The sequence below is a fragment of the Lithobates pipiens genome, unplaced genomic scaffold (assembly GCF_037356315.1).
Source record: "Lithobates pipiens isolate NorthernLeopardFrog02 unplaced genomic scaffold, aLitPip1_a1.2 Scaffold_22, whole genome shotgun sequence".
Lineage (NCBI taxonomy): Eukaryota > Metazoa > Chordata > Amphibia > Anura > Ranidae > Lithobates > Lithobates pipiens.
In genome coordinates this window covers 115,140,898-115,285,076 of record NW_027507784.1, presented here as the reverse complement: position 1 = coordinate 115,285,076, position 144,179 = coordinate 115,140,898, and the positions used below count along the sequence as shown (strand labels likewise).

At 41.7% G+C, this 144,179-nt stretch overlaps 1 protein-coding gene across 2 annotated transcripts; it reads right to left on the bottom strand.

Annotated features, from left to right (window-relative positions):
• Positions 1-47,019: 47,019 nt before the first annotated feature.
• UBE2E3 (ubiquitin conjugating enzyme E2 E3) lies at positions 47,020-143,643 on the bottom strand. 2 transcript variants are annotated; one of them, XM_077448118.1, is made up of 6 exons: positions 143,355-143,643; positions 140,252-140,478; positions 137,069-137,119; positions 60,007-60,139; positions 57,646-57,793; positions 47,020-47,632 (listed from the first exon to the last, which is right to left on the bottom strand). In XM_077448118.1, exons 2-6 carry the CDS (start codon positions 140,443-140,445, stop codon positions 47,535-47,537), a joined length of 624 nt encoding a protein of 207 aa, XP_077304244.1. In that variant the 5' UTR covers positions 140,446-140,478; positions 143,355-143,643; the 3' UTR covers positions 47,020-47,534. The 2 variants fall into 2 exon arrangements, with proteins under 2 accessions (XP_077304244.1, XP_077304243.1); XM_077448117.1 differs by having other exon boundaries at positions 143,367-143,636.
• Between the last annotated feature and the right edge of the window lie 536 nt (positions 143,644-144,179).

Genomic DNA, 144,179 nt, shown 5'->3' with positions numbered 1-144,179 from the left:
CCCTTCTGGCTCCTTATTCTGCTTGCTGTTGCTCTACTGGGATCCCTGACTTCTGGCCTGGCTGATTACCCGATCTGGTTATTGAACTCTGGACTGGCTAACTACTCGATCCGGTTACTGGACTGTGGCTATGCTTTGACTAAGCTTTCTCTATTTACCTTTTTATTTTTATTTAATAAACAAGTGTGATTTAATTGTACTTCTGTCTTGGTCTGATTCACAAAGTTGTCGGAAAATACGATCATTCTGAACGAGGTAACGTCAAACAGGCGTCCGTGCCACTTTGTCCGTCGGAATTGTCTACACACGATCGGAATTTCTGCAATTGGATTTTGTTGTCGGAAAATTTTAGATCCTGCTCTCAAACTTTGTGTGTTGGAAATTCCGATGGAAAAAGTCAGATAGAGCCCACACATGATCGGATTTTCCGACAACATAATCCGATCAGACTTTTTCCATCGCAATTTCTGACCGTGTGTACAGGGCATTATACTTAAAGTTTACACAGTAAGCATATATATACACGATCGGACATTCCGACAACTAAACCGTGGATTTTTTTCCGACTGTGTTGGCTCAAACTTGTCTTGCATACACACGGTCACATAAATGTTGTCGGAAATTCCGATCAGCAAGAACGTGCTGACGTACAACACATACAATGACACTAGAAAAATAAAGTTCAATACCAAGTCCGCCACCCTTTAGGCTCCTTCTGCTAATCTCAAATTATTAGAAATTTGGTGAGAGATGATTTGAGCTTTTCAGCCTCGTGCTTTTCAGTTGGTTACTGCTCTTCAGTTTGTGCTTGTGGGTTCATATCTGTTTTTCAGTGTGTGCTGTCATTTCTTATCTGTTTTCCAGTGCGTTCTTGTCTGCTCGTTTATGATTTTCAGATCGTTTTTACCAGGTTCTTTATGATTTTCAGTGCGTTTTGTTAGTTTGTTCTGACCAGCCGACCGTTTTCTAGCCATGTTGTGGGTACGTACTCATCGTAGAGTTTGTGCTGTGCAGGGGCTTGGTTTTGGGGTTCTTACTTTGAACCAAGACCAGTCCATGAACAGGGTGAGGAGGAATTCATGGACAAAGAATTGGTTGCTCCAGTGTGACCAATTCTCGCACATGCTTTTGTTGTGGGAGATCCGTGAGAATAATCCTGATGATTTCAGGAATTATCTCCGGATGACAGACCCCGTTTTTCACCATATGTTGACTTTGCTGTCCCCTTATATTACCAAGCAAGACACCTGCATGCGGCAAGCCATCACTCCCGAGAAAAGGGTTGTCACCACCTTGCGGTACTTGGCGATGGGGAGAAGTCTGCAGCACATCAAGTTCTCGACAGTAATTTGACATCCCTTGAACCTGCCCTGGTTTTCCCCCCCCAAAGCGCCCGCAAAGTGAGACAAAATTATCTTGAGTACTTTGCAGGTAGGGGGGCCATTAATCTGTCAGCGAATGTGTGAAACATTTTTTTTAAACTTTTTTTATTATAAACTGAACTAATATTTCATTTGATTTACTGCTTGTGTTTCTTTTAGCTGTCTCCTAGGTTCTGCAATGGGCTTTTCTTTTTGGCCATTTACTTCAATAGTGCAAACGTAATTTATTTGATACATGAGGTGACAATGTCTTCTTCAGCTAACTACAGGCATACCCCACTTACACAATGGGGTTTATTTACTAAAGCTGAAAAGTGTAAAATCAGGCTCACTTCTGCATAGAATCCAATGAGCTTCTAATCCCAGCTTGTTCAATTAAGCTTTTGTAATAAAACATGGAAGCTCATTGGTTTCTATGAAGAAGTGAGCCTGATTTTGCACTTTTCAGCTTTAGTAAATAAACCCTATTGTGTACTTAAAAGTGGGGTATGCCTGTATTATGTTGTGGATCTGCTAGACACTCACATTGTTTTTGTTGTTAATGTATGTAATGTATTATTGATAAAAAATAATCATCCTTTTCAGCACCATGAATGAATTGTTTTGAGTCCATAAACTGGCGTGGTTGTGGCAAATTTTAGAGCACTGTGGGGGTTATTTACTAAAGGAAAATCCACTTTGCACTGCAAGTGCACTGAAAGTGCACTTGTCGTGCAAAGTGGATTTGCCTTTAGTAAATCACCCCCATTGCCACTGTAAACACCAACTTACTCCATAACTGGTATTGAGCATTGAAAGAAGAAGGCGCACATTGTTGAGTATAAAACATTTTACTCTGCGCACATTCACATGTGCATTAGAAAAGGGTTTTTGAAGAAACCGACATCTTTGGTGTATAACATTTTTAGTTTTGACAGTAGAAATATCCTTTTTTTGGTTAAACAGGCATGTTTCAAACCATAATAACATACACAACTCAGGAACTTACAAAGTTCAACTTTGTAAAATTTAAGGCAATATCAGACATTAGTATGTTCAGACTGTGTTGATCTTGCCTTCATCAAATGGGGTGATGTCACCCCTGTAAAAGCCAAATTTTGAAGATGCACACAAATTGGGAATCAAATGTGGATTTCACTCCTGATCCTATGCCTAATGTCAACATGTGCTAGCTCCCATCATGGGAGATCAATGGACATGTTTAAGGGGGTGAAACCCCTTCCTCTCACCTACTTGAGTTGCGAGGAAGGGGTTGCACCCACAAAACGCGTACATTGATATTCGGTGATGGCAGATGTTGACACGCTGTGTGCATCTTCAAAATTTGGCTTTCAAATTACTTTAAAAACTTGATTTACAAGAACAAAGATTCTGCCTAAAGCATCAATGATGTTCTTCATTTTTTGTTGAACATAATTGATGTGTTTCCTTTATCTCCTCTAAATCCTGATTGCACACCGTGATCTCCCCGATGAGGATGTGTGCACTTGCACTGGGGATATGAGTTTCTTCTTCCACAATATTCACATTACTTAAAATAAAAAAAACACACCATGTATTATAAATATGCATGCATACATCTACCTGAAGCTGTGGTCTCAGACACTCACCTGTTGTGGTCACCATTTTGCCCAATTCATGTACTTCGGAATCCACAACCTCAAGTTGTGGTGTGGGGATTTCCCCTTCTTTAGGAGGTGTGGTGTTCTTGGTGCCCCCCTATGTGAATATAAAAAAAAGTATACTTAGCACACAGATATTTGAGGCAAGAAATAGGAATATGAAACATTGCTTGGAAGTGTCATACAATTGTCTGTTTTGGCAGAGTTCCAAGCTGAAGACATGATTTTTTTTCCCTTTCTTAAAGCTGGAATACTTGCCTTTTTTGGTAAAGTTTCACACATGGAGATACCCCTAGTATCCACTGGAGTACCTGTGTGGGATACCCTAAAAAGGGTGTTCTGGTGTCCCGCACTAGTACTCCTGTGCCCAGATGTGTAAACAGCTGCTGAGTGTCCTCTCCTTACATTGAATCAAGTTTGCATTTCATTCTAGTTACAAACCCATCTAGACAACAATGTAATAAACTTATTTTAATACAAATAGGCCTGAACAAATGTAGTTAACCTGCATCTGTCAAAACATCATATTAATGGGCGAACGAACAATGTTTACTACGAGCGATTACTGTGCCCACGAACCTGAAACTTGCCATTTTAAATGCTATTTTAAACTGTACAACAGTAAAGAAAAGCACATGGAGCAGCATGCAAGTAATAATAAAATAGGATCACACAACAAAATACTTACTTTTTTGCAGCACTCTCTTGATCCTTCTGTACTGATCCTGCTCCCTCAATTTGAGGTCTGACCAGCGTTTCCTCAATTGCTCCTTGGATCAGCATACCCCAAAATTCTTCTGCAGACTTTCACAACTTTAGTCATGATTTAGGCCTTTCTCACATTTGGGTTGATGTACGGTCCATATTTACCATCATAGTCGGCCCTCTTCAAGATGTCCACCATCTCCACCATCTCAACAAAGGCCATATTAGAGGCCTTAAATCTCCTCCTGGATTGGGACATTTCTGGCTCCGGGCTTTTGTCGTTGCTGCTCTCCTCTGCAGGCACCTGTTGTCTCTCAGCCATGTGCTCTCCCAGTGCGTCGAAAGAGAAGGGGCAGGTAATATACTAGAAAGAAGGTCAGGGGCGGAGTTTCATGCATGCGCGGTTTATATAAAGCATAACACACGTGAGTCGTACGTATGATCTGTGAGCAGAGGACGGAGTAGCATAAGCGCCGATCGTGCAAACTATGGTACCATTTTAACTTAGGGCATCAGTGGCCTATACTGCTTATAGATTGAGGCCTATATTGGGACAAGATTAGGAGAGTTTAGCCTGACATTAGGGTTTGTCTTGCAGAGAATATGGATAAATTGAATGATCATGACTTCCTCCCCAACTTCATTGATAAGTACAGGGAGCTGCCCTGTCTGTGGCAAGTGAAAGACCCATTTAATAATAACAAACCAAAAAAGAAGGCAGCACTTGATCAACCTTTGGAATTGGTGAAGCCGGTGATTCCCACAGCAGACATCACCTATTTGAAGTGCAAAATTGGTGGTTTGAAGAGCAAATATAAAAGAGAGTGCAAGGAGGTCCAGGATTCCATGAGATCAGGAGCAACAGCAGATGATATTTATGTCCCCAGGCTCTGGTACTATGACAGACTGCGGTTTTTGTCAGACCAGTCTGAAATCAGGCCATCACGCTCAACCCTTCCTTCCACTCTTCCTTGCACCTCAGCTGAGGCTTCCAAAGTTCAACCTGGGCCTTCCACTCAGGAAGATGTGGAGGAGCCCAGCTTGAGCCAGGTATAGCATTGTTCAACATATTTCTTGACCAAAAATTAATGATGTTAACTAGATGTTATTATTGAGCACTAAATTCCGTCAGCAAATGGTTTACATATCAATAGACAATAGTAGCCAAAAATGATTGGGACAAGAATGAAAAATGCTGGGGTCAGAAGGATGGTCTTTTCTATTTGTTAACATTCAATTTGCAACAGTCATGAGCTCTAAATTGTGTGAGATTGATGAGCAAAAAACTAAAACTATGTCCCATTTTCATACACAGGAAAGTCTCAGCCAGGAGGAGGCCATGGAAAGTTTCAACCAGGAGGTGGCGGGGGAAAGTGGCAGCCAGGAGGTGGCAAGAGAAAATGGCAGGCAGGAGGTGGCCAGGGAAAGTGGCAGCCAGGAGGTGGCCAGGGAAAGTGGCAGCTAGGAGGTGGCTGTGCCCAGTAGCCTGACCAAATCCCAGGTTCCTCCCCTCCACCTTCCAACAAAAAGAAAGGGGAGAAACATGGAGGAGTCAGCCCTTGGTTTGATTTGTCAGGCTACTGCGGTCCTCACAAACACCCCTAATATCCAGGAGGCCTTTGCGTGTATGATGGCCAGTAAGATGCAGAAAATGGAGGTGGGCCAACGCTCATCAGTGAGGAGCTCATATTTCAGGTCCTAAATAAGGGAGTGAGGGGCGAACTCACCAAGAAAAGTCACGTGTGTGAGTTGGACCATACTCCTCCACCTCCTGCCACAACTTCAACACCACAGCCACAGCTTGGAAGAAGGCGTGCAAGGAAGTCTTGGGAGCGATGGCCTGGGTTCGGTCTGGTCTGGCAAAAGACGCAGGCTGTTTTAAGACCACAGCCTGGGGACATATATTTAATCTGCTGCTGCTCCCGATCTCTGGACCGGATTGTGCACCCTAGTAGATCACTCTTTAAAAAAAACTATTCTGGAGATAAGGCGAAAAAAAAAAGATTATTCAGGAGATCACGAGAAATAATAAAGAAATCCGTTTGTCAGAACTCTGTGTGAATATCAGCAGCAAAACAACTTTGTTATTCTAGCATTATAAAGAAGCAGAGAATGCATTACACTGAAAGATTAAAAATTTGCAGCGTGACGAATGTGCTATCTCCATTACGAACGCTAGTTTACCAGACCGAGTGCTTCTGCCTTGTACCTGATTCTGAGCATGCGTGGAATTTTGTGCCTCAGACCTGTGTACATGCGCTTGGAATTTCTGACAACAACGTTTTTTGTCAAAGATCAGACTGGCTTTATACCTAATAGGGAGTAGGGATAACTCCCTCAGGACCATAACCCTAATTCAATATGTGCAGCGGTGCTGCCAGCCCACCTTACTCGTGTCTACCGACGCCGAAAAGGCGTTTGATAGGGTGGACTGCGACTACCTCAAAGCGACTCTGCATCACCTGGGACTCGGTCCCAAAATGTTCTACTGCATAACCTCGCTTTACTCTGCGCCTACGGCGCGTGTCCGCATAAACGGGTCTCTGAGTGACTCATTCTCTCTATATAACGGTACTCTGCAGGGCTGCCCCCTATCTCCTCTTTTATTTGCCCTTACTCTTGAACCCTTCCTCTCAACCATCAGACATAGTCCCAACATCCATGTGGTTCAGATGGGTCCCACGACCCATAAATATGCAGCTTATGCCGATGACATAAGCTGCATATTTATGGGTCGTGGGCTGTTTTTTGTCCAGCGTCCTCGTATCTCCCTACCTAACTTAATGGCTGCCCTCTCTACCTATCAAAAACTCTCCAACTTCAAAATGAACCTCTCTAAGTCGGAAATTCTGAACATTAACCTTCCCAGACGTGAGGCAGACTCTCTACGGCCCCTCTTCCCTTTCAGATGGGTTCAACGAACTATGAAATACTTGGGAATCTATCTAACATCTAACATCCATTCCCTCTTTCGGTATAATTACCTTCCCTTGCTGAACAACATTAGAGAGGACTTGAGAAACTGGAAGGGCCTCTCACACTCCTGGCTGGGGAGGGTTAATATTATTAAAATGAACATATTGCCCAGAGTTTTGTTTCTATTCCAAATGATACCAATGGGAGTACCCATAGGGTTTTTCACAACATTGCAGACCATGATCTCCAACTATGTATGGAGGAACAGTCACCCCAGAGTCTTCAGGGACATATTTTACCATTCCAAAGATGATGGGGGTCTGGCCCTACCAAATTTTAGAGCATATCATCACGCTGCCATACTCTCCAGGATAGCTGATTGGAAATACGCTGCAAACACCAAGTTGTGGGTCAACATGGAACACTTTCTAAGTGCTGCAGACCTTATGGTTGTGCCATGGATCCCTCGCACTCACCGTCACCTCAGCAGCGATACCTCCTTAGTTACTTTCTCCACCCTAGATATATGGGACAACCTACACAAGAAGTTCTCATGGTCTTACAACTCCCCCTTAATGCCGCTTCTTAACCACCTATACTTTTTGCCTAGCCTATTAGACCCAGGATTTCGGACTCGGTCCCCTGATCGACCCCTACTACTACATCAGGTCCTCCGGACTGCTAGCATTAAGCCTTTAGTGGATATCCTTGGCACCAAACCAATTACATTTCTGGACAGGTGGAGATATGCTCAGTTACAGTGCTTCCTACGAACTCTGCCTCGACCACTAAGAGGTCCTGAGAACCTAAATGAGCTTGAAGCTGTGTTTTATCCAAATTATCCTCCATTGCACTGCCTTTCACTGTTCTATAAGGCACTTGTCAAACTCCTCCACAATACACATCCGCCCTATCTGGCTAGATGGGAAGAGGACCTAAATGCAAACCTCATGGACCTACAAAAATGAAAGGTGCTGCAATTAACCCACGTTTCATCCCTTGCCTCAAAAATTGCTAAAGTTAACTACAAGTTGCTCACCAGGTGGCACTACACTCCAGAGAAATCACACCGGATGTTCCCTGAATACTCCCCGCTATGTTTATAGGAACTGTGGGTTCAGGGCCACTCATGCGCACATCTGCTGGTCATGCCCACTCATCAGACCATTTTGGTCCAACGTTATCCAAATTATACAGCGGATCTCGGGCATCAACCTGCCTATTGATCCATGGACCATTCTCTTCCATGCTACAGATGACTCTGTGGGCCGGTACAAACGCTCCATAATCCCTTATCTGTTGAACATGGCCAAGGCACTAATACCTGCTCTATGGGGCCAACCCAAAATTCCATCGCTGAAATGTTGGATGCATAAGATTGCAGCAATTCACCTCATGGAGGACATGACCCACACTAATAAGAAGACTTCCCAAAGAGTTCTTCAGACGTATTCTAGTTGGAGGGAATTCACCACCACCTCATTCTACAAGGATCTCCTTACACAGTCCCAATGACTGAGGCTCAACCTTCCAACCCGTTTGAGTCAATCACGCTTATCAGCGGAACAACTCCCCTCCTTTCCTCAGGAGGACTGGGGTTTTCCCTTATTCTGGACCTTGTAGTAGTATAGTGTAAGATCTGGTATATTGATTCTCTACATGCGACCACGCAAGCCAACCCCCCCCCCCCTCCCCCCTCCCCTACCTTCCTTCTTGTCTTTCCTTCTTTTCTTTAGCTCCTCCCTTTACAAACTCTCCTCTTTCTCTGTTCTATCCTCTGTTTCTGAGACAGATGACTGGAAGCCCAGTCCTTAAAATAGTGCTGAGCACTATCCCCACACTCTCCAGATTGTTTGTTTTAAGGGCTCTTATGTGTTCCCTTCTCTGTATTAAATACCAACATACAATAATTTTTGGATTCCTAGACGGTTTTGGGTATGCATGTTACCTTGTTGAGGGGACTGGGCGCTGCCTACATGCAGACTTTATTGTTAATGTTTGATTATTGTTTGTCTCTAATAAACATTTATTAAACAAAAAAAAAAAAAGTTTTTTTGTCTGAAAATTTGAGAACCTGCTCTCAAACAGCTGTTGTCGGAAATTCCACCAGCAAATGTCTGATGGAGCATACACACGAAATTCCGACAACATGCTCACATTGAACATTTCCCGTTGGAAATCCGATAGTGTGTAAGGCCCATTATACTTTGCATGGAAAATTGCCAGATTTTAACTGAACTGCCCCAAGTATACATTAAAAATGGTCTCTGTATCAGTCCTTTATGTAAGCCAATCCGGCATACAGCCTCTTAAAGAAAGCTTTCTTGCCTGCTGCCTATTTGCCATGATGTGGGCATTATTATGCTTTTTTATTTATATAGCGGCATCATATTCCATAGCCTTTTACAAGCAGATTGACAGCTAGGGAGTCTAGGCACAGTGGGAACACAATTTTTATGTTGTGTGTACTCAGAAAGTCAAACAGAGGTGGTTTTTAAGCTTGAACAATTCCATCCATGCAGAGCTCTAATCATAGACCCTCTCGTATAACTGTCAGCTTTTAAAAGTCTCAATAGCTGAGCGATTTTGTCCAGCTCGGCAAATGCTAAAATACTCCCTTCATACAGAACAGCTTCATCTCTCTACCTTATTCCACAAGCAAATCCCTGGTGTTAGTACTGGTGAGATCAGAGAAAAAAAATCCATGCTTCTTGTAGATTATAATGCCTATATGTTCTCTGTGTGTGTTCTCAAATCTGTTCATATAACATATAACACAATAATAAATTGTTCACATTTCCAGCAGTGGAACAAAAAAGAACATCCTGTGATATATTTTCTGATCCAGAGGTTTTATGAGTTGCATTTTATTGTGTTGTAGTTTTGTATAATTTAAATAGAACATTATATGGAATGCAAATGACCTCTTAGAGTTTGGGCACACATATACGGCAAACCTAATGTGATGTGATGTTTTTTGTAATGAAGACAAAAGCTGTTTGTGTAAGGTTAGGTCTGTGCTGTGAAAGTATTTGCATAACTTGGGCTGCCATACTTATAACAATGTAACTGCAATTCTATTTCTATATTATTATATAAAAAAGAGAGAGCTTATACTGTATTCTATTGTTTTTCGCCTCTTTTTTAGCTACTCCAAAAACAAAAGCTATTGGTTGAGACATATATTTCCATTCTGGTGCCCATCTCTCACTCAAAGTCTGTTCCCTTTAATACCTCTTTAAAAAAAATGTATTGTGTGTTTTTATTGAGTGCATATTTTAGATTTGTGAACAAAACCCTAATCGCAAATTATGGCAGGGAGATACTGCCTCTTTATGGGTTTGTATATCTCTTAGAAGCTCCCATCAGCTAGCAAGTAAAACTGCACAGAACCCAAGTTTTAAACCACTTACTCGGTAAAGAAGAGTTTATAGGCTCTTTCAGCTTTTGTAGAGTACCAGGAGCCTGGAAAACCATAGCATTTTAATAGGGAAAAGCGAACAAGCTTTCATGGTGGTTGGTTGTGTCTAGCCCCACCTAAGGGTTTATTGGGTGGATCTAGGGGACCCCTAGAGTGACCCACCCAAATCTCGGTTCCCCTCACTGCAGCATTTTCTCTCCTTTACTTCACTTTTCGAAGGTCCAGACGTAATAAAGACCAATGCAGGGTCACTGTCTGAGGGACAGTCCACCGCTGAAGCGTGGGGGAGCGCCATCTGTCGGGCAGTAGAAGATCAGATAAGTTAAAGTCCTTCTCCTCTCACCCAGACTAAATGAGCAGTTATCCCATGCAAATTTCCCAGAATTTCATTTTAAATAAACACTCACTCGGAGTGCAGCCTGCCTGGTGAAATACTTACCTTCCTCCCCTCTACCATGATCTTCAATATTCAGGTCAGGTCCTCTTTCTACTGCCCCTGTGCACTGCATCCCCATTCATTCCTATGGATGAGCTATTCTTTGCTGGATGGCTACAGGCCTCCATGTAGCGGTTTTACTTAAAGGTCAAGTTTGCTAAAAATGAAAATGTCCTTTAATGAAAACCTTTCCTTAGAAACACAAGGAGACTGCCAATACAAATCCACTTCTGGAGATGCATATTGTCTGGCTAGTACACTGACCAACTGGGTTAAATACAGTTTTAGTGACTAACCAGGAGCAAGTATGCATATATGTATATTCAGAGTAAAGTCAGACTTCCTTATTTGCATACTTGTTCCAGGACAGGGGCACAAACTTTTATTGGAAGAGGGTAAATATGACAGTCAGGAGACTAGCATTCTGTCATTCTCCTATAAGCCAGACAGGGCTCCATTGTCCTGACTGGACATCATATGTCATGCTTCAGAACAAGCCGCTGTGTACGCCCTGGCATTCGGTGGTGGGGTGTGTCACCCAGACTCACCGCATGTCTGATCACGGTAAAAAGCCCATGACGTAGGCTCTTTACCACGTAATCAGCTATGTCCAATCACAGCTGATCACAGTGTAAATAGAAAGTTCCAGTTATCGGCATGCCTCTACATGCACTGAAAGTGTTTGAGTAGAGGAGAGCCAATAAGCGGCTGCCCTGACAGGAGGGGTCTGTGCTGATAATCAGTGCATTGATTATCAATGCAGCCCCATTAGCGATGCCTGCCAGTGCCCCCCCAGTGATGCCCACCAGTGATGCCAATGGCCACCAGTGGTGCCAATCAATGCCCATCAGTGCTGCCTGTCAGTGCTAATCAGTGATGCCTGCCAGTGCCTCCTCGTCAGCGCTGCCTATCAGTACCATCTGTCAGTGCAGCATATTAGTGCCTCCTCATCAGTACCTATTAGTGCAACCTATCAGTGCCGTCTCTTATTTACAAAATCTTGTAACAGAAACTAAGAAAAAAAAACTCAGTGGTGATTAAATACCACCAAAAGAAGGCTCTATGTGTTTCAAAAAAATATATAAAAATCTAGTTTGGGTACAGCATTGCATAACCGCACAATTGTCATTCAAAGTGCAACAGCACTAAACCTGAAAATTTGCCTGGGCAGGAAGGGGGTGAAAGTGGCCAGTGGCTAGGTTCTGAAGAATGACAAGTAGAAATGGCTGCCTCCATGTCTTCCCTAGGTAAGAGTTAATTTAAAAATAACCAGGAGTTCGATCACTTTATTCCATCAGTAGGTACATTTATTGTCTCAGTATTGTTTCATACTATTTAAAATAATGATGTTATCTAGCAGAATCTATGAAGCTCTCAAGATGACTAGGGGTCACAAAATGATCTTTGACAGGCACCATCTAATAATCCACAGGCCATCAGTGAATAAGCCTAAAACTGACTACATTTTTGAAACATTATATGTATTAAATATTATTTAATGTAGTAAGGGTTTTTAAGGTTCAGTGAATTTGGCCAGAAGTACAAGCAGAATTTTAAGAGCCAAGAATGTGAGAAATCTTTTTTTTTAACAATTTTAAATCATGAATGTCAAATGAAGATGTGCAGAGAATATAAAGTTAAATTAACAGACGATGAAGCTATTCATTTCTAGAAGAAATGACTTCTAGGACAAAATGCTAATTTCATCATTCAGAATTTTTTTTTCATTTGGCCCCCATAGTTGTAACACAGATAACTTTGAGATAGAGGCCAAACTTATCAGAAGTGCCCTGATGTTTCAGTGTGACCTCAACATGTATTTTCAAATGTATGCAACAAAAATATCTCTTTTCACCTAAGCACTGCACGGGTAGTTTTTTTTTTCTGGAGACAATTCCTGGAGGGCTGCCTACAGATGAGCCTGCTCTAAAGCCCCGTACACACAAGAGGACTTATGTCCGACAGACTTCTGAAGGAGTTCCGTCGGAGTTCTGCTGGAATTCCGACGGAGTTCTGACAGACTTTTCGGCTGAGCGGACTTGGCCACACACGATCACACTAAACTCCGACGGATTCGAACGTGATGACGTACGACTGGATTCAAATAAGGAAGTTCATAGCCAGTAGCCAATAGCTGCCCTAGCGTCGGTTTTAGTCCGTCGGAGTAGCACACACACGAGCGAATTATTCGAAGGGACCGGGTCCGGCGGAGTTCCTTCGGAAAAATTTGAAGCATGTTCCATATTCTAAAGTCCTTCGGACTTTGGCGAGTCAAAAGTCCGTTGCAGCCCACACACGATCGAATAGTCCGACGGACTCAGTCCGTCGGACTTTGGATGTTGAAAAGTCCGCTCGTGTGTACGCGGCATAAGTCTATGTATTGCTATATATGTCCCATAGATGGAATCTCAGAAAGTTAGACCACATTTTCAGAGGTGACATGGCATAATAGCGTGGATTCAACTTAGTTTGCAACAAAAACTTCTGTTACCCTAGTAGTAGTACGTTTTTTTCTTCTGGCTAGCTTGAAAGTGTGCTGGAAACCTTTTATATTGGTTCATATGTTTATTTGTAGTGATATACTTACTAAAGAATCATTAACATGAGCGTACTGATCTGTAAACCTGTGTAAAGGCCCATCTTCATCGGCGCAGGATGCACAGATGTTCTGTGCACAGAATGATGAACAGACGGAGAATCTCTTGGAGACACCTGTGCATCCCATGTGGGTGAAGATGGTCCTTTGCACTGGTCTTCAGATTGGTATGCCCATGTGAATGAGGCCTAGGAGCGATGCAAACCTTTGGGGATGGCAAGGGTGTTTTTTTTTTTTTTCTTATTACACAGCTGGAGCTCATCAAGTTATGGTAAAAGAAGTTCTTCCTACTAAGCTCTTATTTTAAATATTTAACAGCAAATGTATCACAATTGACTGTTTATGTACAGAACCGAAGCAGGCAAGGATCTGCACTGCTTAGTGGAAGTTCATTTTCCAATACTCCGCAGTAAGTAACAAGACATTCTTGTGGTTGGTTCACAAGACTGAAATTCCTTTTTGTTTGCATGTTGAAAACTATATTCATGACATATTGTGATAAATCTTGACTTGTCACATACCTCTTTCATCATTAATAATGTATTCACCTGTGTAACTCTGTCAGCTCCATTCATCAACAGCCTGTTTATGCAACATTTTGCTATTAAAAATTTATAGTAATACAGAGAAATGCATACAAATATGCATGACACAGCAGCTTACATATTCTAATCCTAAAGTGCTTACAATCAATGTTATACGATGATATATCAGAATCAAATACATAGCACTGTGTTTTCCTGTGCCACCAATGCAAAGGTCCATAAAGACATGGATGAGCGAGTTTGGGGTGGAGGAACATGACTGGATGACTGGCCTGCACAGAGTTCTGACCTCAACCACATAGAACACTTTTGGGATGAATTAGAGTGGAGACTGTGAGCCAGGCCTTCTTCTCCTCATCAGTGCCTGACTTCACAAATGCGCTTCTGGAAGAAAGGTCAAACATTCCCATAGACACACTCCTAAACCTTGTGGGCAGCCTTCCCAGAAGAGTTGAAGCTGTTATAGCTGCCAAGGGTGGACCAACTCAATATTGAACCCTACGGACTAAGACTGGGATATGCCATTAAAGTTCAGTGCGTGTAAATGCAGGCGCCCCAATACTTCTGATAATATAGGGTATGTTATTGCATATGTTATTGTTTGAAATGTCAAAATGTTTATTACTATTTATATGTGCTACTTTCAGTTTAATCATGCTATCAAGGTTTAACCACAGGCACGTCTTTTTTCCTACAGAAACAATGCTTATTCAGTTCATCTGCAGCATTGTCATCCTTTCCTGAGTTAGGTTACAAGCAGCTGTGCCAATGTGCGGCGCACTGCCACCTTCTGCCATTGTCACCACAGAGGGATGTTCAGACGTTGCTTGAGCAGACAGGAGTCTACAGGAAGTGCACAGTACAGAGAGGAAAATTATGAACATGGGGGAAAGCATATATTTGCAGGGCTTTTTTTCTCAGAGAATAGGTGCAGGAACTCCCCCTTTCTGAGTCACCCCTTTTTCTCCACCCTAATCCAACCTCCGAGCCCTATTCCTTTGTTCCACCCCCTACCCACCTCCCAGTACTGCCCCTTTTAAAGAATACAGAACCACATATAATTTTGTGGTGCTCAGTAATTTGTATGAAATTTGGTAACAATAGCAAGAAAAGCAGTAAAATAGACACCCTGCAGCCAGTAACAATAGGACCCCATGCCAGCAACAATAGATCCCCCTACCAACAATGGACCATACACAACAAAATGTCCAGTCTACTAACAATAGACTATTGGCAGCAACAATAGATCTCCCAGCAGCCAGCATCAATAGACTCTCTGTCAGCCAACAACAATAGATCCCTCCCTCAACAGTAGATCTCTCCCAGAAACATATGACCCCCCCAAGCAAAATAAGACCCACCCTCAGCAACAATATGTCTCCCACCAGCAACATTACACCTCCTTAGCAACAATAGACCCCCTACCAAAATAGACCCCCTCCAACTAGAATAGATGCCCCAATCAATAGACCCAACAGCACACCCCAGCTTTTCTTGCCATTACATACAGTCAGTGCTGGAGGTGCCGGAACTGCGTTCCTGCTGATAAAAAGCCCTGTATATTTGTATCAAAAAACTAAATATCTGGTTTTACTTGTGCTGCTCTGCAAAACTGAGTTTTCCTATGCAACAGTTTAATTCTAATTTAAGCATTTTAACTATAGTGGGAGAGAAGCTCAGAGAGCGAGAAAGAGAGAGAAAAATGGTAAAGCTACAATGCTGACATTGGCAAGACTGGGCGATGTTTTATGTACTACAAAGCAAAATGAAAGGGAAACCTAATATGTGTTAACAATGAGTGCTGGCTTTGAGGTAATAATGTAAAATTTATATGAAAGTCATTTTTATATGTCTATTACCTCTCATTTGTTTGCTGTAACAATTTACATTTTAAGGATTCCCTCAGAGGCTATTTTTTAGACAGTGCATTTAACACTCATACTGAATAACTGATGAAAGAAAAACTATTTTCAGATAAGCCACATAGTGAGTGGCTTGTATTCAATTGATGATTAGGGGTCTGAGATTACCTTAAAGTGGTTCTAAAGCATTCAATTGATTGTAAAGTCTAGTTTTATCTTTTCTCTAAAAATAAGAAACATGTCATACTTACCTGCTCATGGCAGTGGTTTTTCACAGAGTAGCCCAAATCCTCCTCTTCTCTTGTCACTCTTTGGCTCTCCTGGCCCCTCCCTCTTGTTTAGTGTCCCCACAGTAAGCCGCTTTCTATGGGGGCACCCGAGCCAAGTCACAGTTCCCTGTGTCCATTCAGACACGGAGACCCGGTTCGGCCCCGCCCCCTCTCTTTCCTGCTTGGCTAACTGATTTTGACAGCAGCGGGAGCCAATGGCACGGCTGCTATATCACAGCCAATTAGGAGCAGAGTCCCGGATGACCCAGGCACTCGTGGACATTGCTGGAGAGAGATGGGGTTTAAGTATTAGGAGGTGTTGGGTCAGCTGCTGCACACAGAAGGTTTTTATCTTAATGCATATTAAGATAAAAAAAACCTTCTGACTTTACAACTACTTTAAGGTTTTTCACCTTAATGCATTCTATGCAAAAAACCTCCTGTGCTGCAGCTGCCCCCCAGACCCCCGTTTTCCCTACTTGAGCTCATCTGATCCAGCAATGTGCATGCTGTTGTCTCTCTCCTCATTGGACAGACTGATAGCAGCTGGCAGCGATTGGCTCCCACCGCTGTGAATTAAATCCGGTGACACGGGAGAGGGGTCGAGTCCCACTATCTGTGTCAGTGGACACAGTAGCGGGATTTGGGAGTGAGCACACTCTTTATTAGTGGCCTCCAGGGAAAGTAGCTTTGCCTGAGGGCACCTGATGAAGAGGAGGGGCCTGGAGCACTGACAGGGGACCCCAGAAGAAGCAGATTTGGGCTGCTCTGTGTAAAACAATTGCACAGAGCAGGTAAGTAAAGGCATGTTTGTTATTTTTATTTTTTAAAAAAACTAAGCTTGACAACTACCGTACTTTAAGCCTCATACACATGATATCGGAACAAATGATCATCCAATTTTATTTTTTTTGCATGTTAGTCTCATATTGAAAATGAAGAGGTTACTCAACTTACAAAAAATCTTGTATGACAGAATACAACTTCGGAAGTGATGCAATGTATATAACTGAAAAATACTGCGCTAATAAAGTCGTAAAATGCAAATGCATAAACCTTACACCATATAATCCATAAACGTATCACATTTCTAAAAGTGTGAAAATAAAATGGTACCAAATAGTAAATAAACAAATAAATAAATAAAAATCCTTCTTCAAAAAGTCCAAATAAAGCTGATTCAGTGCTTCAGTGCGATCAAGTGAAAAATCAAATAGAAATCAGGTAAAGATAAGGCTTGCTTGATCTTCACAAATCCTCAAAAGTGATTATATATTAAAAGTTAATTAATTAATATTAAAAGTCAGCAGCTATAAATACTACAGCTGCTGACTTTTAATAAATGGACACTCACCTGTCCCGGGTTCCAGCGATGCCGGCAGCCGAGGCCGATCAATCGCTCGGCCCTCGGCTGCTGCCGCCACCATTCTAGGTGAGGGAATCAGGAAGTGAAGCGAATCGGCTTCACTTCCCGGTTCCCTACTGCGCATGCGCGAGCCGTGCCGCGCAATAGGAAATCTCCGCGCTGTCACTGGGACCCGTGTGTGTCCCAGCAGACAGCGCGGCAGGGCAGGAAATGGCGTAGACTCCCGTGGGAGTCTATGTCCGGAAGTGGGTGAAAATACCTGTCTTTGACAGGTATCTCCACCCCCCTCCCCCCTGAAAGGTGTCAATTGTGACACCGGAGGGGGGGAGGGATCCGATCAGCGAAGGTTCCACTTTAGGGTGGAATCCCGCTTTAAGTTTGGTCAAAAACAGCCTGTCAGTCATCTTGGACTAAAAAATCGTGCTTTCCTCCTTCCCGTCCTGTCAGTTTTTCTCCACCATTGCATGATATATATGAAAAGAAAGGAGCTCCAAATAGTGATTATATCTTTTTAAAACAATAAAATTTATTAAAAAAATTATATTAAACTCACATTTGGTAGGTGCTCCATTGCACCAACTGTGACGTAACGTGTAGGAGGGGCAGATGGTTCGATGAAATGCTTAGATCGCCTTTGGAGCAGCACTGAATTGTTGCAGTGTCGAGGTTTTTAATATTTTACATGCTGTACTCAGTTGGTGCACTGGAGCACCTACCAAATGTGAGTTTAATATAATCTTTTTAACCACTTCAGCCCCGGAAGTATTTACCCCCTTCCTGATCAAGCCCTTTTTTGCAATAAGGCGCTGCGTTGCTTTCACTGACAATTGTGCGGTCTTGCGACGTTGCACCCTAATAAAATTCCTTTTTTTCCCTACAAATAGAACTTTTATTTTGTTGGTATTTGATCACCTCTGCAGTTTTCATTTTTTGCGCTATAAACAAAAAAAGAGCGAACATTTTGAAAAAAAAACTAAAAAATATTTTTTACATTTTGCTATAATAAATATAAAAAAAAAAAAAAAATTTCTTCCTCGGTTTAGGCCGATATGTATTCTTCTACTTGTTTTTGGTAAAAAAAAGAAATCACAATAAGCAAATATTGATTTCTTTGCGCAAAAGTTATCACGTCTACAAAATAGGGGATAGATTTATGGCATTTTTATTATTCTTTTTTTTTTAATTAGTAATGATGGCAATTGGAGATTTTTATTGTGACTGTGACATTGTGGCAGACAGATTGGACACTTTTGACACTATTTTGGGACCATTGGCATTTATACAGCGATCGGTGCTATAAAAATGCACTGATTACTGTGTAAATGTCACTGGCAGGGAAAGGGTTAAGCACTAGGGGCAATCAAGGGGTTAAAGAGGAAGTAAACCCTGATGAGTTTACTTCCTCTTTCATTCGCTGCAAAGGCAAAGCATAATGGACTACTATGCATCACATTATGTAGCCCATTATGTGTCACTTACCTGACACAGGAGCCAGCGAAGTCGCCGCTATCCCCTGTAGTCCGCCGCATCCATCTTGTTGGTGGGGTCTCGCAGCTCCGCCGCTGTCATTCGGCGAAGCCGCGATGACGTCACTCCCACGCATGTGCACGGGAGCCGACACGCGCGGCAGCTCCGTCGCTGAGAATGCCGCGCTCAGTGCGCCTGTGCGCCGCTGTCAACGGCGCATGCGCCGTAGACAGCGGTGCCTGTTTTCGGGCAAATATCTCCTAAACCATATAGGTCTAGGAGATATTGCTTGGACCTACAGGTAAGCCTTAATCTAGGCTTACCTGTAGGTCAAAGTGGTTTGTAAGGGTTTACAACCACTTTAAGTGTGTTCCCTGGGCGTGTTCTAACTGTAGGAGGGGATGGGCTCACTACAACATGACAGAGATTACTGCTCCCGATCAGTGGGAGCAGTAGATCCCTGTCATGTTGCTAGGCAGAACAGGGAAATGCCTTGTTTACATAGACATCTCCCCGTTCTGGATCTCCGTGTCACGATAGCGGGACACCGGCGGACATAGAGTCCGCAGGTGTCCCACAGCGCGCACGCGCCCGCTAGCCGCTGATGAGGTAGAGGTACCGTAGAGGTACGTTGTTTTGCGCACCCGTGCCATTTTGCTGACGTATATCGCTTGAGCCGGTCGGCAAGTGGTCAATAAATATTATTGTTTTAAAAAGATATAAACCTATATTTTCATATATATCAAGCAATGGTGGAGAAAATCTAACAGGACAGGAAGGAGGAAAGCACGATTTATTAGTCCAAGGTGACTAACAGGCTGTTTTTGACCAAACTTAAATTCGAGGTCACACATCATGAGGTGAGCGCACACCTAACGTGGGAGCACTGAGGTGAACTAATATAATCACTTTTGAAGATTTGTGAAGATCAAGCAAGCCTTAGCGTTACCTGATTTCTATTTGATTTTTCACTTGACCGCACTGAAGCACTGGATCAGCTTTATTTGAACTTTTTGAAGAAGGATATTTATTTATGTATTTGTTTATTTACTATTTGGTACAATTCTAGTTTATTTTCACACGTTTCGAAATGTGATACGTTTATGGATTATATGGTGTAAGGTTTATGCATTTGCATTTCATGACTTTATTAGAGCAGCATTTTTCCGGTATATATATTTTTTGCACATTTATATTGGGAGTGTGTTCCTTGCTGCCCACTTTAAACATTCAACTTTTAGTTGCTTGCAAGATTTAATTTCAATATACATTGTATTGTAATCCAACAGACAGAATGGGATCCCTTTGTAATGACCATATCAAGTCTAAAGCTGGCCATAGATGGACTGAAATTCAGCCAACTCAGCAGGGACTGGATGAATTTCATTACATCTATGGCTGTGCCTGCTCTATGGAAGTAAATTGACCATATTTTTCGCTTCATAAGACGCACCTGACCATAAAATATACCTAGGTTTTAAAAGAGGAAAACAAGAAGAAAAAATATTCTGACCCATACAGAATACCTGAAATAAAGTCCATATTGAAGACAACCAGCACCAAGTTAATACTTCCAGGTTAAGTTAAAATATTATCAGGGTGTTTGAGCTATTAATAACTTTCCTAAGTATTTCATTCATGGTCAAATCTATTTTTAAATTACAAAAAACAATCACCATGAATTTTACGCCCACGTATATGACTTTTGTTAATGCACTGGTGAATTAGTTTAATTGCACTTCTAAGCCAATAATGATCCTACTCGGGCTCAGACAGGGCATGTTTGCCAGAATAAAGACCAAACAACTAATCTCTTTAACTACTTCAATACAGGGGACTTCACCACCTTCCTGCCCAGGCCTTTTTTCAGCTTTCAGCGCTGTTTCAATTTGAATGGCAATTGCACGGCTATGCAACACTGTAACCATAGGTGGGCAGCACCGGTGGGCACTGATAGGTGGCACTGGTGGGCAGCACTGAAAGCCAGCACTGACTGGTGGGCACTAATTGCTGGCACTTCTGGTGATTTATTGTAATCAGGGCACTGATGATCAGTGCCCTGATTACATCTCTTGCTGTCCCCTTTGAGGAGATGCTGCTAATCGACTCTCCTCGCCAAACACTCTGTCAGTGTGAGGAGATAAGAGCCGATTACCGGAAGTTCTGTTTTTGCATGTGACTGGCTGTGATTGGACCCAGCCGATCACATGGATAAAGAGCCATGTCAGCTCTATACAGAGATCAGGGTTGCGCCTTGTCCTAGAAACATGGCATGGCCGCATTGCATGCCCCCACGGAAGCGCCCGTTCAGGGGCGCCGTCATATGTTGTCCACCCAGAACAAGAGCTGCACCGCCCCTCCATCATTTGATGGTGGGCGGACAGCAAGTGGTTAAAGTAGACAACATCTTAATTATAATTTCAGCCATAAAGTTCAATAAAAGTTGCCAATAGTGTTTTCTTTACCAGATATGACATCCAGGCAGCTACTTCTCCATCTCACCGCCCATCCCACTCATTCTGGCAGTTGACCTTGTCTCCCTCTGCCCCCATTGGCTCACAGCAGTTGTGGAAAAGTGAGGGTGGACCGAGTCGGTGGTGTGTCCTATGTGTGTGCACGGAGTGTACGGCGGCCTGGTCAATATTTGCTCCATAAGATGCACAGACATTTCCTCCCATTTTTTTTGGGGGGGGGGGGGGGGGGAGTGCGTCTTATGGAGAAAAAATACGGTAATGATCTGTTAAACTAGAATGTTGGAAAATTCTAATTCGACCAGCGGCCGCACTGTTGACCAGTGTATTCTGATAGCAAAGGAGTCCCTGTTGTCAGAATATAATAGCACAGGGGGGAGGATTCCTTCATCCACCTTTCTTGTATGGGTGAATCTGTTAATTTTTTTTTCGATCCGCCAGAAAAAGAATGACCCATCTATGTACAGCATAAGGAACTCAAACATAGAGATGTTTCACAGGAAAAATAAAAAATTTGGTTTAATAGTTTATCATTCAGCAAACACTGAAATATCACTTACGGCTGAACTTTAATTTCATGTTTATCATATATACTGTATGCATATATTTAATATAAGTGAGTCTCCAAACAAAATATGTAAAATAAAGCTGTAAATATGAAGAATTGCCTAAATACTTACCTTATCTGCTACCCATACTGCCAAACCCTGCTTCGATCAAGAGAAATCACTAGGTGAATCCTATGTTCCCTGCTTTGCTCCCGCCGACCTTCATGTAATTACTGTGTCGTTCCCATCACAGAATGGTTGGGACAGGCACAGCACACCTTCCAAAGACTCTCAATAGTAGAATAGGAGATGCCAGAGCTATCTTATCTTTAAAGGTGCAGGCTCCAGGGCTGTTATCTAGATCCTGTATATTGTCAGGGCATCTTATATGCAGACACTTTACAGACTTTTCATCATATAGCGAAGAAAGGGTACGGGTGATAACTGAAGTTTGCATCTTTCTTCAAAAATGACAGCGCCAACTGTATATTTGTGTCCTGATCAGTTACGTTTGAAGTAGAGTGGGCACAGACAACATAGTGGTCTAAGTGTCTTTAGTTTTGGAGGTCAGATAATTTTTATATCTGCAGTAATTGCAGCTTCGGAACCTGAGAAATAATGAGTAGGCTGTGTATTGAAACTTAAACATCTTTGCAATTAGCAATTCTAAGTTCACATAAGACCACCATAGCTCTTTAATAATGGACAACAAACTAATAAACACATAACAGTTGCATTATGTTCATAGTCGGCTGTCATTTGAAAATTTGAACAAATTGATTCACAATATCGCTAGACCCGGAGGCTGGATGTTAGGCTGACATTAAGCAAAATATTTAAACAGCTTCACTCATTTGGAAGGGAGCCATGGCTGCATGCCATGCTTCTCACTGAGTGAAATTTTTGGGAGAAAAGCCATGGTCCATAAAATAGGCTGTATGTGAGTTTTATCCACGTTGCTCAGATACAAAAGTAGTATTAAGTGATTCTTAATGAGAATGGAGGAAAACACTACTGTGACTGACAAAGAACTGCAAGTAACATAAAGCAAGTGCACCTCTTTATCTAAGTCTGAGGCTTTCTACCATCATGGGTAGGCAACCTTAAAGAGGTGGAGGTCAATCTGAAAAAGTTGGGAGAAGTAAAACTGTGCAGTTGAATTGTGGTTTTAATGCCCCCAATCCCTATCCCCCTTTAGCTGCAGAGGCAGCAGCCAAAGATATACACATGCCGCAGCAGGAATGAAACCCCTGGTTGCTTTTGGTGGGTGCTACTGCCTGCCAATTGCGACCCATTCAAGTAAATGGGGCCACTCTGCAAGCACTCTGCAACTGCATGCTTCTGGGGGGTCCAAGGGGTTAATTAAAGCAGGTGGTGAGAAAGCAACATAATGCTGCCTGCTTTAACCCCTTGTTTGCAGCACTGCACAAGATTGCAGGGCATTTGCAAAGTGCCTTCATTCACTTGAATGCTACACCTACCAACCATAACAGAGTGCATTACTCTTGCTGCAGCTGCGACATGTGTTGGCTACTGCAGCTAAAGGGGGTGCGTTTGGGGAGGGTGGAAAAAAAACACACCTTAACTATAGGGTTTTACCACCCCCTAAACTGCAAATGTAAATTAACCCTTACTGTTCTGAGCCCTCTATGAGGCTGCTTTCACACTAATGTGCTGCAATTTACTGGCACCACGGGTGCAGCACAGTGAAACTGCAACTGGGTTAGCTGCTCTTTGCCATAGAGTCCTAATATATCCTGCAGGCATGGTGCACTTTCTGAAACCTCCCCAAAACTTCTGCATTCAGAAAGTGCACCAAATCCGCAGGATAGCTTGAAGTCTATGGCAAAGCACAGCTAACCCGCAGGAAAGCTGCCGGCACACTACACCTGCAGGGTGGGTAAACCACAGTGCATAAGTTTGAAAGCAGCCTTAAACCATTATGCCCAGTGTATTGCTTCACACTGACCTGAAGATCTCTTCTTTCCTGCTGGTGGAACCACTCTGGAGCCCGCAAGCTGGGATAAGAGGTGGAGTGCAGTTGGTTTTACTCCGCATGGGACAGGAACCAGTGCTACAAAGGAGGCATCAGCTTATGTGGCTCTTGCTCCCTACTACAGCTCCAATTTTACAAGTAGTCCCTCTGCATTGCACTTGGTTTGATATTCTGGGATGGGGGGCCAGCAAGCCCAGACTGAGATCTACCAGTCACCTTGCTACGATCTACCAGTGCTACTACCTAATCTGCAGTTTGCTGACCCCTGCTCTACATCATTTTAATAAATTCCCTCTGAATCCTCCATCCCTAGGAACAAATACTTACCCTTCCTTCACTTAACCCAACTATTCAACACCAAATACTCACTACGTTCAAGTATGGAAGAGCATGAAACGTACGCCATGCGCTAAGCTAAAGCTTTGCTGATTTGTAGCTTAAAAGAAAGACTTTCTGACTTGTAGCTTTCTCTCTCCTTGTGGTTGAATGGAGCAACAGGGTAGCAAAGCATGGATTTGCTTTAAAATAAACCCAAATAAACCCACAGGTATATAAATTCACATAATCTAAGTGCTGTAGGTGTAAATGGACAGCATCAGTAGCTGAATATGTCAACACACCAGGATAAAGATACCTATTTTCAAAAAGTGACTAAAATTATGCTTTTAGTAGGGTCCAAAAGGATTTGAAAATTATAGTCACATGCCTTGTGTTAAGATTTTTGACCTGAGCCTATAGTCTGCCTTTTTCTTAGCAATGTCAGCCTCCAGGGTCATCAATCAACCTCTTGAAGTTGTCAGGCAAATAATGACTTTCTTCTAGTTGCTATTACATTTCTATGGCCATCCTTCCTGTCCCTTTCACAAAACAATGTTTGTGATACAGATAGGTTGCTAAACAAATACTGGCAGTTTAGGGACTTAAAGCGTTTGTTACCCTACGTTGGCTCTTTAAGATGCTATAGGAGGGGTGCACACGCCCGCAGCATGTCCCCAGGAGCCAATGCACATGCCCAGCGGATGCAGCGATGTCTGCCAGGCACCCGCGATCGCTCCTGACAGAATGAGAACGGGATCTGTGTGTGTAAACACAAATCCCGGTTCTGTCAGGGGAGTAGAGACAGATCATGTGTTCCTACTAAGTAGGAATAACAATATGTCTCCTCCCCCAATCAGTCACATCCCCTCACAGATAGGGCACTTTCACACTGCCAGCGCCTGGGCGCTATATGGCCGGTAGCAGGGCGGCTTTAAAAAGGGTTAAAACTGCCCGCAAGACGCCGCTGCAGCAGCGCTTTGCCAGTTGTGCCCATTGATTTCAATGGGCAGGGGCGCTTTAGGAGTGGTGTATTCACTGCTCCTACAGCGCTGCAAAGAATCTGTTTGCAGACTTTTTGTGACACCCTGCCAGCGCAGCGCCCTAGTGTGAAAGCACTCAGACTTTCATACTGGGATTGCAGCCGAGGCTTTTTTCAGGCGCTTTACAGGTGCTATTCTTAGCGCTAAAGTGCCTGAAAAATGCCTCCAGTGTGAAAAGGGTCTTAGAAACACACCTAGGGAACACATTTAACTCCTTGATTGCCCCCAAGTGTTAACCCCTTCCCTGCCAGTAACATTTATACAGTAATCAGTGGCTATTTTTAGCTCTGATCGCTGTATAAATGTCAATGGTCCCAAAAGTGTCCAATCTGTCCACCACAATGACGCAATCATGAAAAAAAAAAAAAAAAGAAATTGCAGATTGCTGCCATTACTAGTAAAAAAAATAATAATAAAAATGACATAAATCTATCCCCTATTTTGTAGACACTATAACCTTTGCGCAAACCAATCAATATACGCTTATTGTGATTTTTTTTAACCAAAAATATGTAGAAGAAAACATATTAGCCTAAACTGATAAAGAAATTAGTTTTTTATTTTTTTTTTTGGGGGGGGGGGGGATATTTATTATAGCGAAAAGTGCAAAATATTGTGTTTTTTTCAAAATGTCACTTTTTTATAATTTTTTGTTTATAGCGCAAAAAATTATAAACTGCAGAGGTGATCAAATACCAACAAAAGAAAGCTCTTTTTGTGGGGGGAAAAAAAGGACATCGATTTTGTTTGGTACAATGTCGCACGACCATGCTATTGTCAGTTAAAACAATGCAGTGCAGTATCGCAAAAATTGGCCTGGTCAGGAAGGCTGAAGTGGTTAAAGCATGTTATACAGCCCAGTGCTTGTGCTGCGTGGTTTGGCCCCCTGTATCACCAGAAATGCAAGGCTGGTCCTGCCCTCCCCCTGTAAACTGACCACAGATTATCATGGCTGCTGAGCCCTGACACTGTGCTCAGTTTACATGCCCCGCCATCTGCAGCTCTCCTCTGTCCTCTCTCCCTCCCTGCCTGTCAGCTAATGAGTGCCAATCACTCGCCTCCTGCAGCAAAAATGATGGTCCTCCCGTCAGCCGGGTATTCTCAGCCCCGCCCACTGTAGCTGTAGGATTGGGGAAGACAATGGCTGGCAGTCCCGTGAGTGGCGCTCTGAAATTAGGTATAATAATATGCACTGGGGCACATACTGTAACACAAGTGGATTGTATAAAGAAGAATTGTGGCTTTACAACCACTTTAAGGTGCATTTGAATGTTTGGTGAATGCTAAAAGAGACAGAAAAAGGAATAATCAAAGAAGAGGCATAATCAAAGAAGAGGACAGGATCACTTTAAACAACATATTAAGGTATGTTTAATCTTAGTATGTTGCTTAAAGTGATCCTGTCAGTCGTTTTTAACATTTTGTCAGGATTCACACTTGTGTGATGTCAAACATCGCATGTGATTCGCACCCACATTGCGGTGCGGATCACATGCGATGTCTGTGCACTAAATTAAATTATGCCCACACCCAGCACACATGCTTTATTCACACAGTAACCATACTGTATGGTGTGAACAAGCCCTATAACCTAGTACACATGATCAGAAAATCATATGAAAAATACCGCTAAGTGATCGTACAATAATCTGATCGTTGGTACACAGCTTTCGAGAGCTGATCACGACAGTTCACCTGAAATTATCAGAGGGGACAAACACGAACATTTTTCTCATACGATACCAGATCATACAATTTGTTTAACCACTTGCCGACCAGCCGGCGTCATTATACCGTGGCAGATCGGCACGATCCCACGAACCATCGTAGCTATACTTTGGCCCCTTTAAGCGGGATAGCTGGCATGCGCACGCTGCACAGCGGGGGTGCTGATGCTCATGACCGGCAGTCGTAATGACCGCCGGACACAAGTGATCGCAGATGCGAGAAGCAGAACAAGAATGTGTGTTGTAAACACACACATCCCAGTTCTGTGAGGAGAGAGAGATCGCGAGTTCCTAGGAGCTGGGAACCACAATCTCTCATCTCCTAGAATCAGTCTCATCCCCCACAGTTATAAAACACACATAGGGAACACAGTTAACCCCTTTCTCTGCCAGTGACATTTATAAAGTAATCATTGCATTGCACTGATCACTGTATAATTGTGAATCGACCCACAAATGTGTCAAAAGTGTCCCATGTGTCTGCCATAATGTCGCAGTCTCAATGAAATTCGCAGATCGCCGCCATTACTAGTAAAAAAAAAAAAAAAAAAAAAATGCCAAGCTATCCCCTATTTTGTAGATGCTATAATTTTTAGCGCAAACCAATCAATATACGCTTTTTGCAATATTTATTACCAAAAATATGGTAGAAGAATACCTATTGGCTTAAACTGAGGAAAAAATTAGCTTGTTTAAAAAAAAAAAATGGGGCTATTTATTACAGCAAGAAGTACAAAAGTTTTTTTTTTCAAAATTGTTGCTATTTTTTTGTCTATAGTGCAAAAAATAAAAACAGCAGAGATGATCAAATACCACTCTTTTTGTGGGAAAAAAGGACGTAAATTTTGTGGGTAGTGTCGCACGACTTAGCAATTGTCAGTTAAAGCGACGCAGTGCTGTATCGCAAAAAAAGGCCTGGTCATTGAGCAGCCAAATCTTCCAGGGCTGAAGTGGTTAAACAGTACAGTCTTCATCTGAAAATACAATACAAATAAAATACAATACATGACATCACTTCCAAAGTTGCATTCCATTGTACGAGAATTTTCGTAAATGGAGTAGCCTCTTCATTTTCAATATGGAACAAAGTCCATACAAAAAAAACAAAAAACGAATAAATGCACAGATCTTCACGTAATCCCTTTATTCATGGATGCAGAGTCATGAACAGTGGGATAACACAGGATAGTAGCACTGCTGCTCTCCACGGGAATTAAAAAAGCTTGTCTTACTGCTATTATTTGCCACAAGATAATTTAGTAAAGCAATATAAAGCGCAAATTGTTGACATGGCACAACATCCACACATGTGTACTTGAAAAAAAGAAAAGGATAGAATTAGTTGCCACATTTAAACTCCAAAAACTCAAGTGAGCACTCGACAAATTAAAAATTCAAACATTTATTAACAAGATTCTGTTAAAACATTCATAAAAACATTTCGAAAATACTTTTCAATAGTATATAGTAGGTTCCCCAAACTGGTAAAAGCACACTTATCCTGTTGGATCCTAGCCCATATATAACAAATACCAATATGTACATTAATTACAAATTTCCACAAATGTATTGGGCTTGATCACAGGAGAAATTGAAGTGCTGATCTTAGTCTCTGTGCACTTTGCAAATAACTCGATTCTTCAAGAGACCTTATTTAAACTGGTGAGTAAGTCACAGTTACTTGTAAAATCCAATCATGAAATCAATATGAACACAATAAGTGTTGAGTACTCACAAACAGTATATTAAACTAGGAAGTGCTAGTGCTCAATTCAATAGGAGGGGTCCAAGTCAACTCATAACATGGGAACGGCACACTTAGGCTTACACAGCTGGTAAATAAGCCCTTGAAGGGCAGTGCATAATCTGACAAGTTCTAATAAGTTGTAATAAGTAATATTAGATATTCTATCAAAAAACTAGGATAAAATTAAGTCAATGGGTAAGCATGCACTAAGCGTGGCGGGCACAGTAGCCTAGTTGTGATGGCCATCTTATTGTCCCCTTTTTATGGGAGTGACATGCTTGGTTTAGGTGAGGTTGTTTATTCATGGGGGCTGTGGATGATGTTTTTTGTCATCTAAGGTTACTAATTGGACCTGCCAAGTTGCGAATATGGACAGTGCTTTTTTATGCTTTCTGTTCTAGATAGTCTTGGCCACAATCTTTATTATTGTAGTTGTTTTATTTTTTAAGCACATTAAGACCCCTTTCACACTGTTGAGTTTTTCAGGTGCTACAGCGCTAAAAATATCACCTGTAAAGCACCTGAAAAAAGCCTCAGCTGGCTTTCACACTGGAGTGCTGCACTGGCAGGGCGTCACAAAAAGTCCTACCAGCAGCTTCTCTGTGGCGGTGGATACACTGCTCCTCCCCATTGAAAACAATGGGACAGCGCCGCTGCAGTGGCATTTTGTGGGCGGATTCAACCCCTTTTTGCCCACTAGCGGGGCGGTTTTAGTGCTGCTAAAACTATGGTAAAGTGGCACTAAACATATCGTCGCTGATGCCCAGGGCAACTCAGTGTGAAAGGAGTCTTAATGCTGTACGGATCCTACTTGCTTTCTGTGGCAGATGAGTGCTCTCCATTTGTTTTGAGCAATTTCATCTATTTACACGCGTCTCTGATCCCCTTAATTACTCACTGAGCTTTTATTCGCTTTATCTTAGGTTTTTTTTATATAAAAATATCTCATATTACTTATCACAACTTATGAGGTTATGCACGACCCCTCAAGGGCTCCTTTACAAGCTGTATAAGCCCCCGTGTGCCGTTCCCATGTTATGGAGTTGACTTAGACCACTCCAATTGGATCGAGAGCTAGAAGTTCCTAGTTTCATGTATGCGAGTGCTCGATGCTTATTATGTTTAAATTGATTTCAGGATTGGATTTTGCGAGTAACTTTGACTCCCCAACTTAAATAGGGTCACTTGAAGAAACCACTTATTGGCGAAAGACTTAGAGACCAAGACCGGGGCTTTGTAATTCATGTATACCGCATATTGGTATGTGTTATATATGGGCTAGGATGCAGCAGGACAAGCCAGCTTTTACTATTTTGGGGAACCTACGATACACTATCGAAAAGTGTTTGAAATGTTTTTATGAATGTTTTAACAGAATCTTGCGGTTAATAAACATTTGAATTTTTATTTTTCTTACTGCTCACTTACATTTTTGGGGGGTTTTGTGTGGAAACCATTACTCCTTTCTTCTATATTTTTTCAAGATAAACTGATGGCAAGTCAGTCCACACACTCTCCCCAATCCCTTGCCTAATACAAGGCTGTTCTGATTGGTCAGTATGATCGCATAGCAGCGCTGACCAATCTGAACTGCTCAGATCCATCCCAGAATCCCTAGGGAACCAAGAGAAAGACCAGTGCAGCTTTCAAATCCCAAGACCCGCTGTACCAGACAGGGTGGATGGTAAAACTGTATACCAACATGTTTGATTTGGGGAGTATATTGGTTTTATGTTGTAAGGACCTTTATTTTAACCATTTCCCACCCAAGGTACGTTATATGATGTCCTGGAGTTTGAGTGGGGATATCTGAATGATGGCTGCAGCTTCAGCCAATGGCTGCACTGCTATCAATCTATCCAATGAAGACCCGAGAACCCCAGATAGAGAGGTAGAGCGTGTCTCAGCCAAGGAAAGGAATGGGCTCAGATGAGTAAAATTTGGGGGGGGGGGGGGGGCTGGTCAGTGACAGTTTTTCTCCTTTAATGTATAGGGTGCAAAACACGAGGGTTTACAACCCCTTTAATATGAATGTGTCTTGGTCCTGTTTGATTTTATGAATAGTGTGTGAATTTTGTTAAGTTGTGAATTGGGCTGTGGTCGTCCCACATCTGACTGCTTTCTGGGTAGATGTTTTATGGCACGCTGCCATGTGTTCCTATTGCTTTAATTGCCCTACAAACCATGGGTGAAAGAACTAAAGGATTTGATCATAGTTTTACGATAGGTCTGGTCAGCAGAAACCACCAGACATCCTGCCAGAACTTAATTAGCTGTTTACAGCTCTGAAAAGGCCTGTGTGCTGGTGTCTGCTGTCCCGAAGTTTAGATAACTTTAACATTTCAAAACAGCATGTTAAGTCTACAGATTCAATTTAAGGAGAGGGAGTAAGATCATTCGGCTCTTGGGAATAAACATGGCTGAGACCTAAACAAAATGGATGTCACATAAAGCTTTTCATGGGCTCAATGTGCGCAACCATTACCACAGAACTGTGTCTATGGACTCAAATGCTGGACTTGGGAGCACACCCGTACGCTAAACCCCAGGTAGAGCACTTCTCCTAGGGGGGTTACTGATGCGAGGAGGAGCCGCGAGCGCGGTTGGGGGACCCCAGAAGATGATAGGTGCCACAAAGTGCAAAATGAACTGCACAGTGGAGGTAAGTATGATGTTTGTTATTTAAAAAAAGACACAAGTGTTTACAACCCCTTTAACCTCCCTGGCGGTATGATTATTTCAGATTTTAGGTACTGAAAGCAGTACCATTATTTTGCATGGAAATTTGGCGTTTTATATTGTAGGCCTGTAATTCTTAGAAATAATTCACTTAAATCCATCCAAACAAGAGTCTAATAGACATCCCGGGTATGATAAAATTTGAAATCAAATGATAATTATTATATATATATAATGTTGGAAGGCTTGTAGGAGGAGTCTGAGGGCTTTAAATCCCTCCTCCTCCACCAGAGCCTTAGTCGGCTCATTTCGGGTTTGCCGACACATCACTTCCGGGTTCAGGGCTCTTTCGTCACTTCCTGTTTTTTCGGCTAGCAGAAGCAGCAGTAGCAGCAGCAGCGTGGTCGGCTGCAGGACTCTCGTTGGTTCCGGTAGGTGCGGAGCGGGTGGCATCATCGGAGGGCCCGCATCGGATGCCACCCGTCCGGCTCTGGTGCCGGCCTGAGCTCGGGGGGGGGGGGGGTTGGGGGGTCAGCCCGTTCACAGGGGAACAATGGCTTAGGGGGGGCTGCCCTGGACGGTTACTGTGTGGCCAATCTCCCCCTTTTTGTGCTGCAGATGCAGCGGATGGGGGGTGCCCGCATGGCGCAACAATATTTACGCTGCTAGTGCCCTGACGCCATGTGTAGTGTACACACTTCAGTGTTGGGTCTTCAGGGGTTAAACAGGCAGTGAAGATGAGTTACTCCTTCTCATCTCCTGTCATCCCTTTCACTCCATGCTGTGTGCTTGGGGGGCTGTGTGGTTCCAGCAACATCTATATCAGTAAGCCTGTCATTGCTGTATGTCGTTCAGTGAGCACTCGCTTGTTTGTTCTGATGGCGTGCACGAATCCTTGACTTTCCACCCGCTTCTCCCGGTGTCTCCCAGGGGCTGTTTCGGCTTCATAAGGGGGACATCCGCCGATCCTCCCGATGCTCTTGAGGAGGGGGGTATGTCCGCTCGCTTCTCCTGGTACCATGGAGGACCGCCTACCCATGTTCTATCTAGCGCCGCCTGCTTTTCCCAGTGCCCACGCTGGGGGGAGGGTCGGGCGTCCTTTCGCCCTAGTCAGGAGGTAATGATAGAGCAGCAAATGGACCCGGGGCCCTTCCCTTCTAAGATTAGTCAGAAGCCACTGTCCCCTGGATCTATCTTGGGGGGGTTCCTTTTACATACTTGCCCACCATTCCCCCAGTGCCTGGAACATGTTGTGTTGGCAGAAGGTGAGAGCGGGCTGATCCTGCTGAGGTCACAGCACAGACGCCCACCGCCAGCTTGATCCCTGGTATTCCGGGGATTCTGGGTGACACAGATGGCGCTGCTCCTTCATAATCAGCATGTGCTTTCAGGTGTTCAGGCATAGCTGGCATAATGTGTCACTGTCATAGCGAGTGCACTCACACATGTTCAGTCATGATGTTGCAGTCTAACGGGTTCAGTCTAGTGCAGGAGGGGGGGGGGGTCAGTCAATCTTCAGCATCTTGGTCATAACGTGTCCAGTCTTAACGTTCCTGACGGGTACTGTTGTTCAGGTGCTGGCAGCAGGCGCTGTCAAAGGGCGTTCAGTCAGTGTTCCTGTTACTGCATGGCCAGTCATAAACCAGTGCTGTTACAGAAGGTTCCATTCACAGCGGGTCAGTCACAGTGGTACGATCATGGCGTTTTCCGCCATAGCGGATCACTCAAAGCAGTTCTTGGCTAGCGAAGTCTACGGTTCTGTCGTAGCGTTTTCCAGTGACAGCATTTTGTGGAGTTTCCTGTTGTAGCAAATTCCTGTCACAACATTTTCCCGTGACAGCGTTCCATTCGTAGCGTTTTCCTGTTGTAGCGGTTCATTCGCAGCATTGTCCTGTCGCAGCATTTCATTTGTAGCTTTTCCTATCGTCAGCATTTGCCTGTTGCAGCATTTCATTCGTAGCATTTCCTGTCGTTAGCATTTTCCTGTCGTCAGCATGTTCCTGTCGTCAGCATTTCATTCGTAGCATTTTCCTGTTGCAGCATTTCAGTCTTTGCATTTTATCTGTTGCGGCTTTCATTCGTAGAAGTTTCCTGTCGCAGCTTTCATTCGTAGAATTTTCCTGTCACAGCTTTCATTCGTAGAATTTTCCTGTCGCAGCTTTCATTCATAGTATTTTCCTGTTGCAGCATTTCATTCATAGCGTTTTTCCGGTCGCAGCAATTTCACTGTCGCGCGCATTTTCTCTGTCATAGGCATTTTCTCTGTCTTAGCTTCTTCCTGTCATAAGCATTTTTCGGTCGTAAAAAAAATAAAAAATAAATAATAAAGTTGTTTTGTTCGTAGACGGTCAAAGTTTTCCTGTCATAATTTCCATTTCGTGGCTTTTCTTTGGTAGCATTTCCCTGTCGTAGCATTTCTGTTAGCTAGGGCTCACATCTAGGATCTTTCATGTCTATGGATCCATACGGGCTGAGGTTTCGTTCCAATTGATTGTCCTCCCACAATCCCCTCCCCCGCATACATACGTTATACAATGCACATTCATTTCATTACACTTGTACATCTACCCACCACGGTCTGTGGGTACACTAGCTCTGAGGGTTTGTTTGTACGTGTCTGTTTTTTCTGGCTTAGCATTTCGTTCATAGCATTTCTGCTAGCTAGGGCTCAATCCAAGGTCTGTCATGTTTTGGACCCATACGGGCTGAGTTTTCGTTTCAATTGGTGGTCGTCCCACAATCTTCTCACCTGTATATCATACGTCATACGATGCATGCTCTTTTCATTACACCTGCATGTCTACCCCCCACGGTCTGTGGGTACACTAGCCCTGAGTGTTTGTTTTGCTACCTGTCTCTGTTGTTCGTAGCATTTCTGTCTTATCTTTTCTGTTAAGCTAGGGCTCACATCCAGGGTCTGTCACGTTTACGGACCCATACGGGCTGAGGTTTCGTTTTTTAATTGATTGTCGTCCCACAATCTTCTCGCCCGTATACCATACGTCATACGTACACGTTCACCATTACTACTACCCACCACGGTCTGTAGGTATCTCAGCCCTGAGTGTTCGTTTTTAATTACCCGTCTTGGCGCGGCAGGTTGCTCGGGCTCGCTCGTTACATACACTAGGGTTGTGTAATCATTAGGTTAACACTCACGCGCTGTTGGCCTTGTCATTTCTGCACCCACATCCTCATACTTGTCAAGTACGTAGGGGTGTTGTTGTTTCGTGTGTTGGTTGTCTGTTCTCATTTCTCTAGTCTGTGTTTCCTCAGGGCATGTCGTGCATTTCCGAAGCTGCCTTTTCACATTCATTCCTCCACCACCGCATAGGGGTTTCCGGTGCATGCTAGCACCCTATCATCAAGGGGTGGGACCATTCCAACTCATAGCATAGTTTTATCACTGGTGTACCCCTTTCCTGGCCTCAGCTGGGGGAGGGGCAGTACTTTTAGGTGGTTAACCCAACTTCATCCCAACCGCTTCCATCGGCCGGCACAGCACGTTTCTTTGTATGATTCTTCAACCCAGATTCATGCGGTACTTGATGCGCTCTCACGTTTATACGACATTGTTAAACAAGATGAAGGGGATCTTAGCCTGCTCGGCTTGTGCAGAGGTGTTAGTTGTGGCTCCTGCTCTTCTCAGTATGCCTGCAGGTGTTGGAATTTCTTTACAGTGGCATGTAGAACTGGGGGCAAGCTTGGTCTCAGGTAGTCGATCTGGCCAATGGGTATTATCCAATTATTCCGAGGGCTTCTTACAAGGGCGGGAAGGTTTCATAGGTTCATGTCTCTGGCTTTATTGCATCGGCAATTTTGGCCTCATCTACCAATTCCATGAAGTATCTATCAGGTGACCAGCTTTTCAGGACCTACAAACTCCTGTCAGTCTGTCCATTTTTTTTGCAGCTCACCCTCTCTTACCGTCAAGGGAGGGAAGTCAGGGATGTTCTCTTTGGCACGGCTACCAGTTACCAGCCAGGTTTTCGTGGTGTTTCAGATTTCCTATGTCCTTCCCTCGGCACAGTTCCCAGTTAGTGCTCTAGACAGTTCTCTCTTACCACGCTTACAACTTCCCCTTTGTTTGAATAGATGGGTAAGCCAGGGGTTTGTGGTTATATTTCTGTACCACAGTCATGGTATGGGGTTAAAGTAAGTTGTTCTTCTCTGCAACATTTCTTGGGTCTGCTCTTTCTCCATGCTCTCACTCCAAACAGTTCGTTGTTCATGTCTAGGTTACTTGTCAAACTAGGCTTGTATCTTAACCGCTGTTTCTGTATATTCTTCTGGTTCCGGGGCAATTTTTGTAGGTCCCGCACGGGGGGTCCCTTCTTTACATCAGGTTCATGGGGCGCTGGAGATCCTCCATGTTAGCAGCTACATACGTAACCCCCTTTGCGGTAGTCATTCGGGCATTCACATTTTCTAGACTAATGGTTGTTGCTGGCCCTTCTTTGTAGCTTTCACAGCCCACCTACTTTGTGTCTCTTTTGCCCTCTTTTAGGCATACTGACCAGCCAGGCCAAGGCACACCTCAGGCCTTGGTAGATAGGGTCATCGTATTTCCGAGTGAAGACTCTGACTACAAATATATATAACAAATAATAATATAAAAAATTATTCAATAATGTACCGTATTTAATCGGCGTATAACACGCACTTTTTTCCCCTTAAAAGCAGGGGAAAATCGCAGGTGTGTGTTATACGCCGATCCTCCACGATTTCCGCATGTTTTTTGGGCTCTGGGCGGCTTTCAGGCGCCTTCGGCCCTTCTCGGTGGCCGAAAGCCGCGGAGAAGGTCTGAGAGCGGCCAAAAGCAGCCAAAAAGGTCCGAGAGCCTTCAACTTCCGGGCGCCGCCGAGATACACAGGACATCTCGGCGGCGTTATTTTTAAAAACATAAGCTGACATCACTGATGCTCAAGGCTACAATGACGGACAAACTGCATGACAGACAGGCTGCATGACAAGGCTGCAAATTACACTGACAAGCCTTCAGATGGACACTGATAAGGCTGCATTGATGGGCATTTAAATGTAAGTTTCTTTTCCTTAAATTTCCCCCCCAAAATTTTTTTCCACAAAATTCCCTCCTAAACTTGGGGTGTGTGTTATATGCCGATAAATACGGTAATCATAATGTAATTTTAGTGATTGATGACGAATTTCCCCACAAATTACTATCGCTCAATTCTGCATGTGATTCTAATTTATCGTTTTCTAGCTGGTCTATAACCACTTTTGATGGAAACGGAAATTTTTTTGGTTGCTATGGACAATCTCCAGTTTCCTGGCATAAAGAACAGTATTTATAAAATAAAACTGCATGCAGGACACTGGAGATACCACTAGGGACAAAGAGGATGTGTAATTATTTGATACAATATACTGTAATCTTACAGATTACAGTACTGTATCTATATTGTGTTTTTAACTTTTTGAATTTGGTGCCGAACTCCGTCCCCGTGCGTTGCAATGCTCGCAGGGAACAGAGTTCGGCACTGTCACAGATCGAGCGAGACATGGCAGCTTGCTGATCACAGCGGGGAGACATCGCTGGATTCAGGGGACAAGTTAACTTACATGGATCCAGTGATGCGATCCCGAGTCTGGCTCGGGAATATCGCTTATGGTAATTAAATCTCACCCGAGCCAGACTCGGGAATACTGCCAGGGAGGATACATATATATTTGAATGAGGACCATCATACCGAGGAAATCGAGGTCATACGTGACTACGCTAGAGCATACAGAAGGGCAGATAGCAGTCTCCTACCTCCTGGATGACAGGCCCATCTGATATACTCTGTTTTTGGCATCACTGGATGTAAAATGTAATGCTGAGCAATAATCTACCGATTTCTAGAATGCAACCAGCACATATTGTAATATATTAATATTGGTGTGTATATAGATAGATATATATTTTTAGATTGTAAGCTCCAACGAGCAGGGCCCTCTGATTCCTCTTGTACCAAATCATAATGTAACTGTAAGGTCTGCCCTCATGTTGTAAAGCACTGTGCAAACTGTTGGGTCTATATAAAACCTGTATTATAATAATAATAATTTGTATAAAACTGTGTGTAAGGGAGGGCCATGATACAGTCAAATACGATGGGCACTGCTCAGGTGCTTAATTGGTCAGATGGCCTCTATCAAAACTCCCTTGATCCCAGAGAAAAGGGAAATGCCAGGACAGGTTGACAGTTCCCATATACCATCAACCAAGAAACATCTGTCAAGTTATGAGAGCCATGAACACCTTGCTCATTGACTGAACTCTGCTGAAACCGGGACATTGCAAGTATTGTTCCTTTTCAACTCTTTATTTCTCTGTTTTATTGTCTCCTTATAACACCCTTTTTTCTGTAAATCTTTTATTTGTACCATTTTTGACCTTTTCATTATTAAACCCCATTTTGAACAGTGTTTACATGATCTCTATTCAAACAAAAAAAATTGATATATATATATCTCGTCTCTTTAATAGCGCTACTGTATAGTACAAATTTCTGAACATACCCATCTCTGGTGACAGTGTGTGTTAGACATTTATTCCAAAATTATACTTGGTATTGTTAAGACTGAGTTTCCTCCTCTGTCAAAAGTTGGTGGTGGTAGCTTAAAGGGTTAATTTCTTAATTAACATAACCCAGAGACAATCACTCTCAGGCTGCTGGCACCTAGAGTGGGTCTTACAAGCTGGAAAATCTTTGTGCAGGGTGCTGCATTGTTAGGCAAGCGACAGCATAGTGCGAGATTGGCAAGTCCTCTGTCACGAGTTGGTGTGAAGGGCAGGGATCCGATATCTGCTTTAGACACAAGCCCCTTCCATGAATTGAGGGCCTGTACTGCACCACAGTTTCAGGAACACGGGAGCCATGTTTTTGTCCAGAAACCCATCCCCACTCTGCCCCAGATGCATTTACGTTGTTTTGCCTGACAGCAGTTACAGGCAACGCCTAAACCATATGCTTGCAGACTACTTGGGTTCTAGGGCTGTTGCACACACTCTTCGAGGTGTGGAGTCCATGCACTAATGGCTTTCCAGGCTGGACCACTGATCAGAACTTGCACAGTACACACTAGAGCTCTCCGTTTGCCCTCTAATCAGTGTGCTGTCTGAGAGGGCCTTCAGCGCAGCAGGCACTTGTTACAGAAACAAATACAGCTGTCCCCAGACACCATGGATCAGCTCACGTCTATAAAAAATGAAATGTCCTGCAACGACAAGGATCACAAAAACAATGCAGCTGATGGCACCTGCTAAATGTTTCTTGCAATCTTCCCCCTCCACAAATAAAAATACATTCCTACCATTATAAGCTTTTGCCTGCTCTGCTGGCCTGACACTACAAGTTCCTCATACCTCTGCTGACCTGCCACTATTACCAGCTCCAGCTACCTTTGCTGGACCGCCACCATTACCAGCTCTTGTCACCTCTTCTGACCTGCTACCATTAGGTGCTCTTGTAACATCTGCTGGCCTGCAACCATTACCATTCTTAATGCAACCATTACCAGTCTCTGCCACCATTAGGATGTCCTGCAACTTATGGGGGCCTACCACCATTACCAGCTCCTGTCACCATTTCTGGCCACCCACCATTACCAGCTCCTGACCCCCCTCATGGACTACCACTATTACTAACTCTTGCCACTTGTTGGCCTGTCACCATCTCCTGCCAACTCTGCAGGCCTGCCACTATTAGGATGTCCTACTACTTCTGCTGGACTGCCACCTTTAGCAGCTCCTTCCACCTCTGCTGATCAGCCATTACCAGTTCCTACTAGCTCAGATGAACTACCAATATTACCTACTTCCACCTCTATTGGCCTGATACCAAGACCTGCCATCTTTGCCAGCGCCTGCCACTATTACTGGCTCCTAACACCTCTGCTATACTGTCACCATAGCCAGGTCTTGCCACCTCTTCTGGTTTGCTACCATTACAATTGTCTGCCACCTCTGCTGGACTGTCACCGCTATTGGCTTCTACCACCATTACCAGCTCCTGCCATGTCTGCTGGACAACCACCATTACCAGATTCTCCTACCTTTAATTGATTGCTAGCTCCTGCTATCTTAGCAGGCCTGCCACCATCACCAGCTGCTGATCACAAACTATACTATGAAAGGGTTCTATTACTGGCTAGTTGATATGAAGTTGAGGACTATATAGTTTTACTTTTTAAGAGTATAGTTTACTTTTAGATTTTGGATTTAGGTTTACAATATTCAGATTTTATGAAGGGTTCAACAAAGCACCCACAACCTGAACCACCCCAGACACATTTGCTCATCCCTGTGGACTACAAACTGGGAAGAAAACTTTATTATATATACTGTATATATAGACATTCATGTGTGCACGAAATTGCACACCATTGATTTTTTTTTTTTTTTGGGGAAGTTATCAAACAAATGTAATAAAATATGAAAGAACAGAGATTAAGACAAAATAATTATGTGGAAGCAGCCTAAACAACTTCTTGTACAATGTATTTAATAAAATAAATACAATACACAGTGATGGTAAAGTCTTCATGCCTTCTTATATTACAGTTTAACTTAATCACACCACTCATTTTAACAAGAATCATCTTTCAAAATATTCCTTTTAGTTCAAAACATAGATTTTAAAGTTCTCCATATGCAAAGATAAACATATCCATCCACAATGTATCTGGTAGTTAAATGTATTTTCCATTCAAAGATCATGTCAAAGTACAGACCACAAACCAGTATTGCGCTTGGTCTTCAAAAGAATTGTTCCACCTTTACAAGACAGCTGACAAGTTAACATTTGTACTTGCCCTCTTAAAATTATTTATTTGCTATATCATTTATTTATTCTGTAGTCTTTATTCTGTCTTTAAGGCTGGATTCACACCTATGCAGTTTTAGTGCTTTTTGCAGATTTGCACTACAGAACATTTTCCATAGAAAACCATGTTAAATGGACTGTAGTGCAAATCCAAAAAAAGCACTAAAACAGCATAGGTGTGAATCCAGCCTTACAAAGGTTTTCCCAAAACACGTTTACACAGGAGGGGATTTTGTCGTAGAGGCTGCTGCTTTTAAAAGCAGGGAGAAACCTTAAGTGAATGATGTTTAGTTTGCCAAGCCACTGTATATCAAACCATTGTCAAAAACTTTCCTTTTAGAAAATACTTTTTTTTTTTTACATCATAGTGCTGCTGATCCCCTTCAAAGTCTTTGCAGCTGCTTCTTACATGCACTTGAAAAGGTGGATAATGTCTGTGCATTGTGCATAAGCTGTTTATAGTTTCCATTGGAATCCCTTGAGATGGTAACAATGCTGGAGAGCAACAGACAGGGGAAAAGGGTTGTCACCCTATAGCAGGAAGGGATTGAATAAGGACTTTCTTGGCAGGAATAAAATTAGGTTAATTTACTAAAGGGAAATAGATTGTGCACTTTGCAAGTGCAGTTGTTATAATTTTCCCCAGAGCTTAGTAAATGTCGTAAAGCTCTGCCGATTCTCATCATCCAACCATGTGCAAGCAAAAAATGTTTTTCTTTTTTTCCTTGCACCCGATAAAGGTATTCTTTACAAAGTGAAGCTTTACCAAATTGACATTTACAAAAAATGGAGCGCGCAAAATACTGTGCAGCTCTGCATAGACAACAGTCAGCTTTCAGATTTTATTGTCAAAGCTTAACTGGACAAGCAGAAGAAGCAGACTGGCTACCATGCACAGCTGCACCAGATTCTTAATTTGGGACATCGGTTAGTTCAATATAAAAGAAAAAAACGGCCGACATTCGGCCCATGCGTATGCCACTCCCGATCAGCGTTCTCCGCCAATGGCAGAACACAACAGCTCAGCGATGGAGAGCCCTGTACTAACGTCGCATAGTACAGCACCTTCGATCAGAGTGGGCAGTTTTTTTTTTTTGTGTGTACCAGGCTTTAGTTTTAGTAAGCTTCCCCCAATGTATTGAAGCTGGAGCCAAGTACTAGCTTTTTCAGGAGGTTAAGAACAGCCCCTTTCTCACATAGCAGGTTTACCTATCGTGATTTACAGCTCTTGGTGTTATCTATAAGAAAGCAGAGGGCTGGGTGAAGTTTGAACTTGGCCCCAACACCAGTATGCAACTGTAAAAACCCATATAATTGAACAGAAATATGGGGCACCACCTCCACCAATAACCTCTGTCTCAGTGCAACAGCCATCAGCCATACACTAGTAGAATTTCATTTCAAAAGTTTTGTTTTAATAATTTTTTTTTTGATCTTCAAAATCATTGGTGGGGTCAAATAAACATTTATTTTCAGCTGCAGTGATGAGAGAATTTGAAGGAGCAGGGTGGAAATGTTTTCCTCAATTAAAAAAAGCAAAAATGTGTTTAAGGGAAGTCTATTTCACTCTAAAATTTTATATGTTAAAAGTACTTTCAAGCGACATTCGTGAAGTCAAAATCACTAATGTAGCTTTTAGAATATACATTTATTCGAATAAACTCAAGTATATGGCCAGCATCTGAAGGAAATGAGCATATCCCAACTACTAAATAATTCAGAGGCAGGGCAATGACTTGCTTCAATACAACATAGCTACTACAAATTAGTATATGGATTAAATTGTAGAATGGCTACTTGCATCAAAGGAATCTCACAAAAGGAGTTTGTGTGTCAGTAGCACATCCATTCAAAACTAAATACATGTTTGGAGTAATTTTTTGTGGGGCAATTCTTCTGCCATCTTTTATCTCTTGGATTCTGATGGCAAGGTATTTCCCTTTAGCCTCCTTTTCTCCTGCACTGAAGCCATGACAATGGTTTTACACTCTCCATAATGGGATTCTTCATTTGTTAATTTTGCAGAAAGGAGAAAGCTTGTGATACTATCATCTGGTTTAGAAACATCTGCCACATAGCTCCATGTAGAGATTTTACTGAGGTAAAAAACAAAGATCTACAAAGGGATTATGACGCTGTTCTCTACACTATATACAAGTGATTATGTCGGTATGACGAAACATGTAAGGCAGGACTTTACTTGGTACGCAATACGTCACTTCCTGTGAGCTCCGTCTTCCGGTTTCAACCAGCGTGTTGCTGGAACGCACGCTATAGGAGCTGGATCGCGGAAGTGTTTTACCGCTACAGGGTGCTGCTGCGGCCCCTATATTCCTTGTTTGTTGGCATAGCATTTTTTTATTTTAATAAATAAATTTTTTGACGGATTTACGCTATGAGCTCCATCCTTTGATACATGTGGATTGTACACTGCTGATTCATTCCTATATATGAGAAGATATACTACTGACAATCAGTAACTACCGGGAGTCCAGGGTACGCTAACAGGAGGATTACAACCAACACCTGGATAAGGAGGCTATACGCCTGTTAACCCAGCAGGGGTGAAGCGCTTTGGTGCGTACATTCACAAAAGGGGATCACTGTATGAAGGAGGGGAGCACTGACAAGTCACCTATATTTTCAGAGAAGAGTCACCTGTTTAGTGGTGTTGCTTTGCACGGAAGTGATTTCTTGCACTTTATGGACACTAATTAACTTTAAAATTTTATTTTTATTTCTATTTGATAGAGATTATTTATATATATATATATATATATATATATATATATATATATATATATATATATATATATAAATAAATAAAATGTTTTGCTTTGTATTTTGGACATTCACTTTTTATGATTTTCTAGGACATTTCTTTATATATTTTTTACTCCAAATTTCTTATACTATTTTTCGGTTGAATGCAGAGAATTGATATGTGATGAATTATTGCATTTATTGATTGAATTAGTTACATCATATGATACACCAATTTTTCTTATTGATGCTGTTTTTGGATAATTATATATGTATTAATTTGTATTGCACTATTCACTTTTATATTTCAGATTTTTTGCACTTTATCATTCTTATGCATGTTGCACTTTTTTGCAGAGTTGTTTACATCTGGTTGCGCACATGCACGTAGACATTCTTTATTGGTGTTTTTTTGACGAAATTTGTCTATGAGTGCACTTACCGTATGCACTTGTATATAGTGTAGAGAACAGCGCCATCATTCCTTTGTAGATCTTTGTTTTTTTTACTGGATCCACTTTGTTTGGGTTTTTTCAGGGAGGCTGCAGTTCACTTCCTTTAGAGCGCATTTTTTTTGGAATATTTATCATTTTACTGAGGTAACCCAGCAATATTAAAAACTTCAGTTTGTTCGTATACATCAGTTTGTACTCCCCAACTAAAATGATCAGTTTCATGTGGGCTTGGTTTTAAAAAAAAAAACATACAACAATACCATAACGCACATAACTCATTTTATTAATTATGGTTTTCAGGCTTTAAGCACCAAATCAAGTAAAAAGAAGTGCATGTGTGTTTGAGGATGATTTCTCCACAGTACTTGCAAGCTAGAGATCACAGAGGGCCTGTTTAAAAATGTGTTTCCTACTTGTTGAGAATATATAAATACTTGAATGTCCATAGCCTTAATACAGTCACATGGAACCTTAAATTTGTTTTTACAAAGATGGGAAGATTTAAATCACCATTGTTTATTCGTTTTGCTGAGTGTAGTATGTATAGGAGGGTGGGCGTATTCTAGAATGATCTTCCCCTTTCCCTGGTGACAATAAGGACAGGGGTTAGCACTTGTGGAAGCATCTCTCAGGATTTTTTTTTTTTTCTTTTCTATACCAACAGTGGAAAAATGCTGGTGTACACAATTCCTGACCTACGACTAAAGCATTCCTGCATTTCTTTAAAAGGAGTCCTGAAGCGTGAAAAATAGAATACAAACTTGGACAGATACCTTTTTATCAAGATTAACGTTACTATATCATGCGAAAATAAAACAAATAGAAGCTCACATAAACATTTGTTGCAATGCATGAAACATGGCATTCTGTATAAATGAGGCTCTTAAAACAAAGATCTTCGACATAGGAAATCTGTAGCCAGGCTATGGACATACAATATTGAAATATTACCACAGAGTAAATGATCTTTAAGGCTAGGTTCATACCTGTGCCTGTGGTTTTCGCATGTTTGCAAGTGCATTTTCAAGCTTCATATATTTCTTTTTGTAGGAAGAGTAGATTGGTTGCAAGTACAAAACCAAAAACGCATGCACATGCATTTTTCATGCTCTTGCACTGAAGACTATGGAGCCAAAAACGCACTGCCTGCGCATTTTTAAAAAATGTACTGCAGTAAAATCCATAGATGTAAATGGGGCTGAAAGAAATAATGCTAAAGATCACAGAGGTACTGAAATAACTCCTCTCCCCCTTGCTTTCTCTAACATTGGGAAGTTGGAAGATTGCCAAGTAATTGGTGCCAAACAGCAGGTGCTGTAGGCTGCTCAGAAGTGACTTCCAGCATCCAGACCTCTGTTGGGATCTTTGGTGAATTACTCCACAGCGCCTGCAACTTCAGGGCAGTGAGGACCCGGTTTAAAGTGTTGGTTAAGAATATATAAATATGAATGCCAATAGTCTGGTGACAGGTTCACTTTAAAGCTATTCAGTAGTGTAAGAATTTCCTCAATGAATGTCACTTAGGCCTCTTTCACACTTGGGCAACCTCAAAGTCGCTCAATTTTGCAGCGATTTTAGGGCACGTCTGTGTAAACTTGAGGTCTATGGAGCTCAACTTGCATCAAAGTCGGACCAATGTAGTACAGGGACTACTTTGAAGTCGCACAGATATGAATGGTTATCATAGGTTACGACTTTTCCGGCACCTTTGCACATCAGTCGCATGACAAGTAGCACAAGTGTGAAAGGGGCATAATGAGCATCTTTAAGTCAATATTTTGGATCAAAAGGAAAAACAATTTGTTATTTGTGAGTATACAGTTAATACACAAGCATTAACCTTTTTTTCACCTTTGCTTTATTTTAACATCCAGGATAAAGAACTGTGGGGTCATAACATTGTGATAATTGGCCCATGTACTTTAAGCAACGGTACATATACAAGTACAGAGTCTATGTGACCCATTCATTAAAAGGGTAACGGGCCAAAGAACATTCACACAGATGGGTTGTTTTTGTCATTCAGCCTGTGGGCTTAAACCACACCATTTCTCCATCCACACAAGTAAGGTGAGTGTAGAGTTTCCCCTCCCTGAGACATTGGGGTTGATTTACTAAGGGCAAATAGACTGCACTTAATGAGTGCAGGTGCTTCAGAGCTTAGTAAAACAGAGGAAATCTTTTTTTTTTTTTTCCCCCCTTGCATGCGATTGGATATGCTTTATAAAGTGAAGCTTTACCTTATTTACCAAGCTCTGGAGCAACTGCACTTTCAAAGTTTATTTGCCTTTAGTAAATCAACTCCAAGGCATTCTGACAGCAGCTGCTGATTGACAAAAGTTTCCAGACATTCCCGGTTGGCAGAAGTTGATCTACCAATCAACTTCTGTCTAATAGGGACAGCCACAAATTCAGCTGGTTCCTGCCAAAATCTCAGCTTTCTGAGCCACCCTAGGCTCCAAATGTCTGCAGGAGAATCTATATGCAACCTCTTACATTTCTTGTTTAATACTGTAAGCAGTTCAATGCTACAAGAATGTTTCAATGCAGCATTCCAAATTTTAGAACCTTTGAATAACTGAAAACATCCCATTTAATAAAACTCTCCATAAAAATTGCCTATACCTTCAATTAGAAATCAGTTCATTGTGAGTGAAGGTCAGGTGTGATAGTTTTGTGCGCACAATGCAAGAAAGACCTACCTACCAGTTGCTTTACCACCCCATTAAATTTGTGTAACAGCTGTACTGTCAAGCTTGGCTCTTTTTTTTTTTTTAAACAGCATTTTTTCTACCATTCTTTTCTTTCTTTATCTAACCAGCACTAGGCAGCCAGCTGGAATACGATTGGTAACTACAGCAACATCACTGCTTACATTCTCATCAGCTACTATGAATCAGTCCTGCAACAATCAGATAGAAAGAATAATTGAATGGCTAAAGACTAAAATCTTCCCCATTAAGTAGCTGCCATGAGTACCAAGATTCAAAAAAATACCTATCAGCTCCTTAAATAAAAATATGGGCTATATGAGGCTGCACACATCCCAGTTTCACCCGGTTACTTTGTCATGTTTGGACAAACCATGCCCACTGTGTCAAGGGCCTTGCACTTTTCAGGGTCAAAAGACTTGGGCTTCCTCAACAAACCAGGAACAGGTATCATCTTCGATTGTAAATGCAAGCCCACCCGAAGCTTATATTTTAGCATTTGTCGCATGTTCAGAAATGTTAATAAACCACAAATATGCTCTTTTGAGGAAGTTTGACATTAATAACTCACCGCTGTAGTATACCTGTCCGTTTCCCTCGCCTTGGAATCTTCATTCTTCTGCTACAGAAGGGGGACTCATCACTACTGCTGCATTAGTTGGAATATAAAAGATCTCACTGCAATGCCTGCAGCAGGAAGTCAATTCAATCCCAGCGATTTCACTGCCAAAGCTCTAGTGACTAAAGACCTTGGCACTCATCTCATCAGCATTTATAAAAAAAATAATAATAATAATATAACTGATTATAGTGAATAACCAGCATATACATATGCTACGAATATCAATTTTTACCTTTTGTTCTGCAACAACCAAACTTCATTTAGCAATTCAATCATAGACATGTGCACATACAGTATCAGTATTTTATAACAGAACAAAAAAAAAAAAATTACAGCTGCGATTACTGATAATAATAAAAAAATAAGAAAAAGAAAAAAATTGGAACAAAACAAAAAAAACAAAAAACAAAACTCAGTTCCTCAGACTGTAAAGAACCAATTCACAGTGCAATCTTGAAATTAAACCCGCTACTGTGTTACTGAGATTGTACATTGACCTCCACATGTGAAAGCAAAGAAACTACACCTTAGGGAACATGTTTATTGTGTGTTGGGATAATACATTGGGTGCTCTCTGAGCTACAAAGGGATAAAAGGAAATCCTTTCAGTACAAACTGACAAAAGGTAAAACAGTTTTCACAACAGCGTGTACCACATAATTGGAAATATTTCTGGGTTTAATACAAATGACATATCCTCTAATAATCTACAGCTAACTTTAATAACGTCATACAGATAATGAATTAGGCTAAAATGCACTATAATATTTGGTTTGGAACGGTATCCTTAGTACATCACAAAATACGTTTTGATATCCCAAAGAAGCAAGACTTGCAAGTAGGCATTTTAACATTACTAATCTACAGCTACAAAGTTCTACTCTTGATAGCATTTACCTCCTGGGGCAGTATACCGTATAGGATAAAAGCAGAGAGTAGAATCAGTATAACATATACACAGAAGTCCGTATTGTAAAGGCTATAAAGATGTGTTGCACATTGTACAGATGCCTTGTGCTTCTTCAAACTGTACAGCTTATGTGGCATATCTTTTGGTCCACTGTCTGGCTATCCTGTCATGCTCTGCTCTGTTGGTCAAATACTGAGTGGCTATGCTTCCAACCAGGGGGTCAGCTGAAAAAAAAGGCAAAGGAAAAGAATATTATAGTAAAAAAACAAACAAAAAAAAAAAACAATATCAAGAATATAAGTACAAAAACAAATGCCACCGAAAAGCCTCCAGTCAATGAGAGTTCAGGGTGAAGAGAAGATCAAATAATACAATCAAACTCAAACAGATCTAAGTAGGTATTTTTGACATTAAACCTTATTCAGGAAACATTTGCGAGTGATAAGAGGTAACTGAAAACTGTATGAAGGAGTACATATGAATAAGCAAATCATTTTAGGAAGTATTTAGATAGCAGGGTCTTACAACCCCAATTCTTAAAGTTGTGAAGCTGCGTAAAAAAATCTATATAAAAAGCAGAATGCAATGATTTGCAAATCTCAAACTCCTTTTATTTACAAAAGAAAATGTAAAAATATCAAAGTTTAAACTACAAAAATGTATCATTTTAAAAAGGGGGGGGGGGGGGAAACAAAACAAAAAAACAAAATTAAGGTAATTTTGAAATTGAGGACAACAAAAAGTCTCAAAAAAGTTAGGACAGGGCAAAAAACTGGCAAAGTAAGTGGTTCTAACATGGAAGAGCTGGAAGAATATTTTCAACTAATTAGTTTAATTGGCAACAGGTCAGTAGTAACATGACTCGGTATAAAAAGAGAAAAAGTCAGAATGTCAAAGATGGGCAGAGATTCACCAATTTGTGAAATGCTGCTTCTAAAATTGTTGAACAACTTCAGAATAATGTTCAACGTAAAATTGCAAAAACATTAAATATACAGTGGGGACGGAAAGTATTCAGACCCCCTTAAATTTTTTTAAGTTCATTTTTTTCCTCATTAATGTACACACAGCACCCCATATTGACAGATTTATAATAAAAAAAAAAAAAAAAAAAACTGAAATATCACATGGGCCCAAGTATTCAGACCCTTTGCTCAGTATTTAGTAGAAGCACCATTTTGATCTAATACAGCCATGATGTTTTGGGAAAGATGCAACAAGTTTTTCACACCTGGATTTGTGGATACTCTGCCATTTCTCCTTGCAGATCCTCTCCAGTTCTGTCAGGTTGGATGGTAAACATTGGTGGACAGCCATTTTTAGGTCTTTCCAGAGATGCTCAATTGGGTTTAAGTCAGGGCTCTGGCTGGGCCATTCAAGAACAGTCACAGAATTGTTGTGTAGCCACTCTGTCGTTATTTTAGCTGTGTGCTTAGGGTCATTGTCTTATTGGAAGGTAAACCTTTGGTCCAGTCTGAGGTCCTGAGCACTCTGGAGAAGGTTTTCGTACAGGATATCTCTGTACTTGGCCGCATTAATCTTTCCCTTGATTGCAGCTGAAAAACACCACATAGCATGATGCTGCCACCACCATGCTTCACTGCTGGGACTGTATTGGACAGGTGATGAGCAGTTCCTGGTATTCTCCATACATACTGCTTAGAATTAAGGCCAAAAAGTTCTATCTTGGTCTCATCAGACCAGAGAATCTTATTTCTGACCATCTTGGAGTCCTTCAGGTGATTTTCTTGCACTGAGGAGAAGCTTCCGTCGGGCCACTCTGCCATAAAGTCCCGACTGGTGTAAAGCTGCAGTGATGGTTGACTTTCTACAACTTTCTCCCATCTCCTGACTGCATCTCTGGAGCTCAGCCACAGTGATCTTTGGGTTCTTCTTTACCTCTCTCACCAAGGCTCTTCTCCCCCAATAGCTCAGTTTGGCCGGACTACAAGCTCTAGGAAGGGTTATGGTCGTCCCAAACGTTTTCCATTTAAGGATTATGGAAGCCACTGTGCTCTTAGGAATCCTAAGTGCAGCATAATTTTTTTTTGTAACCTTGGCCAGATCTGTGCCTTGCCACAATTCTCTGAGCTCTTCAGGAAGCTCAATTGACCTCATGATTCTCATTTGATCTGACATGCACTGTGAGCTGTAAGGTCTTGTATAGACAGGTGTGTGGCTTTCCTAATCAAGTCCAATCAGTATAATCAAACACAGTTGGACTCAAATGAAGGTGTATAACCATCAAGGATGATCAGAAGAAATGGACAGCACCCGAGTTAAATATATGAGTGGCACAGCAAAGGTTCTGAATACTTAGGTCCATGTGAACCATGTGATATTTCAGTTTCTTTTTTAATAAATCTGCAAAAATGTCAACAATTCTGTGTTTTTCTGTCAATATGGGGTGCTGTGTGTGTACATTAATGAGGGAAAAAATTTACTTAAATGATTTTAGCAATCGGCTGCAATATAACAGAGTGAAAAATTTAAGGGGGTCTGAAAAACTATCATGCAAAAAGAAACCATATCTAAACATGATCCAGAAACGCCACAGTCTTCTCTGGGCCGAAGCTTATTTGAAATGGTCTGTTGCAAGGTGGAAAACTGTTCTGTGGTCAGACAAAATTATATTATTTGACATTTTTTTTGCAACCATGGGTGATGCATCCTTCACACTAAACAGGAGAGAGACCTTTTGGCTTCAGTGCCCAGTTCAATAGCCTGCATCTCTGATGGGTGCATTAATTCTCATAGAATGGGCAGCTTGCACAACTGGAAAGACACCAATGCTGAAAGATAGACCTAGGTTTAAGAGCAGATTATGCTCCCATCCAGTTGAAGTCTCTTTCAGGGAAGGACTTGTATATTTCAGCAGGACAATGCTAAACCACATACTGCATCTATGACAACAGAATGTGGCTTCATAGTAGAAGAGGCTGAGTGCTTAACTGGCCTGCCTGTAGTCCAGACCTTTCACCAATTGAAAATATGTGGTGCATCTTGAAAAAAAAATAAATAATAAAAGACAAAGATGACCCAGGAGTGTTGAGTGGTTGTCCTATATCAGGCAATAATGGGAAAACATTCCTCTCCCAAAATGCCAGCAACTGGTCTCCTCAGCTCCCAGAGGTTTACAAACTGCAACTATTTATAGAGGTACAACTATAGCAATCAAGTTACCCAGAGAATATACTTAACTGGTGGCTAGTGACTTACAAAAGAAGCACAGTGCATGATGTAATTATGAGATATAATGAAGGTAAAGTGACAAAATAGTTTTTTGGTCTCAGTGTATACTACACTAAAACATGGGACTTGCGCCCATAAATCACTAGAGATGGCTTCCATTCACATCCAGCTTGCTTCAGTTTCTGTTGGGAGTTAATTTTGTTTCACATACCAGACATCTAAGAACATTGTAGGCAGGAAAGGTTATATTTCTAAGGCCCTGTTCACACTGGGGCAGTGGATGTGTCCATGGTAAAGCACTGCTAAAAGTAGCAAACAATCAAAAGAAGAAAATAAAAGTAAAAATATACCACTGCAATATCAGTGGAATGACAGTCAACCATATACAAAAATGGTCTGAAATCCAGAATGCCTATGTGGCTTGCCCTTTACACGATAGCTGGCAGGTGTCACACACATACCTACATCCCTTTTCATGGTGAAAAGGGATGTGGTTGTCGCTCTCCAGTTTGTAGATGGTACTGTACATACCTAGGTTTGCATCCCTGAAAAAGTAACTTTGACAGGGATGCCAAAGTTTGCATTACTTATTTCCACGCCACTGGTAAAATCATGCAACAAATTATTGTGGCTGCTAGGAGGAATGCACCTGCCCATTCAGACATGGGCAGTTCCCAGGAGGTACAAACATATTTAGAGCATAGTAATTAACCTGCAACTTTATTTTCATCTAGGGTAGCACAAAAGTTGTGAGGTGGACATCAAAGCACTAGATATTTTTTTTTTTTTTAACATGAAGTAAAGCTACACCATGAACATACCCCTACATCTAACAAGACACTACCTTAGTGAGGTGAGGTCAGCATGGAAACACTGCTAACCTTGGTCGTTTCACTACCATTTTCTAAAAATTGGAGCCATTTTCATACAGATAAAACTATGCTCCATCTGACTTGGGTATCAGATTTTCAATAAATGGATACTACTTATAAGCATTGAGACGTGTTGGATGTAGTCTATTGGAACACCTCTGGGATTTTGGACTGTGGGGCTCTAATGATTACAACTGATGCCGTTTGCCTGCAATTTATTCCTATAATCAATCTCAAGTTTTTAGATCGATAGATTAACACGGAACGCAAAAGTGAAGATTTTCTGTGCTATAACATACATTGGGAAATGTTAATTGTGCCTAAGTGGTATCATAAAAAAAAAAAAAAGCATATAAATTTCATCTAAAAAAATAGCAAAATGTGCTTTCTGGTATACCTACAGCCCCACAGCTGTACATTTGCAGTGAGATCTAAGGAAGCCTTTTTCAACAAGGGTGCTGTGGCACCCTTCGGTGCTTTCTGGGATCTTCAGGGGTCCCTTGGCAAAAGTACCTAAAAATTGGACCAAATTGGTCAAAAAATTGTCAACAAGCCAGCTTGTGGATCAAGACTGTTTTTTGTTAGGTTTTTATGGTGCAGCATTGCAACCTTGGGCATTGTGTAGGCCACCCCACAAGCATTCTAACAGCTGATGTCATTAGTTGATAAGGAGGATGTTGGGTGCCTGCATATCATCTTGTTTGCCCCTCCCCTGCCTCTCTTCGTTAGCACTGGGGCCACATAACGGATTGAGGGCAAGAAACAGATAAAAGAGAAATAGAATAATAATCAACGCCAGTGTGCAAAGGTGTATTTGCAAGAATAAATCACCTCTAATGTTTGGTGTCCTATGTGCGCGGATGCTGCTGTATTATGCAAATCTGTTTTCTTTACAATTTTTGGAATGAGTTCACTTAACGGTTGAAAAGCACCAATCTAAGGCACTGCTGCCTTTGACTGCTAGTGTTAGGGAAAGATTTGGTAATGTCAACACCATGATGCTCCCTGTACTCCTTGCTAGAAGCTCTGAAATGCAGAGACACCGTGCACAGCAAGACATTAGTCAGTAATGGGGAAGATTAGCTGCAGGGCGATAACAAATACTGGTGACAAGCCCTTTGTCCTCTGACATTTTTGGCCACAGCTTTCAGAGTTTAGCTCTAAAAAACTGATGAGTGGAGCTTCCCTTTATTTTATTGTTTGTGTCTTGTGTAAAAACTCAGAACACAGAGTGCCATTTTAAACTCAAAACTGATCACTTCTTTTTTTTTTTTTTTTTTAAAGATCTTAAAACCACTCCATGTACAGTTGGCAGTATAGGTATTTCAATAGACATATTACTTAAAATGAAACCTTCGCCATCTGTTCTGCCCTGAAATTAGGAATGCAAGAACATCATTTACAGCACAAAGATATGCAATTCAAATTTGAAAGTATTCTCAATGAAGCAAAGCTGTTTCATAAAGGATCATGATGGAAAGCATTTTTGCTTGTTGTAACATTTTCCAAGACAAATATGCCATTTATATTTGTTAATAAAAACAAGGTGCTGTTTTGCTGATCTGCTATTTGAAGCACATTTGTCAAAAATACATTTTACACTCAAAAACCAGAAAATCAAGACATTCATAAAAGTTATTGGAATCAAAGATGTTCCTCTGATGTCCGGACACTGCCTCAAAAGTTCTGCCCAGTTTAGGAAATGTAAAAGGTATCAAGTACATTGTAATAAGAATTCCCAACAACTTATTCTTCATAGACAATCGCTATAATAAAGATACACCAGAACTTTAGGGCAGGTACTGTATATAGGCAAACTGAACTAAAGTAAATATTTGCTGAGAAATGCTGTCATTACTGACCTTTTCCAAAAAAACCTGGTACAAGCATGCAGATCAGAGATAGGAAACCTCAGCACTTCAGCTGCTTTGAACTACAAGCCCCATAAAGGCATTGAAGGACTCTAACGACCACAGTCACGACTCTCAAAGCAGAGGCATGATGAGATTTTTAGTTTCACCCCAGCCGGAGTGAAAAGTTGCTTACCCCTGACCTAGATGCATATACTGGAGTTTTAGGTCACATGGCATCCATGTTGACTTCACTACAGGTGTCCCTTAACCACCTACTTCCTGCCCGCCGTATAGAAAAATAACGGCAGGCGGGATGCTCCCTTGTTCTAGGACGACGTTATATGACGTTGCCCCAGCCTCAGCACACTGTTGTGCCACACAGCAAACACAGGCAAGCCATGTCATTGAGACACAGCATGACCCTGATCCTGGTAAAGAGCAGATGACACGGTCTTTACCCATGTGATCAGCAGTGACCAATCACAGCCGATCACATGTAAACAAGGAAATGCTTGTTGTTGGTGTTCCTTGCCTCACACTGACAGAGTGTGAGGAGAGGCGAGCCAATCAGCAGCATTTCTTCACAGGGGAGACCTGTACCCTGATAATAAAGTGACGTCTAATCAGTGCATCCTATTAGTGCCCATCAGTGTCGCATCATCGGTGCACATCAGTGAAGGAGAAAAAAAGTACTTATTTACAAAATTTTCAATGAATTTGGCTACAGCGTTGCATGACCACACAATTCTCGTTTAAGGTGGGACAGCGCTCAAAGCTGAAAATTGGCCTGGGCAGGAAGGGGGTAAAACTGCCCAGTATTAAAGAGGTTAAAACCCAGCTCTAGCCAAAACTTTTTTCTATTACTTTTTCTTCTCATTAATTGTAGAAGACCATGAAGAACAACATTTTCCCATGCTTCCTATCCATTTGACAGGCACCAGACAATAGGAAGTAAAGTGACTCTTGCTATTCCTGTGCATAGAGCAGGGATATGCAATTAGCGGACCTCCAGCTGTTGCAGAACTACAAGTCCCATGAGGCATAGCAAGACTCTGAGAGCCACAAGCATGACACCCAGTGGCAGAGGCATGATGGGACTTGTAGTTTTGCAACAGCTGGAGGTCTGCTAATTGCATATCCCTGGCATAGAGGATTCTGTAAGCCCTTTCTTGCACCCTTTGGGTCACAGCTCTTCAGCCATCTCTAGATAGCAGCTGTGAGGTTGTGTAAAAATACACTTTACTTTTGGGAGTCAGAGTTTAGTCTGTTTGAATACAAAGGACATCTCTCGAATTGGCTTGAATTATTATTATTTTTGTTTCCTTTTGGATTACAGTTTGCTGCTCTGTGCGCCGTCATTCACACTGGCACTGTTAAAGTGGTTGTAAACCCTTACAACACACTTTGACCTACAGGTAAGCCTAGATTTAGGATTACCTGTGTATTTGGCGAAAGATAGGCACCGCTGTCTACGGCGCATGCGCCGTAGACAGCGGCGCGCAGACGCACCGCCGTCAACGATGAAGATGCCGCGCGTGTCGGCTCCCGTGCGCGGGAGTGACGTCATCGCGGCTTCGCTGAATGACAGCGGCGGAGCAGCGAGACCTACTGAGAAGATGGATGCGCTGGACTACAGGGGACAGCGGTGACTTCGCTGGCTCCTGTGTCAGGTAAGTGACACATAATGGATTACTATGCGATGCATAGTAGTCCATTATGCTTTGCAGGGAATGAAAGAGGAAGTAAACTCATCAGGGTTTACTTCCTCTTTAAACCTGTGTTTAGACATTTCTAAATGCAAACAATGATTTTTCAATGGTGCCAAGAGGTGAAGTCAGTTTAGCTGCATTTAGTCAAAATAGAAATCTGTGTATAGGATCTGATTAGACACTCTAAAACAGGGATAAACACATCTTAGTACAGCTAACTTGCTTAATCTGGAACATCTAAATACAGGAAAAAGTGATCTGGAATACAAATTGTTTATACTTCCCAGATGACTTCTGCTTTTTGAAAATCAAACCTAAAAGCAGAACTACCAGTGTGAATGAGGCTTAAGGCTTCATTCACATTGGCAATCCTGTGTTGCCAGTATAGCATCCTGCTGGGCTTTCCTGCCAGTCATGATCTGCCTGCATTGCATAGCGAAGCACAGAGAAGCACAGAGATCCAGTGAAACCCTCATGAGTTTAAAATAAGTTATGTAGTGAAACGGTGGGTGCCCTGATGCTATAAAAAGCAAAATAACTAACCAGAGTCACCTGTAACACTTATACGGTGATCACTGGTGAAAGGGTTAACTAGGGGCAATCAGGGGGTTAAAATCTTTATTAGGTAGTATATGGGGGTCCCTGACGCTATATAAAAACCTGACGGGGAACCTAAATAACGAACTGGCTAACCAGCGTCACCAGTGGCACTTATACGGTGATCGCTGGTGAAAGGGTTAACTCGGGGCAATCAGGGGGTTAAAATCTTTATTAGGTAGTATATGGGGATACCGAACGCTATAAAAACCTGGCGGTGAACATAAAAAATAACTAGCTACCTAGCTGCACTAGTGACACTAATGCAGTGATCAGAAAAACGATCGCTTAATGACACTGGCAAAAGGGGGTGAAAGGGTTAACTCTAGGGGCAATCAGGGGGTTAAACCTTTATGGGGGGGGTAGGGGGCTACCCTGGACCTAACACTAACTGCCCTGAAACTTTAAATAAATGATCACTGCAATCAGTGACACTGTGACTGGGAGGGGGGGGTGATTTGTGTGCCTATGTGTCAGTGTAGTGATTGGTGCACTTACCATGTGTTCTCCTCGCAGACCGCCCCGAGGAGAATGACATCAGTTCCACCCTGCCTGTGTTTACACTACACAGGCAGGGGAAGCTTCTCATTCGCCAGGAGCGATCGAGAGGGGATGGCCATCCCCTATCGCTCCTGAAGCGAAACGGACCGCCGCAGCCAGCGGGAGGGGGTCCGATCGGAGCCCCCACCCGCTGGAAGGCAAGCGCGTACTGATACGCGCTTGTGCCTGTCGGTGCCATTGTGCCGACGTAGATTTACATGCGGCGGTCCTTAAGTGGTTAAAGAGGAAGTAAAGTCTTCCTCTTTAATTGTACCTACAGGTAAGCCTATAGTAAGGCTTACCTGTAGGTACTGTAAATCTCTCCTAAACGTGCACAATTTGGGAAATATTTACTATATACGCTGCCATCGACGTCATCGGTGCATGTGCACTGAAGGAACAGCCCACTTGTGCCATTTTCTTCAGGGCCCATGCTGTGACTGGCAGCAACCGCACGCATGCGGAGTGACATCGCGGCTCCAGCCAATCACAGCGCAGAAACCCGCAAGTAACTGCGGGAAAGATGTCGGCAGTGTCAGCGGGGTATCGTTCTAAGGCACATAATTCATGATGCGATCGTATTTGATGCATTCTAGCTCATTACGCCCTTTTCTTTCAGTTTTTTTGGAGGTTTACAAACTCTTTGAGGTTAAGTTTTGGCTGGTATTTGAATTTTTAACAAAACAAAACAACCTCACACAACATGTTTCATATTTACATGTAAATTTTATTTTTTTCTTGACTTGAGCTTTCCTTTAACCAGCATACTCTGCCCAACAGACAAGAACATTCACTGTAATCAAGATGCAACGTTAATGGAAATGTGATGCCAGGCCTATAGGTCTACTAATTTCAATGTTTCATTTAAAAGGAAAAAATGAATATTGTAAAATATAACACACTATTCATGTGCCCTAGAAGAAGCAAATCTTTGCTCTACATTTGTTGCAACTTTAGCATTACCATGACATGAATTTTTTCTATGCTGTATGCTTGCAGTTATAAAACCACTTTATAAGGCAGTGACATAATGAAATACTTGGTCTAGACATTTTTAAGCTGTTCTGTTAAACTGACTACTGTCAATGAATCAGCATCAGGGGAGAAATGACAAAGAATAGCATGTGCTAGAACAAGATCTACTCCCTGCAATAATCCATAAAAATGTATCCAGTATTTCCAAGAATAGTAGCAAGAAGAAAATCTTAGGATCTTTCTGTTCTCAACTAACAGAAGCACCTGTCTTGAACAACAACAAAAAAAAAAAAAAACCCAAACAAAAAAAACAAAACAAAAAACAAACATTGCCGTGTTGTACTGAGTAGGATGATGATTGGGTCATCAGCTCCAAATCAAACCAAAATGTGCACACAACAGCAACTTCACAAGACTCAGCTAACCACTGGTAAACACAAATCTGGATTTCAGCTAACCTGTGAGAATTTCACGGTAAGTACAAGGTAAGTATACGTACCAGGGTTACAGTCTGTCAGAAGGGAACAAATAGATAGCAAAACTTTTGATATAGTCAGTGCTGGACTCCAGTTGTCCTTCAGAATATCCAAGCAGATGACTCCTTGGCTGTTGATATTACAGTGATAGATTCTGGTGCGGAACGTAACCTGGAAAAAATGTGTTACTGTTGAGCGCATAGATCAAAAGGAATCCCAACTTTACAAATTTCACAACATTCCAGATTTTACAATCTGAATATCAAATAGGGCACAGGATTATTTAGTCCCCCAACAAGTCTCCATGAAATGACAACAATCTTTGGGGAATATTCCGGCCCACATTTATATGCCAGAAGTAATATAAATACCATTAATAATGAACAAACCACAACACTTGTGGCCGATGAGATCTTATTTTTAGGTGTAAGTTATGTTTGTCCAAGCAGCATGCTGTCATTTCAGATAGGTTCCTTTTACCTCATATATTTAATAATGAAGTGGAGAGGAACAGCAGGGCACCCATGGCTTGCTTCCAAAAACTGGATTGAATCCTTACGTTTTTACATTATAGCAAAATTCATCCTGATGCCATTTCATACAACCATGCAGTCTTGGGGTCTGAAATTTGTCATAGGCCAAACATTTTTTAATAAAATAAAAATGTTATGCAGCAATAAAAAAAAAAGTGTTTGGACACAAGCCAAAGGGTACCCAGCTACTCCTCTTTTGTACATGGATAGTAATAAGTGGTATATGGTAAGCCAAAATTAATGCAAGTGACACTATACTTAGAGCATCATTACACAAAGAGGCTCTAGTCTTCCTACCCAAAATTCATGTGGGTGTTGGTGCTTTACCCACAACTCCACTACCAGTCCTCTGACAATCAAACTATATAAAGTTTGTATTATAGGCACTTTTGTAAAGGCTTTAATATGTGGGAAAAACTCTTGTGAGAAACCTGAAGTAATTTCAATAGGAAACAAGAACATTTTTTGCCATGGTGCACCTGCAAATTTCAAATGCTGCAAAAGCTGAGAGCAAGCTGAACAATCTTTTCTAAGCTGGGCACATTTTAAGCTGCATACACGCTACTAGTCTTTTTTTCACTTAACCAAGTGGGCTGAATGGAAAAAACCTGGCCGCTCAAGTCGGAGCCTCTGTACTAACTATGCAATGTTAGTACAACAATCTCCCCTGCTGTTCTATTGTGCTCTGAAAGAGATGCGCATGCCACCCCCCCAAAACACTACAGTCATCGGGAGCTGATCTGCAGACCCTTTTTGAAACATGCTGTTTGGCCGGCTTCTGTTAGACCTGCTGAAGTACGCAAAGGCTGAATGTCGGCCAGTTTCTATTGAACCAGCTGATGCTGCACAACATTCAGCCCGTGTGAACCAGGCTATAGTCATCTGTCTTAGTAGTGCCATACATATCCGAATACTTGAAAAAAACAATTTGATTCAGCATGTTAAAGATCATGTACTTTTTTGTGCAATAAATGGCTGTATGACGAACAAATGTGAACAGGCAGCATGTAATAGAAGAGAAATCTTCAATGTTTTGGGCAAAACACAACAAAATTAGGTGTGAATGGGATCTTAAAATATCTGACTGGGAGTGATAATTGTCAGATGCACAGCTTTTCTGACACCCCAAAAAATACCTGTGCTCTCATGCATGGTTTTACATCCACAAATAAGCCATGCTGGTGGTAAATGTGCAGAAGTTTTAAGTATTGCACAATTTTAACCAAGATGGACAGACATCTAAATCCTTCCCATAAGCAGCAAAGTACAAGAACATTTAAAAACCAGCAACGTGGAACACAATATGACCCCATATATGGCTGTACAAATACTTTTAAAAGCCTTCTCACTCAAAATTGCATTAAGCGTCATATTATTTCTAGCTGTGCTAGATTTAAAAATACTACTAAAGTCTTATCCCATGCTTCTATATTTGTCTCCCACAGCCAGTTTTAGTATTACTGGCAATAAGAATTTCAGTGTTACTGATCCAAGACACGGGACTGTTATTATGGAGATTTTCATAGTTCCTTAAAACCTTTGGCTTGTTGCTGCTCTTAAATTTACAGCTGAAAATGTGCTGGCTTAGTTAAATAAGAAAAAATGGAAAAGTCGAAAAGGCACAGCCTCCCTGTTTGAAGTACACAAATTAAACTTTGTGTTATCCAAGTTTTTACACTGGATGAGGAATGTCTGCCTACGAGTTATGAGTTTAGTAATAATTTACAATATTCGTATTTCCAAAGGCTACCAGAGTAGCAGAATACTCCAAGACATAAGATCACCTTACACAGAGATTACCAGACCGCAAGATAAACATTTGATCAAAATAATGCCGCATTCAGGATTTACCTTTGGTGGCTTAAAAGGATAATCAGAAGAAAACGTGATATCCAAAAAAAATACTCCTCCCTCATATACAGATCCTGGGGGTCCCAGAATCGTTGACCTCCATTCATATATGTTGTCTCCCTTAGGACCGGCACTGTAAAAAGGAGAAAAAAAATTAAGCAAAACATTATAACGTTTTCCATATTTATTAAAACACCCTAATACAGTCATCCAATATATAAGCATTTTGCAGAAAATTTTGATATTTAAAGTGGACCTGTACTCAACATCTCTCTGTTCCGTTCTGTGCCAAAAAAAAGGATTAGTGTTCAAACAGACATTGATCAGCTATCGCTGCCTGAAGGTCTATCCAACCAGCTCAGTAATAATCCGGTGTCATTACTTACATGAGCCCAATACAGCATTTTCTGCAGAAAAAGTATTACACAGCCTCTTTTACCGTTTATGAATATAGTAGAGCTGGGCTGTCATGATATCTGGCTGACATTATTTGAGTAAAAGGTTTATCTTAAAAATACATTACACTTTATTCAGAAAGTGGAAAACTAAAGCTGATAGTATAAATACTAATGGCCACATAAGGTGCAAAATGTATTTCTTGTGAACCATTTTCATATGAACATTTGCCAGTTCTAAGCTACTGACCTGTAAATGAGCAGTAGCCCTCAAGTCTCGTGCACACACCATTAGCTTTTTTTCTGTTCAACAGCTTGAGTCGGAGCCGATGTACCAACATCGGATTGTACCATTGGCTGAGAGAGCCGATAGGGAGCCTGTTGACAGACCTTTTTCGGTCATGAGCCGCATGTCAAAACGGCTGCCATACACATGGGCCTTTCCCCCTCCCATCTTCAGCCCTGGTTTCTATTGAACCGGCCAACATTTCGCCCGTGTATACTATGCTTTAGTAATTAAACAATATAACAATGAGAGGCCAGGATAAGCTTATGAAATTTGGAACAATCAAAAACTATCTATGAACTAAAAGGTTCTTTTTCCAGGGCCAGGAAACATTTGCCCCATCACCAATAGCTGAAGACACACTCATGAAGTTGAGAAGTTTTTGTTTTTTTGGTCACAATGCTCGGTCTTCTTAGGTTTGTTATATCTGTAACTCTGCGCAGAATACCAGAAGGTCAAGGCTCCAGCCTTACAGCTAAAAACATGGGTTTTAGTTTACTTGCCGAAGATTTGTATACCAACAGACCGACATGTTTTACAATTCTTTAGGGATTTTCAGCATACATCAAAAAAAAAAAAAAAAAGAAGATCACATGCGCATAAACATGTGGTGCAAAGGCCTAGAGGGCGATAACATGTCAAAACCCAAAATAAGCTTACCAATAACATACAAAAAATTAAGAAATGGCAATATAAAACAGGGACAAATAAAGCTAATATGGTATCCTCAAGACACATGAAGGAGATAAACCTCAGCATTTGAAATACTACCTGATGGGTGTCTAGGAACATTACACCCGGAAACTCATGTGGTGCTCCGCCTGCATGGGGCGATTGTCGTCCTCCAAAACTTCTGGTCCAGAACGCCCCCTAGTCTTTTTAGGGCCTGCAGTTCTACAAAATCCATGCTACTTTTCCCACCTCCAATCTGATTAATACTATTTTCAACATAGTGCACCAAGTAATGGACATCTCTTCCTATACTGAATCATCTGTATCTCAGCTTTCCTTAAAGACCAACTCCAGGAAAATAAAAATCCACCTTTGCAGTGGGCCCTGCTGTACTGCAATAGTTAATTGCTTGCAATTGGTTGGTTGCATCTCTGGAGGGAACCTACTGGAGCAAGGAGTAAGGCAAGTATTTACTTCCTAATCCTCTGCTCCTAAACTAAATGAGCAATAAACCCTTTCAGTACAGGGGGTCCCACTACAAGATTGAATTTGTTTTATTTTTCTGGATTTGTGCTTTAAACAAGTCTTAATACATACTCTATTTGAGGGGAATTTGCCAAGATGACATATACGGAAACTGACAGAGCTTATTCGTTTTAAAAAGGTAAATCCTCGTCTTTTCTTCGCTACATAAAAAGCAACTGGTCTGAACAAGCACTCAGCCTGGAAGTATTACGATGCCTGAACTTCATATTTGTTTTAGTGTCCCGTCAAACTTGTTCTGGGTCAGAGATGCAACTAAACAGTGAAGGCGTGATCAAAAACATGACTTCAAGTGTTAGTAACCAGTTGAGACATCACGGTTTACAGTGTGCCGTTTGTCTTTTTTAGGCTCGTCACTCCCTTGTATTCAGTCTTAGAATATGGAAACACAGGATGGTCCTTTTTCAGTGTGGCTACACTGCCTTTTCTAGCTCCATACACCGAAACACATTGACAGTTCTTCAACCCAGGAAGTTAAGTCACTCCCCCTTAATTCTATTGCCAGAATTGTAGCCCGGGCATTGAATATCATGTGACAGGGCAGTGATGCGCCAAGGCATGTGCTGCCCAACTGTAAGTTCTGGGATGCTGCACCGAGATACAGAGCAAGCAACTTTTACAGCCTCCAAAATGTAAGCGACTGCAAATATTGTTTGAACAAGCCAATATGGTATAAGTCTCCTTAATGGTCTCAAGGAGATTCCTGTAAAATAAAGATGATGGTTTCTAATTTACTTTTCTACAGTTCTACTTTTAGTGGACAACCTCTATGTTAGCACAATGGTCAGTGCAGCAGGCTGCATGAGAGCCATTAACTTTTCCTTTGCAGGGAATTCTTGCTTTAAGACAATAGCAATAAAAACAGGCAAGACCCAGGATTGGAACCTCCATTAAAAATGTGTCATTGCTCTCTGGTGCCTACATGGGAAATTTCTCCTTCCTGCCACAGTGACAAAGCTGTCACCAGTACAGGTGGTAAGGGAATATCTCCACAAGTCAAATACATCTTTAATAATAATATACTCAAATTAGTTAGGATATTGAGAATAGTCACATTAACCCCTCATTTCTGTATGGTACCATTTACTTCACATTTTCTGAAATTTAAACCAGCTTCTATTTTTGACATGCACACTTTTTAAAGGTTAAAAGGAAAAAAATTTAAATAATAAATTCAAAAAATGCAACTTGTCAAACGCAATGAAAGACGGTTGTATTGACAGACTGCAAAATCCTTCTACACTCTTGTAAGGCCATAATCACAACTCTTCAACACCAACAACCTTCAAATGATGCCATCTAAAGCTTTATTTAACCAGTTGCCGACCGCCGCACGCCGATGTACGTCGGTACAATGGCACGGGCAGGCATAAGGACATACATGTACGTCCCTTGCCTCCCGCGGGTCGGGGGCCCGATCGGGCCCCCGCCCGGTGCCTGCGGCGGTCGGAATTCGTACGGGAGCGATCCCGGACGAGGGGACGGCCATTCATTCATGGCCACCCCCTCGCGATCGCTCCCGACGAATAGAAATCCCCGGTGACATCACTTCCTCTCCTGTAATGTAAACACAGGAGAGGAAGTGATGTATTCTCTCCTCCGTGTCGGTATTTTTCGTTCCGACACGGAGGAGAACGGATCAGTAAGTTGCACCAACACTCACACACACAGTAGAACATGCCAGGCACACTCACACCCCCCCTTTACCCCCCGATCACCCCCCCAATTACCCCTGCCCCCCAGTCACAGTGACACCAATGTCATTTTTTTTTTTTTTTTTTTGCATTGGTGTCATTTGTGACTGTAATAACTGTTAGGGCAGTTAGAGTTAGCCCCCTTTAGTTCTAATGTACCCCCCTAACCCCCCCAATAAAGGTTTAACCCCGTGATCACCCCCCGTCGCCAGTGTCACTAAGGCTGGGTTCACATTGCAGCGGTTTATGAGAACGAATGTGATTCGCACCGCACTGCAGTGCAAATCACATCCGATCTCTGTGCGATTCGAGTTCAGCCATTCGCCGCACCCGCCGCACCCGCCACACCCGCCGCACCCGCCGCAAATTCGCACGGGACCCTTTTTTTGGCCCGCAGCAGAATCGGATCGCATGGGTGTTCACACCATGCGATCCGAGTTTGCAGATCGCACTGCGATATGCGAACTGATCTGGGGGTGTCAGTAACATTTCACTGACACTCCCAGCAGTTCGCATAGGGCAGTGTGAACTGCCGCCGGGAGGCATGCGATGCGGGAACCCGCCGCGGATTCGCGGCGTTTCCGCATCGCTCCAGTGTGAACCCAGCCTAATAAGCGATCATTTTTCTGATCGCCGTATTAGTGTCACAGGTGACGCTAGTTAGGCAGGTAGGTATTTAGGTTCGCCGCAGCTTTTTATAGCGCCAGGGACCCCCATATACTACCGCATAAAGCCCCCTGATTGCCCCCTAGTTAACCCTTTCACCAGTGATCACCATATAACTGTTACAGGTGACGCTGGTTGGTTAGTTATTTTTTTATAGTTTCAGGGCACCCGCCATTTATTACCTAATAAAGGTTTAACCCCCTGATCACCCGGCGGGTGTCATTTGTGACTAATAACTGTTAGGGCAGTTAGGGTTAGCCCCCTTTAGTTCTAAGGTACCCCCCTAACCCCCCCAATAAAGGTTTAACCCCGTGATCACCCCCCGTCGCCAGTGTCACTAAGGCTGGGTTCACATTGCAGCGGTTTATGAGAACGGATGTGATTCGCACCGCACTGCAGTGCAAATCACATCCGATCTCTGTGCGATTCGAGTTCAGCCATTCGCCGCACCCGCCGCACCCGCCGCAAATTCGCACGGGACCCTTTTTTTGGCCCGCAGCAGAATCGGATCGCATGGGTGTTCACACCATGCGATCCGAGTTTGCAGATCGCACTGCGATATGCGAACTGATCTGGGGGTGTCAGTAACATTTCACTGACACTCCCAGCAGTTCGCATAGGGCAGTGTGAACTGCCGCCGGGAGGCATGCGATGCGGGAACCCGCCGCGCATTCGTGGCGTTCCCGCATCGCTCCAGTGTGAACCCAGCCTAATAAGCGATCGTTTTTCTGATCGCTGTATTAGTGTCACAGGTGACGCTAGTTAGGCAGGTAGGTATTTAGGTTCGCTGCAGCTTTTTATAGCGCCAGGGACCCCCATATACTACCGCATAAAGCCCCCTGATTGCCCCCTAGTTAACCCTTTCACCAGTGATCACCATATAACTGTTACAGGTGACGCTGGTTGGTTAGATATTTTTTTATAGTTTCAGGGCACCCGCCATTTATTACCTAGTCTCACTAGTGTACCCCTAAATTTAGGGGTGTCTACTTTCCAAAATGGGGTCATTTGGGGGGGGTTTGTGCCATCTTGGCATTTTATGGCCTTCAAAACTGTAACGCCCTTAGAAAGCCTGAAGGCGGTGCTTGGTTTTCGGGGCCCCGTACGCGGCTAGGCTCCCAAAAAGTCCCACATATGTGGTATCCCCATACTCAGGAGAAGCAGCAGAATTTATTTTGGGGTGTCATTTCACATATGCCCATGGCATGCGTGAGCAATATATCATTTAGTGACAACTTTGTGAAAAAAAAAAAAAAAAAAAAAAGTTTGTAATTTTCCCGCAACTTGTGGCAAAATATAAAATATTCCATGGACTCAACATGCCTCTCAGCAAATAGCTTGGGGTGTCTACTTTCTAAAATGGGGTCATTTGTGGGGGTTTTGTGCCATCTTGGCATTTTATGGCCTTCAAAACTGTAATAGGTAGTGAGGAGTGAAATCAAAAAATTACGCCCTTAGAAAGCCTGAAGGCGGTGCTTGGTTTTCGGGGCCCCGTACGCGGCTAGGCTCCCAAAAAGTCCCACATATGTGGTATCCCCATACTCAGGAGAAGCAGCAGAATTTATTTTGGGGTGTCATTTCACATATGCCCATGGCATGCATGAGCAATATATCATTTAGTGACAACTTTGTTAAAAAAAAAAAAAAAAAAAAAAAGTTTGTAATTTTCCCGCAACTTGTGGCAAAATATAAAATATTCCATGAACTCAACATGCCTCTCAGCAAATAGCTTGGGGTGTCTACTTTCTAAAATGGGGTCATTTGTGGGGGTTTTGTGCCATCTTGGCATTTTATGGCCTTCAAAACTGTAATAGGTAGTGAGAAGTGAACTCAAAAATTTACGCCCTTAGAAAGCCTGAAGGCGGTGCTTGGTTTTCGGGGCCCCGTACGCGGCTAGGCTCCCAAAAAGTCCCACATATGTGGTATCCCCATACTCAGGAGAAGCAGCAGAATTTATTTTGGGGTGTCATTTCACATACGCCCATAGCATGTGTGAGCAATATATCATTTAGTGACAACTTTGTGTAAAAAAAAAAAAAAATTTTTTTTTTTGTCATTATTCAATCGCTTGAGGCAAAAAAATAAAATATTCAATGGGCTCAACATGCCTCTTATCAATTTCCTTAGGGGGTCTACTTTCCAAAATGGGGTCATTTGGGGGGGTTTTGTACTGCCCTGCCATTTTAGCACCTCAAGAAATGAGATAGGCAGTCGTAAACTAAAAGCTGCGTAAATTCCAGAAAACGTACCTTAGTTTGTAGATGTGACAACTTTTGCGCAAACCAATAAATATACAATTATTGACTTTTTTTTTACCAAAGACATGTGGCTGAATACATTTTGGCCTAAATCTATGACTAAAATTGAGTTTATTGGATTTTTCTAATAACAAAAAGTAGAAAATATCATTTTTTTTCAAAATTTGCGGTCTTTTTACGTTTATATCGCAAAAAATAAAAATCGCAGAGGCAATCAAATACCATCAAAAGAAAGCTCTATTTGTGGGAAGAAAAGGACGCAAATTTTGTTTGGGTACAACATTGCATGACCGCGCAATTACCAGTTAAAGCAGCGCAGTGCCAAAGTGTAAAAAGACCTCTGGTCATTTACCAGCAAAATGGTCCGGTCTGAAAGTGGTTAATAAAGTGCTTGAAAACTGCAACAACAGAATCATTTTCTTCAATTATTCTAAAATAGCAGCAATGTCTTAGACTTTTGATTTCCATTAAATCAAAGCATATCCTGCCATTTCATCTAGTTCTTATTTGGCAGTTTAATGCATGCCCAGCTTTACCTGAAAGTCAGCCTTTGAAGGTGGCATCTATACGCTCACTAGAGATGAAGATATGCAGCCTATTTAAACTCATTTGATTATCTGAGCAGTTTCAGATTAATATTGCAAACCGTATCCGATTTTGAATTTAACAGCTACAAAAAAAAATCTCCAAATGTAAATAACCTTCATTTAGTGAACATATATTCAATGAAAAATTGTAAACCTATATTAAAAAGGAAACAAGTGAGAACAGAACTATAGGAGGTACCACTGCTGACTTGAGATTTACCCCTTTCACACTGGGGTGTTTTTCAGGCGCTTTAGCGTTTAAAAAAAAAAAAAAAAAAAAACAACACCATCCGTAAAGCGCCCTGCCAGGGCAGTGCCTCGGTGTGAAAACATTCAGGCTTTCACATTGGGATTGCAGCCAAGGCTTCTTTCATGCTCTTTTTTAACGCTAAAGCACCTGAAAAACGCCCCAGTGTGAAAGGAGTCTTAGAATAAGGTTTCAAGGCTGGACTGGTTGAGGTTTCTTTATCTACTGAGACACTGACCTGGCACAATCATGCTGCCATTAAAATTTAAAAAGTCTAAACTCCTGAACTTCCTACTTGCTTCTGGTCAGAGACCACTTAAAATCCAGGATCATGACGACAGTACTGGACCATGCACCTTTTGCAAACGTAAAATGCACCCAAATGGACAAAAAAAATATTTCATTATATTTTTGCATTGGAGCCAGCAAAGCAACTGTGATGAGCAGATAATAGATGCAATACTCTGGTTCTTTTAGACTTTTCCCTCGTTGCTCGGTACAGATCTTCAGTTACAGAGCTGGAGGAATGATCAATGAACGACAACATGCAGTGACATCTCTGGTGGCCCGCAATCCCCACCTTTTCTTCGCTCTATTGCTGCAGCCTCAGTGACTTTAGCATTTGACACCATGAAGGGTCTCAGATGTGTATTCACCAACATGCACAGCGATTTCATCCTCCACTACTCGTGTCACTGCATAGCAAGGTAAACAGGGATGCGACTGTCAGGAGCGTGCAAGCGCTCCTGCTCCTTGATAGCTGCTGGTCTCATTCCAGCATCCTGATTTTGGCTGTGATGTAATCTCCCTCGCTGTCCACCTGGAAGGTGATTGATATAGCCAGTCTCTGAGTGGAGACCTGATTTAAGGCAGCCAAGCCTGCAGCCTCATGCTTGTAATAGTGCAACACGTGCTTCAAGCTCCCCGTTTGTCTGCCCTGTTCCTGTGCGTGCTAGTTTAGATTTCTTTGTTGACAACCTCAGATCAGATATGGACTATGCTCAGAACTCAGCCTGCCCTGATCCAGGACTCCTACTCACCACTCTGCTTGTCTGCCAACTGCAAGTACCTGTTCACTGTGCTCAGCTCAAGTACCAGTTTGCTGTGCTCATTTTGCACATGCCCTGGCATAGTAGCCAGGCACTATAGCATTGTGTATAAGACTTGGGGGCAATCGAGTTCTGGTAGGCCTGCTTGCCTTATAGGAAAGGGGGCTGCTCTAGGTGAGGAGCACAGAGGCCAGCTATAGTGCCTGACCACCTGCATTGGGGGTACACGTGACAATGGCATTCCCAGAAGTGTTGATTGCTAAAGAGACTTACAGAGGCTGCAGCAAAGCAATGGAGGGAAGGTAAGAGATATGGACCAGCAGGGAGGTTATACGTCTACCTATTCTATTCATGCTTTTCTGCAGCATCTCTATTGAAGTATATTGAACCAAAAAAAGCACTGTTTTGCATTAAAAAAAAAAAGTCCCTGGCCCTTTCCAAATAGGCAGCGGCTGAAAAAGCGCAGATGTGAACGTGTCCCATAGGAAACCATGTAAATGAACTGTAGTGCGTTTCTGCAAAAAGCACCAAAAACACATAGATGTGAACCAGGTCTAAGACGTTTAGTAACATAATGGGGTTAAAAAAAAAAAAAAAAAAAAAGAGAATTAGCCTTTTATTAGTACAAAAAAGCAGATAATCACTACTGTAAGGGGTTCATTTTTTTACTGTAGGACTGTGAAAGTAATATTTACAGTAGCATTTGCTATTTTTGTACTATAAAAGGGCTCATGTTAATTTTTTTTAACCCCATTATGTTACTGGCTGATTAATCGATTACTATTTTCATAATCGATTAGTTGTTTCAGCCCTATATGATTGCTTTATTTTTTGTTACAAAAATAAATTTTTTCCCTCACTTTGTTTAGGTCTTCCCTTCCTGTGCTAATCATATCCTGTAGAGTTTTCCTATTGGCTTCCTGTGGACATGGAGGCTCTCCAGCCCTGCCTGAACATCACAGCTTTACAGTGGTGACTATGGGGGTTATTTACAAAACGCAAATCCACTTTGAAGTGCAGTCACTCTAAATCTAAGGGGTAGATCTGAAATCAGTGGAAGCTCTGCTGATTTTATCATCCAATCATGTGCAAGCTAAAATGCTGTTTATTTTCCTTCCATGTCCCCCTCGGATCTATAGTGACTTTACTTCCAAGTGCCTTGTAGTGCAAAGTGGATTTAACTTTAGTAAATAACCCCCTATGTCAGAATCTTCCAGTGCGCTGTGCTCTCGCACAGCTGCTTGTAGCCCCTGCAAATGGAGTATTTGCAAATGGAAGACCTATTGCCTAATTATTATTCCAAAGTTTTCATATTTAAATACTAAATAATTTATTTGAAGTGCCAGGTATTATCTTGTACATTAATAACTTGATTCAAAATGAAGGTGTTTCATATAGATTTCCAGTTACCATACATACCCTTTAAGACTTCATGCGCACTAGCATTTTCATAAGCTCAAAAAAAGCTAGGAAAAAAAAAGCAGTCTGAAAATGCTGATAATAGCATTTTTGTGCCAGTTTCTATTAGCATCTTAGTTTTTTTTTTTTGTAGCAAAAGCTCAAAAAATGCCAATAGACTAAAGTAGTGTGCATGGACACATAGGGTAAGACTATTTAGCTTTAGTACTGCGAACTTCTCTGGTTCAGTCATACAGTATCATTTTAAAACTATATAATTTTAATACAGCTTTTTAAGTCACAGTATTTCTTTACATCTTACGGGATAAAGAGAAGTTAAACATAAAATGTATATCAAGAATGTGTTAAAGTAACTAAGTATAAAAGTTGTAAAAATGTAGGAGAAACAGGCTGGAAGAGGAGCTTCGGGGCTGCTCTGTGCAATACCATTGCACAGAGCAGGTGCATATAACAGGTTTGTAATTTTACAATAAAAAACGTTAAGCTTTACACCCGCTCTAAAGTGGATGTAAACCCTCGCATACCCTCTAATACCCAATGAAGTGAACAGCTTTAGAAGATACACAGATATGAAACAAATCTCCCCAAGTTTTACATGTATATCTGCTGTCTTCATCTGTATCTATCCTTTAGAAAGTGCTCTTCGTGTTAAAGTTTTTCTCTTCCTAGTTAGCACTGGGAGTAGATTATTGGCATACAGCCAAGACAGCCGATTGGTGGAAAGGCACACACTCCTCATAGGTAAAGGAAGAAAGGAATGTGCAGAGGTCTGCTAACTGACTGTTAATCTATATAGCAACCTCCCCCGACACACACTTCTATCTCCCGTCTCGGAGAACAAGTAAGACGTTATCAGGCTGATAACAGAGCTATGGAGCAAGAGAGACCGCTATGGGACATTTGGAGAGGGATAAGAAAACACTGCAGATGTATGTGCTCAGCTCAAATTTCATGAATCGGGTTTATATCCACTTTAACTTTGCAGCCGAAAATTAGGAATGTGCAACTGTGTATGGTCCAAGTTCTCAGACCCATTGTCAATCAGGAATACCAGTCAGTTACTGTCAAGTTAATCAATGTAGCTAAAGTTGGTTTGGGCGTTTAAGCTTTAAAAAAAAAAAAAAAAAAAAAAAAAAAAACACAACTCTGGTCATGAATAGTAAACCAATAATAAAGAAATTCGATGTGAAGAAAAAGGGTACAGATCATTGGGGCAAGCGAGCCATTTACAAATGAGTTTAAGAGATAAAGTAGAGGGGTGAAGTGAACACCTTTGATCTGTCAAGCTTTAGGAAGAGGACAACTTATTTAGGATCACCGAGGCACATGAAGCTTTGCCTCTAATAAAGCCACTATGTGGAGTGACCATCAGGTTTTCAATACCGAGGTCAGGAATGCAAAAGTGTTTTGCCATTGAAAGGTCCATCCTTCTGTTAATAGAAACAAGTTGAAACTGGAAAGATTTGTATTGCTTACCAATTTTGTACAAATTTACGTACAGTGTACAAATGTCTTGGCACGGTATGCCTCTTTTGAAAGCAATGTACTACATTTACTACAATGTACTTTCACTTTGTGATACTTATTTACTTCTGACTGTTCTTGATGTAATTCATTCCAAATGCTAATCCAACCATCTGAAATAAGAAATGTCCCATGGCTGCCAGTTAAATTACTTCTTTCATTTATCACTTGTCTATTTTCAGTAGAGCTGTATCTGACTGGTTTGTATTACAATACATAAATGATCCCTAAATCAGACAGACACTTTTAAAGCAACCCTCTCGATGACCTTAAAAATGAAACCAGATGTAATGTGTAGAAGGGACGCTTTTTATCCATCTCTTCAATGAAGATTTTTTTTTTTCCAGGGAGCAGGTGCCCATTTCTGAGAGGTACCTACTCCTACTTCCGCTCTGCTTGCCTAGGCAAGCCCAATGGAAGTTCCCCCTTCCGCCCACAATCTCCTAGGGACTGGTTCCAGATGACTGTGGGACCCCTTAGAAATCGGAGTACATCTTGAACATGCACAGAGGTGACATCACCGAGAACCCAAAGATAGGCAAATAAACTGGCGTGGGTGATAACAGCACTGGATTCCTGGGTTGGCAAGTGTCTTTTCCTCTTGAAGCAACAATACTAGGTCACCTCCATGCCCCCTGCCTGTAATTGGACAGTAAAGGAGTATAAAGAGACCAATGAGGTCTTCACTCTTACACCTGACAGCATATTCCTTGTCAGCGCATGTAAATACAATCCATTTGATTGGCTCCCAGTGCTTCTCCTCCTTTTACCAATATGAGACTTTTGTACAGGGAATTGCAAGAGTTTAAAGTCAACTAAAAATTCAGGTATTTATACTAATTGCATTTAAAAATTGTATATTAATTAAATGAATGTATTCATTTTTTTCAAAGTATAACTACATTTTTTTTATAGCTGCACTCCTTGGAGGTGGGCTCTAAAGTGTATTTCCGCTTTTGCGGCAAAATTGTGATAACACCCATTTTATAGATGTGTTGCAGGTTACTATTCACATAGGATAAAGGTGAAAAACTGCGCTAAGGTGAATAAACAATATGTGGCGAATTAATCCCAAAGGACTGAATTCAGCTGCGGCTTAGCTGTATCACATATTACAGAAAGACAATTTGGAAAAATATTAAGCTGCGCTAAGTGCACTATAACAAAATAAAGTTGTCAATGTAGATACAATACTATTCTGCCCCCGACCGATGGGGGAGCAAACAATATAAATATTATTCCCTGCCACACCCTTGAGTGGGCAGACCACAACTTGGTGTACAAAAAATATATATCAGGTGATCACATCTAAAAACACCCGTGAACTGAGAGTCTCTATACACGCACAAAATGATGAGAAAATAGATAAACGAAGAAAAAGTCCAGCTGGCATGGATTAGATACAAATAGATTCTTCCATAAACGAAAAGTGTTTAATCAACCACCAAATATCTGAAGTTACTTCTTACCGGAACTTCATGATCCCCCACTACAGAGGATCACGGTGAGCATGCAAATATAAAGTTGTCCCCCACTTCAAAGGAATCCTTCCTATTCGCCTTACACCACCCTTTCCATGTACGAATGGCTGGATGCGTTTTTCATGGGATACCTCTCACATATTTGGAAGGCTCAAAACGTGCACCATGGAAGAGAAAATAGGGCTCCAATAGTGTAAAAACCCTTTATTAAAAGAACTTAAGAATATAAAACATGGGGCACGTGCCCCTGGATGATGCAATTTTGTTGCGAAACGCGTAGAACTTAAGAATATAAAATAACACTTACAATGTAATTGAAGTTTCAAAGCCTTAAGTCCATCGCGCCGGCCGGACGCACACGGACAAACCCGTCCTGCCTGGACACTGAACACAAGGCGATGTTTAGCATGACACTAAGCCCTACGCGTTTCATTTATGGAAGATTCTATTTGTATCTAATCCATTGCAGCTGGACTTTTTCTTCGTTTATCTATTTGCTCATCATTTTGTGCGTGTATAGAGACTCTCAGTTCACGGGTGTTTTTAGATGTGATCACCTGATCTATATTTTTTGTACACTAAGTTGTGGTCTGCCCACTCAAGGGTGTGGCAGGGAATAATATTTTATATTGTTTGCTCCCCCACCGGTCGGGGGCATAATAGTATTGTATCTACATTGTTACTATTCACATAGCATATTTTAAAAAGTTAAGGAATTTTTGAATAGATATTTTTTAGTTGCATAAAAATCCCACTTAGTTTTCTTTTTCTATATAATGTCAGGGAGGAGCTGTGGAGTTCTATTTAGCATAATGAACTCCTTCTACACTGTGTTGGCAAATTCCATTGTTACTTGTAAAATAAACAGGCACATTGTCTGTCCTAACAAGATCTCAAGGCTTTAGTGGTACATTGTTAAAAAAAATAAAAACCCTTTCCCTCATTTACACATTACAAGATATTCTGAACAAAAGAAACTGCCTAGAGACCCATGTATAAACCTACTCCAGAGAAAAACTAGAAAGATAAAGCTACATTCACCCTGGCACACTGCTTTCATAAAGCGGAACTTTACCCATAACAACTAATGTTCTTTAGCATAGAACATACATTCCACATTAATATTTATGCTACCAAAATAATTGTGTGCTGTAAACTGCCTCCAGCATTGCTCCTGTTTAATCTTGGAGCCTTCCATTTTGCGGAAGCCCAGAGTCCCTGAACAGCAGTAAATCATAAAAGCGGAACTAAACCCATTGATTTAACCGATTCAGCCCCGGAAAATGTTACCCCCTTCCTGACCAGAGCATTTTTTACAATTTGGCACTGTGTCGCTTTAACTGACAATTGCAAGGTCGTTCCGACACTGTAACCGAACCAAATCTGCATCCTTTTTCCCTACAAATAGAGCTTACTTTTAGTGGTATTTGATTGGCTTTCCGTTTTTTTTTTTTTTTTTTTTTGCTATAAACAAAAAAAAAAAAAAAAAAAAAAGCGACAATCTTGAAAAAAAATGATACATTTTTTTTTTTTTACTTTTCCCTATAATAAATATCCCCAAAAGTATTTATTTTTAAAAAACAAAAATGTCTTCATCAGTTTAGGCCAATATATATTCTTCTACACTTTTTTTTCAACCAAAAAAAATAAAAATAATAATAAGTGAATACTGATTGGTTTGCACAAAAGTTATAGCGTCTGCAAACTATAGGAAAGATTTATGGCATCTTAATTATTATTTTTTTTTTTTTTTTACTAGTAATGGTGGTGATCTGAAATTTTTTTGCTGTACTGCGACGGACAGATAGACCACTGCCATTTATACTGCGATCAGTGCTATAATAAAGCACCGATTACTGTGTAAATGTCACTGGTAGTGAAGAGGTTAACACTAGGGGGCAATTAAGGGGTTAAATGTGTGTTCCCTCAGCATGTTCTAACTGTGTAGGGATGAGTGTGACTAGGAGAGGAGCCATATCGTTTCCCACTTAGTAGGAAGAAACAATATGGCTCCTCTCCTGACAGCACAGGGATTTGTGCACACACACACACACACACATACACACACACACACACACACACACCCCCTCTGGTGGCCAAAAACAGGTAGCATGTACCCGTATGGGATTTCGCCCAGGAGAGCCATTGTGCCACAGTATATCTGTGTGACACGGTCAGCAAGTGGTTAAACGCTGTCAGCAGATCGGCCTCTACAAACTTGGCATTGCCTAAAAATTGAAAGCAACTGAGCATGTGCAGAGCAGGGTGAGACAGTATTACTGGATATTTAAACAGTATAGACACTTATTTGTAATGTTTTACATAGCTATACCTGCAAAAGGGATCAGCCTGAAAGGATCTAGCAGGACTTCTGTTTGGACTAAAGTTCCACTTTAACGCAGGAGACGTTGTCTAGAAGTACGAATAAATTGCATGCCTACCAGATCACTTTTTCTGTGCTACAATGTTCCTGCCTTAAAGTGGGGCTAGCTGCGTTTAAAGAGATTCTAGGTAAATCCAGGATAGATAGAATTCTCTTTTCTCTAAATTCAGTTAAACTGACTGCAGTTAAAACATAAGTGAATGTTCAGTTTGAAAGATACCACTAAAAATGATATGCATTTAGAAATGTCCTTTAAACAGATAGAAAAAGATTGACAAGCCAGTGTGAATGACCTAAGGCCTAATAAATATATACACTTTTTTTGGTATACTGTGTGAACAGGAATACAAAACACATAGTGGAGATTTCTCAAATCTGACTGCAAAGTACACTTTAGGATTGTTGGGACAGCTGGAATGCTATTCTAAGTGTCATCCGAGGATTCTCAGTATATTCCTATGAAGATTCCACTAGAGGGCAGCTGGCACGACATTGGTGCTCTGTATCCTGCACTGTAGTAATCTATGAAAGCATTTAATCACAAGACGACCTGAAAGCTAGGTTGGTTCTAAACTACGAGGACCCCCCAGAGGGGGATCAAACCCAGCACCACTCCATCCAAAATGGAAAATCTGTTTACGGTAGAATTATCAGGAGAAGCAAGTTTTCAGATAAATATATATAAGGGTTCTTACACACAGTTGTGTTTCCAGTGTATGGGCGTACCGTGTACATTGCAGCTCTAGTGCCCAAGAGCTGCAGCAACATCTAATTGTCCATAGACATGCATAAAAAAAAAAAGGTTGTACACAGCTATACATGAGTAAACTCCAGCATTCACATTAAAATGTTAAATTTTCCATTTTCACAAATGTGCCCATGTAAACATGAGTGGCAGCGTTTATGTGCTTATAGCCGCATACACGTTTGTTGTAATGCATGTCTATGGGCAAAAATACACACAGTGCACATTCTATTTACACTTCTGTCTGGGAAGGGGAAACTTCCTCCAACCACTAGCACAGCTGTGACAAGCCATGGCCAAACTAGAGCCTCTGGCTCTTTTTTGGGTGCTTCAAGAAAAAAAAAAAGGAAAAAAAACAAACAACACCCGCAACGCTGTAATTCATGCACCCGGCGTTCTGAAAGGGGCCAGACACATGGACAGGTGGTGGTGGCACTCAATAGAAGGGTCACACCTGTTCCTTTAGGATCATAGATCAACTAACATAGAAATGCTGTATTATTTGAAAATGGAAAAAAATTATCCATAGAAATAAAATATAATATATATTTATTTAAGGGCCAATTTAGCTTACAGGGGAATCTAATATACATACACAGATATCTCTCTCCCTCTCTCTCTATACAAACACACACACACACACACATTACATACATATATTCCAGAAGCACATTTGTGAGGTCATGCACTGATAATGGAAGAGAAGGCCTGTCTCGCAGTCTCCGCTCTAATTCACCCCAAAGGTGTTCTATTGGGTTGAGGTCAGGACTCCGTGCAGGCCAGTCAAGTTCCTCCACCCCAAACTCATTTAGGTCTTTATGGCCCTTGCTTTGTGCACTGGTCCAAATCATTTGTTGGAGGGGGGATTATGGCCTGGGGTTGTTTTTCAGGGGTTGGACTTGGCCCCTTAGTTCCAATGAAGGGAACTCTTAAGGAGTCAGCATACCAAGACATTTTGGACAATTTCATGCTCCCAACTTTGTGGGAAGAGTTTGGGGATGGCCTCTTCTTTTTCCAACATGACTGTGCACCAGTGCACATATCAAGGTCCATAAAGAAATGGATGCTCAAGTTTGGGGTGGTCCTGACCTCAACCTGACAGAACACCTTTGGGATGAATTAGAGCGGAGGCGGCGACACAGGCCTTCTCGTCCAACATCAGTGCCTGAGCTCACAAATGGACTTCTGGAAGAATGATCAAACATTCCCATCGACACTCCTTGTGGACAGCATTTTTAGAAGAGTTGAAGATGTTACAGCTGCAAAAGGGTGGGCCAACTCAATACTGAACCCTAAGGACTAAGACTGCAATGCCATTAAAGTTCATGTGCGTGTAAAGCCAAGTGTCCCAATACTTTTGACAATATAGTGTAAACAAAAAAGGTTGAAAGGGGGTAAATTATAGTTCCCATATAGCCATTCAATGAGGAAAAGCCAACAAAAAAGGTTTACTCCTTTATTGCCCTGAGGAACGGCTCACAGCAGGGTTCCGGAGTGTCCCTGTTCACCGTCTCCGGTCCCAAGTCGAATCTGAAACGGACCAGAAAACGCACAGTGCAATTCACTCCCCAGCCGTCCGGAGAGGTGCGATCCGGCTCCATTCAGAGACCGACATTCACGCTCTCCTGACGTGCAAATTGGATGCAGGGAAACCCGCCTCCAACTCGCAATGGTGTGACCCCAGCCTCAAAGATACAAATCATAAAACACTATTTTTCTATGCACAGAAATATTTGCGCTGACTGAAGTACCAAAAACGCCAAGGATTATTACAATGTGTTTGTGGAATTATCTGGCAGGGAACTAAAGTCTATTAAAGAGGAACTTCCTGCACAGCCTTTAATCCATACAAAACCTAATTACCCCGTTTAGCACAGAAGGTAATGTGTTGTGTGTTGTGTGTTTGCAGCAGAAAGTGTCAAATTTGCAACCTGATGAAAGCAGGGGGGGGGGGGGCTTTAAACGATGTAAACGATATGACACACAGGAAAGGGATTTATCTCATGCTGTATTTATTATCTCTTTATATTGCAGGACAAAAACATGTAAATTAAGGCATTCATAGGAGCTATAGAAAACCTGACCATAGCAATTGTTAAAGCATATGAATGATCTCACTGAAATCAGGGAATGGTCTCACCATGTCTGGGGCATAGGCCAGAGAGAGAAAACATGGTAGTAGTAGCCATAGCATTCTACCAACTCATAGAGATGACATACCGTGATGCCTATAGGGAAAAGGGCACTTCTTCCAACATACACGGATTACAGAATATGCATGTAGGGTAAATGAAGATCTCCCAAGGGGTCTAATCATTGGGGAAAAAGCCTACAACCAGCTCTAAGAACATGGCTGGCCATAAACAGCTAACAATTACAAGTAATGCTCCTGATTTTAGCAATTTCTGAACAGATCAGGCCTTGTGTGACCTCCCCAGAAGGGGACCTCAAGGTTCCCCGGCTATCAGAATTACACATTATAACAGAGAAAATATAACCTTTGTTGGAAAAATTCAGTGTAAGCAATGAATGATGCGTCACTCTATAGAGAAGAGGACGGTATACACCGCAATCACTGGCCTACTATTACAGTGGGTTTTAATGCTCCAATGTCTCATGTTAAGATTGGCAAATTTCTACCTATCACTTTGTGATATCTGCATAGACATAGAAACTTTACAAGAAGACCTCAATAAAATAAAGGGATGGGAAACTACATGGCAAATGAGGTTTAATGTTTAAAAATGTAAAGTATTGCACTTGTGGTTATAAAATATGAATGCAAGTTTTTATGCAGGTTAATATTCTGCTTTGCTTGCTGCAGCTTGGCATGACCTGCTATTGCTGAGTCTGTGATCTGCTAGGACCCCCGAATCTTTTTCCATCCTAGATTCCTCCAAAGGCCCCCCCAGTGAATTGGGGTGGCCTTTGGGGGAATCTAGGATGGAAAAAGATTCGGGGGTCCTAGCAGATCACAGACTCAGCAATAGCAGGTCATGCCAAGCTGCAGCAAGCAAAGCAGAATATTAACCTGCATAAAAATGGGTATGTACTCAAGAGTTCATAAGTCGTTTCACACAGGGGCAGCATGACTTGCAGCGTGACTGCCTCAGGTACCTGCACACGACTTCAGCGGCAGCTTGCAAAATGACTTCTATATAGAAGTCAATGCAAGTCGCCTGAAGTTGCCCCAAAAGTAGTACAGGAACCTTTTTCTAAGTCGGAGCAACTTGAGTCATTCCTATTAGAATGGTTCCATAGTACAGAATGGGACACAACTTATCAGGTGGCTAAGTCGCCTGACAAGTCCCCCCTGTGTGAACCGGCTCTAATTGTACCACTTTACAAAACTCTGGCTCAGCTGCATCTTGAGTATGCCGTCCAGTTCTGGTCACCAGTTCTCAGGAAGGATGTGCTAGATTTGTAACTTCCAGAGAAGGCCACTTCCACACAGGCTGTCTGATCAAGTTCACCTGTCAGTTTTTCAGGCAGATCTGATCGGACGCTTCAGGCAGATCTGATCGGATGCTCCATTCAGCCTTATGGAGCAGCGGATGACATGTCCACTGACATGCGCCGATATCCAATCCGGTCTGCGAAATCTAGACGGATGGAAACCCCATTTTCCATCCATCTAGAGACACAGATCGGATGAAAAAACAGACAGTGTTTTCATCAGATCTCCATAGAGGACAGCGGGGGCTTTGACAGGTCCATCTCTGCACAGTGAGCAGAGACAGACCTATCATCCACCTGCTCAGTGGGGATCAGCGGATCGATCCGGAATGAGCAAAGCAGAGTTCGTACACAGACAAGATTGTGTGCAAGGACCCTAAGGGTAAAGAAGATAATAAGGGGGCTGGAGGACCTCAGTTATGAGGCACTACAAAACATTAAACTTATTCTCCCTGGAGGAGAGACACTTAAGAGGAGATATGATAGTGATTTACAAATCTCAATGTTGATTCTAGCATAGAGGGAAAACTATTCAGTTTCAGGGAGCTTAAGAAGAAAACGCATCCACTCAATGAAGTTGGAGGCGAAGCGGTTTAACCATAAACTACATAAGTGGTTCTTTACATGTGTCGATAAATTTAAAAACTCCTAGATGGGCATCTTAAACCCATCATACAAGGATAATGGAAATGGTTTTTGACATAAACACACCCACACAGGTTGAACTGGATGGACTGGTGACTTTATTCAGCCTTAACTACGTAGGATTATCCATAGGCAACATTAAATCATCAGGACTTGTATGCATCTAAACTGGCCACATTAAAAAACTCCAGTTAGTTCAAATGGAGAACAAAAAAAAATGAGAATTTTCTATAGATTTTTTTTCCTTTCCTGCAAAATACATTGCTGACACCATCTTGATCATTTTATAAACTTGTATATTAAAAAAAAAAAAAATAAAAAAAAAATGTAATAACCAAACCAATAATGGGTTTTCCTTTAAAGTGCTAGCAGGCTACAAAAGACATTTTAGTTTAAAAAAAAAAAAAATCACCTTGCTTTTTGGTTAGGCGTATTAGAGTATTAGTCTAATTGAGCGCTGCATTAGCCCAACCGATGGGCTACTTTATGTTCCTTTTCACAAAGACAACGATCGGTGACTTATTTGAAAGGATTTCATGAAAGATTCCCAAATGACACACAAACCCTCACTTCTAATCAATCATTTGTTTCCTGCTGACAAGTGTCTGGCTGACATTGCCCTGGGGTGGAGTTCACCGTACCATTAAAGTGACATCGCCATTCCCTACAGTAACAAAACACAACATTCTGTAATCTGTACAGAGAGAAGAAATAAGGAGGCCAGGATTGCTGATCAAACCCGCAAAGCGTAGTCATCTGTCCTTGAATTCAACACTCAAGTTTGAGTGCTTTAAAACATTCTTGTACAGGGTCAGATAGCAATAAAACCCTTGGTTCAGCAAGATAGCCAGGCAACTACCAATTTCAGGAGGGCACCACTGTGCTAACAAAACGCAATGGTCTTTATCCGGCTGCAGGGGAGCCACTTTTTTTTTTTTTTTTTTTTTTTTTTTTTTTTTTTAAAGCACTTCCTATTGCCAAGGTGCAAACTTACATTATACTGTAGGTTGCTTCATGTTGTATTAGAGCACTGAAGAATCTATCAAGTTTCATGGCATCTAATGTCCCATACTGGGACCTACAGAGAAACCCCATGCATGCACACTCCCAGCTGAGGGAAAAGTGCGTCAATACACAAAACACACAGATCCAAAGCCCATCTCCCGGAAACCTAAAAAACCTCCCATGCAATGGATCTGCACCATCACTACGAAGGGTTAAGTGCTTGTTTTTGTCTAGGATAGGGATATGCAATTAGCGGACCTCCAGCTGTTGCAAAACTACAAGTCCCATCATGCCTCTGCCTCTGGGTGTCATGTTTGTGGTTGTCAGTCTTTCTATGCCTCATGGGACTTGTAGTTCTGCAACAGCTGGGAGGTCCACTAATTGCATATCCCGGTCTAGGAGCTGCAAAAAAGAACATTTACTTACCCGATTCTCTGCTCCAATGGCAGAAAGCACTCACCCCTACACTGTAGCAGTTCTGTCTTGCCCTCACGTCCAATATTAGGTTATAGTCCCTGCACTGGTCTTGATGACAGAAAACCACCATAGTGCAGAGAAGAGACAGGAATAAAGGCTAGGGCAAGTAAAACTGCTTTACCAAGTTCCCTACCCCTAAGTAACAGTTAACCCTTACAGTGCAGGCACAGCCCGATGCAATGGAAGATTTTTAGGTTTCCAGGAGTTCAGTTTTAAAAACAGTAGAAAAGAAGTAAGGCTTAAAAATCTATGTTTTATCCACTCAAAATACAAGCAGGATTTAAAAGTGTACCCCCTTATTGATCCTCACATATATTGGGGATTGATAAGCCGCTCTTTCAGGTTTTTAATGCTGTGTGTCCTTTCTGGGGAGATTCACCCTCTATTTGTGTTGGGGATCATTTTCAATGGGACTGAAAGTGAGGGGGAGCTCAAAAGTAAGAGGTGAACCCAACAGCAAAAAAGGGTCACTGGTTCGAATCCCGACTACGACACCATCTGCCTGGAGTTTGCATGTTCTCCCTGTGCCTGCGCGGGTTTCCTCAGGGCACTCCGGTTTCCTCCCACAATCTAAAGAGATGTCGGTAGGTAAATCAGATCCTGTCTAAACTGGCCCTAGTATATGTATGAATGTGTGTTAGCCCCTGTACACACGGTCGGAGATTTCGACAACCAAATCCGTCGGATTTTCTCCGTCGGATCTTGTCCGAAACTGTTGCATACACACGGTCGGACTAAGTTGTCGAAAAATCCGATCTTTCAGAACGTGATGACGTAATTTTGTTACGATGGGACTACATTCAGGCTAGTAGCCAATAGCTTTGATGTAGGAATTTGATCTGAGCATGCATGGCACTTCGTCCGATCAAAATTCGCTACACATCATGTCGGAGTATGTCCGACCGGCCCAGTTGGTCGGGAAATATTTCCAACATGTTGGAAAATTGGGTCAGACGGAATCAGTCCGATGCATACCACACACAGTCGGATTATCCGACAACACGGTCCGATAGGACACATTCCGATGGATTCTCAGACCGTGTGTACAAGGGCTTAGAGACCTTAGGTTGTAAGCTCTTTGAGGGCAGGGACTGATGTGAATGTACAATGTATATGTAAAGTGCTGCATAAATTGACGGCGCTATACAAGTACCATAAATAAAATAACAGAATTTTCCATTGGGGACACATGGGCAAATTTGTAAAGAGGGCTTTCCCCCCGTTCACTTTACAGAGACCTTTGGAAATGTACTCGATAGGACAAAAAAAAAAAAAAAAAAAAACTGATCTGAATTTTACATGCACACAGTTTAGATATTCATGCTGCAGAGATATAATACAGAGCAGTAAATGAAATGTAATAACTCCAAAAGCAAGGACAGCTCTGTAAAGAAACAAGCCCAATAACTTACTAGACAGGTGAACCAGCGCACCTTTAGGCCCCATCTAGAAAACCCTTATTAAAAGTTTTTTAGCTAGGAACATCCATTTCACTTTAAGGCCTTCTACACACAGGACGTTTTACAAACTCTCCTAGAAGCCTTTCCTCCGGGCAGAAGTGGTTTAGCAGAAAAAAGCACGAGGCTTGTAAAATTGTCAAAGCTTTTACAAGCATTTAGGTGCATTTACACGAGCCAAGAGCTTGGGTGCCAATTCATTTAACTGTTCAGAACAACAATGTATTCTGGCCATTGAAATTAATTAACGTTCAAGCGTGCTGTGCGCTTACATGCATTTACAAGCATCAAGTGTTTTTACTGCGAAATCGGTGCTGTTCCTGAAAGCACGGGCAGAGGGTTTTTTCTTGCCTCTAAAAGCCTATGTGTGCATGGACATTTAGGATGACATGCAAGGGAGTTTAGAGGCAGGAAAAATACTCCTGATGCCCCTAGAATCAGCTGCAAAAACATTGTGTATGACACCTAATAAATTACATTACCAAAATTAGTGTGTGCTGTAAATGGCCTCCAACGCTGCTGCCGGTTTTCTTGCTAGAGGCTATTTTGCTGAAGCCCAGATCCCCTGAATAGCAGTAAATTATATAGTGGAGCTAAACCCATCGATTTAACAGTTTCAAAAAACAGTTAAGGCTTGTTCACACTTGCCTAAATTTCTCACGCTCAACAATGCTCCTATAGCATTTGTATGGTGTTAGTATGGGAGTCAGACAGGAGTCAATGAGCTTTAGAATGGGGCGTTTTAGAAGCGTTAAAAACGTTCTCTAAAAAGTGCTATTCGCGGTTTTGTAGCATCTGAAGAGCGTTAAAACTGCTCTTCAATGGAAAGTGACAGAAAAAACTATTTTAACGTGCCACAACCACACCAAAATTGTGATGAAAACGCCTGCCAGAGCGTTTGCCGAGAGTTACCATAGACTTGAATGGGAGGTGTTGTAAGGCTTCAAACGCCTTCTTACTCAACATGAGGCTTACATTTTTAAGCAACACTAATGCTTTGTGTGAACAGCACAATGTGCTGTCTATGATATCTCGTGCATAGGCGTTTAAGAGCAAACATTTGACAGGTGGTAAAAATGCCCCTCAATGTGACCTAAGCCTTACATTCCTGGAATGCCGTGATTGCTGCCACATTTGCTTGTCACCAAGCCATCAAATGGCTGGTGTCATAACTGATCACATGAAACTTCTCTAGCTGTAAAGGACTGAAGGGTTCAAGTCTGCTTTAAGGCCATCAGCAGATCGGCCTCTACAAATTCAGCAGTGCCTAAGGCTGGATTCACACAATATGGATGTGGCTCACAGCAGGGGTCTGGCGAGTCCCCGTTCTGTTTCAGGGACAAATCAGACCTGAATTGTTGCTCGAATGTGGGCCTGAAACGGAGCCAAAGAGGGACAGGACCTTTGTGCAGTCCGTTCCGCAGTTGCCACAGAGGCCGCAGAGATGTGTTAACTGGCTCCATTGAGAGCCAGGCACACTCTCTCAAGCAAATTGGATGCAGGGAAATCCACATCCAATTTGCATAAGTGTGAACCCAGCCTAAAAAAAAAAAAAAAGAGAGAAACTGAGTAATTGCAGAGCAGGGCGAGACTATGTATTACTGGATCTTAAACAGTATAGAGACTTATTATTTACATAGTTATACCTGCAAAAGGGGCCAGTCTGAAATGATCTAGCAGGACTTAATTTTCTGCCCAAAGTTCCACTTTCGCCACTTGCCGACTGGCTCACGCTGATATACATCAGTAAAGTGGCATGGATGCGCACAGGGTACCTGTACGTTTATAGCACTGATCGCTGTATAAATGCCAATGGTCCCAAAATAGTGTCAAAAGTGTCCAATCTGCAATGTCGCAGTCACGATAAAAATCAGATTGCCGCCATTACTAATAATGAAAAAAAAAAAAAAGCCATAAAACGTAACCCCTATTTTGTAGACGCGATAACTTTTGCGCAAACCAATCAATATATGCTTGTTACAATTTTTTTTACCAAAAATACACAGAAGAATACACATTGGCCTTAACTGTCTAAGAAAAATGTATAATATATATATATATATATATATATATATATATATATATATATATATATATATATATATATATATATATATATATATATATATATATATATATATATATATATATATATATATAAAATATGATATTTTTATAGCAAAAAGTTAAAAATATTGCTTTTTTTTTCAAAACTGTCGCTCTTTTTTGTTTATAGTGTAAAAAAATAAAAACCGCAGAGGTGATCAAATAGCAAAAAAATAAAGCTCTACTTGTGGGAAAAAAAGGACGACAATTTTGTTTGGGTACAAGGTCACATGACCACGTAATTGTCAGTTAAAACGATGCAGTGCCGTATTGCAAAAAAGGGTTTGGTCTAGGGCTGAAGTGGTTAAGAGTATCAAGGATTTGTTTTACCTAGAATTAGGTGGGAAAAATGACTTTACTTTAGAGGAGTAACTACTATATCTAAATTAAGTCCATCCACCCCTTCATTGAGAACTCTAACCCAAGGCCACTATGCATTCCAGGATCTTGCCAATCTTACAGAGAACACCTTGCTTTTAACAATATGCTTTCCAAACCATCATATGCATACTACAGCACCGTATTTAAATTGATACACTTACAAGTGTTGTAGCCAGTCAGAATACATCTCTCCTTGGCCCAGAAGTCTTCTGGTACTTGTGCCCTTGCTTATAACAAGGAATACTCGATAACTACAATACATGAGAACTTTGCAGCTCAGGTCACCTGAGATACCCAACTTTCATGCTGATCATGTGGCTTTACCTGCTTCCCGCCTACCATTTTGTAAAATTAGAGAAGAGAAGGACCGCTTTTGTCACATGGCTCCCCCCCATTCTTGGTGTGCGGTGTCCCTCGCACACAGTGCAACACCAATCGCAGTAAAGAGCTGATGACATGGGTTATTTACCACTTGATCAGTTGTGTCCAATCAAAATTGATTACATGAAAACAAACGGCGGTTATTGGCATTTCCTTTCCTAGGCGCTGTCAGTAAGCCAACAAGGTCTCAAAAGAAAACAAAAAAACATTTAATTTGTGTACAGTGTTGCATGACCGTGCAATTGTCAAAGTGCCACAGTGCTAAAAGCTGAAAAATGGCCTGGGCAGGAAGGGGGTGAATGTACCCAGTATTAAAAAAGTAGGCAGAAAGTAAAGCAAGAATGTTTTATTTGTAAAGTTGTTACAAATCTATAAGTCAATGGTGGACTCCGTATTTGCCATGGCAGAACACCTATAAATATCAGTTGTAGGTCTTTCCCAAAAGGAATAATGAACAGAAATGTGAGAAGAAAACAATGTTCTTAAAATACCTTCTTCAAATGTGTATATAAAATTTAAAATGGCTATTCACCTATTAAGCATGTATACTGGAACAGTAACACAACTCGCTTGACCTCCCACTTAACTGACTGCACAAAGTTTGCACTGTATAAAGACTGCGGTCACAGAGCCGTCTATTTGCATTCCATTCCAGAGCACCGCTCAGCTCTAATTAAGCTATATTATGTTTTCTATTATTTGATTTTCCAAATGCAGGGAAAGTTGCCATATCACAGCGGGACTTTTCTCTTGAAAATAATAAGAGACTCTTGGGGCCTCAAATCATTCAGAGAATGAAATATGAACACTTGTTAAAAGAAAATATTTAGTGCTGGGTTTCAGTAACGTGTTATAGAAAATCACCATTAAAATTTGACTTATTAGGTTTAAAAATACTGCAGATAATGCCATGGAGAAAAACGGATTCCTAATGACCTTGACACAGTGCTTCTAGGAAGTGATTAAGTAACTCATTAAGATGAATGATATACACATTATGGCGATTATGGAGCGTATTACTATGTAGAAATTGGGCTCATATCTACAATGAAAATCCACAAACCATTCCAGATTAAAAATAGGCATTTACTTGGTTACTTAAACAAGTAAAAGCAAAGTATTTCTGTTCCAGAGGAAAAAAAAAATAAAAAAATCATAAAGGATTAGTGATGTTAATGCTTCACTGACTACTTGAAGCAATTTCTTGAGAATAAAATATATCAATCATTCTGCTGCTATTCACTAAGAGTTTTATAGCCTTCATATCTAAAACACTCAACGTTAATCCCCATTATTATGACAAAGCTTCTATCTTGAGAAATCCTCTAATTAAAATTAGCAAGACAGCCGCTTTCAGTGGTCTGGCCTTTTGAAGGCATGTATGCTCTACATCAAACCATGAAGATAAAACCTGTTAACTAATAGTGTCATCATAAAAGACACAAGACTTAACCAGAAGGGAAGACAACCTTTATATCTCCTGTGAGCGAATGTATAGCTTTACCGATCTGACCACTAAATCAAATTGTACTTAGTAGGGGCTTAGAGACACCACCTTATATTGTATTTCAATTTCCAATGCAGGCAAAACTCATGGGAGGTGAGAACACTTATTGCCTTTAGTGGAATTTGTTCACAAGAATGAGTTTCATTCCTTTGTAATGCACTAAAGTTCTCAATGTTGGCACTGTGATCTGCGGTGTTCCATACAAATACATTCAAAAGGAGTCTTTCAAAAATGCAACACATGTTGCAGATGTTCTAGGTTGCATGATAACACAACACACATGAATGTATGTGATCTGGGAAGACTGGACATTAAAGTGGTTGTAAACTCTTACAAACACACTTTAACCTACAGGTAAGCCTAGATTAAGGCTTACCTGTAGGTGCTGTAAATATCTCCTAAACCTACATGGTTTAGAGGAAATTTACAATTCCCCATAAGAGGATTCCTTCAGCGCATGCGCACTTTAGAAGGGTCACGGCGAGACGTTTTGATTAAACATATCGTAAACATACCGTGACTGGCGGCTCCCGCGTGCACGTGCGGGAGTGACGTCACGCGACTCTGGCCAGTCACAGAGCCAGAGTCCGCGACCCCGGAAGGAAGCCGGAGAAGAAATTGGGGACATCGCAGGCTCCTTTGTCAAGTAAGTGACACATAATGGGCTACTATGCAATGCATAGTAGCCCACTATGCTTTAACTTTGCAGAGAAACAAAGAAGTAAACCCATCAGGGTTTACGTCCTTTTTAACCATTACTCATTGCAGTTTTATTGCTACAGGGTGGCTCTCCTGTGTTTAAAACACACACACTATAATATTATATATATATTACACACACACACACACATACATACATACATACATATACATACACACACACACACAAACACACATACATACATATATATATACACACACATACATACACAGTTGTTCTAAGTTTACATACCCTGGCAGAATTTATGATTTCTTGGCCATTTTTCAGAGAATATGAATAACACAAAAACATTTTTCACTCAGTGTTTGACTGAAGCCATTTATTATCAATCAACTGTGTTTACTCTTTTTAAATCATGATGACAACAGAAACTACTCAAAATTGCCCTGATCAAAGCTTACATACCCTGGTATGGCATCCAGTTCAACCACAAAAAAAAATAAAAAAATAAATAAATATGTATATAATAAATAATAATAATAATAATAATATCATACAATCCCATATACCCAATGCTATACCCACAGTTGATCCAGAGGAAGGCGAAAAACCCCAGCAGAGCATGATCCAATTTGCTAAAGCAGGGGAAAAAATTCCTTCCTGATCCCCCGAGAGGCAATCGGATTTCCCCTGGATCAACTTTACCTATAAATGTTAGTACCCAGTTATATTATGTACACTTAGGAAATAATCCAGGCCTCTCAAAGCAATCTGAGCTGGCCAGAACCCCCTCTGCAGGGAGTCTATTCCACATTTTGACAGCTCTTACTGTGAAGAAACCTTTCCGTATTTGGAGATGAAATCTCTTTTCCTTTAGACATAAAGAGTGCCCCCTTGTCCTCTTTGTTGACTGTAAAGTGAATAACTCAACACCAAGTGCACTATATGGACCCCTTATATATTTGTACATGTTGCTCATATCCCCCCTTAATCTCCTCTTATCAAGAGTGAATAAATTCAGTTCCTCTAATCTTTCCTCATAGCTGAGCTCCTCCATGCCTCTTATCAGTTTGGTTTCCCTTCTCTGCCCTTTCTCCAGTTCCCCAATATCCTTTTTAAGAACTAGTGCCCAAAACTGAACTGCATATTCCAGATGAGGTCTTACTAATGATTTGAACCGGAGCGAAATTATCTCTCTCTCTGGAGTACATACCTCTCCTAATACAAGAAAGCACTTTGCTTGCTTTGGAAACCGCAGCTTGGCATTGCATGCTATTATTGAGCTTATGATCTACCAAAACCCACAGATCCTTCTCCACTATGGATCCCCCCCCCCCCCCCCCAGTTGTACTCCCCCTAGAATGTATGATGCATGCATATTCTTAACCCCCAAGTGCATAACTTTACATTTATCAACATTAAACCTCATCTGCCACATAGTCGCCCAATTACACAGAGCATTGAGGTCGGCTTGTAAATTGGAGACATCCTGTAAGGAGGTTATTCCACTGGATAGCTTGGTGTCATCTGCAAAGATGGAAATGTTACTTTTGATACCAGACCCAATATCATTTATAAAGGGTCCCAGCACTGAACCTTGGGGTACACCACTGATAAGCTCAGACTCAGAGTAAGAATCATTAACCACTACTCTCTGAATTGTCTTTTAGCCAGTTTTCTATCCATTTACAAACTGATATTTCCAAACCTGTAGACTTTACCTTACACATGAGCCATGTGTGGGGAACTGCATCAAACACTTTTGCAAAATCCAAGTATACCACGTCCACCACCACCCCTCTGTCCAAGGTTTTACTTACCCCCTCATAAAAAGAAATCAGGTTTGTCTGACAACTTCTGTCTTTCGTGAATCCATGCTGTCTGTTGCTTAAATAACATGCACAAGCATTGATACAAAAGGTGTTTGAATGGCTATTAAAAAGGTAACCATCCTCACCTGTGATCTGTTTGCTTGTAAATAGTGTGTGTGTGTGTGTGTGTGTGTGTGTGTGTGTGTGTGTGTGTGTGTGTGTGTGTGTGTGTGTGTGTGTGTGTGTAAAAGGTCAATGAGTTTCTACACTCCTGACAGACCCTTGTATTTTTCATCCAGTGCTGCGCTGATGTTTCTGGATTCTGAGTCATGGGGAAAGCAAAAGAATTGTCAAAGGATCTGCGTGAAAAGGTAGTTGAACTGTATAAACCAGGAGAGGGATATAAAAAGATATCCAAGGAATTGAGACTCAGCATTGTTCAAACGCTAATGAGGAAGTGGAAAATGAACGGTTCTGTTGAAACCAAACCATGGCCAGGTATACCAATTAAAATTTCAGTCACAAGTGGCAGGAATTTTTTTTATATTATAGCAAATGGAAAAAAAGTGTTTGTTTTTTTCAAAATTTACATTTACATTTTTTTTATAGCGCAAAAAATAAAAACCACAGGAGGCGATGAAATACCACCAAAAGAAAGCTCCATTTGTGGAAAAAATAAAAATAAAAAGGATGTCAATTTTATTTGGGTACATCGCCCTGTGTGTCTCTCCACACAGATCAGCATGTGCTGGCAATCATCCATTGGTCAGCACCTGCTGTGACTAATCCCCAATTCCTCTACCTACCCAGGTTGTTTGAATGAAGGAATCTATTCGATTTTTGTTGTCGAGCTTAATAGTACAGCCATCTCTTGAATGGAACACTGTAGAGTTTAAAGTGATACTTAAGTCTTTTTATTCCTTTAAAAATAACAAACATGTTATAATTACCTGCTCTCTACAATGATTTTGCAGAAGACATCCTGGATCCTCCTCTTCGTGAGCCCCTCATCGGCAATCCTTGCCCCTCCCTCATGTTGAATGCCCCCAAAGCAAGTAGCTTGCTATGGGTGCACTCAAACTGAGCCATAGCTCAGTATGTCCATTCATACACAGCCGTGATTTTGAGGGGGGAAGATACGTTTTTGGTTGAGATGACAAGACCACTCACAGCTTGGATCAGCAGGAATTGGCCAAAATTCAAGCAGTGTATTTCCAGCCTTACATTGAGTCTCTCAAAGATCAAACACAGGGAACAGGGTAAAAAAAGGTACAATATTTTTACAACCCGAGGTGTAACAAAACAAATGGTAGGTAGGAATCTGGAACATTGTTTGGCAGGATGCTCGTTAAGGGCCATTGGCCTGGAATTTTAGTTACATCTACTATATAGGTCACCCATATGTCAATATGAAGTCATCTGCAGAACGTCGCAAAAATGATACCTTAGGAAACCACATTTTGGTTGTAGTATCCTCTACACTCATTTTAACATTCCACACAGCACACACTCAACACGATTAGCAACCTGCAGTTCAGCTTCTAAATTTTTTAAAATATTTGCTTACTGTCACACAATTGTCAACTGGCATACAGAAAACAGGACTTCAATTAAGGACCTGGAACACGTCCAAGGGGAAAGACAAGGCCTTGATGTCACTCTGCTAGACGGTATACATTGCTATTTTGGCAGCCTGCTTGCAACCTGATAATGGAGTGATGTTAATATAAAGCAAACCTGGCATACATAAAGATCTGTTTCACAATCTAATAAGCTATAGCCTTTCACATAAGAAAGGCAAAGATTAAAAGCTGTCAAATTCTATTGATGAGCCGCTTATCACCATGCTGCTAAAATGTCTGATTTATTGCATGCAGAAGTTTTATCGACCAGTCAATAACAGAGCTATGCTAGCAGTAGGCGTGTTTTGCCATTATGATCTGTCTGGGGTTTGACTATGTTTATTGGTTGTTTATTCACACCGTGAAAACACTGACAATGAGATTTAGAAGGAAAATTTAAAGCTAGTGGAGAATAATTACAAAATAGAATACTGCAGCAGACTGCTTTATTGGAGGACAAAATGCTCAAACTGCAATTGTAACGCAAGCACTGCTAATGTGAAAAGAAAGAGCTTTTAGCTTTGGGCGCAGGAACAAAATATTGTGTCATCGTACAATTTAAGAGCAACCCTACAGAACAAAATTTGCATCTTAAAGCAATGCAAGGTCAGTTTTATATGACTTTACCCACACCCTTAAGTAGGAAACAAAACCATAAAAACACTGATCGGTGGGAATCTCACAAGATTAAGGCTAGGTTCACATCCATGCGGCTGATGCAGTTTTGTGGTTTGTTTTGCGTTTTAGAACTCGCAATGTAAATGAGTTATTGATGCAGTTTTCATGTATTTTGCATTTTTTTCCCTCTTGAACAAACTGAATAGCTGGTTGCTAAGGAGCGGGCCCAGAAACTGGCCACCACATCCTTAACCGATGAAACCTCAGCTGTCAGCGAGGTTCCCACTGACAGCTGAACATAAAAACAAGACAGAATTTTCCAGATTGAACGCTCTACCAACTTAAATGCTAGTACAACAGGGTACTTGAATACTTCAGAAGAGACACACTTCCCCTTTACAATCTTTTACAGGAATATTGGAACCCCACTACCAGGAAGACCGCACCTCCCCACAAGTCTGAAAAGTCAATATGCCCATTCAAAAAATAATCCCCTGCCCGGGGAGGGAAGCAAGAGTCGGTCACCACTACCATTCACATAGGCCCTTACCCCACCCCCTCTCCTACACTCCCCCCAACCTGCCCCCCTTCTCCATCCCTCACTACATAGACACCCCCACCACCTACGCATTCCCCTTGTCAACACCCTCCCCAGTTAATAACCCCACCCCCTGAAAAGACACTCTTGATATCATCAAATAACTGATGAAAAACACAACCTGTATACCCTACATAGGAATTCACCACAACTTATCACACAGACCCACAAAAAAAAAACTATACAATCCTATGTGACCAAGAAGATCACCAATCAAACCGGAGCACTTACTCATAGGGTCCCCTAGCCGATTGCCAGTACCCAATAATTCTCCCTGAATTATTACGCTTTATCACACACAGTGGTATTACGACTCACTAAGCTGCATATTTGTCATCACTATACACATTGCACACCCGATTACAAAATGTGTGATCTGTCTGGATAAACCAAGGACTATGCTGGGTTTCTGTATTCAATATTGTTTTTTTAAAATACTTTAAGCCAATGTTAAATAGCGAGTCTGATGAAATAACCTGTAAAATGTGAACCATACCTTGTTAAATTGTTTGATTTTAATCAAGAAAAAAAATGTGGAAAAAAAAAAAAAGAAGAAAAATAAAATTGAGATAAAAAAAAAAAAAAAACAGCATGGGGTCCCCCTCCCCCTTTTATTCTTTTGATTGCAGTCTTTTTAACATTTTCTTTACATTTGGCTGTCAGTGGATAAATCATCAGTTGTCAAGGTCGTGGCGGCTGCCCGTTCCTTGAAGTGGAAGTAAACCCACTTTTTTAACTTTTACCTACAGGAAAGCCTATAATAAGGCTTACCTGTAGGTAAAAAAAATATCTCCTAAACCTGTACGGTTTAGGAGATATTCCCCTCGGTATGCGCCGCTGACTGCAGCGGCGCATGCGCACAAGGGGGTTCTCTCCGCGAAAATCCGGCAGCGCTCGTCCGGCCGGATTTAAATCTCCCGCACGCATGCGCGGGAGTGACGATATCGCGGCTCCGGCCACTCACAGCGCCGGAGCCGCGATACCCGGAAGAGACGCCGAGGGAGCATGTCGGCTTCCTCGGCGTGGATCGGGCGAGATGTCGGGGCCTCGTTCTAAGGTAAGTATTTCATAATGAGCTAGTATGCGGTGCATACTAGCTCATTATGCCTTTTGCTTTGCAGGTTTTAAAAAAAAAAAAAAAAAAATGTGGGTTTACTACCGCTTTAACAACAGGCTATTCACAGTTTATGGAGAGAAAAAAAAAAAAAAAAAAAAAAGAAGAAGGAAGGAAGGATGCAAAACGCATGTTAAAATCCAACACTTGCATTTTTGGTGGAGGTCCATTGAAGTCCATTACACCAGGCCTAGGGGATTGCTCATCACTCAATTTCATGAGGAAAAATGTGCAGCACTGTCCTGGAGATTATTAGCAAGATTTGGAGTACTAAACACTCCCCAGATCTCACCAGAAGAATGACATCACCCTCACTAGGCAGTATGGGCGGAAGCTGAGAAAAAGGTAGACACACATTTGAAAAAGTCCCTTTTGTGTGAATTGTTAACTTATTAAAAAGGAGTAACTCCTTTTTTTTTTTTTTTTTTCTCAACAAAAGTGAACATTCCCCTGGGTGATCTGTACATATTGCAGGGACTTTAACAATGTTTCAGATGCCTACCTTCGTTGTTTTGAAGAAATAGCTGTTTGTCTGTGTCCCTGTGCTTAGTAAAACTGTATCAAAAAGATTTTATAATTAGAAATCAACTGCCGCACCTGCAGGGCTCTAATTGGGAAAGCTGCAGGGTCTGCATCCCTTCAGATGTCACTTCCCTTTGAGAGCATCAGGCCAAAAATGACATTGGTGTTACAAGGGATGCTCAAAATCTATGTACAGAATACCTCCAGGTAGCCATATTGCATTTTATAGTAAATTACAGAGCTGCAGATTGAAAAAGGAAAGATCATTTTTGATAACATTCAATTACATTTTTAACTTGTTGCAATTGTTTACGCTACTTCAGGGTGGATAAAAATCAATGATTTTTTTATAAAAAGATTTTTTTGTTTATCAAATTTATTTTAATAAAATGCTCTAAAGATAGTTTTCTATTTAAGACACAATCATTTTGTTTATTCAGCATTAAAGGGAGCTTAGTTATGTAGCATGAGGCTGTATAGTCTGCAATTGGTAAACCCATTCAATGAATCCAATCTGCAAGATAACATGCACTCCATTGATGCATTCACACAATTTCACAGTAACCATGAGATAAAACAAAGTTCAGGAACTTGAACTTCAACTTGATTTAAATCATACACCATGCGCTACATTATTATTTATTTTTTCCTGTATGAAAGTGGAGTTACCCTTTAAACATATCTGAACAAGACATCATTTGGACAAGGGCTGACACTCTGCTAGACACCGCACCCCGCATTTTTATGAATAGGTCATAAAATAGAAGCGCAGTGTGGAGTAAACTGCAACGTCTAAACAGAGCACAATATACAAAATATATTCCCTCAAACTGAGGTTGGGGCAATGAAAGCCTTTGTGCTTTATTTCTTTTTTTATTATAAAATATATAATTTTGTTAGGCCTCATCCACATAGGTGGTAAAAACAGGGGTTTGTTCCCGTTATTGCAGCCCCCTACCCAGCAATGCTCTTCATTTTAAAATGTTGAGCAGATAAGAGCTGTATACACGCATGTGTTTGAGTTACCTTGCGTCAAGAATTTGCATCTATAGACTTCTATTCTAGAGCACCTTAAAACATGCCATAAATGCACCTAAAGAATTTAAAGTATTATTAAGATGCAGGTGCAAAGTGTTAGGACTACTCTGGATGAGCAGAGCTCAAAAAAAAATAAAAAATAAAAAAAAATAGGGGCATTTGTTGGTGTGTTGCTTGACACAACACATTTACAATGCACATGAAACACACTAACGCTATAGGCATGTTAGAGAACATTCAAAGCAGCATTAATATTCAACGTCTGTGTGAACAAAGAACAATTAGAACAGTTAGGTTGTAATTTTTTTTTTTTAAGGTTTACTTAAAAGTATTTTTGACGAAACTCACATTTTAAAAACTCATTCTTTCATATTTATGTTACTGAATTAAATGAAGATCAGCCCCTAGAACAGGGTACATTTGCCACAACAATGACTTTGTGTAACTGTTGAGATAAGAAATCTGCTACGCAGGGAAGTGCACCGTTTTCAGTAAGTTGGGCAAATCAGATTCGCATTGTTCAGATAAACCAGTAAAGCACAACAATCATACAGAATGTAGCCCTGCAAGACAGGAAGCACAGCCTGAACACAATGCGACATGTATTTAGGCATGGATTTCAAGGATATCAATTTGATATCCCATTTTAACCACTTTCAAACCGGACCATTTTGCTGGTAAATGACCAGAGGTCTTTTTACAATTTGGCACTGCGCTGCTTTAACTGGTAATTGCGCGGTCATGCAATGTTGTACCCAAACAAAATTTGCGTCCTTTTCTTCCCACAAATAGAGCTTTCTTTTGATGGTATTTGATTGCCTCTGCGATTTTTATTTTTTGCGATATAAACGTAAAAAGACCGCAAATTTTGAAAAAAAATGATATTTTCTACTTTTTGTTATTAGAAAAATCCAATGAACTCAATTTTAGTCATACATTTAGGCCTAAATGTATTCAGCCACATGTCTTTGGTAAAAAAAAAGTCAATAACTGTATATTTATTGGTTTGCGCAAAAGTTGTCACATCTACAACCTAAGGTACGTTTTCTGGAATTTACGCAGCTTTTAGTTTACGACTGCCCATCTCATTTCTTGAGGTGCTAAAATGGCAGGGCAGTACAAAACCCCCCCAAATGACCCCATTTTGGAAAGTAGACCCCCTAAGGAAATTGATAAGTGGCATGTTGAGCCCATTGAATATTTTATTTTTTTGCCTTAAGCGATTGAATAATAATGACAAAAAAAAAAATTTTTTTTTTTTTTTTTTTTTTTACACAAAGTTGTCACTAAATGATATATTGCTCACACATGCTATGGGCATATGTGAAATGACACCCCAAAATAAATTCTGCTGCTTCTCCTGAGTACGGGGATACGACATATGTGGGACTTTTTGGGAGCCTAGCCGCGTACGGGGCCCCGAAAACCAAGCACCGCCTTCAGGTTTTCTAAGGGCGTAAATATTTGACTTCACTCCTCACTACCTATTACAGTTTTGAAGGCCATAAAATGCCAAGATGGCACAAAACCCCCAAAAATGACCCCATTTTAGAAAGTAGACACCCCAAGCTATTTGCTGAGAGGCATGTTGAGTCCATGGAATATTTTATATTTTGCCACAAGTTGCGGGAAAATTAAACTTTTTTTTTTTCCCCACAAAGTTGTCACTAAATGATATATTGCTCACGCATGCCATGGGCATATGTGAAATGACACCCCAAAATAAATTCTGCTGCTTCTCCTGAGTACGGGGATACCACATATGTGGGACTTTTTGGGAGCCTAGCCGCGTACGGGGCCCCGAAAACCAAGCACCGCCTTCAGGCTTTCTAAGGGCGTTACAGTTTTGAAGGCCATAAAATGCCAAGATGGCACAAACCCCCCCCCCCCCCAAATGACCCCATTTTGGAAAGTAGACACCCCTAAATTTAGGGGTACACTAGTGAGACTAGGTAATAAATGGCGGGTGCCCTGAAACTGTAAAAAAATAACTAACCAACCAGCGTCACCTGTAACAGTTATATGGTGATCACTGGTGAAAGGGTTAACTAGGGGGCAATCAGGGGGCTTTATGCGGTAGTATATGGGGGTCCCTGGCGCTATAAAAAGCTGCGGCGAACCTAAATACCTACCTGCCTAACTAGCGTCACCTGTGACACTAATACAGCGATCAGAAAAACGATCGCTTATTAGGCTGGGTTCACACTGGAGCGATGCGGGAACGCCACGAATCCGCGGCGGGTTCCCGCATCACATGCCTCCCGGCGGCAGTTCACACTGCCCTACGCGAACTGCTGGGAGTGTCAGTGAAATGTTAATGACACCCCCAGATCAGTTCGCATATCGCAGTGCGATCTGCAAACTCGGATCGCATGGTGTGAACACCCATGCGATCCGATTCTGCTGCGGGCCAAAAAAGGGTCCCGTGCGAATTTGCGGCGGGTGCGGCGGGTGCGATGCGAATTCAGCCATACTATCTGTATGGCTGAACTCGAATCGCACAGAGATCGGATGTGATTTGCACTGCAGTGCGGTGCGAATCACATTCGTTCTCATAAACCGCTGCAATGTGAACCCAGCCTTAGTGACACTGGCGACGGGGGGTGATCACGGGGTTAAACCTTTATTGGGGGGCTTAGGGGGGTACATTAGAACTAAAGGGGGCTAACCCTAACTGCCCTAACAGTTATTACAGTCACAAATGACACCAATGCAAAAAAAAAAAATAAAAAAAAAAAAATTACATTGGTGTCACTGTGACTGCGGGGCAGGGGTAATTGGGGGGGGGGGTGATCGGGGGGGTGTGAGTGTGCCTGGCATGTTCTACTGTGTAGTGTCGTGTTGGTGCAACTCACCGATCCTCTCTCTTCGGTGTCGGAACGAAAAATACCGACACGGAGGAGAGATTACATCACTTCCTCTCCTGTGTTTACATTACAGGAGAGGAAGTGATGCGACGAAGGATTTCTATTCGTCGGGAGCGATCGCGAGGGGGTGGCCATGAATGAATGGCCGCCCCCTCATCCCGGATCGCTCCCGAACGAATACCGACCGCCGCAGCGGGAAGGCAAGGACGTACATGTAAGCCCTTATGCCTGCCCGTGCCTTTCTGTCGACGTACATCGTCGTGCGGCGGTCGGGAAGTGGTTAATGCTGAGTCAAGGATGTGATCATGCTTATGCATTCGAAATGTGTTTTAATGCACATTTAAATACATGTTTTCTACGTGTTCTAAATGTACGGCATTGCAAATTTTTGTTGATTTTGTCAGAAATTCAGTTGTTGTGTGTCCTCTCTACACTACCTGTGTTATCTCAAAGACAAAAGACAGAAAGTTAGGGAAATCTCCCCAGGAAGGATAGCCATGACCATCCTGACTGAGGGTTGAACCCTTCCCCAGTATACACCCTAAGGATCAAAGAGACGTTTACATTTTTGTTATGGGCCTGCAATTCCTTAAAAAAAAATTGAGATATATAATATCTTTTTGCACATAAAAAATTTTTTTTTTTTATTTTTTTTTTTAATTGGAGCCTTACAGCATTGCACCCATGATCAGTAGAATGCAGGTGCCATGCAGGACTCCTGCAGACATGCCCGTGTATCTGTCTGCTCACACCAGTAAAACTCCATGAACTACCTAGGAGCACTCAACAGCGCTATGGTAGTTCATTGTAGGTTCTTGTAGGTTCCCATTCACAGAACTCACAGAAGATCCCCGCTTGCCAACACTAGAGGCAGAGGAGCGTGCCGCGACTGCAAGAGTAGGAACACATTATATGTTCCCAAAGGTGAATTTTTTTTTTTTTTAAAGGACAAGCAAGACCTTACTTTATCGTAATTCTTTTATGAACATTTTCTACTTCATTTTCTCTTTTTTTTTTTTTTAAAGCAAACCAACATTACTGTAGATTTTAATCCAAAATTTGCCCTGCTTATGCTTCTTGCAGAAAGAATTGCAAAATTCTAAAAGTACAAATAAAAAAAAAAAATAATGTTCAATTTAATGTTTAGTGACACAAAAATAAACTAGCAAAAAAGAAAAATGAAAAAAAAAAAAAAAAAAACATAAAAAAAAATTAGGAGAATTCCAGGTAACCCCAACTAATCTTAAAAATACTCCCTCCTCCCCCCTAACAACTATGCTGACTAACCTGTGTAAGTAGGATGCGTATTTTCATGCTGCCCCGGTCAGGTCATGTGATCTCTCCTGTGTCAATGACTGGCTACAGGGGACAGGAGATCCTTTGATGACAGCAAGTAATGTCTGTGTAGTGAGAACACCCATAGGCTTACTGACCCATCTGTTGTTGGCCTCCCTCATCTCCCCTGCAGCAGTGCTGGCTGACACAGGGGAGCCAGATCACATGACTGGACTGAAAATAGTAAGTACGTTATATGCGTCTTACATACAACAAAAATCAATATATACATCTTTCTTTCACAGATTAGTTAGCATAGGGAGGGGGGTTTAATAAGGGCTGATTAGGGTAAATTAAGTAATAAGAGGTTAAATGGGAATAATATTTTAGATGAGAAAAATAGAATTGTTTCTATTTTTCTCATCAGGTAGCTTTAACTGTACTTCAATAAAAAGGTGTTTAATTTAGTGTCTAATTTAGGAAATTTGACTTCCCATTTTTATGTTTGTCAATTTACATTGTAAACCCCTCCCCAAAAAGCTGTAATAATTCTACTACAGTAAACTTCACCAACTAGCTACTCTATCTCATCCAGCTAAACATATTTCTCGGGAGTACACTGGAAAAAAAAAAAAAAAAAACTCACAAAACACGCTGCACAACTTTTTCCTTATCTTGAGGCTGTATGGACCTTTAATGGACTTCCTATATACAGTGCCTTGCAAAAGTATTCACCCCCCTTGGCTTTTTACATATTTTGTTACATTACAGCCTTTAGTTCAATGTTTTTTTTAATCTGAATTACATGTGATGGATCAGAACACAATAGTCTAGGTTGGTGAAGTAAAATATATACATAAAACAATATTTCAGAAATAAACTGATAATTGGCAAGTGCGTATGTATTCACCCCCTTTTATGAAGCCCATAAAAAGCTCTGGTGCAACCAATTACCTTGGGAAGCCACATAATTAGTGAAATAATGTCCACCTGTGTGCAATCTAAGTCTCACATGATCTGTCATTACACACACACACACACACACACACACACACACCTTTTTGAAAGGCCCCAGAGGCTGCAACACCTAAGCAAGAGGTGCCATGAAGACCAAGGAACTCTCCAAAAAAGTAAGGAACAATGCTGTTGAGCAATACGGGGGCAAAGCCGGTGTTAGGTTATTTAAAAATATCCAACTCTTTGACAATACGCACCATCAAATCTATCATAACCAAATGGAAAGAACATGGCACAACAGAAAATATGGCAAGAGATGGCCACACCCCAAAACTCACGGGCCGAGCAAGGACGGCATGAAGCAAAGAGGCGGCACAGAGACCCAAGTATCCTGGAGGAGCTGCAGAGTTCCACAGCAGAGACTGGAGTACCTGTCCATAGGACGACAATAAGCCGTACGCTCTGTAGAGTTGGGCTTTATGGCAGAGTGGCCAGAAGAAAGCCATTACTTTTAGTAAAAAAACGAAATGGCACGTTTTAAGTTTGTGAAAAGGCATGTGGGAGACTCCAAAATGTATGGAAGAAGGTGCTCTGGTCTGATGAGACTAAAATTTAACTTTTTTGCCATCAAAGAAAACGCTGTCTGGCACAAACCCAACACATCACATCACCCAAAGAACACCATACCCACAGTGAAACATGGTGGTGGCAGCATCATGCTGTGGGGATGTTTTTCAGCAGTCGAGACTGGAAAACTGGTCAGAGTTGAGGGAAAGATGGTGCTAAATACAGGGATATTCTTGAGCAAAACCTGTACCAATGTGTGCGATTTGAGGCTAGGATGGAGGTTCACCTTCCAGCAGGACAATTACCCCAAACACACTGCTAAAGCAACACTTGAGTGGTTTATGGGGAAACATGCAAATGTGTTGGAATGGCCTACTCAAAGACCAGACCTCAATCCAACAGAAAATCTGTGGTCAGACTTGGATTGCAAAACTGCTCCAGCTCCTTCAAGATGGATGGTTTGGGCTTGTGAACAGTAAAGAGGAATGGCAAAAATCCCAGTGGTAAGATGTGGCAGCTTGGAGCTGTGATAGCTGCAAAAGGTGGCTCTACAAAGTATTCACTTTAGGGGGTCGAATAGTTATGCACATTGACTTTGTCTGTTATTTTGTCTTATTTGTTGTATGCTTCACAATAATAATAATAATAAAAAATCTTCAAAAGTTGTGGTGTAAATTAAATAATGCAAATCCACAAACAATCCATGTTAATTCCAGGTTGTGAGGCAACAAAACATGAAAAAATGCCAAGGGGGATGAATACTTTTGCAAGCCACTGTACCCCTTTGGGTTTATGAGAGAAATAAATTGTGTTTGCGCCTGTTCCCTTATGTTGTTCCCATGGTACATTGTTGCCTGCAAACAGTGATTCCTGTACCGACTTCGCCTCAAACTCCTCCTCTCAGCACCTCTGTAGTTCAGAAGGCAGGCTCTATAAAATGTGTGATACAGCAGTGCCTGCCCAGAAGCCAAGTGAATAGGTGTCACAGAATTATTAGGAGTAAGCTAGAAATAAAGAAACACATATAATGTTAAGCCCTGGCGTCCGGGGGAGGCGCAGCGGCCCCATCCTCGGCGTCCGGGGGAGGCGCAGCGGCCCCATCCTCGGCGTCCGGGGGAGGCGCAGCGGCCCCATCCTCGGCGTCCGGGGGAGGCGCAGCGGCCCCATCCTCGGCGTCCGGGGGAGGCGCAGCGGCCCCATCCTCGGCGTCCGGGGGAGGAGCAGCGGCCCCATCCTCGGCGTCCGGGGGAGGAGCAGCGGCCCCATCCTCGGCGTCCGGGGGAGGAGCAGCGGCCCCATCCTCGGCGTCCGGGGGAGGAGCAGCGGCCCCATCCTCGGCGTCCGGGGGAGGAGCAGCGGCCCCATCCTCGGCGTCCGGGGGAGGAGCAGCGGCCCCATCCTCGGCGTCCGGGGGAGGAGCAGCGGCCCCATCCTCGGCGTCCGGGGGAGGAGCAGCGGCCCCATCCTCGGCGTCCGGGGGAGGAGCAGCGGCCCCATCCTCGGCGTCCGGGGGAGGAGCAGCGGCCCCATCCTCGGCGTCCGGGGGAGGAGCAGCGGCCCCATCCTCGGCGTCCGGGGGAGGAGCAGCGGCCCCATCCTCGGCGTCCGGGGGAGGAGCAGCGGCCCCATCCTCGGCGTCCGGGGGAGGAGCAGCGGCCCCATCCTCGGCGTCCGGGGGAGGAGCAGCGGCCCCATCCTCGGCGTCCGGGGGAGGAGCAGCGCCCCATCCTCGGCGTCAGGGGGAGGAGCAGCGCCCCATATCCTTGATGTCAATGGGAGAAAAAAAAATAAAAAATATAGTGCCCCCGTTGTTGACATTAGTAACAAAATTATGCAGTTTTTAGTGTCAGTGGAAGGAATAATGTTTTGCATCAGAGGGAGGAAGAGTGCCCCAAGGGCCACATCTGCCCCCAGGCCGCAGTTTAGAGACTAAAGCCTTACAGTCTTGGGGCAGACAGGTGGACTATTATAACACGTTGAAGCCCTCTGCAGAGGCAAAATGATGAAAACCCAGTGAAATGGCCAATTTATTACCTGTTCAATGATAATATCTTCCTACATAGGACTGAGCCCAAACCTTTTGCACTAGAGAAAACACCAGGATTTGGTACAAAAACAAAATTCCAATTAAAATTGATCAAATTAAATTTAAGAATATTCCAAAATTTGAAAATCTTTAGTGATCTCACAATCAAACTGCAGTGTAATAAAACGCAAGATTAAAAATAAAAACGAAATCAAGCACCATGAGTAATACTATGCGCGTTGGATATACATCTAAGTGAGAATCATCCCATGCATGAAATGTGTTTCAGAAGCTGTCAGTTGTAATTGTAATGCAGATCCTATAAATGGAATTAGCACTGTTTACATGTTGAAGGAATGATGCAATTCCTAATGGAATTCGGTCCAGCTCAAGCTCAAACTGTACAAACACAACAGCAGGTTATACATGCAATTCTCACAATGCTAAGCTGTACAATTTTTTAAATATAAATAATTAGTGAAATCATAAACTAATTAGTGGGTAATTTTAGCCAGGTTTCATGAATGGTGAAATGGTCTTTTAACAATTCAAGAGAATCTCATATGTAGAAGGGGAAAAAAAAAAAAAAATTATATTACATTTATATTAAAAAACGCCACAGTAAAAAAAGGAGGGGATAATATAATACACATATAATTGTACGCAATTAGGAAGGAAGACTAATGACACCATTTAACACCGCGTGTATACTTGTTTACTGGAGACTGTAAGTTTATCCTTACTGAGTCCTCAGATGACCCGGATGGGTAGAATATTAAAACCTTGCTGCACAATTAATGGAAAATGCACTAAATCGGCACCTCATTTATTGACAGTACTATGCTTTATGATCTACAACATTTATGCAAAATAAAAAAACATGGAATAGCTGCCAATTTTTGTATTCAATCTCACCATCGAAACCTTGTTCCAGAATATAAAAGGTCACAGGAAAACTTTAGCATTTTCATAGTAAAACCCTGCTTGCAGCACCCTGTGCCTCTAAAAGTCATCCATATGGTAATGGTTATTGTAAGTCAAGTTTTGAATCAAAAGTATGTAGTGGATTGAGAAGAGGGGCACATCAACAATTTTTCTTGGTATTTGCCCTAGAATGAATGTTAAAGCGGAGCTCCAACACCCCCACCAAAAATGTAAATCTTAGTTAATTGCACAGCCTTCCTTTACATCATAGTCCCCAACAGAGACCCCCTTATGACAGTCCAAATCAGAGCACCTCTTCACACTATAGCTCTCATCAAACCCATCATGATGTGAAAAAGCCTTTTTTTGGCATTTTTTTTTTTTTTGCACATATGTACAGGTTTTATACATTTTCAAGCTTGAGTGGTTTTGTTTTAACCAGCGGAAAACTAGTTATTAGGAGGAGGAGGAGGCGGCATGAAATCACATGGAAAACATGCTACACATTTTTTCACCCACATCCTCTGAAGTTTTTTTGGATGATGCCCCAAAGAAGCTCCTGTGATTTTTCTAAGCATGGAGTTCGGATGTAAATGGGTACAACAGAATAACATGGAAATCGGATTATCAAAGCACTGTACTCACTTTAAATGACTTAAGTGTGAATGTGGGGAAAAACACTACTTTGAAGTGCCAAGTTTTATGCAAAACAACCTGTAAAAACTAAAATTCAGTTACAGTCAGTGGTTTGGATTTTTGAAATGAAAGTGGGTGTGAACCCTCACATATACCCACTGAAGTGAACAGCCTCAGATGATACACAGAGATGAAACATCTCCCTACATAAAAATTTTACATGTATATCTGCGGTCTTCAGTTTGCTATATTCTTTAGAAAGTGAAAATTGTGTTAGAATTTTTCTCTTTCTTTCTGTTCAGCACTGCAGGTGAAATCTTGGCATACACTGTGTGACAGCGGATTGGAGAAAAGGCATTTTTTTTACCCCTGCTTGTAACTTATGGAAAACATTCCTACGGGCTAGTTTCATCCTGGTTGAATATGGAGATGTACATATCCAGGGGAGCACTTGAAACCTTTTGCTTAGGGAATAAATCAAACAGCCCTTCGTGGCAGGGGCCAATTTCACTGAACCAAGGAAAGCGCTCCATGCAAAAGGTTCCCTTATATTCTATTAAGATTATCCAATCGACGATTTGATTCCGCAATGCATCACGATTAGTGCACAGGGTTTTCATCAAAAAAAATAAAAATTCAAGCAGTCAGAAGAACCATTTTTTTGCCCCTAAATACCTTCTTAGCTCCAATCTTTCATGGCTGATCACGTGACCTCCGGCCACTCTCCTCTGATCTAAAGCTACAGTCGGAACTTTAGAGTGGCTGAAGGTCACGTAACCGGCCATAAAAGATCATAGATGGTGTAAATCTATGCCTCTAAATACCTTGACACTTTTACAGTGTACAATGGATTCATAAAACAGAGAGTGGTAGTGATTTTTTTTTTTTTTTTTTTTTTTTTTAACTTTAGAGTATGCTGACAGGGCTCTCCTAGGAGAAGCAGGGTGAGCAAGGACGACTTAATTTGTGCAATCGCAATGCGGCCGTTTTCTGCATCGATACAGAACCGCTCAAGGCTGCATCATGATACATTGATTCTGCGATTATTTGCAACATCCCCAGTTTGTATGGCAGCAGGTTCGGCTTCTGTGGAAGGGGTGTGACCAAAAAAGATCTGCTGATTCGGCATCGGATCAGTGCTCTCTAACTGCTGTGTTCTGGCGGGGTTGTTGGGGACGAGCGCCCCCCCCCCCCATCAGAACACAATAGCTCAGCGGGTAGGTAGCTGTACTAACATCAGATAGTTAATACAGTGGCTGGGCTGAATGGGGGGAAAAAAAAAAACACACTGGTGTGCACCAGGCTTAAAAGGCCAAGCTCGCTTTTTTTTTCCCCTCTTCTAAATACCAGCTCCCCTATGTACCAATAAAGCAGTAATGTGCTTTTTTTGCAAAAATAAAAAAGCTTTCCATTTATTCTACACAGGCTTGCCTCACTCTCTTCATAGCTGTTTAAAAACCCTGTACCATTACGTCTGCCTTACTTCCTGGACAGACTTTAGGTCATGACACAGGAAGGGGTTGACCAGCTGAGGGTCCATGATGCAGGGTGTGTGCCAACGAGATCAGCTGGTCAGCTCCTTTCTGTGTCATGACCTAAAGTCTGTCCAGGAAGTAAGGCAGAAGTAAGACCCCTGTCACACTGACAGGGCCTGCCATTTGCACCAAGCTTTTTAGCGAAACTTTTCAGCCACTAGCAGGGTGGCGTTGACCCCAAAAAAAGGGTTAAAAAAATGTCCGTTTTGCTGGCCATTCATTGCAATGGGCAGGGCATTTTGGAAGTGGTAAATGCAGTGCTCCCAACCTGTCCCAAAGATGCTGCTTGCAGGACTTTTGGTAACATTCCACAAGTGCACCACCCGAGTGTAAAAAGTCACACTGCGGTGAATAAGAGGAGGTTTTCAGGCGCTTAGCAGAGGCCATTTCCAGCGCTAAGGTGCCTGAAAATTGCCCCAGTGTGAAAGGGGTCTAATGGAGCAGTGTTTTTTTAACAGCTGTGAAGAAAGTGAGGCAAGCGTGTGCAGAATAAATTGAAAGCCGTTTTCATTTTTGCTAAAGTAGTACAGTAATGCTTTATTGGGTACATAGGGGAGATTGAATTGAAATAAAAAAAATAAATAAAAAAACTTGGCCTTAAACTGTGAGTGGTCCTGCTGACATCGTCTGTCTTTACAAACTTTCCTTGAACAATTTTTTTCAATGAGTCAGGCAGGAAATGGTCAGCCAAATTGTGACTGCAGCCAATCAGGCAGCTAGGCTGAACAAGAGCACTCTGAAGTGTGTATAGCCATATTTAGTTTCAAAATGCATTGTTGTGGTATGCTTAACCCACTGAAGTTGGTTGAGTGTAAGAGGTGTCTCAGGCAACTGTCAGCCTGGTTATCCCTAGAAGACCCTCAAGTGGTCAAAATAGTATATAAAAAGGATGAGAGTGCCACAGGTTTTTCCACAAAGTCCAGCAAAAGTTGATTTATCTTGACAAAAGTTCTGAGGATAAATCCAATGCATTTCAGTGGCTCAACACCCCTTCATCACGGCCTGTGTGCGGGCACTTATATGGTGACAGCAGAAAGTATAAAATGAAGAGAACACAGGCTGCCAGAGTGACAGACTGGCAATATCCTCAGACCTGTGGCTCGACTTGATACAAGCCTCTGGTGCCTTCATTCTTCTATATACCATTTCTAAGACTAAAGGTTGGAGTGAAGTGATCTACTTCCCATTTCACAGATTTCTACAAAAAAAAAAAAAAAAAAAAAAGGTACAGCACACAGTTGTCGACACAGCACAATATCATTCCCGGAGTTTCTTCTTTTAGCCTTGGCTGGGTTACCTGATCTAACAGCAGGTATGAATTAGCATCTGAAGTTGTATAGGTTTATATGAAGCTGCTTGGAAGACCACACACACACATGGTTCTTATAAACATTTATATAAAAAAAAAAAAAGGGAGGGTGTTGTGATTTATGATAGTGATGGCACTTGTTCCAAGTGAGATGGCAGACTTCTCCCTTTATGGTTTCCAGGCAATGCCATACACAAGAGGAACTCAAGGGCAGCATTATGGCAAAGTATTTAATACTATTGCCTTACAGCTTCAAGTCCAATACCTACCATGGATGCCATCAGCATGGAGCACAAGGCTATCGCCCAGTCTGACTCTACAGAGTGCATATGTGCAGTGAAGACACAGACAGTGCACCTGTTATAAATAGATCTATGTACTCTGAAAATCAATGTGCATGTCTACCTACTTATCAATACCAGAAATACAAGCAGCAAGTAAAATCAATTAGTGAACTGCTATTATGCAAAAAAAAAAAAAATATATACACAAAAAGTGTAAATATAAAATTTGAATTATATACAATCGAAAGCAGCCAAATTCAGCAGGCATCCAAGTGCGACTGCGTCTTCTTGTCACAAGATTTTCTATGATATAACACCTCTTTGCTCCACTGTGTGGGTTGGGCACCACAGGCTTAAAGCAGAACCACACTCTCCCATCCTTTATTAGAGAGAAGGAAGCTGCCATCTTGGCCTCGGTGTGATCTGCAGCTGCCATAGTGCCGCGCATGTGATCAGTTGTGACATCAGCCATTTGAGGACTCAACAGTTTATTTGAAAGCACAAGCTGTGACATTTATCCATTACACCACGCCTTCAATTAATGGGTTAGTTCTACTATAAAAATAAAGGAGGAGCTACCCACCCTCTATGTCAATCTGCCACCAATAATAAATATGATAACAAAAAAAAAATTTAAAACAAATTAATTAACCGATTCAGCCCGGAAGATTTTACCCCCTTCCTGACCAGAGCACTTTTTGCGATTTTTCACTATGTCGCTTTAACTGATAATTGCGCGGTCGTGCGACGTTGCACTCACACAAAACTGACGTTTTTTCCCCCATAGAGCTTTCTTTTGGTGGTATTTGATCACCTCTGTGGTTTTAATTTTTTGCATTAAATAAAAAAAAAAAAAAAGCAATACGTTTTACTTTTTGCTATAATTAAATATCCCCAAAAATATGCATTAAAAAAAGAAGGTGGTTTTCCTCAATTTAGGCTATTTAATCTACATAAAAAAAAAAAAATTACAATGATCGTATATTGATTGGTTTGCACAAAAGTTATAGCGTCTACAAAATAGGGGATAGTTTTATGGCATATTTATTTTTTTGTATTAGTAATGGCAGCGATCTGTGATTTTTATGGGGACTGCAACATTATGGCGGACATGTCAGACAATTTTGACACATATTTGGGCCCATTAGCATTTTTTACAGTGATCAGTGCTATAAAAATGCATTGATTACTGTAAAAAGGTCACTGGCAGTGAAGGGGTAAACCACTAGGGGGCGATCAAGGGGTTAATGTGTTCCCTATTGTGTGTTCTAACTGAAGGGGGGGAGGAGACTGTGTAGGGGAGATGACAGATCGCTGTTCATACTCTGTATGAACAGACAGATCTGTCTGTTCTCCCCTCAGAGAACCAGATCTGTGTGTTTACACACACAGATCCCAGTTCTCTGTGTGCCCCAAGCGATCACATCGGCTCCGTGGGCAAGGAGATGGCATGCATGTGCCCCTAGTTGCCAAAACTAGAAGCGATGTAACATGATGACGATTCACACAGCCGAGCCATGTTGCCGCGGTACAACGCGGTTTCATTTACATGTCACCACATCCCACCCCTGCAAGGAAATCTGTGCTGGCCCATCAATGATGTCTGCACCAGATCTGGCAGATGTACTGTATAAAAGATGCACATCATTTGTTGAAAAAAAATAAAAAATAAGTTAGGCTAGTCTAGATGGTTCGAATCTCCGTCAGTTCAGCAAAGACCAGGCCAAGCTGCAAAATATGTATGGGCAGGCTTATTGTGACCAAGTCAATCTACATTGATTGACTTGGTTATAAGCAGCATGCTGGATTTATAAATACGATTTACTGCCAGTGGATATAGCCGTTAGCAATAGCACTGTGTTCTCCAGCCAGGGACAGCTTCCAGTGACAACAAAAACAAAAACACTCCTGCGCATAGGCGAAACATCAGACCGGCTATGGAAAAATCAACACTGGCCTTGCTGCCCCCAAGGGTGGGGGACCCTAAAAGTCAGAGAGAAAAGAAAAAAAAAAGAAAAAAAAAAGAGGGCACACGGCCTTGTGCATTATCCTTTGAGTATGTATTTATTGAAAACAAAAAAAAAAGAATTATTTTTATGTTTTCAATAAATACATACTCAAAGGATAATGCACAAAGGATAACGCGCCCTCGTTCTCTTCTCTACAGCGTCCAGTGACCCCTCTCCCTGGGAGACAATAGCTCAGTGAGACAGATTCCCCCATCAACACTGATTGCAATGATATGGAAACTGAGCGATTTTCTTGGCTGCAGGAAACATTGCATCATTCATGGCTGGCATATTGTAGCTGCAGACTTTTAATATTAGGACACTTACCTGTCCTGGAATCCAGTGAAGTCGGCACCCCAGCTGCATTCTTTTACTAGCCATAGAACAGCAGGGGAAGGAGGAGGAAGGGGGCGGATGTCTGACATACCTCGCCACAGAGAGGTCCGACAGAAGTGGGGACAGGTCAGATAAGAAGTTCCACTTTAATGCATTAAGATAAAAAGCCTTCTGTATGCAACAGCCCCCCTAATATTTACCCGACCTCCATTTCTATCCAGCGATGTTGCAGGAGTGTCTCAGCTGCCCGGGTCTCCCCTCATTGGCTGAGACAGCAGCGTGGAAACCATTGGTTCCCACTGCTGTCTGAGTCAGTCAGCCAATGATAAGAGAAAGGGGATGGGGTCAGGCCATGGCTCCGTGTCTGAATGGACACAGGGAGCTGTGACTCAGCTCAGGTGCCCCCATAGAAAGCAGCTTGCTGTGGGGCCACTCAACAGGAGGGAGGAGCGCCAAAGAGGGACCCAAGAAGAGGGGGGATCAGGGCTGCTCTGTGCAAATCCACTACACAGAGCAGGTAAGTTTAACATGTTTGTTTTTTTTGTTAGGGAAAAATAACACACAAGACTTTACAATCACTTTAAAAATACTCAAACAAGGGATTTGTAGCGAAAATATCTCCAGTATGGAGACAAATGAGAGCTGCAATACCATTTTCCAAATTTGCCAGGGCTTTATTTTTCTCAAGACTGTCGCTTTTACTTTAAAATAGCATGCTTTGGTGGGCCGTTAAAAGTGCTTCTTTAGAACTGTCCCCACTTCTTTTAAAATGTAACAGTTTATTCTGACAATTACTGCCATGGAGATTATCAGTGAGCTTCTCGGTCATGTTTTATATTACTGAACGCTAAACACAGCGGGCTGCAGTTTAACAACCAAAGACCTATTAGATCAAAGCCACAAAAATATATCATTTGGAAAAAAATATAATACTTTATGAGCTATCAAAATACATGCAAAGCTTATTGTTGGAAAGAGAAATGTGAACTATAGTCCTCTGGCTAAGAAAATCAACGGGAGAAAAGAAATAAAAAATAAATAAAACGCACCACACACACACACACACAACACACACACACACCTACAACTCTTATTTTAGACATACATAGCCATTCTAAAAATATACATAACAGGCAAAAACAGGAAGGGAAAGGAGTTTCATTCAATGCTGTACAAACGCATCACAAAGTAAGCGTGATAATGTGTTCATTTATAAACAAAAGTCATTTCCTACGTCTCTTTCATGTTTAGACTTTTTAAATGCTGTAAACTAATGGACCATTTAAATATCTGGCGTTTCTTGGCAAGCTGTACTTTTAGCTTTAAAGAGAACCAGTCCTGGCTATGGATTAGATCATCAAAGTAATACTAAAGCCTCAATTTTTTCCCCTCCAGCACATTAGTATTAATGAGCCTTGTACAATGTACACTGATCAGCTATAACTTTTATGACAGGTAAAGTGAACAACATTGATTATCCCATTACAATGGCACCTGAAAGTCAATGGGATAGATTAGGTAGCGAGAAAACATGTTGCCCTTGAAGTTGATGCGTTAAAAGCAGAAAAAAATAGCCATTACAGTTTGTGTGCAAAGCTGCATAATTGCAGACCAGTCAGAGTGCCCACGCTGACCCATGTCTACAGCCAAAGCACCCATCATGGAGTAATGGAAGAAGGTAGCCTTGAATGAATCACGCTTTCCTTTTACATCATGTGGGGTAGCCGGGTATGCGTTTCACTTACTTGGGGAAGAGATGGTGCCAAGAAGTACTAAGGCATCCAACAAGGCAAATCGGCAGAGGCATTGTGATGCTTTGGAGAATGTTCTGCAGGGAGACCTTGAGCCTTGCCATGCACGTGAAAGTTACTTGACACATCACCTACCTAGAGATTGTTGCTGACCAAGTGCACCCCTTCATGGAAAAGGGCATCCCCTGATGGTAGTAGCTTCTTTCAGCAAGATAATGCACTCTGCCACATGGCATAAAATGGTTCAAGAAGGGCTTGAGGAACACAACTAGAGTGTTGACTTGGCCTCCAAATTCTCCAGATCTCAATCCAACCAAGCATCTTTGGGATGTGCTGGAAAAACAAGCTTGATCCATGGAGGCCCCACATCGCAACTTACAGAACTTAAAGGATCTGCTGCTGATGGCTTGGTGCCAGATACCACAGCATAACTTCAGGAGGTCTAGTGGCATCCATGCTTCGAAGGGTCTGGGCTATATTGGTGGCAAAAGGGACCTACTGAATATTAGGTGGCTAGGCTTAAAGTTATGGCCAATTGGTATAAATGCCTCTATTAACAGATCATGAAAACTAAATCATTATCAGCATCCTTCTGGTTCTTGTGTGTGGATTCTTTAAACTTTGTCACGAAGCATGCACAATCATCAAAAATCATCAAAAATCCCTGTTAAGTAGATTACATTCTTTGGGACAACATGACACATGACCCACTGCTTTCCACATGTCGGCCAAAGACACCAGAGAGCTGCCCATACTGCACATGTACTCTCCTGCGCATGGCCACCAGATGGCATATGTAGTGTTGGTCCTGGTTGGGAGCATGCAGATTAGGGTGGCTCCAGGGATCCATTTCAAAGCAAGGAAGCTATCCCACAAACAAACTCCAGAGGGGACAAAAAACAAATTGTGATGGTCGGTAGGCAGCTACAATTATTAGTGTTGAAAAAGAGAAAAAAAAAAAATAATTTTAAAGTGTTTTTATATGTGCTTTGTTTTCTTTTACGTACTTTGAGATGTTAGAGGTCAACGGACTTCTGAGAATTGTTGCCCAATAGGCCCACGTAACAGAGGAAATCCTCAGGACAGGATTACCAACAGGCTACTTATTTTTTACTATGGAGTCGCCAGCAAGGGAGACTCAGCAGAATTCCATGCCAATGAGAGAGTGATTTAAAGCAGAGCACCACACAAAAGAGGAAGGTCTGCGTATCTGCCTCCCCCCCCCCCCGCTACCACATACGGCACCTTTTGGGGGGAGGGTGCACCCTCCTCCTTTCCCCACGGCAGGCCCAATTAGAGAACACAGCCCGCTTCGCCATGCACAGTAGGGAACTGTCTGAAGCCGCACATCTTCACTGCTGGTTGCCCTTAGTGCAGATGGGGGAGGGAGCACCCAATGTGGAGACACCGCTGGATTCCTGGACAGGCAAACATTCTAATATTTAAAAAATTACTTTTTTTCTGCAGGATCCTGGAGCTCCTCTTTGCTGGTGATATGTCACAAGTGCCTATGTGGCATGGTTCTAAGACAGACAACAGTGTGTGCGGTAAAACAGTTGACAGGCCAGCAACTGGTAAAGTCAGAGTCAGAAATAGCAATTCCTATAGGATTTTCACAATCTGGACAGTGATGTGTAGAACATGGATGGATGCCGGGATGAAAATGACATCAACTTTGCACCTAGGCCTTCTTCTCTCATCCAAAATGCTGCATTCTTAGGTTTTTCAATGACTACTTAGATATACCAATAAAACATCAGATAGATGAAGGGGAAAAAAAAAAAAAATATTCAAAAGGAAATGTGTGCGCACTGAAACTACACTAGTCTCTGCCTTTGAAGTATATTTCCACTTTTGCAGTCAAAATATGTTTGTGGTGTTTCCATACACATAGCATACCACCAAGTTATGCAGAACACCATCTCTGAATGCACAACACATCAAACCTTGAAGCAGATGGGCTACAGCAGCATTACACCACAACAGGTACCACTCCTGTCAGCTAAGAACAGTAAACTGAGGCTACAATTCACACAGGCTCACCAAAATCGGATAATAGAAGCTTGGAAAAAAATGTGGCTTGGTCTGACGAGTCTCAATTTCAGCTGCGACATTCAGATGGGTCAGAATTTGGTGTAAAAAACATGAAAACAAGGATCCATCCTGCCTTGTATCAATGGTTCAGGCTGGTGGTGGTGTAATGGTGCGGGGATATTTACTTCACACACTTTGGACTACTTAGTACCAATTGAGTAGCCTTTAAATGCCACGGCCTACCCGATTATTGTTGCTGACCATATCCACCCATTTATGACTACAGTGTTCCCATCTTCTGATGGCTCCTTCCAGCAGGATAACGCACCATGTCACAAAGTTCCAATCATCTCACCACTGGTTTCTTGAACATGATAATGAGATCACTGTACTCCAATGGCCTCCACAGTCACCAGATCTCAATCCAATAGAGAACCTTTGGGATGTGGTGGAATGGGGGATTGGCATCACGGATATGCAGCTACAGTCAATATGGACCAAAATATTGTTCTAATGAGAATACGTGTATTTTTGGTAACAGGTGGGGGGGGGGGGGGGGGGACGACACCCACAGGAAACGAAACAGAATAAAAAAGTGGTATAAAAGAATTATAAAGGCCACTATGATGTGGAATTGAGAAGAGACATAAGGAGATACAAGGTGAAGCAAGTCTTGAATGAGTATGGACCAAAATCTCTGAGGAATGTTTCCAACACCTCATTGAAGCTGTTACAAAGAATTAAGGCAGATCGGAAAGGAAAAAGGGGGTCCAATCCAGTACTAGCAGGGTGTACCTAATAAAGTGGCAGGCAGCGAGTATATATTTATATTAATATCACACACACAAAAATGAACCAAACTGACTTATCTCTGAACTACCAAGAGCTGAGCGCATCTTGCTTTAAACAACTTTACAACTTTTGATCAGTGTCCTTTTGGTAGTTTATGTTGCAATTACGATTAAAAAAAAAAAAAAAAAAAAAGTAAACACCGGTAATTGACAATAAATGGTTTCAGCCAAACAGTAACCATGGGTGATTTTTTTTTTTATGTTATAAAAAAAAAAATCATAAATGCCAGGGTATGTAAACTTATGAGCACAACTGTAATGAATGAATATATATATATATATATATATATATATATATATATATATATATATATACATACATATACATACACACACACACACACACACACAGATCGTTTTTGGAGGTTCTAAGTAATTTTCAAGCAAAAAATACAGATTTTAACTTATAAGCAACAAGTGTCAAAAAAAAGGTTTAGTCTTCAACTGCCCTTATTTACAGACCGAAGTTCATTCCTTTGATCTAAAAGAACTTAGGCTCCGTTCAAATCTAGGCATTATTTTACAGACGTTTTTTGTATAGACATTTTTAAGTTCAGAAGGTCACCAATGTAAAAGAACGCCTGTAATGTCATAAAAAATAAATAAATAAAAAGCAGCTCATGTAGCGTGGGGCATTTTGCTTTAGGTAACAGAATGCTCAGATGTCAACAGGGGCCATTGAAATTAATGGGATTAGTCTTGTTGGGTGTTTAGAGCTGAAGCTTGGAGCAGAATGCTGCCCAAAAACAACTAGATGTGAACGGAGCCTAAAAGATACTTTGTTTATAGTTATCTCCCAGCGTGGATAATGTTGTCATAAAAAAAAAAAAAAAAAAATAATAAAAAATAAATAAACCACACAACACACACACACACACACACACACACTAGCCTGCCAAGTTTGATAGCTGTCATCAGAGAACTCTCTCCACTGAATCAAGGAAATGCTGTATTAAGATCGTGAGGGGGGTTGAATCGAGATAACGATTTTAATTTTTTTTTTTTTTAACGATCATGTAGCTCTACCCAAAACTAATATTTAAATATGAAACATATGGGAGGGCCAACAACACTGTGGCTAGAGAATTCAGTGGAGGAAAGATAGTGTAGCCGGAAATCATGAGAACTGTGAAATGGAAGGATCCACAGGGAACTTAAACATTTTAGTTATTGTGTGGCAACATGGGTATATTTAAAGAAGTGTATTCATTATTTTTTTTTATGTATTATATACTGGAGAATTTTTTTTCTTATTATTATTATTAGGTGGAATGCCACTTTAAAACTCGCACACGCCTTAAAAAAGTGGTCAGGGTCATGTTTTCTATCGGTGAAATGATGCCTTATAACAACAGTGAGGAATTTATCAGTCAAGGAATGAGCAGGAAACCTGTTCCATAATCGGGCTTACTTTTCCGGTATCAGATTAGTTATCCTTATTATATAATTTATAGCAAAATCTGTACATGTGGATTTTTTTTAAACTAATGCTGCTCTAGGTCATACCTTTAAAAAGGTCTAAACATCTGTCAATTTTATTTCAAAGCCTGTTTAAATGTAATAAAATAGTGTTATTCACCATCCTTTTATCAGAGTTCAGCTAAATATTTTCACAGTCTACTACACAAGGAAGTGCTCAATCAATACATTAATGTCAAAAAAGCAAATACAGATCAGGATAAAGAGCTCAAGGTCAATGTAGCATTGTATATACACTGAGAATATCTGAAGAATAATATGTAGAAGACGATAGGATAAAATTGTACTGTAATCTCCTTAAGCAAACAAGTCGCAAAACCTGAACCGTTTAGGGTAAATGTAGGATGAGAAAATAAACTAATAGAGGTTACCTTCACTGAAAGAAAAAAAAAAAAAAAAATCACAAAAAACACACAGCATGTCAATATAACAGTAGATACAGACGTAAAACTGGCTTACGTTGCACCTGTAACATATGGAAATTACATTTACATATCCTTATACAGCAACAAGCTTTTGAACAAGCCTCACTTCTCTAGCTACATGTACTGTGAAGTAATTAATTCTGAAACATTGGCTATCATTGCCACAAAGATTGTAGAGCCAACTTTTACTCACCTTGTGTTGTACATTATAGGACCGTTTAGCTGCTCAGATTTTGCAGCCATACAAAGTATAATGACAAGAGCTAAGATTTCCTGCCTCGGCTTTTGACTGTGAAGATGAATTTCTCCACAATGCCTGTAGCTAAGGGTTCATTCATATGGGCTAAAAGCTGCCTCTAATTGCAGCAGCACCCTGTGCTATCGGCACATGAAAACTGACTCATTAGCTGTGGCCAGTTTGGGTGCATCCATGGCCAGTCCGAGTCCCTAACTGGACTTTATGACAGGAAACTCTTGCATAGAGGCCAAGTGTAGCATTGTTTCATACTGCACAAATCTGGAAATTTTACAAAATATCACAAATTACACCAAGATTCAAATAAGGAATACACTTATATTGAACTTAGATGATATTTATTTAGCCTGGATTTCAGCTTTAAGCTATAAAGAAATTCTCTTTTGAAGGTCATGTTTGACCCAGCTTCCTCCCGTCCTATTAATCATATAATCTAACAGGTAGCCATGCTGACCAAGGAGGCAGCATGAGGCAGTGCCAAGCTCTGATATTTGTATATAATAACATATAAAGTGTATAGCAAGATACTTTGATAGACACCTGCAATAATTTCCTCAAACTGAAGAATGGGACAGTATCTTATGATCACTTTTATTAGTCCCAAGATAAAAAGTAGGATCTATCCTGGCATCCCTCTGGGCAAGTGTCCATACAGCATATGGCCAAAGATGAAATACTGCAGCAAGTCGAAGGACAGAGCTGGTGATACTTGATATTTTATGTCTGTGAAGACTTCTGGGAAATGAATAGAGACACCTTCCATAAAAATGGTTGCCATGGCTGCAAGGAAGCAAAATTTGAATGTCCCCCATTGTGTCTAGAAATCTAGCGCACTTTCAAATGTATCCTAATTAAGATCTAATATTAGCAAACAGCAGGAAGATTTTGTTATTTGAGTTACAGCAGTCCTGAAAATGAGAATGTGGAGAATGAAAAGCAGAATAAAACTGTAGGTGGAGTGCTCCAGATCAGTCACATGATGTATATGATAGTCTTAAGCATTGATTTTTTTTTTAATTAACGTGGATATTCACATGACGGAGCAACTATAATGCTTTCTAAAAAGAAAACATTTCCTGTATTATGGCTTAGTGTCACAAACACTTCTGAGATATCCTGTAGGTCAGTGGTTCTCGACCTCTCTAGTGATGAGACGCTTTAAAACAATTTCCCAAGTTGTGGGGACCCCTATTTTTGTAGCATGGGTTGCCAGCACCCAAGTCAAATCAAGTAATTTGGGCCCCTAAGCCGCAGGCATTTATCGCTCCTCAAGTCCCTTCCACTCGTACAGTATTAAAACCTCTTATGTTACATTTTAGGATATACCACTCTTCTCCTTGCGTTCCCTTTTACCTCTCTCTATCCTAATTTCTTGATTTCATTTTTCCTATCTCTCTCTCTCTATCAGTCTTTCTTATTCTCTTATTTTTTGTTCCTCACCATCTTTTCCTCTCTCTTCCATGTATTCTTTTTATTCCCTCTCTTACGCCTTGGTGGGAACTGATTAGGCAGCCACAGGCTCCAGGAACAGCCCAGCTGGGCGGCCACAGGCTCTAGGGACAGAGAAAAGGCTGGAAGAGCAGCACGGGCTCCAGGAACAGCCCAGGATTCTGCAACCCCTGGCAAATCAGCATGCGACCCACAGGTTGAGAACCACTGCTGTAGGAGGATAAAATAGACAAACTAAATGAGTGAAGATTTGCTAAGTTTTAGAGAACATCTAGAAATGTTAACTGTGCCTAAGCAATACCCTGAAAATGCATATTTTTATCTTAATTTCAACTAAAAATAGCAGTGCTATTCCTGTGCCCCAAGCATCCCCCATGCCTCCAACCCCATAGCTGTGTATCTAAAGTGTGCGTTTGCTGCCTGTCTGTTATGCCTGATACAAACTACAAACCGTCAGCTCTGGTTGGAGCCGCTGTACTAACCACCTTCTGAAGTATGTACAGCGATCTCCCCCACTGAGCTGTTGTGTTCTGACAGGGGGACAACCCCCCCCCCCCCCCCCCCCCCGCCAGAACACTCCGAACAGAGCGCTCTGCCATTAGCTAAGAGTGGTGATTGGGAGTCGGCCGGCTGCTGGTTTTCCAGCATGCTCGTCTCACAGAAGCCGGCTTCTGTCGACCGGCTGCCATACACTTTTTTTTTTTTTTCAACTAGCCAATGTCTCCCAACAATCAGCCTGTGTTTACAGGGCTTCAAGCTCACCGCAACTTACAATCTGATTGAACAGTTTAGAAAGATACTCATAGTTTCATAGTTAGGTTGAATAAAGACACCAGTCCATCCAGTTCAACCTGAGTGAGTATCTACAATTGTCCCCATCCCTGTACATTGCACACTCTTGTCGGTCCCTACCCTCAAGGAGCCCAAAATCCATGGTCCCCATTCATATACTAGGGCCATTTTTAAACAGAAGCCAATTAACCTACCTGCATGTCTTTGGACTGTGGGAGGAAACCGGAGCATCCGGAGGAAACCCACGCAGGGAGAACATGCAGGCAGGTAGTGTTGTGGTTGGGATTTGAAGCGACCCTTCTTACTGCGAGGTGAGAGTGCTAACCACTACACCACTGTGCTGCCCATTATTTTTCTAAATTCAAAGTTGATTGCACAGACATGTTAAAAGGTCAGATTGTAATGTTTCTGAATTGATATGGTCCAGAAATATTTAGACAGAATAAAAAGGTGGATAAAGCACCTGGGTCAGATGGCATACACCCACGGATCCTGAAAGAATTGAGAAGCCACAGTTTCTAATTTATAGGGACTTTTAAATGACTGGGATAGTACCACTGGACTGGCATAAGGCCAATGTGGTGCCTATATTTAAAAAGTAATCAAAGTCTTTACCAAGTAATCACAGACCTAGTTTAATTTCTATTAGGCCAGGAAGATACTGGAGAGTTTAACCACTTCCCGCCCGCCCTATAGCCGAATGACGGCCTTAGAGCAGGCGGGTTCCTTCGCCTGGCCGTCCCTGGACGGCCTTCTGTTTACTTCCGCAATGCGCGCCGCCGGGGCGCGCATCGCGGAAGTTTTGTATTCGCCGTGTCTCCCGGAGACAGGCAAATACAGATCGCCGTGAACGGCCAATCAAAGCGGCCGTTCACAGCGCGATCGCAGCTGCCAATGGGAGATGATCTCATATGTAAACATACGAGATCATCTCCCATTGCCGTGTCTCTCCCTCCTCACACAGAGACAGTGAGGAGGGAGAGCGATCTGTAAGTCAGCCCCAGTGCCATCTGTCAGCCCCAGTGCCATCTGTCAGCCCCAGTGCCATCTGCCAGCCCCAGCGCCACCTGCCAGCGCCTGCCGCCAGCCCCAGTGCCGCCAGCCCCAGTGCCGCCAGCCCCAGTGCCACCTGCCAGCGCCATCCGTCAGCCCCAGTGCCGTCAGTGCCACCAGTGCCAGTGCCACCTGCCAGCCCCAGTGCCACCTGCCAGCGCCACCTGCCAGCCCCAGTTCCGTCAGCCCCAGTGCCGCCAGTGCCACCTGCCAGTGCCACCTGCCAGCGCCACCTGCCAGCGCCAGTGCCATCCGTCAGCCCCAGTGCCGTCAGCCCCAGTGCCGCCACTGCCACCTGCCAGCCCCAGTGCCACCTGCCAGCCCCAGTGCCACCTGCCAGCCCCAGCGCCATCTGCCTCCAGTGCCACGTGGGGTCACTTTGTGGGCATTTCCATTGTCCTGGTGCTCCAGGGCCTTCAAAACTGTAATAGGTGGTTGAGAAATAAGATGTGTAATTTATGCTCCTAGAATGCCTGATGGTGCTATTTCAATATTGGGCCTCTGTATGTGGTCAGGCTGTGTAAAAGTCTCACACATTTGGTATCGTTATACTCAGGAGGAGTAGAAGAACGTATTTTGGGGTGTCATTTTTGCTATGTACATGCCATGTGTTGGAAATATCTTATAAATGGACAACTTTGCGTAAAAAAAATGCGGTTTCATTTTTTTTCCACATTTTCCCCAAACTTCTGGAAAAAAAATGAACCATTCAAACGACTCATTATGCCTCATAGATTATACGTTGGGGTGTTAGCTTTCCAAAATGGGGTCACTTTGTTGGCATTTCCATTGTCCTGGTGCTCCAGGGCCTTCAAAACTGTAATAGGTGGTTGAGAAATGAAATGTGTAATTTATGCTCCTAGAACGCCTGATGGTGCCATTTCAATATTGGGCCTCTGTATGTGGCCAGGCTGTGTAAAAGTCTCACACATTTGGTATTGTATATTGTAATACTCAGAAGGAGTAGCAGAACGTATTTTGGTGTGTCATTTGTGGTATACACATGCCATGTGAGAGAAATAACCTATTACATTGAAAATTTTGTGAGAAAAAAATAAAATAAAAAAAATCTTCATTTTGCAAAGAATTGTGGGAAAAAGATGACAACATCAAAAACCTCACCATGCATCTTAGTAAATACCTTGGAATGTCTACTTTCAAAAAAGGGGTCATTTGGGGGGGTATTTGTACTTTCCTGACTTGTTCGGGTCGCAAGAAATGAGATAGGCCACCAGTACATCAGGTGTGATCAGTTTTGTGCGATTCGCACCACAGCTTGTAGACTCTCTAACTTTCACAAAGACCAAATAATATCCACTAATTTGGGTTATTTTTACCAAAGATATGTAGCAGTATAAAAATTGTGGCCAAAATTTATGAAAAAAAAAATTATAATTTGCAAAATTTTATCACAGAAACAAAGAAATATGCATTTTTTTTTTTCAAAATTTTCGGTCTTTTTTCATTTATAGCGTAAAAAATAAAAACCCCAGAGGTGATCAAATACCACCAAAAGAAAGCTCTATTTGTGGGAAAAAAAGGACAAAATTAATTTGGGTACAGTGTTGCATGACTGAGTAATTGTCATTCAAAGTGTGAGAGCACCAAAAGCTGAAAATTGGTCTGGTCAGGAAGGGTGTTTAAGTGCCCAGTAAGCAAGTGGTTAAATTAAAAAAAAAAAAAAAGTTAAGGTAAAGTCTACAAGCTTGGAAAGATCAGTTTGTAAATGGATAGAAAACTGGCTACAAAGACCGAATTCAGAGAGTAGTGGTTAATGCTTCTTATTCTCAATGGTTTAATTGGGCAACTATGTAGCAAATGAGGTTTATAAATGTAAAGTTATGCACTTGGGGGCTAAGAATATACATGCATTATACATACTAGGGGGCGTAAAACTGGGGGAATCCATAGAGAAGGATCGGGGGAGTTTAGGTAGATCATGAGTTTAATAATAGCATACAATGCCAAGCTGCAGTTTCCAAAGCATGCAAAATCTTTTGCATTAGGAGAGGTATGGACTCCAGAAAAGGACATAAATTTTGCCCCTGTACAAATCATTAGTAAGACCTCATCTGGAATTTGCAGCTCAGTTTTGGGCATCAGTTCACAAAAAGGATAATCTGGGAACTGGAGAAAGTGCAGAGAAGGGCAACCAAACTGATAAGAGGTATGGAGGAACTCAGCTATAAGGAAAGGTTAGAGGAACTGAATTTGGTCCATATAGTGAACTTGGTGTTCAGTTATTCACTTTAAAAGGTCATCACAGAGTACAAGGGGGCATGATTTATGTCTGGTGAAAAAAAGAGATTTAGTCTCCAAATACAGAAAGGCTTCTTCATAATAAGAGCTGTAAAAATGTGAAATAAACTCCCTCAACAGCTGGCTCTGTCCAGGGCAGTAGATTGCTTTAAAAAAGCCTGGATTCTTTCTTAAATGTACATAATATAACTGCATACTAATAGTTATAGGTAAAGTTGATCCAGAGAATATTCTATTGTCTTGGGGGATCAGAAAGGTTTTTATTTTCCCTACTGAAGGAAATTGAATCAAACTATGCTCCTCTTTCTCCTTGTTGGAGGAAAAGCTGCCCTGGAAGAAGATCCTCCTGCTTCACTCATCTGCACTTTGTCACCCTTTAGCTGCTTGATTATTTATCCATCAATCAAGATTACCAGTCACCAGAATGCCAGATCTGACAAGAGGGTGGGCCTGCAAGGAGCCCAAAGACAATACTGGTAGCGACCAGCTGTTTATGCTTTGTATTTTGTGGGTACAGCTTCCAGGGTTCAGACCCACATTAAAATAAGAGTGCTTTGAAGCCTGTCACCGATTGCAATGATTGTCTGCTGTAAATTCTTCTGTCAACCAACTACAAACACATACCGTTTAGAAAACAAACATCCCAAAAATGTATCCCATACTGCATTACCAACTAAATTAGAAGATAACAGGTTCTGATAATCTGCAATTCCTGCATTAGCGAAAATATATTTTCTCAGTTGAAAAAACTGGCAAAACGCCACAGCCAACACCAATATATGCTGACGCCTAAGACTTACTGTAGTCAAAGATAACGAAGAAATTAAAAACATCAAACTAAAAGACATCCAACTTTAAAGCGGAGTTCCACCTACTTTTAGAAATCAAAAACATTCTAGCAGCTTATAGTTTCCCCGTCTCTGCCACCTGCAGATATATCCGTCATATCCGGCAGCGCACTGTCTCCTGGGAGCTATGTGTCATCATTCCCAGTCAGTGTGGGTGGCCACTACTCGTTATCGCGATATTCCAAAACCGGAAGCAACGCGATGACGCCAGTCAGGTTGATGGTTCCCATCACAACGGGGCAGGCACTTCGATGCCCATTGTGATGGCAACGTGATAAAGTTTCCTACGCTGCGAGCGTCTCACACTGCGCATGTGCGAGAACGGGCAGTGCAAGCTGGAAATTCAGCTGCACCATATATCAGAAATAAATGCTTGTTGGGTTCACGTGCCCACAAGCAATATGGGAACTTCATACCACAGAAGAATAGAAGGTATTTTTTGATCAAATGTGTATCAGAGCAGCAAATTTTCTTTAAAAACGTGAATGGCATTATAATGTATATTAGGATCCAAAAAATAAAAAAGGGAAAACACGTTGGTGGAACTCGCTTTACTGGCTGTTTGTATATCCAGCAACTCCACTCCCTCCCCCTTAATACCATCACCACTCGAACCATGGCAAGTCTCACTGATAAACTGCTCAATCCCCCAACTATTGCAGTGAAACAGTACAAGTTTGCATTTACTCAGTTACCAGAAAAGGGTGCTCTGACTTGTGCTGGGTGGGGGGCAATATCACATATAAAAATGATCTGCCGACAGTCTGAAGCCTCCCTCCAAACACACATTCATACTGTGTGACCAGTAAAGTCAAAAATGAAAGACACCCCACTCTCCACAACCCCCCCCCCCCCCCGGCCTTCACCCAAAACTGTAGAAAATTATTTGTGCTTTCTCTTGGACTAGTCTTCCTCCTTGATGAGGGTCAGTTCACACCAACATTGCTGTTTTGGAGGAGTTTCTGCATGAGCATTTTTTTTTATCCATTCTTGTGCATTTTTTAAGAGTTTTTTCATAAAAAAAAAAAAAAAAAAAAATGCAAAATGTTCTAAGTTTGTTGACTGCGCTGGAACGCACTGCACTGGTGTGAACTAAGGCATTGGAATCCATGTTATACTTGTCACTTTGTTAGTGCAATATGCCAATAAAAGCAAATGATCTATTTTGTACAATGTTGATTTGTAAACTTTTTTTTTTTTTTAAAGAAGGGAAAAAGTACAATGCGTTAAATATCTCCTCTGTACAGTTTTGCAATTAAGCATCTCAAATTAAAGTTAAAAGTTTTCATTTTCCAGAGCTTTCCTGGTGAGAGAGGGTCTTTCTAAAAATACTGGCACCTAGTAATTACATTTACTAATAACAAAAATGTCCCAGGTTTTTGCAGTGTGTAAAAAGGACCATAATAGTGAATGCGTTTTACAATAGTACAACACAAGACTGAATATCCTTGAAAGTCAAAAAGAGCGTACAACTGAAAGGTTTCAAGGCAATATGGTGCAAACTGCTCAACTCCCAACTGCATTATCTTAAAAATGCCAATTAACCAGGTATTCGTTATAAGCACCATCTACTCAATGAGTCAGGTTACTGTCAGTATAATGAAATTTAATCATTGTAAAAACAGTTCAGTGCCATCTTAAAGTGGTTGTAAACCCTTTACAACAAATTTTTACTACAGGTAAGCCTATAATAAGGCTTACAGAATAAGGCTTACTTGTAGCTACCCCGGATATCTCCTAAACCTGACAGTTTAGGAGATATCATCCCCTGTATCAGCATGTGCTGAATGCGCCGCTGCTTCAGCTAGTATGTGGTTACCGGCGGCTCCCATGCGCATGCACGGGAGTGACGTCATCAAGGCTCCGGCCAATCATAGCGCCGGAAACCCGCGACACCTGGAAGTAACCCGATGTTGGATGTTGCTGGTCTGAGCAGTGTATGAGGACCGCTGCGGGGGCTTCGATCTAAGGTAAGTAATTCATAATGAGCTAGATAGAATGCATACTAGGTCATAATGCCTTTGTCTTGCAGGGTTTTTTTTTATTTTATTTTTTATTTTTTTGTTAGTGGCTTTACAACCACTTTAACAGAAACTGGAACAAAAAGAATGGAAGGACAAACAAGCACAAATATCAGCTTTCTGTGTACAAAAGTAATTCATAACTATAACAATTACACAATTAAGTTGGTTTCCGGATTGTGACATAATAATATCAACAGCTCATTGTGAAAAAAAAAAAAAAATAAGTCAGCAGCTGACTTAATGTGCAGACACCTTCAAGTCCAAGGATTTGTCATTCTCAGCACTTGGGCTGGTTCCTCGACAGTCTTTGGCTCCCCAGTGCCACCATCTTGCTTGTGGGAAGTTAGATGTGAATTTCACAGCTAGCTTCTCACTGCTCTTTCTGAATGGTCCCACAGTCTTCTAGGACATGTGATGTGTCCCAGGAGGTTGCAGGCGGGGGTTTGGGTTGAGACCAAGTAGAAATCAGTGAAACTTCTTTTCAGGTGATGATGTTCTGCTTTAAAGAGGGATTTCACTGTAAAAAAAATATAATAATAATATTATAAGCCAGCAGCTACAAATACTGCAGCTGCTGACTTTTAATAAATGGGCACTCACCTGTCCCAGGATCCAGCGATGTCGGCAGCCGAAGCCGGTCGATAGCTGCTGCTGCTGCCGCCATTCTAGTTGGGGGAAATCAGGAAGTGAAGCATTGTGGCTTCAGTTCCCTACTGTGCATGCGCGAGTCATACGTCATAGATACAGTATTCTGCCAAGAACCAGTTACTTACATTTACTAGAAATGATATCCACGTTGCAGAGCTCAAATTTTATTTAAAAAAAAAAGAAGTACAGATATTTAATAAACGTCAAAGGATGCAATTAAAAGAAAACAATTGGTAAGCTGCTTTACAGTGATACAATGATGTGAGTCACACACTTAAGCTAAGAAGGGCAAGAACTGTTCAGCTATTACACTTAAATCTTGCTTTTGTTGATTTAGAAACGTAATGATTGGCCCATAATTAGGTTAAATAGCTACTGGGAAAGGATAGTTGCTGCCACATGTGAGTAGAAGGAAACCCATAGGAATACGCATTATCATGTTATTTTTGTTATCACCAGTTAGGTAATAATGGCAATACAAACAAGTTCCAAGCATAAGGTGATTCGCATTGCACTGACTAATGCATTCAATAAGTAGACACTTTCAAGATGAGTCATGTGACACAAGTGGGCACAGAGTGCGAAAGACAGAATACAAAGCATAATGGATGATGTGCATAGATAGACAGACATCCTCCTCGCTGGGTTCATTTAAATTCTAACAATACCCAAATGGGGGAATCTTTCTTTAAATCTATTGTTTATATATCCTCAGGGTTTCTGCTAATCATAATTTTTGTCATTTGGAACGAAAGAAGGTTTATTCTACTAGCAGTGTATTTTTTATGCCAATCAAATATTGTGCTTCTTTCTGCAGCTACTTTCCTTTATTTTCTACCAGTGTCTCCAATACTATTTGGCGATCCTAATGACAGCGATTTGTGCCAATATATGCGCATCTATTTTCCATAGCAGTGATAGGACGTTCTGTGTCAAAACCACACTTACTATGGACTGTTCACATGAAAATTTCGCAAAAGCGCATCACCTTGAGGCATCATAAAAAAAAAATAAAAAAAAATAGATTTTATTCCCTTAAAGCATGTTTTACAGCACAGTGCTTGTGCTGTGTAATTTGGTCTCTTACATAGCCTTAAAAATCTGTCTGATCCTGCCTGGTTCTGCCCTCCCACCTGTAAACTGACAATGGTTTATCATGGCTGCTGAATCCCAACACCGTGGTCAGTTTACATACCCCTGTCATCTGCTGTGTCTCCTCTCTGCTCTCCTCTTCCCTCCCTGTCTGTCAGCTCTAGACACTGCCCACCCCCCTCCTGCTGCTATAAAAAAAAAAAAAAAACCTATATCATCTGTATAACATCCCATCTGTTATATAATGCTACGTTCCCCAGTGCCTGTGTTGCACAAAAAACAATTGCCAATTTCTACTTTATCTTCGAGAGTCTCCTGAGTGGGAGTTCTCGGCTCTGCCTGCTATGGGGAGAGGAGAGAGCCGAGGAGTCACGTGAGCACAGGGAGACGCTCTAAAATAAGGTAGAAATCTGTATTTTTTTTAAAAAACATCACAGGCACTGGGTCATAGCATTATAGAACAGATGGGATGGTATACAGATGATATAGTGGCTTAAAGCGGGAGTCCACCGGGACTCCGCGGTTTTTTTTTTGTTTTGTTTTTTTTTTTAAAAAGCCAGCAGCTACAAATACTGCAGCTGCTGACTTTTAAAATAGTGACACTTACCTGTCCAGCGCGCCCGCGATGTCGGCACCCGAAGCCGATCGCTAGGTCGTCTGTCGGGTCCTGCCGCCGCCATCTTGGGTATGGGAATCAGGAAATGGAGCCTTTCGGCTTCATTTCCCGGTTCCCTACTGCGCATGCGCGAGCCGCGCGGCGCAATCCGGACGGTCCCCGCTGCCTCTGGGAACTGTGTGTTTCCCAGCAGGCAGCGGGGCACTTGCGCAAAGGGACGGGCAGTTGCGGAAAGGGGCGTAATCTACGCCCCTTTCCGCAGACAGCTATCCTGGAAGTGGGTGCAGTTACCTGGATTATCCAGGTAACTGCACCCCCCTCCCCCCTGAAAGGTGCCAATTGTGGCGCCGGAGGGGGGGGGGGGGGATTCCGATGAGCGGAGGTCCATTTTAGGGTGGACCTCCGCTTTAAGAACCATTTTAAACCTAATGAATTAATCTTTCCTTCAGCAAAACCATGGCCAGTACAGAGGCTCAAGTTATGTAGTCTATGCATGAAGGGGTTTGAGAGCTTACAATCGGTCCTTGTTGACTCTGCTAGACAACCAGCAATCACAGAATGTGAAGTCAGTAATGGCGGTGACCCTGTCCAACTCTGTTTCAGTTGGCCACAAGCAGCTGACACAGGAGTCGGCACCTGCTGCCTATAAGCTTGCTGTACAAAAAGATTTGTAACATGAATATGACAACTGGAGCCTTTATTTCCATATTAAAGAAGGTCCTACTCTATACTGTTCTGCCATTTGTTTGTGTGTCTCTTACTTAAAAAAAAAAAAAAAAAAGTGCAACCAAAAGGCAATTTTTTTTCCGAGATTTTGGATGAAGTAAGAAAGGATTAGAACCCTTGCCAGTGTTTATTTTTATTTTTTTTGCCATCTGTGTCCCATTGGGAGATTTCTCTTCAATTTCTGTATCATAGCCCAAACAGGAAGTGGAAATTCCTCCAATGTGAAGGAATCCCAGGGTGTGTCACCAGAACTAGTGTCCCCATTACAGGATTTCTCTTCTATTACTGTTCCAATATCCATGGTAGCCAATCAGCTTCTAACATCAGCTGGTGCAATTAAGCTTTGGCAAAATAACCTGGAAGCCCATTGGTTTCTATGCAGAGTTGTACAAGGTTTTGCACTCTCCAGGTTTTAGTAAATCAACCTCTTTGTATCCTTCAGCTTCTTATCATGCTAGTAATTCTGCAGTTAAAGTTGATGTAAACCCTCCTATGGTTTTCAGCCAAGGAAGCTGCTACCTTGGCTTTGGTTTAATCTTCAACTGCCACGATGCTGTACATGTGATCGGTTAGGAAACCAGCCATTTGATGATTTGACAGTTTGATTAATAACACAACTAATGTGACAGTTACATTTCTGGAGAACTGACCAATGTGTGCTCTCCTCCTTAGTGTGGTCAGGAGGAAGGAAGCAATACAAAGAACAGGATACTTTTTCCTTTCTTTTTTTTAAGAAGGCTGTGTCATTTCATAATTCTAAGAGCCATTCACACGCAATATTGTGATTAACATTATACGTGTTCACATACATGTTAAAAGGAATCTTCTCTTTCATGCTGAGCTGCACGACCAAGTGCAAAATATTTCAGTGGATAGACTAAAGCTGAACATACACTTGTAGAATTTTGTTCAAAATGTTTTAGGTTTGTTCAATTTTTTTGAATTATTAGGGGGGGGGGCAAAAATAAAAATCATAATTTTTCAGCAGTGATGAGAAAATTCAAAAGAACAGGACTGAAAAGGTTTCCTCAACATCTGTCTAAGGCCGCGTACACACGGGCGGACTGTTCGCCCAACTAAGTTCGTCAGACAATCCAACAAACAGTCCGTTCAAAATTTGCATGAACGGACTTGACCACACACGATGAGCAGACAGTCCGCTGAAAGCGTGCGTGATGACGTGAACGGCACGTACGACGGGACGAGAAATTCGACGTCCAATACACTGCAATGCAACCTTCGCCGTGTAAATCCTTTCTGAGCATGCGCCAAACTTAGTCTGTCGAACAAGCCTACACACGAGCGGACTGTCCGCTGAAACCAAGTTTGGACGGACTGTCTTACGGAAATTCCGTAAGACTTTGTTCGTCAGACTGTCCGCTGAAACAGTCCGCTGAAGCCCACACACGAGCGGATTGTCCGCTGAAACACTGTTCAGCGGACTAAGTTGGGCGAACAGTCCGCCCGTGTGTACGCGGCCTAACAGTGTATGTGGTTTTAATTTATGAAATTACATTTATTCCAAAATCGAATGTTAAAAACACAAAACAAATTTTTTTTTTAAACGACTTTAGATTACTTTGGCCCAGTCATTGAATGTACAAAGAATTTTTGTACGAAAATACGTATGAACATTTGTTCAAAAATCTACTAGTGTATAGGCAGTTTAAGACGTTGCATTCTCTGCGGCCGTTATTCTGGGATCAGTAAAAAAAAAATTTTTTTTTTTTTTAGGCCCAGTTCACACCAGATGCAGTTCTGTGCAGTTCTGTTTTTTCTGCACCAAAACAGTCAGTTCCGGTCAGTTTCTGCACCAGAAACTGACTGCATGGTGTGAACTAGAACCATTGGAATACATGGAAAACACTGTGCATGCATTTTTAGTGCAGAAAAAAAGCGCACAGAACTGCGTCTAGTGTGAACTGGCCCTTAAACTATAAACCTGAATGACCAGGTCGTTTAAGGTCACTCAAATACAATGTTGCAACCAAGTTGATCCTTTGGTTTGTTGGATATGAATATTTCTAAAATTCTCTTATGTAGGAACATTTCTGGTTAACAAGGAAAATCAAGGAAAATCATGAAAAAAATAAAAAAATAAAAAAAAAAGGATTCTCTATGTGAAGTGGCTCTAAAGGCTTTTTTACCTTTATGCATTCTATACATAAAGGTAAAAAGCCTCTCTGTGCAGCAGCTCCCCTAATACTCATCTGAGCCCCAACTGAATCCAGTGCATTAGAGACTCGGCTCTCTCCCTACTTATTAGAAGAGACAGCAGCCAAAGCCATTGTCTCCCACTGCTGTCAATCACATCCACTGAGCCAATGAGGAAAGGGGTGGGCCCAAGCCATGACCCTGTGTGTGAATGGACACGAAGAGCTATGGATCGTGAACGAGCCAGCTTGGGTGCCCCCATTGCAACCTCTTTCCTCTAGGGGTACTCGGCAGGAGGAAGGGACCAAGGGTGCTAATGAGGGACCCGAGAAGAAGAAGAGAAGAGGTTTGGGGCTGCTCTGTGCAACACCATTTCACAGAGCAGGTGAGCGAGAACACTGCAATGATAGGCTGTTGGTGCCTGCAGCCATTTGTGCCCGTTTGCCACAGCCAGTGATCACAGTAGATTCCTGTTGGTGGGTTTTGCAGCGTGATCTTCTGAACTACAGAGGTATTAAGTGGAAGAGTCTCAGGAGGTGGAGTCAGTACAGGGATCACTGATTGCAGGCAGCAAGGTACCATGGAATATGTAGTCCTTGTAAATGGAATGTAAACAGCAGAGGAGTATCTGCAAAGCATGCAGGGAATCTAGGAAGTTCTGGAAAGAGATGTTATAAAATGAAAGCATATGCAGCATAACTCCTTTTACGCCAAGACAAGGTGCAATTGGAAGAATTAAAGGGATTGTAAAGTAAAAATTTTCTTTTTTTTTAAAACAACAAACATGTTATACTTACCTCCACTGTGCAGCTCGTTTTGCACAGAGTGGCCCCGAACCTGCTCTTCTGGGGTCCCTTGGCGGCTGTCTCTGCTTCCTCCCGCAGGTACTTCTCCCTCCATTAAGGGGAAAAAAACGTTTACCTTTACAACCCCTTTAAATCGATAGTCATAACCAATTTGGCAAGGTATGGCATGCGTGGAGAGATAATATTTTGACTATTTATATGCCAGCAAATTAGACATTTACTAGCATAATGAAGATACGTTTGGCTAATAGATTTGTATGCTGAATATTACAAAATTATCCCTGGGATTTTCTTTCATGAATGCATAAAAAAAAAAAAAAAAAAAATCAATTAGTATTTTTTCCAAGGCTGTGCAATATTAGTCTTGAACCACTGTTCTTTATTATGTTTATTAATGTATTTAATCACTGTTCTATGGCAGCCAGCTGAGCCAGAGAATGCCGAGCATGGGAAAAATCATCATAATTAAGGGGTTGTGGGGTTTTAATAAGCTAGATTTAAGCTTTCCCAGGTTAAAATATCTAATGTGGTCTCAAATATTTATTTCGCCTTTTATCTAATATAATAATATCTAATATTATACAATAATAATAATATTTGATCTAATATTTGCCAATACACTCATATCTAGGCATGTGCTTAAACATGTGCGTTGACTGCTACATGAGCTTAAAGTAATAAAAAAAAAGTTATTATCTTTAACAGCCTGGTGAGACCATAAATAAATAAAAAAGGCAAAGTATGTACTAACCAAACCCATTGCCATCTAGATATCTGTGCACAATTACCCCATAACAGGTAATTAAGAAAAATTGGGTGTAGTTCACATTTTCTGAAAAGGTAAACTAATCCTTTTAGGCCTGATTCACACTTGTGCGGGTTGCATTTTTCAATAAACATCTTTAAACCCCTGAAGTCTATGGAAGTAAAGCCAGAAGAAAAAAAAAAAAAAAAAAAACAAACACACAAACACAAAACCCTGGCACTTTCCATAAAATGCACAGATGTGAACTACATCCATAGGAAACCATGTTAAAATGGACTGTTGTGCGTTTCTGCAAAACTGAAATTGCACTAAAATATGCATAGGTGTGAACCGTGTCTATTTGATTTAACTGTATTCAAAAAACAGAAGTTTGGGATTTTAAAAACAATGGGAAAAGAACTAGTCAATCCTAAACTTAGCAACTCAGCATTTGGCCCTATACACTTTGCATATTCTGTGATTATTGGAATAAAAAATAAAAATAGCCATATTCCAATTGGAACAACTCACATCTAAGATAAGATTTACAACATCCAGTCCCTTTTTACAAGCCTATTACTACTAGAACTGTTCAGCTCCAGGAAAAGTCTTTGGGAAAACAAAAGTTGGCCAAACACAGGAAAGTGATAAGCACATAAAAGAGGATCTTCAGTAGCTACAAATACTGTTTGGTTGGGAGAGAGAAGGGGGGGGGGGGGGGGGGATTGGAGCTCGGAGAGAAAGTCCACTTTGATGGCATAGGCAACAGGAGGAAGTGGGGTGGGGGAGTGAGATGTTAAAGTGGAACTTCCCTTTTAGGGTGAAGTTCCACTAACATTAAAATGTAAGTTTGCAACAACCAAAATTAACTGTTTCTACAACCAGCACAGCTTCTACAGTGTATAAACAGTGGCTTTCAGGCAATCTGATATGATCTTTGCTGGGTGCATGCAAAGGATTAATGCTTTAACTTTAGCTGCAGGGAAACAACAGCTCTAGGCATTTGAAGTTGTATTAAACCCAAAAGCAAACATTATATTGCAGTTGAGCAATTCTTAGATTGTTTCTCTATTTTTATCTGGTGAACTGCCCAGTAAATCTGTTTTTCAAAAGAACAAGCTCATTCAGATGTATCAGTTTGCATGGATGATACAAACCATTTAACACTTAAATGATTGAAAGCACCCCTTTATTTATATACGTAAAACCTTTATCCTAAGGCTGGCCATACACGGGTCGAATTTCTAAAGAACTTTCTTTTAAAAATCAGAAAATTTGTGCGTTTTGTGATCCAATGGGGCCACCATTGATTTCGAAATTCAGCCAACCAAACCTTTAATTTCACCTCTTGTTGCTACAGAAAATAATTTTCCTGGCTGGGAATCTTTTCTTTCTGGGGATTTTCCTTTCTTGCACATTTCTTTTTCGATTAAGTTTCTCGCATGATTCTCCCATCAATTAAAAAAGAATTTGTTTTTCAAAAAAATTTCCAACATGTCCGATTACTCAGATTTCATTGCTGCATGAAAATTGGATGTTGCTGCAGTCCACTAATGGTGCAAAATACAAACGAAAATTCTTAGCCAAGATTTTCTAAAGAAAATTCTTCCGAAATTCGACCCATCTATAGCCTGCCTAAAAAAGGGAAAAAAACTGTTCGCTGTAACTGATTAAAAAAGTGTGAGCTGGAGTTAGCTACAGTTTATTAGTGTATTTAAATCTGCTAGCACATGTAACACTCCCCTCTCCCAAAGTGACAATGCTGCTGCCTGCTGTGCCCCCTGTTCTTATTCATCTAAAGTGTTACTTGCCAGATCACCAGATGAAAACAGAGGGGAAAACCCTAAAACAAATGCAGCCACCACATCTAATTGAAGCTTACCCAACGGATTACATTTTTGGTTTTGGGTTAAAATCAGCTTAAAAAATAAAAAAATTATTAAAAAAAAAAAAAAAAAAAAATTTTTTAATATACAGCAACATCACTCGCTATATACCCATGTCAAATGCTGCAAAATTGTTCCATTGGATAAAACTATTAGACAGCAACTTCACTTCTGCCCGTGTCATATGCTGGGTACAGGTACGCAGCATAAAGCCATATATCACTGAGCTGTACAGGTCACACACACAAGTTCAGGGGCAAGGAGGTGTAGCAGCCTAGTATTAGCACACCTCTCCACATCAATCTCATTTAATGCCATGTCCCCAATGTCAGCTTCCACACTTTGAGATACCAAATATACTGCTTCCTAATCTATGGTATTCAAAAGGATTTCCACTCATTCATGGCAGACATATAGCAAGGCTTTGAGAAGATATGTCAGGTTTTCTTCCATCTATACTATAAATAGAGTTTACCAGGGTACTTATCCTTTTATAGCAAACACAGTGCTAAAATAATTTAAAAAAAGTCAGATGTCCTAGCTAATCAGTGCTGCAATTAACTTCTCTGTAGGAGGTCAAATGCTTATGTTGTTTACAGAGGGCTACCAGAGAAATAATACGGCAGTCGTTTCCGATGTCTTGTTGAAAATGTTATTTACTAAGATGTCTCTGGTTTTAGTACTTTTAGACCCCTTTCACACGGGCGGCTGTTCTGCCACTGTTTAAAGCAGGTTTTGAAATTCAGAAAATCCTGGCACAGCATTCACTGCAGCTGTACATTGCGATTAGCTGCGTTTACATGCTGCTGTATTTAGGATTTTTTTGCCATTTCTGATGCGCTTCCTGCTTTTCCTTTCTTTGTTGCCACTGCTATCTGCAAGTGAAATAGTACATTGCGATTATCTGCAGATAGCTGCAATAAATCAGTCCTGGACGCAGTCAAATTTATTTTTTCTAACCACACCAAACCCCATGCAACAAAATCGTTGCTAAATGCAGTGTGTGACTGGGGCCATAGGAAAGCATTGTGGCTTATTTACGAAAGGCAAATCCACTTTGCACTACGAGTGCAAAGTGCACTTGAAATTGCACTTGGAAGTGCAGTCGCTGTAGATCCAAGGAAGATAAACAGCATTTTAGCTTGCACATGATTGAATGATAAAATCAGCAGAGCTTCTACTCGTTTCCGATCTACCCCTTAGATTTACAGCGAGTGGACTTCGCACTTGTGGTTTGCACTTGTAGTGCAAAGTGGATTTGCCTTTCGTAAAAATAACCCCCATTGTCTGAGTATAGCTGCGGTAGATAACTTGAGCTATTAGCAGCTAAAAGCTGAATTCTATCCACCTGTGTGAAAGGGGTCTTAAGCCTCGTACACACGATCGGATGTTCAGCAGACAAAGCGTCAGAGGGGCGTGTGCCAGGAACTTGTCTTGCATACAAACAGTACACAATTGTCGGCCAACAAACACGAATGTAGTGACATACTAAGTCGAATTTCAGCTCTTGATCGCCACCCATTGAGCTGCTTCTGCTAATGTCATGTTTGGTGAGCATTGATTCCGAGCATGTGTGTTTGTACTTTGGACTTGTGTGACGACTTGTGTCCACACTGTTGCCTGACGAAAAATGACTAGCCTGCCATCCAACATTTGTTGGCCAAAAGTTGGACAACAATTGTCTGATGGAGAGTATTAACGGCCCGATTTTAGGAAAACAGTCTTTCATCACACAATTCCGGGATGGACATCCGATCGTGTGTATGAGGCTTTAGAGTTACTGAAAAGAGTATGTCGATCACGAAGTCAAAAGAGAACAGTCCTCGTCTACTAGTTTGGGATCAGCATGACAGCCCAGCAGCTGCCATTTTCAGATGTTTAGCAATGGCAGCCTCCAAATTTCTCTTATTATAGGTTACCTAAATCTACGACTAGTTATTATACAGACAGAAATGTTGAACTGCTTGTTAAAATATATGAAGCATGATTTAACAATGCAATTATGAAAGTGTCCTTGACTGTCAGTCAGTCCAGAGATCACATAATAAAGCTACAGCCAGTGGTGACAGATTAAAAAAATTATAATATCTCCATGTCCACCCAGATGTATGTTCATTCTTAATAACACATATTCATACATGAGGAGGTGAGTAATTCAATCATGTGAAAGCAAACTGGTTATCATCGTAAAACACAAAAATCACAGGATGACAGATTTAAGTGTTTAATGAAAAAAAAAAATTAAAAATAAATAATTATATATTTTATTTTTTCATTAAAACTCTTAATCTACATACACACACACACACACACACACACACACACACACACACACACTGTGAATTTTCCTTAATGTCATTCAAGTATGTTCTTTTCGTTACACTTTGTCACCGAGTAAAAAAGCTGGCGATAATGAAAAACACATATTGAACTGAAAGCAATTAGGCATAACTTTAATCCATCTTTTACATTAAAAGTACTAAAGCTACTAAATAAAATCTCCAAGACTTTCAATGTATAAATATTCAGAACAAATGAGGTGCATATAACATCTTATTAAAAAAATTACCTTCTAACGATTGTATAATTTGTGTAAAATTAGCTGCTAATCACCTGCTATGCACAAACTTTTTAATTTCCAAAATCTCTGTACAAAAGTTTAAAGACACCCCTAATGTAACATACAACTTGTGGTGTAAGAAATCATTGATACAGATCAGTCTCATGGTAAACACTCCAAATACAAGCAGAAAAGATGAAGGATAACATGACACGAGAAGCTGTCAGCTCAGAAATATACACCAGCTAAAATGATATTTCAATTTTACATAAACAACCCAGTAAATCACTTAAAAAGAACTACAGTAGTTATTGGAACTTCAGATATAGCAAAATCCTACTTAAAATTCATGATCCCGGAAAAATGGAAGTTAGAAACATACCAAACCTGCATTTCACAGCTTTAACCTTTTTAAAAAACTAATCATATGCACGCCAAAGCTTGCAACTTTACACTTTAAAAAGGCAAATATCCTTAAATGTTATGCAAAACTACCATCAGATCAGACATTTTTTAGAGATAAATTGTTACATACCTGCAGTTTGGAGGTGGATCAAGGGTTATTTCAGCTAACTCCTTCTGAATTCTGTAAGTGAAATGAGAAGCGATTCAAAACACTCTGCAGAATGAATCAGGGAATTACACTGCCCTCTACCATGATGTTGTTAAATGCAACGCTGGCTTTGCCTTCAGTAACGCTAACATGGCTGCTTCCTCTTTGTTCTCAGAGGCATAACCCAAATCCTACAACACAGGAACTTAGCAGCTGTATTCCAGGGGCTTCAATGCAGATATGCTGCCTACAAAGGCAGGAGGGTGAAAGAGGATTCTTTCAGCTCCCCAGAAAAGTGAAAATGGTTCGATTCCAAACACTCTTTGCTAGAGAGAATTCCTTTTTAAGCTAATATGCAAATGAGGCTGGAAGGGAGGAGGTGAACTCCAGCATTTTGACAATGACTTTAGACGAGTCCAACAGTGCTCTTAAGGAGCTGCAATTACACAAATAAAGCATGAACTGTTATTTTTTTTTTTTTTTAGTTTAGCTCTAAAACATTTTAAAAATATTCCTATGCAATGCTGCAGCACTAAAAGATACAACATACAAAAGTTATCACATTATAAAAGTTGTACAACTACTTTTTCCTCTGATATACAAAAATGTTTTTATTATTTAGTACTACTTGTGCTGTAATATATAAAACTATTAGATTCTGATAAAGAAAACAATGTCCAACATATTAAAATAAATCAGTGGTGAACAAAATTCTACAGATTTATAGCAAGCATGATCACTAAACAGACCCAATGATGATCCTTGGATTAAAGTCACTTAAAACTACTTTGGAGACACTTTAAATAACATTAAAAAAAAAAAAATTAATATCATATATTAGGATTTAAAAAAAAAAAATATATATATATATATATTTTTTTATATATATATATTTATATTATATATTTTTTTTTTTAAATCATATCTGTGTCCTTACAATTTTCTTTAGCAATGCAGCCAAATCTTCAAAATAGAAAAGCTCAGCTCTGATACATTCTGCCAAGATACAGTTTATATAAAACCATGACAATCTTGCTAATACCTGAGCAGAAAAACACAAATAAACACTCAAATAGAATTAGTCATGGCAAATCACAAAGAATGTTTATGGCGCTATTCTACATGGAATAAAGCAAAAGCACTTTAACCAACAGAAAATAACAGCAGTAGCAACACTAACTTTTGAAATTTATGGAAGTAAAAAGAACAGATTCCTGCAAAAGGAGCACAAATCTCAATGCATTTTCCTGGAATGAACTGAAAGAGCAGTAAATTAAATCAAACGCAGGCTGGCATACTTAAAGCACAAGATTGCTTGCAAAATACCTGAACTTTGCCTGCACATTTAGTCATCACGATGCTTACATAAAATAGGATTTCCTTGCATGTTTAGTGTATTTTAGGATGTCTGAACTAGCCAAGTGATAAATGCCGGGATTTACATGAGTAGCTTTGCCCAGGATAAGCAGCAGATAATAAAAGGAGAAATACAAACTTACCCCTGTGCCTTCCACCTCAGTTTGTCAATACTGCAGCTATTAGTGTGCAAACACAAACCCCCTTTGTGTGATATTGCTTACTTATGACAATCAATAGTCTGAGGCTTGGTCAACAGGAAAAAGGAAGGTTTCTAGTGGCTAGCTTCTATGTGGGAGAATGAGCTCATAACCTTAAATAGCGTTTCTGTGGTTGCAGACTTGTGGAGAGAACATTAAAATCACACACGTCCAGAAGAGGTTATGGATGGTTATAAATATTAGAGATTGAAAGCGGACACACGTTCTCCTACATGGATCAGGGAATGCTGCCATAAGGCCAATTTTAGAACTCAGAAACACTGCCTGAATGATGCATGAAGGAACGCATCTGTCAGGCCTTAGGATAGAACTTTGAGCTCATACATGGTAGATAAGTCATTCACCTGTCATACAGAGATTTCCCAACTCTAAAAAATAATGACCACTGCCTAGAAAAGGCCACCACAGTATTCAGGAAATAATATACCATTAAAGAGTCCTTCAAAATTCCACAGATGCCGGATCTGCTAAAAAGCAAAGATCTTGGCACACTTTTGTTTGCCCAGCTCTAGTCTACCATTTCCAGTCATCAAAATTAGGCTCATAGCATCTAAGGAAAATAAGGGGTGATTATTATCTTGAGGTACAGGTATAATGAGATCACTCAAAAGAGCACTTAGGATGTGAAAAGTGTAAAAACTCTGAATAACAAAGTTATTCTGTTTATTAGTTTAAACAATTCAGAATGATTTAAGATTTGATGATTGGCTGCCATGCAATCATGGGAACCAAGTTTGCACTCTGTTCTATTAAGAAGAATCTGTAAATAAAAAGCATGGGTGCTGCCATGAATGCCTTGTTTTTACTTTTATATTGAAGGCATCGCTACCTAGTGGAACAGTGCTCGCCAGGGTTCCACCAGAGGCTGCAGCTGATTAACAGCATTATCAAATTAGAGGTCATAGTTTTGGCCAGCTGCAGACACAAATGATCTTTTCTGTAAGGATTGCATTCTTCACACTGGCCACCAACGTAAGGGGCATTTTTTCCCACTGACCCCCAATTAATTAGTTTTAGCAGCAGGGTTAAAATGTTGGAGAAAGGTCGACCTTGTGAGGCACTGACCTAGACCAAGCATGTAACCAGTAAAGTCTGAAAAGACCAAAATCCCATCCTGCTTGTTCTCAGTGACCCCAAAGTTGGCACCTTTAGGGTCCATTCACACTGACTTAAAAATTGCTGCTTCTACAGGAATTTTGAGTTTTTGCCTGTAGAAGCAACTCGATGTTATCCTATGTGTCCAAGCACATTAAGGAGGATTAGAGGCATATTTTGAGCTCATCATTTAAAGGCAGGACAGAAAAAAAAACCTCTGGTTTGCGTTTGACAGAAAAACTGCTAAACTCTCCTAAACAGTGTACAAAAGGGAACTGGGAGTTATTTCTAAGCCCAGTGTGCATGGAGCCTAAAAAAACCCAAGACGGCAATGGCTGCTCCCATATTTCTATTCTTACAGGTTCACTTAAAAGAGGAGTGGTGCCCAAATGGCAATACGTCACTAGTGCAAAAGGGGTTATCTTCATCCTGTGGAACTTGGCAGCCTGCAGAATGGTTCTTTCAGACATCCTTGGTCATCTCAGTTGATTACCTTTTAGCACTAGTAGACAGCTTTGCAGTGGTTTTACTGGACAATTTGGTATTTTTCTTCTGTTGAACTGCTGAAGGTTTCCTTTCCTCTTGCTCCTCTGGCTCAGGGGCTGGCGGGTCCCTCTGATCAGCATCCGAACTTCCACTGCTGGTACTAGGACTTTCATCATCTGACCTTTGCCGATCACTGGACATGTTGGTAGACGTTACTCAGTCCTGATATAGAACCTAGAAATGAAAGAAAAAATACCATCACCACTTCAGTTAAGCATAGTAACAGCACAACACAATGAAAGTAAAATATTTATATTCCATAAACAAACAACTTCTGTAGGAAAACTAAACACTTGTTATAGTCGGTACATAAACCAGATTATGCCTTCAGAAGCTTCTTGTCTGACTTTTCAAAGATTACTCAGTTGAAACAATCAGCAACCAATAATACGCCCCTCGAGTGATATTGTGTGCTTCAGATCAAAGAGCGCACTCTTCACACCACAAGGAATCTCAGAAGCATTTTTGAAATTGGCCAAAAAAAACATTTCACACGTGCTTTGGGACAAAAGAGATTCTTTTACTTAGTTACAAATTCATGGCCTGCAAATATACGTGTGAACATCTGCAGGAGTGAGCAGAACTAATAACAGAAACCAGTGATGTTTGGTAAAGTTACACTAATGAGGATCAGTGTTGGACTCCACCCAACTTTTCAACACTTTTATTTATTGGGGAGCGGCAGATCAGTTAAGGGGAAGCTGTAGTTCTTCAATTAAGGAGGAACCAAAAGTCCCAGGTTGACCACTGCAGTTCTTCTACAGCTGGAAAGGACCACAAACTGCCCAGATCTGAACTACTAGAAGTGCTGGTGAACAAGGGTGGGCTATGTTTTGTAGTTCCTCTGTAGGAATCAATAATTCCATGCGCAAGGACCTGCTACATAGGAAATATAGTTCCGTTGTAGGTGGAGAATCAGACTGCCCACAGGCTTGGCAGATTGGGACCTGTAGTTCCTGTATGGCTGGCAGGTCATCTAATGAACACTGACAAGTCAGACAGGATGAGCTCAGATCTGATACATATAGCTGACAGGGCTGGCTGGGATTTGTAGCTCTGCAGAGCAGTGAGATTGCAGCTTGCCCGCAGCTGACCTAAAAAGGCCCATGTGGGACTTATGGTTCTACTTCAAGTTGGTTGGCGGGTCTCTGGCTGACCATGGCCAAACTAGAAAGACATCTGACATGCAGGTGGGGATAGGACTTTTAGCCCACCCATGGTTGGTGGGTACCTAGCTGGTCATTGGTCAATCTATAAATACAATTGAAAATGACTGGTCTTGGAGTTCCTCCACAACTGGCCCTGATTGGATACCAATGTCTTACAGGGCAGACTGGGATCAGTAGCTTCCTGCAGCTGGAAGGTTGCAGCTTTCCTACAGCTGAACTAGAAAGGCCAATGTAGGACTTGTAGTTGCTCAATGTTAAACAGGCTTCTATCAGGCCATGACCAATCTAGAACTGACAAACAGGAGGAGATGGGACTTGTAGCCCACCCATGGATGATGGGTACCTAGCTGGCAATGGCCAATCTATAAGGTCAGCTGATAAGCAGGACAGGATAGGACTTGTAGTCCTCCCTATAGCTGCCCCAGATCTGATACAGATAACAAAAAGGAAAGGCTGGCATTAGTAGTTGCCCAGAGCAGAAGGGTTGCAAATTGCCCATTAATGACCTAGAAAGACCCATTTAAGACCTGTAGTTCCTCCACAGACAGCAGGCTCCTGGCTGGCCATATCCAATTTATGAAGATTGGTGACAAGCAAAACAAGATGGGACTTGTAGCCCCTCAATACCAAGTCTAGATGGTGGACGTGGCTTGCTGGGATTTGTAGTTCCCCAGAGCAGAAGGGTTGCAAATTGCCCATAGCTGACCTAGAAAGACCCATGTAGGATCTGTAGTTACTCCACAGTCCCTGGCTCGCCATGGCCAGTTCATGAAGATTGGCGACAACAAGATGGGGCTTGTGGTCCCTTCACACTTGGTCCATAAGATGGACATGGCTGGCTGGGATTTGTAGTTCCTCAGACCTGACCATAGATCAGCCTTCCTGAATCAGCTGTGGACTGTGTGAGACTTGTTGTTTCTCCATGGTTGGCTTGTTCCTGGCTGGCCAATCTGTGAAAATCAAGGACAACCAGAACAAGATGGGACTTGTAGTCCCTCCTACCAGGCTCAAATGGTGGATATGTCTAGCTGGGATTTGTAGTTCCCCAGACCTGAAGGACCATAGCTTGCCCATGGCTGACCCAGGAAGGTTGATGTGGGACTTGTGGCTGTTCGATGGCCAATGAAGATTGCTGACAAGCAGAAAAAGATGGGACTTGTAGTCCCTCCACACTAAACCCAGGTGGGGGATACAACTGGCTGGGATTAGTAGTTCCTGAAACCATAAGGGCCACGGCTGACTCAGGCAGGCCGGTGTGAGACTTGTAGTTCCTCCATGGCAGATGGGTCTCTGGCTGAGCATGGCAGCTGACAAGTAGGACAGGCTGGGACTTGTAGTCTCCCCCCCCCCCCCAACACCAGATCCTGATGGCGTATATGTCAGGCTGGAATTTGTAGTTCTCTAGATCTGAAGGGCCGCGGATCTGTGGGACTTGTAGTTCCTCCACATGTGGTCATAGTGCGGGTGATGTTGCTCCTCTGGGTTGCCATGGCCTGTCCTGATGTCACACTGGGGATGGCTGGAACTTCTGGTTCCTCTACAGCTGGAGGGCCACAGGTTGGAGGATCAGACACAGATCCCTGACAGGACTGGGGGCCCAGAGCAGGATGGGGCCCTGGGATGGCTCCTATGGACAGGAGGGTCCCCCCTGAGTGGGGGGCCCGGGGGCCGCAGTGTGGACAGGTGTGGGGGCCGGATGATTGTTGGGGGAGGGGAGGGGGTGCTGTGGTCGGTTTGTTATGATAGGAGGCACTCCAATATCAGCATGGTGTACCAAGTGATGCGTGAAGTCAGTCCCCCCTCCTCCTCCTCCTCCTTCCTCGCTTTTCTCCGGGGCTGAAAACAAGAACAAAGCTGGCTCTGCCCGGATCCCTCCCTCACCTCTCCGGTTACCTCAGGAGCGCTCTCCGTCCCTCTTCTCACGTCGCTGGATAATGTGCTGGGGAAGGGGGATCCTGGAGACACCAAGCCGGGGGGGAAACGAGCAGGCTCCGGCCGGCTGCCGAACATTGAGAGTCGGAAGAAAGAAGAAGGAGGAGGGGGAGGAGGGAATGGGGAGCTGCCTGTAATACGCCTCTGACGGCTGCTGGTGGCGCTGACGAGTTCGGCGGTGGGCGGGGACAGCGGAGGAGGAGGCGGGGAAATGGGAGTCAGCGGCTGAGGGGTGGCTGGAGGCAGCGCGAGCGAGCGAGGCGACTACGAACACACTGAGGGGTTTCCGGAGAGACAAGCCCCGCCCACCACCTTTTCTTAACCAGCCAAAACTCCGCCCTTTTGTGTCTTTTTCTCCCGGTGCTGGAAGCCCCGCCCCCTTTCTCCGCCGCAAAACGGTGAAGTCAGCAAGTTGCAGCGCGTGCTCGGAGCTGTGATCGGGGCGCGTGCTTCTCCTTCATATCCAGCCGAGAGGCCGGAGCACGCTCCCCCTTCCTCCTCCTCCGTGCTACACGAGGACAAAGAGTTCTGTGTTTATGTCCCAGACACGGGACCGACCCCCCAATATGTCCCAGACACGGGACTGAACCCCCAATATATCCCAGACACAGGACCGACCCCCCAATATATCCCACACACAGGACCGACCCCCCAATATGTCCCAGACACGGGACCGACCCCCCAATATGTCCCAGACACGGGACTGACCCCCCAATATATCCCAGACACGGGACCGACTCCCAATATATCCCAGACAAGGGACCGACCCCCCAA

Coding starts and splice junctions, on each gene's coding strand:
- UBE2E3 (XM_077448118.1), bottom strand. CDS start 140,445: ATGTCCAGTGATCGGCAAAGGTCAGATGATGAAAGTCCTAGTACCAGC. Junction 60,140..137,068: donor GATCCACCTCCAAACTGCAG/GTATGTAACAAT, acceptor TCCTTTTTACAG/TGCCGGTCCTAAGGGAGACA. Junction 47,633..57,645: donor TCTGACAGACTGTAACCCTG/GTACGTATACTT, acceptor CTTTTTTTTCAG/CTGACCCCCTGGTTGGAAGC.